The 144,179-nt window shown below is 40.7% G+C and overlaps 2 pseudogenes; both read left to right on the top strand.

Annotated features, from left to right (window-relative positions):
* The first annotated feature begins 54,657 nt into the window (after positions 1-54,657).
* LOC148123544 (cofilin-1-like) lies at positions 54,658-97,101 on the top strand (annotated as a pseudogene).
* A 27,978-nt stretch (positions 97,102-125,079) lies between these two features.
* LOC148123543 (ras-related protein Rab-4A pseudogene) lies at positions 125,080-126,413 on the top strand (annotated as a pseudogene).
* Positions 126,414-144,179: the final 17,766 nt, after the last annotated feature.

The raw sequence follows: 144,179 nt of genomic DNA, 5'->3' as shown, positions 1-144,179 counted from the left end.
ACAAAAGCAAGCTAAGTCATCCTGACATGTGCACCTGCTGCTGCAGGCTGCTGCATGGCTGTGGGCAGGGGCTGTGTGTGCTACTCTTTTCTCTGTACCTCGAGTAGCCACCTTAAGACAGCAGCACACTCTAAAGAGCATCCTGCAAGGGTTTATCCAGTGAGAGCAATATAAGGGCCAGTCTGTGATGTCAGTCTGTGATGTCAGCCTGAATGTACCAGAATGGTATCCTGCACTCCTGGGTATCAGATCTGGGCAACCCTCATTTGTAATAAGGTACATAATACACAAATCTTTGCAGGTATTATTATTTATCATTGGTGGTGGTGTGTGTATGTTTGTATGTGTGTTTTTTGTATGTACGTGCATGTGTGGAGGGTAGTAGTTGTTGGGAAACCTTCCTCTACGCCTCACTGACCCTGGAGCTTGTGGTTTCAGCTACACGGATTAGCCAGCAAGCCCTCTGTATCTGTCTGTGTTCATGCCTCAAAGCTAGAGTTACAGGCACGCACCACCATGCCCAGCTTTATGTGGGTGCTTGGATATGGACTCAGATCCTCGGCTTGCAGAATGAACATTTTATTCCCTGAATGATCTGCCCAGCCCACTCTTTAATATTTTTAGAACCCCAACCAACTGATCTCGTTTGCCACGGATCTGCTACTGAAGCAAGACTGATAGAGACAATGCTGGCATCTCTTTTCCCAACCTAGAAAGAGTCTCAGTTTTTATATAAAAAGTACAAAGAGAGTGAAAAAAGAGTGTAAAGTCAAGTATTAAGAGGCTGGTGCCAGAGGTGGTGCACATCTTTAATCCCAGCACTCACGAGGCAGAGGCAAGTGGATCTTTAGGAGTTCAAGGCCAGCCGGTCTACAAAGCAAGTTCCAGGGCAGTTGGAATTTTTATACAGAGAAATCCTGTCTTAAACACACACAGAGAGGGGGGGATAGAGGAAGGAAGAAGGAGAGGAGACTGGTGAGGAAAGTATAGTCTCTGGGGTGAGAATGGGTTGTAGATTTAATCAAGAATATTTTCCCTTCCTTCTTTAAAGGATCAAAAAACTCTTTTTCTAAGGTGTGCATAGAGGATTTTATAAAGAAATAGTGGTGCTTTTTTAGGTTAAATTGTCGTGCACATTTTTGGTGTCCTTTGGAATTATCAAAAGGGAGGGAAAAATCTTAAGTTTGTTACTTCAGAAGACTTCTTTATGGTGAGCCTAATTTTCCTGTACTCTTCTTCAGGGTTAGGTAGGATGTAACATGAGGGCTGGCTTGTTGGGGTTTCTGTCCTGCCCGGTACCCCACAGCTGACAAGTCCCAAAGAAAATCACAGAGTCTACATTAGGTTATAAACTGATTGGCCCATTTGCTCAGGCTCCTTGTTAGCTATTATGACTTATATTAACCCATTATTCTTATCTATGTTATCCATGTGGCTTGGTACCTTTTTCAGCTGTCAGTTCACATGTTGCTTCTTCGGTGGTCTGGGCAGGGATGGTGGAGGGAGCTTCCTGCTTCCCCAAATTCTCCTGTTCTCATTGCATCACCTCTACTTCCTGTCTGGTTTTCCCGCCTATACTTTCTGCCTGGCCAATCAGCATTTATTTAAGACATGATTGACAGATTACAGACAATTCTCCTGCACCAGTAGGAAATATAACACTTGTACTATTTAAAATGAAGCTAGCCTCTAAACCAAATGTGTGGATTCAGAGTCAGTTCTTGTTCTTAGTGGAAAGAGCAATGCCCTGGTGCTTAATCTTCACTGTCAGCTTGACCAGATTTAGAGTCCTAGGAAATGCACTTCTGAGTATGACTGTAAGGATGTTTACAGAAAGGACCGATGGAAGAGGGAAGACCTACCCAAATGTGAGTGCCGCCTTCCCATGCATTGGGAGACCAGCCTGAATAAAAGATGGAGAAGGAAAAAGTCAGATGGGCACCAACACTCACATGGTTGCTGACCGACTATGATGTGAGGTAGCTACTGCCACCATAGCTGTGAATCAGCCTCCTACTGTCATGCCTCTCTGCCATGGAGATGTGGACTTTCAAACTGTGAGCCCTCCTGCTGCCATGACTTCTCTGCCATGAAGATGTGCACCTTCAACTGTGAGCCAGAATAACTTCTTACCTTCATTAAGTTGCTCCTTGAGGGGCTGTAGAATTAGAATTTAGAATTCAAAATTAAGTTCCTGAGGATTTAGTCATAGCAATGAGAAAAAGATAACTAATAAAAATACTAAGACATTCTCTTTCCTTACCATTTCCTATTTGTTTTCAAGTTCAGGGTACTAGGTAAATTCAGTAAAAAAAAAAAAAAAAAAAAAAAGATGGGTTTCAAGAGCTCCTAAGGCTGCCTGAGAGTGCTAGAGAACAAAGCTAAGAGGCTGTGGCTTGCTGTGCAGTAGTGCTGATGAAGCAACCATAGACGAAAACTGAGAAGCCATGTGACAAGCGTGTTAATCACGTTTACTGCAGTTGTCATACTAGGATTATGCTTTAAAAATAAAAACCTTAAGATTGAGAGAACTGTTAGCTTTACACTCAGTAGCTTCCTAAAGCAACTGCATGGATTCAGTCTGCTTAGGCTTGAAGGCTGTAAATGTCCATTTTACAGGCTAGGAAGTGAAAGGCTCAAACTGTCAAAGTCACCAGCACAATAAGAGGTGGACGTGGACGTGGAACACAACTCTGTCTGATTCAAAAACCTGGGTTGTTTATTTACTTATTTTCAAGACACAGCTCTTGCTGGGGAGCTCTGGCTATACTAGAATTCACTCTGTATACCAGGCTGGCCTTGAATTCAGAGAGATCCAACTGCCTCTGCCTTCCAGATGCTGGGGTTAAAGGCATATACTTTGGTGAGCAGTCATCAGGAATGATAGCTGTCTCCATCAGGAAAAGTGGGTTCCATATGGGATGAAGACAAGTGTGAATGGCCCCAGGAACATCATATACACAATCAGTCCAGCTTAGTCTCACACACTGGCAACTGACTGTGTTTTCCAAGACCACAGTGACAGAAGGAGACTCTTTGTCCCTAAACAAAATTTTCTTGGGTCAATCATTTCCCTAAATTCTTTTTATTGAAAACATTTGTTCTTGGAACTAGACAGAATGTCCAACAGTTGAGAATGCGCATTGCTCCTGCTAAGGACCCATGTTTGAATCCCAGAATCCACAGTGGGCGGCTAACAGCTACCTGCAACTCTAGCTCCAGGGGACTAGGAATTGGATGACTTTTTCCAGCTTCTGTGGGCACCTGCATTCATGTGCACATACCCACACCTACACATGACTTAAGTTTTTTAAATCACTGCTAGCATCTGAATATGGTGGTCCATACTTGTGACCTCAGGACTTGAGAGGTAGAGGCAGGAGGATCAAGAGTTCAAGGCTAGTCTTGGCTAAATAGTGAGTTCAAGGCCAGCATTTGCTAAATGAGGCCCTAATTCAAAAAAGTGGTATCACTGTTAATATGCCTTTAAGAAACATCACATACCTAGCCCTACCCATCCATTGGCAAAGTTCTGTTCATTGATATTTGGCAGTTGTTTTTGTTCGGGATGGCTAGTTAATTGTAAAATGGAGCAGGAAGAAGTGCCAGGTAAAAGGATAAAATTCTATATTGCATTCTGGCAGGTAAAAAGAAAGTTTGGGGATAGACACTATCCTAGGTTGGCAGGATGGGGGCAGCAGTAAGTGTGCTCCTGAGGGAATTCACAGAGGGGAGGGGGGATAGATGTTTGAATGGGGAGAGAGACTGTCAAGAGTTTACACTCTTCCTGTAATTTTTAGTCTAATACTTACAATGAATTGGGGATTAAGAGAGATGTGGTGGGAAATCAGATTCGAAGCAGAGAATACTAACTAATCCCGTAATGTCTGGCTTAACTTGGAAAGGGATGGGAAAGCCAGGGAGCTATTGCCTTACCAAAATACAGGCAGGCCTGGGGAGACAATAAGCCTGGATGTTGATAATAGAAAATCCAAGCTGACTGGAAGATTAGCAGGGTCTAGAGACTTGTTACACAGGTGGAAGCCTTCCCCTGCAGTGAAATGGGAAGTCAGAGACAGCAGGACAAGACCACCCTGAAAAGATGCACCTCCTGAAGAGAAGTTATCCCCACTGCTGTGTCAGGAGGAAGAACATTCCTGTTAGCAGAGCTGGGAGGACTGGTAGCTGCTGGCGGCCTGGTGTGTCCAGCTTGTCCTCCCTCTTGACCCGTGGCACCTCCTCTGTGATGGAGACCATGAGCTACTCTCAGGCCTCCACTTGTTGAGTGTTGAAGTGTTAGTCCCATAATCCAGCCTACAAGTGGTTAGTTATATGCGTGCATGGAGCACAGTACAAATTCCAGCCCTTTCGATAAGTCGTCCTGGGTCTGAGGCTTGGCCTGATCAAAAGGTGCAGACTGGGATTAAGATTCCAGATAAGTATAGCCAGTATCTGGGGAGAGGCCCCTTAACTCCTTTGCGGCTGACTGCTGGAACGCGTGGTCTTTATTTAACCCGCGTACAGGCAGGACTCTTTTCTATTTCTGCTCAGTTTAGTGGGCAACCTGTCTCCCTAATGGTTTGGAATATAAATACTGTGCACACCAGAGGCAAGTTGCTGACTCTCCTCTGGGGAGGGAAACTCTAAATACCACGAATGTTTAGTTAAAACAAAGAAAAGTAAAGGGCAATTTTATCTGCTCCTTGTCCGGGTCACCTCATGAAACTGTTTGACTGTCTCTGGGCTGGGATAATCCTCACTCATTTTTCTGTACAGCCTGGGTGCTGCCAATGAAAGCTTTGAGAAGATGTCATTGGGTGTCTTTAAAACTGAGAAAATCGTCTCAACGAGCTGCAATTTAATGCTTGCTTTGCCTGTGTGTGCAAGAATGCAATTTGGGGGAAACAGGTATAATTAGGAAACAGAATAGCCTCAGAAGGATATATTGTGATAATTGGTTGTGGAAAAGCTTGATTTACAAGCCTCAGTCCTGAGTAGGGGAGGGGAGGAGCCCGGGAGAGAGTCCGCGATGTCCTGCCAGAAAATACAGATGTGCTTGGATCAAGAATGGGAGTAAAATGGCCTGTGCATTTCCACATGCTTAGGGAGTTTAATTCCCTTTAAGCAACTAAAGGGCTTCCTCTTGTCGAAGCAAATTCTGGAACAATCTCAGCTAAGCTTATAATCCTTTTTTTGTCATAGAACCAGAGGCAGAAAAATACCTTTCCCAGATTTCTTCATCAATGATGTTGATTCTCAAGATTCCCCCATAAATCTACCTAGAAATTGACAAAATCACTTAATGAAAGTGACTTATACATACTAGTAACTAGTAACCAGTTCCCCAAATACCGCCACCACAGAGCTCAAAAATCACCTCTGAAGAAACTGGTGGCCCTGCACTAGGAGAGAAGCTAGCTGACAATCAGGGTGGGGAGATTATTTAGCCTAGACCACCAAACACTATCTTGATGTTAAGTCACTAGCTTGCAGCTGTATGATTTGTATTTATTCTTTGGACATCTGAAAAGAAATGACATATTTTCTCAGAGTTTTGTCTTTCCAACAGTTTCTGAATGCCACCAGAAGACCGCCCCTCCCAAAAGCACATTTGAAAAATATTGTATAAAGAAATTACGTGAAGACAATTCTCTTTAAAGGAATAGATGTCCCTCCCAGTCATTAAGAAGATTTTACCTCTTTTTTCACGTAGACCTACGACCATGGACCTCTTCTTATTTTGAAGTAGAATTCAGAAATCATGTCACCTTATTAAATATTTCATTAGGCTCCAGAATTCTTTTAAAGCCCAAGTCATGAGCAACAACTTAATCCCACCAATAAAAGAATCATTGAAAAACACCACCTTTTGAAAGAGAAAACTTTCCACTTTTTTTGTTTTTCAAAACCCCTATTTCTGGCAGAATATTTCTGTTAAAATTATTTCAAATTCCATGGGCAAAAGTGGGGGGGAGATGGGGCACTGACTGGAGAATTGTGAATTTTAGTTTGTTCTTGGTGCAAATGGCAGGTACATTATTTTCTTAAAATGCGAATGGTGACTGATTAGTATTTAACACGTCCACACATCAGTAGCTTTGCCACAGGGGACCTGCAGAGGATATGCTTAAAACTGTTGGTGAAAACACCTTTTCATCTGAAGGAAGGGGGTTAGATGTGTTTCTGTTACTCTGTTTCTACGGTTCAAAAGCCTGGACACGTTACTGGTGAGCACACAGCACTTTAAAACCTGAAATAAACAAAATGTCTTTGCCAAGTGACTCAGTGTAAAAACTGGTGGGAAAAGTGTAATGAAGGGAATGAGCAAAATCTATGCGAACATTATAGAATAATTGGCACCAAAAATAGCCCACTAGCTTCTGCTAGATTAACAGTTGGAAAAAAAAAATGGACTGTAATACATTTTTTTTTCTTGTGAGAATCAAGCAGAAATCACGAGTCTAATGTTGATTGCTCAGTTTACTTTGTTGGCTGTTGTGAGAGGATATTGCTTGCTCTCTCTCTCTCTCTTTCTCTCTCTCTCTCTCTCACACACACACACACACACACATACACACACACACATACACACACACTGAGAGAGAAGGAGACAGCAAGCCCACATTTTATTTATTTCATCTGTCAGGGTTTCTTCTGTTTCTGTTTGGAAATCAACACTTAAATCTGGCACGGGCATTTCAAACAGTAATTGACAGGGCATCTCGGTCCTGTTTCCCCGAGCCAGCTACATTGCCACTTCTTTCTCTGGGTGCTCAGGAAAAACGAACCAGGATCCGTGGGAGCTCCTCCACATCGCGTCTCGTTAAAGCACCAACAAGAAAACATGCATTATTTTACCATTCACCTCGGTGCCAGCTGAGTGGCCAGTGCGCTTGATCTAAAAGGTTGGAGCACTGAGTCAAGTTACAAAGGAATTCATTTCTAAATTGGCGTCTGCACCTGGGTCAGGATCTCAGTAAATACGGCTCAACCTATTTCTCAGTTTAGAAGCAGTAAACACGTGGCAAACCCCCAGAAAGCCAACACTCCTGGCTTCCTTTGGCGCAGATGGTTATCAGTACCGGAGCCATCTCCAGTCTTAGCTCCTGGGAACGTGGCTGTGTTTAGACAGCCTCTGGGGATTAACTGGCAAGAAGCTCTCTCCTGATACTGGTTTTTTCCGTCCAGGGCTGACAAGCGAAGGCCACTCCCACCACTTCGCAGTGATACTCTTGGTGCTGAGAGAGACCAGCAGACGGGCCTTCCTTGTCCTGCAGTCGCACACCTACTTGCCCTTCCTGGGGACTAGAATTGCGGTTTGAAAGGAAAACAATGGCCCTCAGTGCCACACTGTAGAATGGTAATGGGAGGAAATGGCAGAGACACAGGAAACGGGGAGAGTGGGTTTCTTACACAAACATCCCAGGGAGAAACAGACTATTGAAACAAAGGTGAAGTCGAGAGGAAAGGGGGCCACGGGGGAATGTGGCCAGGGAGGGGGCCGAGAACTGTTCCTCTGTGCTGGTGGCAACTCGGAGTGACCCAGTCTTAAGGAGCTGCTGGAGTATTGAAACAGTGGAGAGTCCCGTCCTTCACCCCTCCCCAAAAGGACATCCTGACCCCCATGGGTTTCTAGTGTTCTGGAAAAAGCCACCTCCACCGTGGGACCCAGGCGCAGTCTGCCTTGTCCCTTTTGTCTCCCCTAATTACGTGGCAGAGAGTATGCCCATCGCTTCTGCTCTTCATGAGAACTTTTCTCGAAGTGCCTTATCAGTAGTAACCTTGTCCTAAACTGTCCACCCTCGGGGTGGGATCTGGGGTGATCACTTATGCTCTGTCCTTCCAGGCTTAGGGAATGGACTGTCTGGGCGATTCACCTCCATTCTTATAATGCCTGGAAGACATCTCAGTTAGCAACGTGCACAGTTGGTTAGTGCTGTCTGTAGGCTTCAGCACACAGGCCTCGCGGATGCTCAGTCGAAGAGCACTGATTTGAAGTCTGTGAACTCTGCACCTGGACTCTTGCCCCACACAAACCCCTGTAGCCCTGGGACTTCTGAGGATACTTCATCCCTGAGAACCCTAGTCTCAGTCCCTTGGCCAACTAAATTATTCTGCTGATTTTTTCCCCCTTTCCAGAATTGCTAACCAAGGGGTCCGAGAGTGTTCTGGTAAAGTAACAGGAAATTCTCTGTCCACTCCACTGTCAGGAAAGTCTTGCTGCATCTCACTGTCCTCTATGGAGTTAGGCTTGGAAGATACGCTCCAATCTTTCCTTAATGAAAGTGACTCATACAGAAAGGAGCATCCCCAAAGGTGAGCTGGGAGAAAGTGGTAGCAAAATCTGCCTATGGTAGCTAGTACCTACCCTGCCCCCTCTAAGTTGCCACCATTAAAAACACAGCGGGGAATGTGGCTAGAGGACTAGGTTAGCACCTAGCCTCCTGGGTTCAGTTCCTGTAATTTTACTAGACAGCAACACTCATAATCCCAGCATTTTAGAGACTGAGACAGGCAAATAATATATGTCCTCATGTGTGAATATGTGTGCTGGCGTGCACGTGTGTATGTGTGTGTAGTGTGGTGTTATTATTTTCTCAATGTGATATTAGTAAAAGTCCCCCATGAAAGTAGGTGAAACCTTGGAGACTATGCTTTTAGCGACGGAGTCTTGAAGACTGCCCTTTCAGAGTAAAAGGAAAGGCTTGTTGAGTCCTGGAGGATGTAATTCCCCCAGTGAACTTCCCACGTGAGCTCTGCTGGATGGTGTGACTTTGTGGTCGCCCATGGCTCCCACCCACCCAAGTTACCTTCCACTGCTAAACTACTACATTCCCTCCTGCTTTACCATGTGCGGTCATGAGTTCCTGGCGGTAGATACTGAGGCTCTCTATAGAGTGCTATTTCTTTACAATAGCCTAGCGGGAGGACATAGGGATATGAGTTACACCTTATTTCTATTTATTTCTCCACCTCTTGCTTTCCCCTAACAAAGTTGAATGTACATGAAGATTCTATCAGACCCTGTGATTTCCTCTTAGTTGTGTCCTATCACTCAGTGACATCTTCATGTGGAAGGAAAGGGGAGGAGGGCTGAAAAGGGCTTGCCTTTTATAAGGAGATTTAGCGCATGCCCATGGGGAGAGTGCTCTACCTAGCGACTACAGTGTCACCTTTTGGCTGCTACTGATGACTTGGCCTGCTAGGTCCCTGAGAGCAGGCCAGTGTACATGCCTGAATGTAAATGCCCTCAACTCAAGGAACAGTGTTGTAAGAGGCCACTTGTTTGTTCCCGGCTGCTCAGCCCCAAAATAATTACACAGAAACCATATTATTTGCAATACTGTTTGGCCAATAGCTTAAGGTATTTTTGCTAACTCATATCTTAAACTAACCCATCTTCATAAATTTGTGTATTGCCACAAGGCTGTGACTGACTGAGTTATGCTTCTGCATCTGTCTCCAGTGGAGCTCCATGGCTTTTCTTGTCTCTGCATTTTTTCTTCCAGCATTTAGTTTAGTTTTCCATGCCTACCTATATTTTGTCCTGCACAGGCAAGACAGTTTTTTTTTTATTAACCAATATCATTTACAGCATATAGAGAGGAATCCCACATCAGAACGGGGCTCAAATATACGATTTGAAAGTAAATGTAGATAGAGGAACATGAATCCAGAGTGATGGGGGAAAGGGGCCATTGGTCCCTCAAGCTCTTTGTATGATTTAATACATCTCCCTCTCATTAAATACGTCCATGGACAGATACTCAGACTCTCTGTTACTATGACAAACACCCAAGGGAACAACTTAATAGGTGGGGAGATTTGTTCATGTTCACAGTTTCAGAGCTTCCAATCCCTGGTCAGCTGGCTCCACTGCCTTGAACCTGTGGTAAAGAGAGCAGCACATAGTCAGGAAGTTGTGGCAGTTCAAAGCTGCTCACCTCAGAGCATCCAGGAAATAGATAGAAAACAGGAAGTGTCCAGGGACAAGATATCATTCACAAGGAGGCCTCTCGTGACCCACATTTGCAGTGGGTACCCATCACCTAATAATGTTGCCAAATGATGAATCCATTGAGAATTAATCCACTAACGGGGAATCAAGACTGTAAGAGATGAGTTTTTCAAGGACAATTGATAAAAAAAAAAAAACCCATAAGCATTCTTGTGGACAGGGATAGATGATCCTTTTTATGTGACAAATCATGGTAGACCAGATATACCTTTTAAGGTATTTCTTCCCAGGACCCCCACAAAAAGTAAAAGTGTTAAAACCACCATAAAAGTGATAGCATACCAACAACAGACATTTTGAGGGCGCAAACTTCAGTGTGGACAAATGTCCTCCTGCCTTAGTTTCTGAAAAAAATGGTTGTAACTCACTAAAGCTTCAAGGATGTTTGACCACAAATGGTTATTCTGATCACCAAGAGATACAGCTATGGCTTTTTCAGAATTTGGTTCTTTGCCTACCTTGTGTCAGGAAAACTGTAAACCTTTTCATTTACTTTGCTGGGTGTCTCTAACCTTGCTGGTTCAACCCTAACAACTATCTCACCCTAACGTTTGTTTCCATTATAACAACATTATATTATAAATGATGTTTCTACTTTAGTGTTTACCTTAAAACCGGTTTTAATTAAACCAGATAAAAATCAGAACTGGCTGCCCAGCAAAGGTGACTCCTTATGGCGGATGCTGAGGAGAGACTTCTTTGGAATTCTGGAATAAGGCTGATAAGATCCTTTCCTGTTCCTGAGATTTCATGCTAGAGATCTAAGGTGATATAGTCACATGGATCCTTTATTGTCTAACTGTCCACTTACGCAGACTGTTTGATATTTTGTGGGATTTTGCATTTTTCTTCTTTTTTTATACAAATAGGGAGCAGGGCTTAATTTTAAAGCCACTTGTTACCTAGAAACGCCTGAAGTCACCCATCACAAGAAGGCTTAGTAGTGGCTGAAACTATCCAGAAGATGAGGAAACTCCAGAGTGGTAACTAGAGTTTAGATTCTAGAAACTGACCAGGAAGCCTGGTGGAAGCAAGGGGAGAGGCCTATGAGATCATAGGAATGATTCAGATGGCAATTTCAGAGTTAAAATCTCAGTTAGACTGGTCAACATAACTGCATTTCCTCAAGAAAAACAAAACGAGCACTTCTGAGCCTATGAGCATGGGCTGAGCTTTTTCAATACCACCTTATCCAAGAGAAAGATTGACTCAGTTCTACCTACATATTCTTTCCCATTGAGTTTTACATCTTTTTCTTTAAGAACATTTTCTTTCTCTTTCTTTCTTTTTGTTATGGACCATGTTTCATTAGATAGCTCAGGCTGGCCTCAGAACTCGTGATCTTCCTGCCTTCCTGGAAGAATCGGGAGTTATAAACCCTCATAAAAAATCCAGTAAGTTTTCTATTTTTCTTATATATTTGAGTATGCTTTCACTGTCCTTGAGTCCTCCAAAGTTACAGGCCTTATAAAACAGAGTTTGTGAGTTATTTGTGCTGAACCACGGGCTCTTCAATTCCTAGGGTGAGAAAAGGGCCAGATTAGCTAGTTTCTGAACTTTTCTCCATCAATTTCATAAAAACATGGAGAAAATCAAAGTTTTAGGTAAAGTGGAGGCAGAGATTGATAAACTCTGCAGACTAGAGAGATGACTGAATGATTAAAATAATGGCATTCAAGTCTGAGAGAGGGAATTTGGGTCCCCAGAACCCACGCAATGTTGAATGGGTGTGGAGACCCAACTGTAAAGTCAGTGCTGGGAAGACAAAGAGAGTGGTTGCCCTCAACAAGGTAGCTACCCAAATGAGTAATATCAGTGAGTTCTGGATTTAACTGAGAAATTCTGTGGAGAGAAACTGAGGGTTTCCACACAGACATACAAATATATGTTCCCCCCACACATACGAACAGGCAAAGTATGCATGCTTTCACATCACACATACACGTGATGGGGAGAACCCTTTGAATTAGAACAGCACTGGGAGCGCTACTGGATTTAGACCTTTCCTTAATGATGGGACCTGGGTTTTAGACCCAGGATCACAAAAGGAAACAAGCAAGCAAACAAGACTCCATAGAATATCTTTAAAACTGGGAATCAGAAAGAATGTATTAGAATCATCTTCAGTGAGCGTTAGGACACTACCTGTAGTGTCCTTGAAGTGAACTTAGGAAATGGTCTTACTTTTCTGATCACTGTAACCAGCACTGCCAGCTTTGTGACAGGCAGGCTCCAGGTGCCCGAGCAAGTATTGCCAGCATGAGGCAAACATCCACCTCAGAGTTTTGTTCTCAGCAAACAGAATTTTATTTAATAATCATGTATGCATATTATAATCAAACATCTCACCATTATCTCCTCTCCAATTCGTCTCCTAACTCTGACTTTTCCTTCTTAACTTCATGTGATATATGTGTGTGTACATACATACATACATACATACATATATGTTTATGTATATTACATATATTGCATTATAACCTTCCAGCGTTATGAAAACTCAGTGGTAGGACTGAAGCTTCCAGGTCAGCACCAGATTGATTTCTCAATGTCCTCTGACTCAGGTGTGTAGTGTTTTCAGTAATAGCGTCTTACTCTCAAGGTATGGAGGGTAACTGTCTTAGTTACTTTTCTACTGTTGTGACAAAACACTATAACCAGGGTAGTTTAAAGTAGGAAGCATTTAATTTTGCTTATTGTTCCAAAGGATTAGTTTCCACGACGATGGAGTAAAGGAACAGCTGAAAGCTCGCATGCTGATCCACAGTCATAAGTCAGAGATCGAGCACTGGGAATCACAGGAATTGTTTTTCAATCTCAAACCCCACTCCCAGTGACTTACCTTCTCTAACAAGTTCACATCACCTGAGGCTTCTCAAACAAATCCCCCATTGGGGAGGATGTATCCAAACACATGAGCCTGTAGGGCCATGAGGACAACTTTACACAGGAACCAAGAACAAAGGCAATAGCCTGTAATGTTTGGAAGGCTATCTACAGGATCCCACTGACCAATAACTCAGGAAGACATAGCTCATACATGGCATGGTGGGGTTTTACTTGACAGAATGGACAATCTAGGGGAGACATTGTTTTCCTGTTATAGGATAATTTTATTTAAACCTAAGTGTGTGTGTGTGTGTGTGTGTGTGTGTGTGTGTGTGTACACATATGCACTCATGGTTTAAACCTAAATGTGTGTGTACGTGCACGTGCATGGGTGCACAAGCATGTGAACACATGTGTACATATATCTAGGAAGTTTTTGTGGTAGTAAGTTTCAATATGACATTTTCAAAAGTCTTTAGTGTTAGCTGAAATGTCCTTCCTGAGACATTTTCTGTTCCCACTTTATTTAACCCTTCCTATTCCATTAGTCCCCTTTCTCCTCTCAATCCACCTGCATTCTAACCCTCCCTTTACTTGAAATCCCCCGATGGTTTATTACAAGTTTTCTAACTTACATTGGTATTCCAAATCTCTCTCTCTCTCTCTCTCTCTCTCTCTCTCTCTCTCTCTCTCTCTCTCACACACACACACACACACACACACACACACAGCTTCAAAGTCAGCATACATGTACAAAAGAAAACATGTGGCTTTGTCTTTCTGCATCTGAGTCCTCTTACTCAGAATAACAATTTTCAGCTCCTTCGTGTACCTGAGAATCTCACATTTTCATTTTTCTTTACAGATTAGCAAAAGTTCATTGTGTAACTATACCACAGTTTCATTATCCATTCATCAGGAGATGGACATCTAGGCTGTTTTCATCTCCTGGCTATGATAAATAGAGCAGCAACAAACATGGATAAGCAAATATCGCTGTAATAGGACATACAGTCAAAGAATAGTATAGATGAATCATATGTTACTTCTTTTTCCAGATGTTTGAAGAATTTTTGAAGAAAACTATGTTTTCCATAGTGGCTATACCAGTTTCACACCCACTAGCCGTGGATAAATATTCCCTTTCCCTAAAACCCATGGCAATATTTGTTATCATTTATTTTATTGATCCTAGCTACTTTGATTGGGGTAAGATGAATTCTCAAAGTAGTTTGAATTTGTATTTTTCTGATAGCTAAGGATTTTGATCATGAAAATGTCTTGACTGTTTGTGCTTCTTCTTTTAAGAAATAGAAGTTTAGTTTTGGGGTGCCTTGAAAAGGGATGGCCCCTGTAGGCTCATGTGTTTGAATGCTTAGTCATCCAGCCAGCCTTAAAGCCTCTCTCTTTCTGCTACCTGCAGATCCAGATGTAGAGCTGCCAGCTCCTTCTCCAGCACCATGTCTGCCTCTGTGCTGCCATGCTGCCTATCATGCTAATGAACTAAACCTCTGAAATTGTAAATTAAATACTTTTCTTTATAGGAGTTGCCATGGTCTTAGTGTCTCTTGGTGGCAATAGAACACTAAGACAAGTTTCATATTCCAATTTTTAATTGAGTTGTTTGTTTTCTTAGTGCTTAGGGTGTATTTTTTACCCTTTGTATAGGCTAGACACCAATCTTCTGAAAACATACAGCTGATAAAACAATTACTGTTATTTTTTTTTAGGCTACCTCTTCACTTAAATGTGAAATTCTTCGCTGTGCAGAACTATTTAGTTTCATGAGATCCCAATTGTCAACTGTTAGTCTTAATGCCCATGTGTAGCATGAGGGGGCCGGCCTGTTGGGGTTTCTGTCCCGCCCGGTACCCCACAACTGGCAACTCCCAACGAAAATCAATCACAGGACTCCATAAGGTTATAAACTGATTGGCCAACTAGGTCAGGCTACTTATTAGTTCTTACAACTTTTGTTACCCCATTATCCTTATCTACATTAGCCCATGGTTCCGTACCTTTCTCAGCTGGGCAAGTTACATGCTGTCTCTTCGGTGGTCTGCACAGGAGTGGCTAAGGGAGTTTTCTCCTCCCTAGCCTTATCCTATTCTCATTGCCCTGCCTCTGCTTCCTGTCTGGTTGACCCACCTATACTTCCTGCCTGGCCAATCAGCGTTTTATTAAAATATGATTGACAGAATACAGACAATTCTCCCGCACCACCCATGCTATTGGAGTCCTGTTCAGAAAGTCCTTTCTTGTGCCTGTGAATCAAGGCAGGTTTCCTACTTCCTCTTCTCTCAGACTCTGCAAAATAGAAAATGTAGAAACACCTCAAAATTCTTTTCATGAAGTTAGTATAACTCTAAAACTCAAACCAGACTTAGACCAAATCATTTAAAAAAGGAAAAATCGTAGCTTAATCTCTCTGATAAACATAAATGCAAAATTTCTCAAAAAATACTTGCAAACCAAATTCTATAACAGATCATGAAGATCGAAAATGCTTCAAACTGAAGATGCAGGCATGGTTCAATATATATAAATCAATAAATGTCATCCACCACATAAAATGACTAAAGGTTAGATATCACAAATCATCTTATTATATACAGACAAGGTCCTGACACTGACCAATATCCCTTTGTGATAAGCATTCTTGAGTGTCTTGGGATATAGGGTATACATCTTAACACAATAAAGGCAGTGTGTTACAAATCTACAGCCAACATTATGCTAAGAGGTGAAAAACACAAAGCCTTCCTACTAAATCAGGAAAACAACAAAGTAGCTGTCGTCCCCATTCCTGCTCCACATAGTGTTTGAAGTCTTACCCAGAACAGTAAGACAAGAGAAGGAGATAAAGGGGATACCAATAGGAAAGAAAAAACTCAAAAGTATCCTTATTTGAAAACACGATTCTGTGCAAAAAGTCCTAAAGACTCTATCAGGAAATTTCTGCAGTTGATAAATGCATTCAGCAATGTAGCAAGATATAAAACTAACACATATAAAAATAATAGCCTTCCTATAGATCAATGACAGCCACAGAGAAAGAAATCAATGAAATAATCCCATTCACAATAGTCATAAAAATCTTGGTATAGATCCAACGAAGGAAGGAGCTTGCACGATGAGAATTTTAGAATGCATTGAAGAAGATAAAAGAAGATGGGAAGACCTTTCATGTTCATGGATCAGTAGGGTTAACATTGTGAAAAGCAGCAAACATATATTAAAAATGGTCTTCTACTTCCTTTTTCTTTCCTACTCCAAATGTTAATGGTGAATCTTCATTTCCTCATTCTGTTTTCTTTCACTGTTTACTGGATAGCAACCCCACCTTTGAAGAACATCTTTTGCACAGTAACTTGGACAGTGTACGCTATTTTGGTTTGGTTTATTGGTTTGTTTGTTTGTTTAAAGAACCCCTGATCAAAGGACCCTTGGACTGAACCAAAAGCATGTAGAGTTCATGAAGTTTCCTAAATTAACAAGCACATATCTTGTGATTAAACTGATAAAGGCGCTGAGTTCCAAACAGCCCTGAACTGACTGCGCAGGAAAACAATCTTGGAAGTTTTATTCATTCGTTTGGAAGCAGCATCTCCTCAGACAGTCTACTCTATCCTGGGACTTGATAGCCTCCTTCCTCAGCCGTCCAAGTGTTGGGGTCACAGGTTTGAGCCACTCTGTCTATGAGAGGGTATCCTATCTGTCTCCTCTATTTCTAGCCTTTAAGCTGCACTCTGGATAAGTGTGTCCCATGAGAGGCTTTAGGTGGCCCAGACAGCCTCAAGCAGAATCTCTCATGGCTCTCCCTTATGGACAGGAGATGAGACTCTGAGACTGGGAAGGGCGTACTGTCGCGAGAAGTGCACCCCGTAGGCTTCCCTTCCCTTCCCCACCACATTTCCTTTCAGACAGCACCAAGTTCTACTCCACTTATCATGGCTCCACCCCATTCTACCAAGTTAGCGTTTGCCTGGAAAATAGAGAACTGTTTTCATTGCCTTATCAGTGTCCCAGGAAAGGGGAAAGGCGCTCTGGCAGCTGTCTACCCCTTGCCTGGGGACAATGAAATGCTGAAAGCAGGCTCCAGGGCCAAGGACTGTCCCTTCAGGCACACTGGGTGTCTGCAAGGACCCAGAGGGAGGGGTTGGAGGAGGGACTGGGCTTAGTCTGGGAAAACATAATAACCCCTGGGGTGGGCTGCTAGAAGCAGGAAGGGTGTGGGCAGGATTGAGCACAGCTGCACCCTGCCTCCCTTCCCCGCAGCCTTTGATCAGTGGGCAAATGGCATTTGGTACCCTGAGATAAATGCCTGGTCAGAGGGAGTGGGTGGCTGCCAGAGGGGGATAAGGATTAAAGACAAAGGTGTTTTATAGCCTGCCTTAAGGATGTGTGCTTCAAACCTGGGTCCCCGGGATGCTCAAGTTATGTGAGAACAGAAAGTTTTCCCATGTATGCATGCATTCACTCAGTCATCAAGGATTTGCTTTGGAATGGAGTAAATTTCAGGCACCATACTGCATATGGCATCAGGTATGACGGAGTAACACATAAACTGCTTCCGGTCTGGCAGGGTGCCTCTCAAAGTATTACTGGGATATCAGAAATTGCAGGGTAGTAAGAGGTGGGACCCTTTTTAGACGTTAACATTTTCCCTTCCTAGAATCTGGTATTTGATGCCCCCAGCCCTCTTTTCCCCACTTGAGATGCGCACCTTACAGCTGCGAATAACTGGTAAACTTTGGACTTTGAACTAGGATACCCCTGCTTAGCCTAGAAGCAATCCGAACTTCCAAAAAGACAATAGAGAAAGGTGTTGCCACAGGGCAGGAGGAGATGCTGGATAGAATGAAGATATACACTCCAACCCTGGTGATGGTGGTGATTATGGGCAATATACACCTTTTGTAGAAGCCCTTGACAGGAGATGGGATGGGACTTCCATGAGTCATAATGCCAAAGGCCGCTGGAAATCACGGAAGGGGTAGAAAGAGCATTTGGCAACAAAGAACACATAAAGAAAGCAGAGTGATAAAGATGATCACACCTAGTGAAAAAGAAATCTTTTTACTTGAGAATGGAGGCAGGGATAGCGCCCCAACACTAGGAAATCAGTCGGAGTCTTTCTGTAACAGGCTTTGAATGCAAACTTATACTTTATAGCCTTTGTTTAAGCTACAGCTATTTGTGAATTGGTCCCCAGAGGCCCATGTATTTGAACACTAGTCCCCAGCTGGTGCTGCTGCTTTAGGAAATGGTGGAGCCCCTGGTTATGTGGGATTTGGCTAACAGAGATAGGTCAATGGGGCCTGGACTTTGAAGAGTATACCTACCTCTGGTTCCAGCCTGAGCTCTGTGCTTCTTGCCGGCTGCAGCAGGCTTCTGTGATCACTGGGGCCTCTGAGGCTATGAGTGAAGGTAAGTCCTTTGTCTCTTTCGTTGTTTTGTTTCGTCAGCTATTGGGCCATAGCAGCAAGAAGCATACAGAATGCACCCATCAGCCTTGATTCTCCTGTAGCCTTGGGGGAAATCCTCCAGATGTTGAGTTTTAATGCCCTGCCTCTGAGTCACACATTGAAAGTTTAAGGGCAACCCATTGTAAAATTTAATAGCAGTGTGACAACCCTCTGACACTCTGGGCGAGGCACCTTTCTGTAACTCTTCTTAAACTCAAGAAACAAAAACCTATCTGAAGAGGAACCCTATTTTCCAAGTCTTATTCTAGGTATGAGTAGGTTAGTGCGTTGAACAAAACTATAGTATTACCCCCAGGTACATAGCCTGTTAGTTAAAGAAGCAACCAATAAACAAAAACTCAGACTCAAATAGAACAATACGGGATAAGAAAATAGCAGGAAGTGGTGCTTGTGTGTTAGGGTTCTATCGGAGGGTTCATGAAGGCCTTTCTGTTCAGGAAGTAATATTTATACAGCAACTGACTGAACCTGTAGAGAATTTAAGACAAAGGGATTTGGTCTACTGCTGATTGGGCTCACGATAGGATGAAGGTCGGAACAGGGCATCGCCAGTTCTTTCTGCTTAACCTGGAAACAGTCTCCCCTCCCCAGACAATATGCTCCATTTGGAGTTTTGCACATTAGTGGCCAAGATCTTGGTGTTGCTTGATAGCCCCTTCTAAAAATGGAGCCAAGCAAAGTTTACCAGACTTTCTCCATAGGTCCTGATTTTGATGATTGATAATTTGTTAAGAATATGATTCTGTGTAATTCATAGGTATTGGAGGTTTCTTTCCCACACACCAATTCCCAAATAACCACTCTGAGGCTTAATATAAATTACAAACTGTTTGACCTATTAGATCAGGCTTATTAACTAGATCTTACAACATAACCCATTTTTATTAGTATATTTTACTACGAGGCTTGTTACTTCTTATCTCACATCTTGCTTCCCCAGTGACTGTTGGTGTCTCCCTGACTCTGCCTTTTTTTCTTCCTTGTATTTCTGTTTGGACTTCCCAAATAACTCTATTCTGCCTGACTATTGGCTAAATTTATTAACCAAAGGTAATAAAACATTCACAGAATACAAAGAGACATCCCCCATCAGTTCTAGAATAAAATCGTGCAATTTATTAAAAGTATTAGAGCATTATGGAAGACCTTTGTTATATGGGAAGCATAGGATATACGTCTCTGATCCAACAAATCAATGCTAACCATTTGCTAATATCCAATTGGATCTGGCTCAGTTGCATTCAGTTGTTTAAAAAAAGTGAGCATTAAACTGTATATTATGGCCAATGTGCAATGTTGGAGGATCTTTTTTTGTTTGAGTTTTGCTATTGTGATGACTTATGGGCTGAATATAATTCTTATATAATGCAAAACATGGTGAACCATGAAAAAAAATGGGGTATGGTTCAGTACTTAAGAGCTTGCTATGTAAATATGAGGACCAGAGTTCAGATCCCCAGAACCCACATAAGTGCTGGTAGCCTTATCAGCTGGCTAAGCCTTATAAGATGGAGACAAGATAGCCCCAGAATAAGATGGCCTTGTCTCATTGCATTAAGAGGTAGCATGTGGGAAGGCAATTCCCAAAATCGACTTTGGACTTCCAGACGCACTCACACCCACACCTACACATCTCCACAAACATGTGTGTACCACACATGCAAACATGCATACACACATCCATACCACACGTACACATACATACACACACAAAAATGGAAAAATGAAAAAAGTGCAAAAAGATTAACTAACTAGCTGATTAAATTAACTACATGCAATGCAATTGACTTTTTTTTTTTTTAAATGACTCATTCTGTATTTTGGTGGGTGGCAGCACAGATTTAATTAAGTTTTTTGTTTGGTGACTATTGTTTCTGTCATAACTCACTAATTGAAGTATTTCATAAGATGTAGCCAGTTTGTATTCTTGCGTAAAGCTTGTTGTGGTTTTATTAATGACAGTATTTACTTTCATTAAGAATGAAAGCTACCAATACAGACAGGCACGTGGCCGTGCAGTAGACAGGACAATTTTAGTCTATCTGCTTGTGACCGTGCATGTAGGCGGCTGATGTTTGGGGTTTTGAGTTATCAGCGTTTCTGGGAGCGGAGCATGTTCCATCTTTCTGAAAGGTGGGTCTGTTTTTTGTCTTTTATTCTTCCAAGAGATTTTTGTCTTGTTTCTGTTCGAAGTTGACTGCCTGAGTTGCAGGTGGCTGAATGATTTCATACTGGATGGAGTCTCACACTTCTTAAGCAATGAGAAAAGGCAGTTGAGAATTCCATACAATTAATACCATCTAGAAGGTCATTTAGGCAAAGCCTTGAGTACTCAAAGTCTAGTAAAAGACTTTGCCATGTAAGCTGCGTATCTTTGGGCAGTTTGTCCATTATTCTTTGTGAGCTGTGTGTGTGTGTGTTCACACATGCACACGTAGGCACATACCAATATGCCAGAATTTGTCGGGGGTTAATGTTAAGCTCACACACATACTTTATTCAATCATCTGGCCACTTGTGTTCCCTCTATTAAATCACCTCTGTGATTTAGTTGACTTCTCTAGACTTTTTCAAGTGTTTGTTTTGATATTTCATTCTATACAGGAAATAGACGTAGTCACTAATAAATGTAATGTTTGTGACTAAGACCCTCGGAGCCTTTCCTGGTTGAAAAAAAAATGCCCTCACATGCTGCAAATCCTTCTTATGGGATATCCTATTCTTATCTGGAGTTGAAAGTCAGGATTAATCCTGCTGATTAAGAAAATCTTTCTAAAAGATACCCTGCATCCTCTTCAGACGTAAGCTAGGAGCCAAGTTTCCTTTCTTTTTCTTAGTGTCAGAGGTAAAGTAGAACATAAGCATTTTTGGTGTTTACTACAACAATATTATTTATTGAAAGTAGATTTTTTTCCATACTTTTTTTTTTGTTTTTGGTTTTTTGAGGCAGATTTCTCTGTGTAGCCTTGACTGTCCTGAAACTCCCTCTATGTAGACCAGACTTTTAAAACATAACGACAGAAGTCTTTTTCCCAATTATTATGATACCAAGTGGTAACAATTTATTTTTAAGCCAGCCAGCATCATTAATAATAAGTGTTATGTTGACAGCATAATCAACAAACCCAAAAAGGTGTAGGTGCGTATGAAATGCAGCTCAAGTTCTTTTGCTTATATCCTCCATTCCTAAAGCCCCCGCAGGGAATCTGCCGCTGCGCAAATGTGCTTGAGCCGGCTCTCATCCACTACCCAGGTTATTTGCTCTGTAGGCCTGGGGAGGGAGAACGTCCTCTGCAGGCAGGGGTCCTAAAGGCTTCTCCCTCTTCCCTTTGCTCTCTAGGGTTGGGAGCAACGTGGTTCCTTCCCAGACAGTCAGACAAGCTATAAAAAGTAACGCCAGCCATGGGAATTATAAAGGGACGAGGGACCAGCTATAAACAGAGGTAAACATCTTCCTTTATGCAAAGTTGTCAGCCGCATTGAAGCAGAGCCCAGCTCCTGTCTCAGCTGTGGCCCCTCTTTCCTGTCCAGGGACCAGTGAAGCAGGGCTTTCCTGACTAAGTAGCCTGTGGTGAGAGGCTTAGATAAGGCTCAAAGTTGCCCTCAATGGACATAAAACCCCTGTCCCAGGGACAAAGTGGGAAAAGCTCTGCTTTTGTTACCACCCTATCAGGAGAGGGGAAAAGACAAGGAAAACATCTAATGTACAAAGCCTTCATTGTGTGCCCCCAAACTCCAATCTTTGACCATTGTCTCCCATCTTATTTACGTAACAAAGATGATTTTTTCCGGAGTTTAGCAAAATTATCAGCAGGGTCACTTTAGTACCCTGCATTTAGTTGGCAAGTACACACTCTGTTTTCTACCCGTAGGAGAACAAACATGTACAAGCAACTTTGTTTACACAAAAAGTTACTAAGGGAAGAATAGTCTTTGCTTCTAACAAAGAAAGACCTCATTACAAAATGCTCTGATCAGACAAGAAAAGATTTCCTTCTAAGCCTTCAGAACTTACTATACACACAGTGTAGATATACCACACATTTATATTAAGTATTATATAGTACATGTGCAGTATATATAGTAAGCATTACTTCATTTCTCTTATGTGTTAGCAGGTACAGCTTCTAGCCATGCTGATTCTAACTACAAAATCCAACATGCTTTCAGTTGTATATAATGCTTGAAGTTTGGGGGGAAGGTGGTGAATGGGAGGAATAATAAAGAACACACATACACACACACGCACACACACACACACTAAAATAGGGGAAGGGGGAAAATTGTCTTTCTGGCCCATGGCCCAAGTTTTGAAGTGTAATTCTACACCATTCATAGATCGACCTAATGACTGATATTTGAGTCTTAGGACAGTATTATTTCCCTTGCAGACCTCCACTTACCCCTGTGGAAATCCTTTTTGTAAAATAATCATGAATAGTAAACGTTTTAGGATCTATTTTTATTTGTAGGTTTGAGGGGACGTCTTCCACATGTGTGAAGATGCCTTTGAGGACGGGAAAGGTATCAGTTTCTCTGACGCTAGAGTTACAAGAGATTACAAAAGCTTGTGGCCTGTGATATTAGTTCTGGGAACTGACGTCAGGTCTTCTGAAAGAGCCGCGAGTGTTTTTAAGGTCTGAGCCACAGGCCAGTTGCAAAAATGAGGAGGCTCCCCAAAATGTGAGCCAATTCCACCTTGTCTGGAGGTCAGAGAGTCTGAGCTTGATCAAAGTTGTTGACGACTGTGGTTACACCTTGACCTAGGGTGTGGTTACTTGGTGTTTTGGACATTAAGATGGCCCATGAAGGTATATCCTCTCCACCCTGACCAAAGGTGAGAGAATTCAAGCATACTTCTGCTCCTTCTTTTGGATAGGAGGTTTGACCTTGGAAATTGTGGCCTGCAGGATACTTGGTTTAGGGTGTTTACACTGTCCCAAGCTTCAGATACTTTTCTCAAGAACTAATGGTTCGATGTCTCAAGTACTGGTTGTCCTTTGTACATGTTAAAAACAGTCTTTGGTCTTTTCCTCCCCTTTTTGTATTGGGATATAAAAGTGTATGGAAAAATAAACACAGGAGAACTCAGGAGTCAGCAGAAGAATTCGGCGTTCAGTATTCACTGAGTGGCCCTCCGATACTATCCTATGTCTCTGTGTTTCTTTCTTATCACTGCTCCACCTCCCTGACTTTTCTAATCCTCACACCCCTTCCCTGGAATGTACAAACCTGTTGCAGCTAGAGTCGTGGCAGAAGTCACCCAAAAAGGTGGCTCCCAACACAAAAGTTAGCTTTGAGCTGGCTAAGTACCAAAGGTAGACAGCATGGCTTAATTTGCTATCCTACTTTCCTTTGAGAGGCTGAAGGAGTCTCAGGACACCTTTGCTAGACTATAACAGTCGTATTTCACATCAGAATCCACCATCATCCATTCAACACATGGTATACTATGCTGTACCAGGCACAGTGCCAGATATGAAAGAACTCTTCTAAGTGCTTCAGGGAGCCTTAAATGCTTGATTTGAATTTTATTCTAGGCATGTATTTCAGTTATTACTTAGGAAGAACAGACATGCTGAGCATTCATTGCATGCAATGTTTGCAATTTTAACTCTTTAGCTATGACTGATGCCTTAAATTATACTCAGATTCTCCTCCTCCCCCTCCTCCTCCCCCTCCCCCCTCCTCCTCCTCCTCCTCCTCCTCCTCCTCCTCCTCCTCCTCCTCCTCCTCCTCTTCTTCTTCTTCTTCTTCTTCTTCTTCTTCTTCTTCTTCTTCTTCTTCTTTTTCTTCGCACAGCAAAATAGATTCTCCAGTTGTTTCTGGGTTTCTTTTTACTCCTCTTAAATAAAATATTGATTAAGCACTGATAAAGTATCAGTGGTTAAATGTTGTCCTAAAACAGAGTTTTACTATTGCTGTGTAGAGACACCATGGCCACCATAACTCTTATAAAGGAAATCATTTAATTGGGGCTTGCATTACAGTTCAGAGGTTTAGTGCATTAGTGATGGAAATCATAGAGGCATGTAGGTCGATAGGGTGCTGGAGAAGGAGTTGAGAGTCCTACATCCGGATCTGCAAGCAGCAGGAAGAAAGAGTGACACTGGGCCTGGCTTGAGTTTCTGAAACCTCAAGCCCACCCACAACAATTCACTTTCTTCATCAAGGCCATATCTACTCCTCCAACAAGACCGCTTATCTTAACCCTTTCAAACAATGCCACTCCCTAGGAGTCTAAAGGGGGTCATTTCTATCCAAACCATCATAAATGTTTATTTAAAATTTTGGAAGCAGGCATGGTAACACTTGCCTATAATCCCAGCTCTTTGGAGTCAGAAGTATTTGAGACCCAGCCTAGGTAACACAGCCAGATATTGTTTCAGTAAACAAACAAACAAACAAAATTAGCCTGCTTAATTGTCTCAGATTCAACTGTATAAATGATGCTTGAGTGGTTTTCTTGGTCAAATGTGGTCAAGCAGACAAATCTAGTTGTTCAGCACTTATTCTCTTCCTGATGCCATTGTGTGACTGTGTAATTAATAATAATAATAATAATAATAATAATAATAATAATAATAATGATAATAAAAGACAGGCTATCTTACACAGAGTTCCAGCTGCTCACTGTAAGTTTTGAATGCTTCTCTTTCAACCTTTATGAGGAAAAGGGATCAATTATTATATGATTGGTGATTCAATTTTTTTTTCTTTTTGCAGTGAAATGTCCCCACTTGTCTCTTGGGGGGAAATCACCTTAATTGAAGAGAATGCTGAGATTGTGTGGGAAGTTGTTCAAGAACTCTACCATTTGTAAGGACTTATGTGGCCAAGTTAGAATTTGTTCCCAAAGGTATATAAAAATACAGAAAACGTTGAGACAATGCAAACAACTACAGAAGCCATTTCTAATAATTTTCTAAACAAAATACTAGTTGTGCTCAATGACTGGTTTCCTAGTGCGTGTTGGCAAATAACTACATAAAACAAATGCAGTAACAAAATTATACCTTGTCTGTTTCTAGACTGGGGCACAAATAAGTATTAAAACTGTGGATCTGCGTTATCAGTCTCTCCCACAGTCAGTCGTCCTGAACAGAGCAGCCAAGTCCCACAGAAGCCCTTCGGAACACAATGCTGATTTGTATCTTCTGAGAAAATGGAGCCTTCAAGCCCACATGTGTAGCATGCATAGCAACATAGAGAGTGTTCTATGTTCTATGGCACAACTGGACACTGTATAGAATCACAAGATTTTCATTAGCTTCGTGAAGACATCCAAGAATGACCTCCTCTCTGCTCTCAGGGACTTATCTGAACAAGGGTCTATGGACTTGCCTGACTCTGTGGGGTTTATCCTTTAACCTACACACCAATTCGTCTTCAATTCTTTAACGAACACGTAGGAAAATCCACTTGGATGGTCAAAATGAAAGCGTCGGTTTTTATAAATATTCCTGTGGGAATGTTTTCTCTCCGGGGCCAGCACTGAGAGTGGAGGACATCCTCCATATCCATCACTGTTCTCCTCCCACCAGAGAGTATGCACAACTTCCTGTTCCCGCATCGTCCAGGCGTAGAGGGAAGGAAAGAATAGGGAGGGGATGGAGACCCAGCTCAGGCTGACGGCAGCATTGGAGTGCAAGCTATGAGCTTGTGTCCAAAGTGGGCCTGGTGACAGGGTTGGGGGTGCAGTGGCCTGCGAGAGTAAAAGGCTGTGGTTCCAACATTTACACCGCTGGCAGTTCAAACAGAGACGTTTATGATGAAGATTGGTGTGACATGTTAGTTTCTGTCACCCATGTCGGATAAGCAAATAGATACAGGTTCCTACTTAGAAACTGGTGGTGTCTTGTATTGTTTTGCTCTTTAGGGCATTCGGTGTTGAATTTGCCTCTTTCTTTCCATCTCCTGGAGCGTTTTGGCAATTGCACTTGTGAGCCCTCAGTTCTGACTTTTTTTATGGCCCTTTCTGCCGTGGGCGAGTCTATTCTGTTTCTGAGAATATATTCTTCTGTTCTACTGTCTGTGTACAAAATGTATGAGCGCCTTTTGCATAGATCCCAAATGGCCCGATCTCAATTCTATCAGTTTTCACACTCGAGCCACTTCTGCATCCGGAAGCCAGGCCAACTGAGGACCTTATTCACTTCTCGCAGGACTGAACTGTTCCCTAGGGGTCACCACCCCATGAGATGGGCACAGAGTAGAGTCTAAGCTCTGATAAGAGCCTTGATCTTCCCATCTCCCTCACCCCACGAGGTACTTTAAGCACTCAGAGTTAATCGTCTCAAGATCCTGCCAGTGCAAAAGCAAGGAAGACGTCAAAAACGTGTTGCAACAGGTGGGAAGGAGTGTATCCTGGTGCTTACCTGAGTTGACAGTTGAAGTCAATGCTTTCCTTTTGCGAAATAAATGTGGAGGGCAGGAGTAGCCTAGAGGGTGGATTTGGTCTGCGTTCCTGGGTATCCACTTAGTCGGGACTTAGTCCCGGTTCTTGAGTAAGTCTCTCCTTGCATCTGTTCCCCTAACTTTGAAATGAAAATGCTAGCTCCATCTCTAAGGTCCTGGGACTGACTGTGAGTGAAGTACCTTGGAAACCACCGCTGAAAGCCACTCAGCAGGTTCAAAGGGCCAGTCTTAAGGGTGGTTTATCATACCTATGAAGCAGTAAATCCTTCCCGTGGTTGTAACACGATTCTTCCTCGTGGTGCTCCCCACACATACTGAAAGGAACTTCTGATCCTCTATGCTGTTGGCTAAGCACTGTGCCAGCTGTTGACACGCACAGAGCCCTGCCCGTCCCCTTTTGATTTGTAGCATGTGCCAAGCCCAAGACAAAAGAACAGACTCTTCACAAGTGTGACTCATGTGAAAATTGAAACTTCATGCTTGAGTTTATAAAGGGCCTTGCTTGCTTTCTGTGGGTTAGGATAATTGGGAATAAAGATAAACATTGTAAACTAAACATGAGCCCAGAGTCAATAAAGGAAATTTGAATCAACTGTTAACTGATGGAGCTAGTGGACAAATGTGGAAGCTACAGCATTCTGTGATTTCACTTTTCTCAATTGCATTGCTTTACATTAATTTAAAGATATTCAGTTACATTTTTTATTTGTTTTAACAAATGGGGACTGTCACAATGTGGGGGTTTTATTGAAGAAAGGAGCGGGCTGAGAAGAGGTTGCAAGGGCATGTGTCCAGCATCATGGATGAAGGATAGGAGAAGGGTTGGAAAAGGCCCAGTACAAGAGATGACATTACAAAGTAGAGGGAGGAAAGAAAGGTGACATTCATCCTGTGCCAGGCATGATGCTAAGCTCCTTACACATAAATAATGTCTTATTTAATCCTAGTAGTGGCTTCGCAAGATAGGCATTAAGATTGCTTTCTTTCTGTTGACGTTGAGAGCTCCCGTCATCTATCCCAGGTAATGGAATCAATAAACGACAGAACAAGAATTCCTACCCAGTTTCACATGACTCCCAGTCAATGACTTCAAACCACACCCTGGCGCCATTTAACAAAACTAGAAATGATTATTGAATTCCTTACTGTGTCCATGTAGTAAGGACACCCACATAATGCTATTGATTTTCATCATTGCCTGGTGGGTTTTTTTCACTCTCACATGGCTATATTTTTTTTTCCTAAATCTTGTTTTGGTTGAAATTAAATCCTTTAAACGCTCTATATTATGTTGCAGATAAGATGCTGTTTGTAAGAATATGTGCACATTAATACACATATGGGAACCCTTTTATCAGCCATAAATAAGGTTTGACAGCATCAGTGTGGAATCTGAGAATCTTGGAAAAAGTTAATATAAGAAATAACATTATGAGCAACATTAATGGGCTCAGGAGGTTGTATTTCTGTATGTATATATGAATATATTTGGGCAACAATAATAAAGAATTGAGAGGGTGTGGGGGTAGGGAAGGAATTGGAGAGGGTGAGGATGGAACAGAAATGATGTGACTAGAGTATCTTGTAGAAAATTATAAAAAATAAAATAAAAGGAAAGAATAAACGAAAAGTTAAAAAACAAAAAGAAATAAGAAGAGGAACTACTTCCTTGGGTCATATCCTAAGAAGAATAACTCTCTGGGGGATGTCTGTGAGGAGACCCTGTCAGGACAGCCATGACAAGGTCGGCTTTGACCTTGTCATGTCTGTCTCCCAGTATTGGCTTCCCGTAAGCCTCCAACTTATAGGTGCCAGCTCACCCTTGGCCTCCTAAGACTTCCATCTCAACCACATAAGTGTCATGTGCATGCCGCTGTCTGGGTCATGACTCCCTGTGTCTCAGACTCTGTCTCAGTTTCCTGACTAAAGTTACCCCTCATGCCGCCTGGACTGGACACCACATTTCCACCTGCTTTCAAGACTGCACCAGAGATTCCTCTTTTTTCTTATAAACATTAAGATGATTAAAGGCAGAGTTCCACAGTTATTCTTCTCCCATGACAGGAAAATCAATGGACCCCATCTTGATTATGACCTGAGCAGAGTAAAGGCCGAGGAACAAAACATTTGGACAGGGCTTGATATTTTGCTGTTAATTTTCATAAATCTAAAACTAGCAACAAGTTTTTTTTATGTTGCTTTTCATTTTTTTCTTCATCTTCTTGCTTCAGCTTCCCGAGTTCTGGGTTATAGGCAGGGACCACCATAGTAACCCTTATAGCAGTGTTTTATAACATTGTTTTAAAGTGACTTTTTCTTTAACATTATGATGACACATATGCTCTGGTTTGGACATCGTGTCCCTCACAACCCACCTGTTTGAATATTTTGTCCTAGATGCTGTTGTGAGGGATTGCAAAACCTTTCAGAAGTTGGGCCCTGCTAGAGGAAATGAGCTCCCGGGGAACAGGGCTTGAGGGTTAGATTCTGCTCTCAATCTGGCCCAAGCTCTCTCTGTTTCCTGATCCACCAATATGTGAACAAGTGAAACCTCAAGATTCTTATGTCGCAGGCAAAATCCCAGCCACCATGCCTGCCACTGCCATGATGAGTTGCATTCCCTCAACCATGAGTCCTTGTAAACCCATCATCCTCTGTTAAGTTGCACTGTGATATTACAAACTACAGCTATGAGATACACATAGGTGAATACGACAGACAGCACTGGAATGACTTTGAAAACTATATTTATTTCTACAAGAAGCCAAAAAAAAAACCAGACAAAGGCATGACTAATTGCTAAAATTTAGTATTTGAAAATAATTCTTTTAATGTTGTTTCAAAATGGTTGGGAACCAATTCAAAACTATTCACTATAGCAAAGATCAAGAAAAATATTAACCCAAATAAGAAAGAAAAATGTATGCCAATACCAAGATAGTGTGAAAGCTAAAGTTGCAAGGAAGAACTTTGAGACAATGCCTTAAGAAGTGTCTTGGCAAATAATTTCAAATACTGTTAAAATGAAAGGAAATGAATAGATCTCAGCAAGAAATAGGAGATAAAAAGAATAAGCATTTTAGAATTGAAAATACAGTGGCTAAAATGCAAATCTATAAGAATATCGAGTAGAGATTGGGGTAATTTGAGGTGTGTCAATAGAAATTGTCCAATCTGATTAATAGTGATAAAATCGGTCTTTAAAGAGGAACAGAAGATCAGGGCCAGCCATGTTAACAATAACAATAATGATCTAATATTTATATCATGGGATATAAACTCCCCAAAAAAGATAAGAAGTAGTGGGGGTCCATAAACTTTTTTGAAAAAAGAAATTATGATTGAAAATACTCCAAATTTAGGGAAAGATAGAAACCAGCAGACTCAATCAACTCAACAAATTCCCCCCCACCAAAAAAAAGCAGCAAAAAACAAAATAAATCCATTCCTAGACAGGTCATAATCATATTTATGAAGATTAAAGAAAAAGAAAAGTTTTGAAAGCAACCAGCAGAAAGTAACACTTTAATTATAGAGGATGAATGATTTGTATGATGGCCGGTATCTTTCTAGAAATTGTAAAAGCCAAAATAAGCTAATTAAAAATGCTTAATGTCTGTGTGTGTATATATAATGTCAGTATAATGACTTTATATATGTGTACATACCTTTTATATTTTTGATTCATTTAACATATACATATATTTATATGCAATATAATATACTTATATGTGCATATATATATATATACTAAAAACCTATATATAACAAAGATATTCTTCAGGAATATGGTTGAAATACAAACACTCTTAGATGAGAATTTGTTGAAGGAGATTCTTCAGATGTAAAGGAAAAGATAAAGAACTTGGAATATTAAGAATAAAGAAAGGACAATAGGAAGGGTAATATACAAGAGAATATAGTGATAGAGATTTCCTTTCCTTTGTCTTAAAAATTTGTGTTTAATATTTAGAAGCAAAACTTTGTAAGTTTGTCTGATGTGGGACCAGTGTATGTGGAATAACACGTAAGACAAACATCTAAAATAGAGGCAAGGAAAAAGATGTAAACAGTGATGAATTTTCTGCCTTCCACTAGGATGATAAACTACAGACGGTGATGAACTGTGACAAGGGAAGCATGTGTAGTAGAATCTATATGGAGGGAGAAGTAGAAGCATGCAAGGGCAATTAAGATGAGATTGAATTCAAAAGGTTTATGCAACTCACAGGAAGGCGTGAGAAGCAATACAGAGAAACTACAAACATTTATAGGTAACAAATTTTGAAAGGCATCCTAATGAAGATGGATGCTATAAAATAATCCCATACTAGCTCAGAATTGAGTATAATAAGGGGTTATTTATTTAGGGGTGGACTCACAGATCACAGTCCTTTGAATGAACAGGGAACAGGAACCAAATCCAGAAGCTCTGAGAGAGAGCAAGCAGGTGCTTTACATAGGCATTTATAGTATAAGAGGCCATGCCCAAGTAAGCTGGTATCTTAAAGGATACTATCTAAAGGAGTTCCCACAGCACCTCCCCATTCAATTTTTCTTTTTTCAAAGAGATCCTTGAACCGACATAATTTCCACCCCAAGCCCCAACCCTATACCAGTTATAATCAACCCCTAATTGATGTCCCTAACCATGAGGACAAACTTTATTGGGAGAGGGACATTGTTTTCTGGAATTACTTCCAACTATCATAGGGGAGATGTTCTTTCTATGGGATTCTATAAAAGTAAAATAATAGTTAAGTTTCAAGATTACTGTCTGGTATAAATACAAATAGTCTCTGAGGACTCAGTAGGGTCGTTCTGAAGTTCTTATTTGAAGTTCTAGCCAAAATGTTGTAAGAAGGTGCACCATTTTATCTAATCAAGTTGAAACCATCTTGAGCAGCTGGTGTCCAAAACTAATCTTAAAGTAACACTGTCAACATCATGATGCCATATCCACCAGGTAGAGTTGTTGTGAGGTCCCATCTTCTTCCTGAATTCTTTCAGATAATTTTTCAGTATCCTTTGACACAGATTGAATTTTGACTGTAAACTAATGTTATTCTTTTCAATGGTATTAATTTTTTAGCTAACTGTCCATTATTAGTCTGTAATTTCTAAATTTCTAAAAGTGTCCCATTCTTACCTCTGTTATCAAACCAGTTTCTTAATGATATAATATGAAAAACAAAGCTAAGTCCCAATATTCAATAAATGGGTGTATCAGAAAACTCATATAAGCCCTGTAGAATATCATCTATAGAATATGCAAAATGGTTATTAAATTCCTGAATGGTAATATTGTCTACCGTCATATAACTTTTAAATTTTTTAATTTACTTACCTGTTTTAGGAGATTTCAGTAAATCATTGTGGGTATAATAATATTCATTAACTAGCAGGTATCATGGTTGCAGCTGCTTGTTGGAAAAATGTGACCAGTGGAGGGCTACTTTGGTTCCACATATAGGTGCCTAGGTTAAATACTGACAAACATGCTTTGCTTGACAAATTTAGAGAAATTAAATCAATTCCATACACAGAGAAAGGAACCTAGAGCTTGTGAGGAGGGAACACAAACAAGAATCTGTGCAATTCGCCATGTTGCCAGGAAAGTAGCAGGAGAAGAAGCATGTATAATCCTGAAAAATTACCAAGTTGATGCATGGTAACTCTGCTGTGGCTGTGGCAGGGTTTTGGCAAAAAGCTGCTTAGTAGGTGAAATCAAGCCAGTCAGACAGGGATGGGAGACCTTCTAAATCATGGACCTTTTGGGCATTTTTCAGCCTATCCCCATAGGCATGGAGTTGAGATTCACGTGGGCACCAGATGAAGATGAATGCTATAACATAATTCCACACTAGTTCAGAATTGACTATATTAAGGGGTTATTTATTTAGGAATAGACTCACAGATCACAGTCCTCTGCACAAATGGGAAACAGGAAATGAATCCAGAATCCAGGAGAGAGAGGAAGCACACACTTTACATCGGTGTTTATAGTATAAGAGGCCACGCCCAAGTGGACTGGTATCTTAAAGGCTACTGGCTGTAGGAGTTCCCATGGCATTCTAACATGTTATTTGTGACCTTTAAATATTTTAAACATGTTAATTAAATTATATAAATAAGCAAAATCCATCAAAAAGTATCATCTAACTTAAGAAATTATGATTGTAAACACTCCAAATTTAGTGACAGATATAAGCTAGCAGACTAAATCAGCTCAACAGACTCCCCTCCCCCCAAAATAAACAGAATAAATCTATTCCTAGACACGTCATAATCATATTTCTGAAAAATCTACCAGTAACTCAACTTCAAGATTTTTAGTAGTACTATCAGGTTAGTGACAAAGTCCTTTCCTTAATAGGCAGTTCTTCAGGGACATTTTTGATCCAAATCTTAAGAATATTTTGCAAATAACTAAATGTTAAAACTTGTATAGAAAAAGCCCAGTGTTCATATATTAACATTATACCAACGTCTATTTCTTGGCTTCAGTCATTGGTCTATGGTTATATAGGATGTGATTATCAGGGCAGTCTTGGCAAATAACAGAAGAATATTCTCTATACAACTTTCACAGTTTCTGAGACATGAGTTGTTTTATAATAAAACCAGCAAGCCAGGCATGGAAGTACACACTTGGAACTTCAGCCCTAGAGAGATATATGAAGAAAGATCACAGGCTGAGAAAGAGGCCAGACTGAGTCACATAGGAAAAAGAAAAACAAAAACATCAAATTTTCAATTTGACTGAATTTTTATTGATTTAAATATTCACAACTGGCTCATGGTGGGGAAAATGAAACCAAATGCTGGGAGAAAGAAGGTGGAGTCAGGAGAAGCCATGTATCCCTGCTGAAGACAGACGCCAGAGGGAACTTTATCTGGTAAGTCACATCCACAAGGCAATACTCAGATTAATAGAAATGGGTTAACGAAATATATAAGAGCTAGCTAGTCAGTTTAATTGCTATTAAACATAGTAATATGTTTAAGCGATTGGCCAGAAGTAATTTAAATAATTACAGTTTCTGTGTGGTTATTTGGAATCTGAGCAGCCGAGAACAAATGAGTGACCTTGCCCAACAAATTGGCACACCAGTGTGTGGCAAGAATTTCCACATAAAGTCTAAGAAAGTTTTTTTAAAGGGCTTCTAGACCCACAAAATGGCAGCTTCTTGGTAATAACAATTTTTCAAATAGGCTCTGTTTGCAGAGGAGGTACAGTAAAAACTGTGTGGCATCTTTAAAAACAAAAGTGGCAACTTCCTGGTTTGCCAGCACAAACAGCTCTAATTCTTTCAAGAAGTCCTCTATGGAGCACTTAAATGGAGTTCATGAGCAGAGTGCTGCAACTTTCTTAATGGCAACATACACCTTGCTCTGTGCCTGAAAATGTGGCAATGTGCATGGCTCACAGAGGAAGCAAACATGGGTCTGCCAGGTTGGACTGGGCAGAGCAAGCAGACAGGGATCGTGTTGGCCTTAGTCATGCCTGCTTAGCATTATATTTAAAAAAGTTGTTTCTGGTCAGAAAATAATTGCAGATATTTGCAATAAAGACAGATTCAGATTTTTAAAAATGACCTCTAAATGTGTAATAGTGTTAGATAAATGAACATAGGCTTGGGTGAGAGAGTTGCTGTAAACACCCCCCAAAATTACTTTGCCCAACAAGAAGCAGGTTGAAGAGAACTATACCCAAATTCCCTAAATGATTGTTTATAAATGTTTGTTTACATTTAAAGGGGGATATGCTATAGAGATGGATACTTTGTATTGGTGTGGATCTTGGTTTATTGATACAAATTTAAGGTCAACTTTGCCATTTGTATATTTCTGCTCTTGATTAAGGTATTATGTTTGTGCAGCTCCTTTAAAACTGAATGTATAATTAAGAAATATAAGTTAATAGATAATCATCTATAATAGTCAAGATAGGTTTTCTAGATATATAGAGATATAGTTCAGTTAGATAGCTATTCTTCAAACTTTTGAAAGACTGGAGTCTTTGATAGAGTTGAGGAATAGATAGTTATAGTTTTCCTTAATTATGATAAAAAATAAAGTAGATATATGGATTGTAACTATAATTCTTGCTTGATACCTGTTATGTTGAATGTAATTTTACTATGTTAAAGTTAAAACATTCCTTTTTATTTAAACAGAAAAGGGGAAATGCTGTGGGAGGTCCTTCTATATATGTGTTGCTTTTATTGGTTAATGAATAAAGAAACTGCCTTGGACTGCAGTAGGGCAGAGTAGAGCTAGGTGGGGAAAACTAAACTGAAAGTTGGGAGAAAAAAGGTGGAATTGGGAGAAGCCATGTAAACCTACTGAAGACAGATGCTGGAGGAAACTTTATCCACTAAGCCACAGCTACGTGGCGATACACAGATCAATAGAAATGGGTCAACCAAAGATTTAAAAGAGCTAGCTAGCAATATACTTACATGATTGGCCATGCAGAGATTTAAATAATATAGTTTCTGTGTGGTTATTTGGAATCTGAGTGGCCAGGAACGAACAAGCAACCTCCCCCAACAAAGTTCTGCCAAACAACTTCTCATACCTTTACTTTTACCCCTAGGTACCCAAAGAAACATTTCATATAACTTTGATTCTGCACATAACATAGACTGCATCTTCTTTACATGTCTCACAGTTAGGTACAGTATTGTATCACGTTGTGGTCTCAAGAAATACAAAGTTGGGAAAATTATAGGTGTTACTCTAACTGGTACTAAGAAATAATGTAGAGGGCATGCTAACTTCTCAGGTTGAGTTGTAAAGGTTTAAAACTTCATCACCTTGTTTTATAAGCTCACTGGTTAGGAAGAAGTTTGTAGCTGCTGAGAGCCTTAATTATATCTTTTTACTGACAAAAATATAAGCAATGTACTGCTTCCAAATCCCCAGGAATGAGCAGTTGGTCTATGGCTTTAAATCTTTTGCCAGCACAGGTTAAGAGATCAACACAGTTAAGCCCACACAAGTTCATCGCCAACTTGCAGAAAGGGTGGATTTTTATCATCTTTCTGTTGATTCTTTTCCTCTTTTCCCAGGGCACCGTCTCCCTACATAAAATGCACATAATTAAAATGATGGAAATTCTTAGTGTGCTAGGCTGATCCCTTCCACAGTACCTCACAGAAAACAAACAAACAAACCAGAAAAGAATCCAACCATAAATAACTTCCCAAGCTTTCCTGAGGTCATGACAGGGTAGAGACTCTTCATGTTATCTTGGACTAAATTACTCTAACACTCATATTCCAGCCACCCATAAAGTGATAGGAGAAGCTGTTGTGACCTCCAACTTTGGGGAAGAACCAACCCTGGCTGTCCAATACACCCTAGTGGTAAGATTGAGGCTCCCATCTGTAGTATTTTATTGCAGTTCGGCCCCAAGTGTCATTTTGAAGATGTGGAGCCTTTAGGATCTGATTAGTGGAAGTAAATTTTAGGGGTAGCCTTTGAAGGTTATACCTGTTCATGTTTCTGGACTTTCTTCCTCTGTTTCCTGGCCCAGTGCCAAGTGAAAGACCTGTGTTCATAGGCTCCTAGCACTGTGGTAGAAGAAGACACTCTGCCTTGCCTTCCCACAAAGATGGACTGAAACCTTTGAAAGTCATGGGTTATAAAGAATTTCATCACCCTTACTTGCTTTGTAAAGTATTTTGTCACAGTGATGAGAAAAGAGAAAGAACATGATGGCTGGAGTTATCTCCAGCATGATGATTTTCAAGTGGTAGGCTTATTTAGTTATTTATATCACCCCTGTTTTAAATTTTCTATAGATAATACATTCACTTGCTACTTTTATTTGGGGAAATCACTCATATCACCTCTCCTCCAAAGGCACTGTTTTTCTCCTGTTCTTTCCTCTGTAGAAAAACGAAGGGAGATTCAGGGACAATCTAAGTTCTAAAAAGGTAGGAACAGCCCGGTTCCTTCCAGTCCCTTGATATGTGTAGGAAGTCCTTCTATATGTGTGTTGCTTTTATTGGTTAATGAATAAAGAATATGCATTGGCCTGTGATAGGGCAGAGTAGAGCTAGGCATGAAAAACTAAACTGAATTTTGGGAAAAAGAAGGCGGAGTTAGGAGAAGCCATGGAGTTGCCAGAAGAGAAAGATACAATCCACCAGTGGGAATTCTGCTGGTGGGCCAGGAACCTCATAGTAAAATATAAAATAATTGAAATGGGTTAATTCTAGATGTAAGAGCTAGCCAATAAAAAGCTAGAGCTAATAGGCCATGCAGTGATTTAATTAATACAGTTTCTCTGTGGTTATTTTGGGGCTGAGCAGCCGGGAACAAACAAGCAGCCTCCTACAACAGTCCCTGACTGATGACATGTGGTTCTAGAACAAGTTACACATACAATGCCCTCCCCAAAGACCCATGTGTCAGGGGCATAGTCCCAGCTTGGTGCTATTGGTAGTTGGTGGGACAGGAGCCTGTCAGAGGCTAGGTTCTCTAATGGGAGGGTCATTTTGGGCTAGAGTCATGCACTTGCAGGAGACTGTGAAGTTTCAGTTGCTTCCCCTTACTGTCTTAGGTGGTTTAGGTCCACTGCACTTCCACCATGATATTGTCTCTGCTCTGAGAACTAGAAGCAGTGTGTCTTCCCTACCATGAGTGAGCCTTTGAGAACTTAATCCAGAGTGAAACTCCCCTTCCCTCCATAAGCCTTGTCTCAAGATGTGTCATAGTGACAGGGACCTCCAAACCACTAGATTAAAGAGAATGTCTTCAGAGAACGGTGGTTAAGTGAATAAATTATTTATATTTCATATCAAATACCACTATTTCACACTGAGAGACAACTCAAAAATTAGAAATTGCTTAAATGACCTGAGAAATAAAAACCAGATAACCATGAAGATTGTCCATTAAAACTTCATCACCTTTGAAAAAAAAACTCTGTCTCAATAAAAGAACCCAAGCCCAAAGACATTAAGACCAAGATGTTAACTAATGTTCATACCTGATAGTTACTCTGCTTGTTGATAGCCCAAATCTTACAAGTGCCATACACTACACAAAACTCATGGCCATCCAAAGTAGCTATGTATGTCCTGTCTTGGGTCCTACTCCCTAAAAGCAGAGTCTGATGCAAGGGTTTTGGTATATATGCTTTATTAGAAAGTGCTTCCAGGAGAAAGGAGGGAAGCAGGATGGAGCAGGACAGAGCTGCTAACAAATACAGCCTCAATTGAAGTCCTCTCTAGCGGGTTCCTAAGAGCTCTGAAGAATGAACCGTGTCATTCTGCTGCCCCATGCCCACGAGTCACTTGTGTAGATGGGCAGTTGCAGTATCTCTCTGGAAAGGTAGTCCCTATTTGGTCCAGGTCAAGTTTGCAGAAAAGGAAGCAGTTGTGAGCCATTACCAGACACATTCATGGTAGCTACAGGACGTGTGTGATGGCCTGAATGGAAAAGGGACCCTGGTCAGGCTCCAGGGCAATCTACAGCAGTTTATCCCTCAAATGTTCCTATATTATCCAGTTGTTCCCAGCTCGCAATTCACTTCATCTAGAGACAGGATTTCCAGCATCTTGTTATCCAGAGGATCGAGTTTAGAGGTTGACTGACAGCTGATGAGTCTGTTGGTGGTCATTTCATGCCTGATGAATTCAGTCAGGAATGGCATCATAACTGCTCAAACTTGGTGATGGTCACAACAATTTTTGTGTTTTCCTCCATATTTAAAAATATATATTATCTCAAAGTTTTGGGAGCTTTTCTAGGCTTTTCTTACTACATTAGTCCCTCCCTCCATCTTTTCTTCCCTCCCTCCTTTCCTCCTTGTGTCCCTTCCTCCCTTTCTTTTCTTCCCTTCCCTTTTCTACTTTCTTTCTTATTGAGATTCTGGGAGTTTGAGATGGAGTCTCAAGTACTGACCTCACATTCACCAGGGAGCCAATGCTAGCCTTGCTTGAGCCCTCCCATTTCTGCCTCCTAAGTACTGGGATTAAAGAGGTATGTGCCATTGCCCCTGCTCAGACATCTCTCTACTTGTCATGCTCGGAGTTCTTTCAATTGTTGAGCATGTGCATCTGGTCATAAGTTCAGTGAAGCAGGAAATCAGCAGTAGGCATGCATTGGATCCACTTAGGGATGGAACAAAGCTAGGACTCCTGACCCACATGTAGCCCTATTTTAATCAAAGATCTCCAGCATGGTTTTACTCAAGTAATGGCTATGTTACTCCATTTTTTCAAAGTTATGACAAATACAAAGCAAGAAAAAATGATCTAGTTCAGGAGGTTCATAGGCTCACGTCATGATGACTTTTCTATTGACAGACTCAGGATAGTGCCGAGCAGCACATGGCAAGAAGCAAGCACCATGCTTGGTAGCATCTCACACCTTTGGATCTCTGACTCGATGTAGAGTCATCACTTTTTATTCTTTGGGAAGGGATTCCCCATGATGACTTTATTTAATCCTAACCACCTCTCAAAGATAATTAAAACATTACAGAGCAAATTTTGGCCTTATTGATACCTCACATTGGGATTAAATTTTAGCCCATTAATTACTACCTGTTTGTGGGAAATGCTCAAACCACATCTAAGCCACAGCATACTTCCTGGTCCCTAAGTTTGGGATCCTTCATTCAACTGCCTCATGTCTGCCTTGGATCTCCTCAAAGGCCCATGTTTCTGACATTCACCTTGAAACTTGCCTAATTTCTCCTCCTTACTTTTTTTTAAGACTGTTTCTGCTATCTAGATAATTGTTAGAGTAGAATCCCATTTATTGGTACCAAAGCGTGTCTTAATTCATTCATGTTGCCGAAAGAGAAACCCTGTAAATGGCAACTTCAGCAATAGCAATTGCTTTCTCACAGAGTCTAGGGGTTTGGTAAGGGCTGCCCACTTCTTCCTCTATCTTCATTGCCTTTCCTTGGCGCATGACTGTGGGGAGAGATAGGGAGGGAGAGAGAGAATGAGATCTCTGATGTATTTCCCCCATAAGGTTGTATAAACACACTCTCTTAAGATCTCATGTAATGTTGGGGCCTGTGGATCCCCAGACCCTGAATTTCCTGTGACCCCTGCCTGTTGGAGTAAACAACTTGTTTTCCTGTGTTTGCAGCTGCTCTGAGCAAACAACTTGTTTTCCTGTGTTTGCAGCTGCTCCGAGCACAAGACCCCCAGGAGTTCCTGATGGCAGGGGAGGGTTTCTGGTGGGCTTGCAGCTGAGAGTTCAGGCGTGGCCATTAGTCAAGGAGACCCTATGTAAGCTGCCCTGGAACACAATAAAGAGGGCATTCTTGGGCATTCTTGGCGTTACTCGAGTGTCTGTGTGTTTCAATCTTCAGCCCCTTGCCCGACTTGCCAACTGTACCATAGCATGTGGCGCATAGAGCAGGCGTTGCACTATAATGTAACTAATCCTTGTGTATGTGAAAGTGTGCAGTATGTCATGTGTGTGCATATATACCTACAGAGGCCTGAAGTTGACCCTGAATGTCATCTATCTGTCTATATGTCTGTCTGTCTGTCTGTCTGTCTGTCTGTCTATCTATCTATCTATCTATCTATCTATCTATCTATCCATCCATCCATTTATCCATCCACCCATCCATCTATCTATCTACCTATCTATGTATCTATCATCTATCCACCCTTTCTTTCTGAGAAACAGTCTCTCAATGATCCAGAAGCTTGTTGGCTGGCTAGATTGGCTGCTTAGTAAGCTCCAGGAATCCACCTATCCCCAACCAACACCAGTGTCAGGGTTACACACACAAACTGCCATACTTGACTTCTATGCACGTATGTGGTGTTCAAACTCAGATTTCCATACGGAGGTGAAAAACATTTACCTACTGAGCCATCTTCCCAGTCCTTACCTCATGTAATCTCAACCACCTTCTCGGAGGTTCTTTCTCCAACTATAGCCATGCTGACAGTGAGGATTTCTGAGCTGTATCTTGAAATGTTCTCAGTTTTACAAAGCACCACAATATGCGTGGCTTGTCACTCTAAAAATAAATTTTTAAATGGAGGAGATTTTTTTAAAAAGAGAAGAAAGAAGGAATCCAAATCCATTGGTAATTTTCTGATCTCTCATCTTAAGATCTGAATGTAGCTTTCCTGGACAGGCCGATAGTTCTGGCGGCGCTCCACAAAGCCTCAGAACAGTGAGGCCAGGGTGTAGAGCCTCGGAAGGATGTGTTGGGTGCACTTCTCCACATTCGTTTGTCCATTGTCCCACAACTGCCAGTCACAGCCCTTTAGAGAAGGTTGGCGCTTATCACAAGAGTAGGGTTTCAGCTGCTAGAATGCTTTGTGACGCTCAGTCTCTCTCCCTGCCTCCGGGTCTTTAGAACTGTTCCTTGAGACGCCCTCAAGCTGAAAAGGTGACACAATTTGCATTTGCCTCAATGCTTTCACAGAGCCTCTCCAAGATTATTTTACACTCAGACATATTAGACTATTTTTTTCCACCGGATTGCCAATTAGAAATGGGAGCCGAAAAGTATCCTATACCCAACAATTGCACATACAAAAGTCCTAACGTCTGAAAAAGAAACAATACCGCCCTATCTGTGGAATCTAGCTGCCTGGTGAAATATTCAACAAATATTTATTACATGGAAGTATCTGATCTAAACGTCAGAATTCCCTACATTGCTTCGCTGGTCTCCAAACTCCGGAAGGTTGCCTTTCTTCCTCTTCTCACCTGCATCCTGAGACACACACTGCATTGTCTGGCTTATCATCGGTAAAGAAGCAAGCTCCACTTGAATGACCCAAGCTCCCGGCTAGTTGCTGAGGAATCGAAAGCTGTTAGGGCATGAAAAACACGCGAACATAAAACTGTGTTTTTCTCTTTCGGGTAGGTTTTGATTTCAGCAGCATAGAGGATGGAGCCTGAGAATTGAGAACAGTCATGCAAAAGGTTGAGAGGAAGGCCTTCCTTCATTTTCTGCACAAAAGTGACGTGTCCTTCTTTTTGTGTCTGAGCGGGCGGCAAATCTCTGCAGAGTCAAGGGCCAGCTGCTGCCATGTGCACTGCGGTTAACACGGTCTCCTTTACGATCTAAGCTTCATGAGACAGGGCACTGCTGTTGCCATTGCTAGTGCCTGGTGAACGCCATAGTCTTTTTATTATTGAATAATAAATCAATAAAATATAAGCACAAAGCCTCCTAGATTTTACCTAAGCAGGGCATAATCAAAAACATGAATTTTGTGAACAAGAATACCCCAAAGGGTACTATTGTTTTCCATAGAATTGAGGTGGGTGTTTATAACAGGGCTTTCTAATTGATGTTTAAAAACTACTTTGCCAAACATTAGCAACTTTCGTCATGCCATGTTTAACATCCTGAGACCAAGAACGGGCACTTTCTGGAGTCCAAGATTCAGTACCACTTTTCTGGATGATAGCAAGAGGCTGGCTTGGCAGACAGTGATTTTTAGTACTTGGTCCTGTGATATTTCTCAGGCAGGTCTTCAAGGGCCTGGTCCTAAAGGCATTGGTATAAGAGGATGGTAGAACCACATTTCCATACAGCCGGGAGTAAATATTAGAGCAACTGAGTGGTCAGAGACCATCAGCTTCCTCCTCTGCGGTTCTGAGTTCTGAGGAGGAATATAACTCCACTGGTTTCTTTCCTTTTGTTTGCATTTTCCTGTCGTTGTGTGATCCAAGGTTAAAAACTGATTTATTTTTTCTTTCTTCAATGCTGGTTTATCAAATTGCTTCCTGACTTTTTCACACCAAGGTAGTCTTTTATTTCTTTATTTTAACCAGGTTTTAAAAGAGTTTTATCTGGTTTTTATTTCTCAGCTATTTTTACATATTTAATTTTTTTAACATTTAGAGTTATTTAAGAGTGTATGTATGTGTATGTAACTAATAATTAATTTTCTATTTTCATCTCATTTTAAAAACTGCAGAGTTTTTACAAAAAAAATGACAAACTTTTATCAGTAAATGTTGCTGTACCAGCAGAGAACAAAGAAACTTGTCACTCAGCTCACGGATGCTTGCCCTGGTAGTTGAGAGTTTCATTAAAATGGCAAAGTTATTTCCTGAGGACTCATGGGAGTTGGTGTCCAAGGTTTGGCATATTGGACCAATAAGGGAACCTCTTATTCAACACCAATTAAATTAAGCATTCTAGGCTTTGTAAGTGACATTAATGTGTGTACTAGGGATAAGAATACTGTATACAGGTCTTTATCTCAATTCCTGACTCCCAAGTTTTTATTATACCAGAACAAATTAGGTAGTCATCACATCTGGCAGCCACAGCAAAGTAATATTTCTCAAATGTTAAAAATAAAATAAAAGGAGGAAAAAGGAAAGAAAAAATTTAAAAGACAGAGCTGACCCCGGTAGCTGTGTGAAAGACTCTGGGGCCTGTGAGTGCAGAAGGGCTTGGAAGAGAGGACAAAGTGGGCTGTGGTCTTCTCCCTGGAAGTACTCGGCTCTCCAGAAAGCCTCTCTGCAGCAGACAGGTGTGCCTAGCTCACAGGGGATGCCAAAGTGAACTCCATTTTAAGATGTCCTAGGGTTAAATTTCCTGTAGTCAGCTAAACACTCGGTATGCCATCTATTTCTCCACATCACTCTTCAAGCTGAACAAAGCTTCCCCTTCTTACTCCAGTCCTAACTTTCTGGTGTCTGTGAAGGCCATAGTGTGGCCAAGTACCATGCAACCAGTGCCCCTACTGGAGTTTTTCTCTTTGGCACATCCCCAGGTCCCAAGCCCTGTCCCCCGTCCAGTAAGCTGTCAAGTCTTCCTATGAGGAATGTACCAGCAAGTATGGCTCCTGCCTTCAAGTTCCTGCCTTGAGTTCTTGTCTGGAAACGCATAAATGATGAAATAAACCTTTCTTCACCCAAGATGCTTTGGGTTAGTGTTTTATCGTAACATCACAAAGCAACTTGATATTGAAAAATTATTTCCAAGAATTGATGCAGTTATTAAAAAATTCCCAGAGTTGCCCTGAGGACTCTGCAGACTGCAGCGGAATGAATAAATGCCTGTGATGGATGGGATTGCAAAACCAAACGCACACCAGAATGATGTTGGGCATTTTGTGATATGTGGAAAATCTTAAATTTGATGCAGCCACAACTGTCTTGTAAAACAAGAAGAAGGAGACTTGATAAATGTCATACACGTCTCTGAAGAACTTTACCGGTTTTAAAAACCAAAAGCCCATGGTTTTCTTTCTCATTTCTTTATAGCCAGGAGCCACAAACTGTCTGAATCAGCCCTGTGGATAACTTATGGAACAAAGTAGTCATTCCATAATCAAGAGTCTGTGAGGAAAGAGACTCTTCAAATGGTTTTTAGTATCTCAAAAAATTCAATGAAGTTGGGCTTGGCACCATAGTAAACCTTCCCAGTTATGACTGACTGGTCTTCTTTTCTGCTTTTGCAAAATTAACGAATCACTTAAAGATGAAAACATGATTTTTTTTTCATGACATTATGGTAAACCATAATATCCCAGAATTTGTAAGAGGCAACAAGATAAACTCTTGATGCTTAAGAAACTGGAGAACATGGCCTCACAATATTTCCAATGCTCTGTATTTAACTAGTGCACAAATTTTATAATATGTCAAAAATATACATTTCCAAAAGTCAGGGAAATACGCTTAGTCATTCACTTTTTGAAATATCTGCCTTGCTATGTATTTCAAGCTGGTCCTAAGCTGGGTTCTCCTGCCTCCATCTCCAAAGTGCTAGGTCCCAGGTCTGTGCCACCATTCCCAGTTTGGCTTCATACATCTTCAATTTATGATCACCTAACAAAAGCTGGTGCTTCAATAAGGATTCAAATTCAACTTCTATTACTTTGCTTCCAGAGGTTGCTATAGACTTGGACTCAGTGAGATTTCACAGTCGGCAAAGGCACTTGCAGTTGATCCTGACAAACTGAGTTTGACCACCTGGGTCAGTAGGTCGTTCTCAACCTTTCTATGCTGCGACCCTTTATTACAGTTCTCATGTTGTCATGAGCCCCAACCGCGAAATTATTTCATTGCTACTTCATAACTGTAATTTTGCTACTGTCCTGCATAATAATGCAAATATCTAATATTTTTGATATTTTTAGTTGACCCTTATAAAAGGGTTATTTGCTTCCTCTTAGAGGGGATCATGATCAACAGACTGAGAACCCTTTACATGAATCCATCTGGTGGAAGAAGGAAAGAAAGAATTGATGTCGCCAGTTGTCTGCTGACCTCCAGAAGGTAGCATGGTACTTGGATTTTTACATGACAGTGCACACACACACACACACACACACACACACACACACACACACACACACACAAAATTTAACAGTTTAAAAATACTTAATTTTTTAAAAAATATTTTTATGCCCAATGGTGGTGGCACACGCCTTTAGTCTTAGGAATTGGGACGTAGAGGCAGGAGGATTTCTGTGAGTTCAATGACAGCCTGGTCTACAGAGCTAATTCCAGGACAGGCTCCAAAGCTACAGAAAAACCCTGTCTCAAAAAAAAAGCCTGAAAGGTGAAGGGGAGGAACTTGAACTTCCCACAGGGCAGGAAACCCTGACTGCTCTAGGGGATGGAGAGGGAGGAGGAGAGGGAGTGGGGGGAGTGGGAGGGTGTTGGGAGGAGGGGCTGAAATGGAAACTTTTATAATTTAATAAAAAAAAATCTCAAAAAAAAAAGCCTGAAAAACCTGGAATGTCTCATATGGCCCTTACATCCATATAGTCTCTTTCATTGCCCTGTGGCCTCCACAGGTACACGTGCATACAGGAACACACACGTACAGAGATAAAATAGTAATAGTAAAATAAGAAAATAATGCATTATAACACATTTAATAAAATAGAAAAGGCACAGAAGGGGGGAATAGAAGAAATGTCTGTTTTGTGGTAGAGGTAAAGGAAGTAAGAAATTGTCATTTGATAAAAATAATTTTGCTGATTCAGGTAAAAATGGTACTAATGAGTTTTTGCAAAGATAGGGTCTTCGTTTTTGTTTACTTACATTATATGTACTTTGTCTGCTTGTATTTCTGTGCATCATGTGGTATGCCTGGTGTCCAGGGAGCCCAAAGATTACAAATCCCCTGGATCTGTAGTTACAAACTTGTGAGCTGCCATGTGGGTTCTGAGAATTGAACCTGGATTATCTGTGAGAGTAGCCAGTGCTCTTAACCATTGAGCCATCTCTTCTGTTCAGAATAAATAAGGATATTTAAAATATTGAAGTATATTCCTTCAAGTACTTATTAATAACGTGTTACTAAGTAGGTTTGTTTCGTTCTTTTTTTAGGCAGCCGTCTTTATCTATTGAAGAAAGAGAACAACACTGGAGCTCGGATGCACTGACATCATGAGCTTCCTTACTCGAAGTTCCAAGAAGCACACAATGTTGGTGCTTCCTCCTTCCTGCTGTAAAACAGAACCTGAGGATGACCATGAGTCACCAACTCCACAAAACTTCAGTGCTCTACTTTAAAAAACAATGCACAGAAATCAGAAAGTGCTGAAGTATGCCTCCAAGTTTAAGGAGACGGAAAAGACATAGTAATGAGACTCAGACAATCCTGGGTTAGACTCTCAGCTTGCAAAGAAATCTTACTGAATAATTAGTGAAATTGGAATGAGTATGCAACTTTGATTAGCAGCTAATTAAAGCTCATTTTCTGATGCTGGCCATCCTGTGCCCCACAGGAGAATGCCTTTAGTTTTAGGAAAAGAAACCTAAAATTTTACAAAGCCATGGGTTATCTGCAACTTATTCTTAAGTGATTCAAAAATAATTATATAGGTGATGTACAGTAATTATGCAATATTAATTGTATATTAAGAGATACTATAGTAAAATGTGAGTAATTGGCTAATCTGATATAGATTAGCTGAGAATTCTTTGTACTATTCCTGACATTTTTGTATGTCTGAAAGAATCTCAAATTAAAAGTTAAAGAAATTGATGAAATATAGACCAAATGGTATAAGAAAGGAAATGAAGACAGTTGCCCAAGTCTGAAATTTAACAAAGGTAAAATTACTGAAGGGGGCATCTTGTAACTACTCTCATCAACCCAACCAAATTTCTCTGGTGAATGATCACACTCTGTTGATGAAGAACAGTAGGGTCACATGACTCTGAGAGATAGAGTTGAGTTGTAAGATAACAAACCCCATTATATAACTTTGTTTCTGGAATCAAATGTGATGATTTCTTTCTTACGAAGGTTCTCAACGGGGGAGTCACAACGCCCACAGCGGTTGCATGTCAGATATCCAGTATGTCAGATGTTTATATTACAATTCTTAACAGTAGCAAAATTACAGTTGTAAAGTAGCAATGAAATAGTTTAATGGTTGGGGGACAACACCAAATGAGGAACTGTATTAAAGGGCCACAGGATTAGGAAGTTGAGAACCACTGTGCTAAAATGAAATAAGATTGTATCAAGTTATTGGAGGAAAAGCACTATATTACTAGAAATTAAATGTAATTATGTTTTACTTTCTCAACCTAGAAACATCCCAGATATGCCCAAATCATAAAATCACTTGACTTTGCCTTATGTTTATAGCAGATTTGATTCCAAAGTGATCCCCAGGAATGAATATTATTTTATTCATTTATTATTTCACTTCATGCAGCATCCAATGTACCAGAATGTTGAAAGCCACAGTGTGAGCGTGGATTACGAGGATAAGAGAGACAGGGGTGCTTCCCGGAGAACTATGCTAGTCAACTTGGCATGCCTGTAGTAAAATATCTGAGGTCATCAACTTATAGAGACGAAACGTGCATTTGCCCATGGTTTTGGGGGCTCTAGCTTGCTTTGGGGTCTATGCTGAGGCAGTGCATGGTGATGTAAGCTACGCACTTGATGTTATCAAGGAGGGGTAGAAGAGGAAGAGGAGGAGAAGTCCAAGTCAGAACTGGAGCCAGGTTCCCAACATCCCCTTTCATGGCATGCTCTTAACAATCTAACCACCATGCCCCCTTGCCCTGTCCCCCCGCCACACACACACACACACACACACACACACACACACACACACACACACTCACCAGGCTCTACAGGTTACACTATCTCTGATTAATGTCACTCTGGAAAGGAAGCCTTTATCCTTTCAGCTTTCAGGAACCAGATTCATTCAATAGCAGAGGGCCAGCATCATTTTAAAGACAAGAAACAACAGACGGCCTGACCCATTTAGCTCAAAACAGATTTTAAAGCTGTGGTTCCCAGCACCAGCAGCACCAACCTGACCTGGAAACCTGTTAAGGATGAGCATTCTCAATCCTTACCCAGGCCTTAGTAACTGAAGAGTGGGATTTAGCACCAGGAATCTTTCAATCTTAGAGGTCAGAAAGCCTGCTAAAGTTTGTGAGGGGCTGGCTGAGTTATCCACTCTGTAAAAGTGGCAGCACCCTCTTCTAGGAACTTCTCAGTCATCAGTGGCTCCTCAGAGATGGGGATGGATGAGTACAAACTTCAATGGGTGTTCTCTTCCACAAGCTACAGGGATGTGGGTTGTCTAATCCTACAGCTGGGAGGGTGTGTAAGGGAATTAATTCTCTTTGCTTCCTCTAACTGCTTTCTTTTCTTGGAACATGCAGCAAGACTATTATGACAATGACATCTTCCTTTGTCTAAGCCTAGCTCTGTGTATACCTTGTACCTGGTTTTATAGACAGTAGTGGAAAAATTTCAGGCAAACTTGGCTATTTTGAGAGTGAGGCTTCCCCCACCCAGCCTCAATCTTGACAAATTCCTAGTTGTTCTTCAGATCTGAAATTTTCCACAAACCAACGTCAGGTCATTCTTCCTTCTGTCACACCTCCACCATGTCACGCCACTGGAGTTTATCTTATGGAAGACATTTCTTCTTCCTTTGTATTTGGACTTGTGTTGAAGAGTAGAACTTGTGGGTAGTGGGGAAGGAGAATAACAACTCTACATATTTTGCTTTTGTGGTACTTGTGACTTGAAAGTGTGTTTGCATAAGAAATTGTGGGTTCGATGCACTGATGAATTGTCTTAAACTAATTGAATTCTGAGTAGGCCGTGAAGTATTATGAAAAAAGTAGGAAATTCTAAAAGAGCAGTGTGATGGGGTGAGCATGGTTATATAACCGTGGGGTGCTGGGGAGTCTAGAGAGTGGGAACCCTGTAATTTCCTAGCATTTGTGGAGTCTGGAGTAGAGGGGAACCGAACTCTGGTCCTGAATCTTCTCATTGGCTGAGGGATATGGAGTACTCATTTTAATTCTCTGAGCATCATTTTCCTTTCAGAACAATTTCTGATCCTAAAGTTAGAGTTATTTCCTCTCAAAAACACAGTTAGTAATGATTCCTAAAAACAGGAGAAAGAAGGATAAGTTCTTATACAAAGTCTAACTTCCTTCATCACAGTGAAAACTACAAAACCTTAACTAGGAAGGCAAAGAAATGTGCTTACAATTGGTGCCACCACATTAGAAATTCATGAGCAAACAAAAGAACTATCTTTGCAGGCCTATTTAGCAATGACTCCAAAAGGCTGACTGTGCATACTTGAAGAAGCCCATGAATTTTATCAGTCATATGATTCCATGTGACAATGGCATATTTAGCAAACGTGATATTATAGTAGTGTAAGCAACAGTCTGAGCTCTCTTCTCCTGCAGACCAACTGACTCTTCCTTTTTAAATTCCATGCATTTTCTCTGTTAGCATTTCAAGTCAGAATTCTGGGAAATATATAAAACAAAAAGTCTAGGACATGGCTTACATAGATTTCTGACTGCTAGATTTTATGAGCTCCTCCATGGAAGACCATGGTTTGTTTTCCATGTATTTGATGACAGGGGAACACTGAACCAAACCATTGTGGTGAGGTTCACAAATCTTTAAGTGTCCTAAATGACCACAGAGAGGGACTTGTGACAGACTAAAAGCAAGACTAAATTATATATATTCAAGATAAGTTGCTGTCTTTAAAATTTGAGTGTATCATGATGAAAAGGCTAGATGTTAGTAGACCATGCAATCACACGAAAAACTCTCTACATGGACTACTGTGTGATGCAACATACCGAGACCAAAGCATCATAAGGGTGAGCAACGAAGCCCCACACCTCTACTGAGAGGTGAGCATTAATTTCTGTCATTCGTTACTTCTGTTGTGCTTGGTGTTTTATCCTCATCTGCTTAACTGCTGTTCTAGCATGGTTTCTTCTCTTCTGCGATCTCATAGATATACTTATCTTTCTCCTCAGCCTTAACAGTTCCTCCCAGTGTCCACTGTTACAACTGGCGTAGTAGTTGTCTTAGGTGGGGTTTCTATTGCTGTGAAGAGATACCTTGACTTATAGACTCCTATAATGGAAAAAACATTTAATTGGGGTAAGTTACATTTTCAGAAGTTTAGTCATTATCATCGTGGTGTGGCATGGCAGTGGGCAGGCAGACAGGGTGCTAGAGAAGGAGCTGACAGTCCTACATATTGACCTGCAAGCAACAGGAAGTGGTCTCAACTCAGTGTAGCTTGAGCATAGGAAACCTCAAAGCCCACCCCCACAGTGACACACTTCCTCCAATAAGGCCACACCTCCTAATAGTGTCACTCCCTATGAACTTATCAAGGTTAATTACATCCAAACTACCACTGAGGTCATAAATTCCTTTAGTCTGCTCTTCCTGTGAAAAGTTTTTCTTTCTCCAGTTATGACAGTTTTTTCTGAGTATAATTAGTCTAGGTTGACAGTTATTATCTTCCAGGACTTGAAATATATCATCACACACCCTCCTTGCTTTTTAATTTTTTTCCTGCTGAGTAATATCCTATTTTGATGAGCCTACCTTTATATATAGCTTTATGTTTCTTGAAGTTTCTAGCTTATTTTATGTGTTCTGTGTCTTTAGTGTGTTCTGTGTATTTTGACTATAATATGATATAGGAGGTTCTTTTAGCTTTGTTTGTTTAATGTTATAAATGCTTCATACACCTACATGGGCATCTCTTTTTCAAGATTTGAGACATTTTCTGTTATAATTTTATTGAAAATGTTTTCTGTTCCTTTAGCATTTCTTCTTCTATTTTCATGATTCATATATTTGTCTTAATCTATGTTCCATAGATCTCACAATTCTGTTCTTTCTTAAATTTATTTTTGTTATTCTGGTGGGTTATATTTTATATAGGACTTTTTTTCTCTTGAAGCTTTCAACGCCCTATTTGTTCTATGTTTTTAATGTTTTAACTATCTATTACAGGGAGATTTTTTTCTGGTCTTGTCTATTTGACATTTTATGTGTTTCTGATATCTATATGAGTGTGTCTTTCATTAGTTTAGAGAAGTTTTGTTCTATGATCTTATTGAAGATCTGGTCTATGCAATTGAGTTGGGGTTCTTTTCCCTCATCTATCTTTATATTTTGATGATTCGGTCTTTTCATGGTATCCCTTGTTTCCTGCATGTTCCTTTCCTGTGCCTTTTTAAAATTTTCATGTTTGCTTGTTTGGTCTGTTTTCACTACTTTATCCTTAGGTCTCATATTCTCTCTTTTATTTGATCCATTCTATTTGTGAGGCTTTCCTTTGAGTTTTCTAGTTGGGTTATTGGATTTTTCATCTCTGTCTTGTCTCCAAATTGAGTTCTTTTCTGTATTTCTATCTCTTCATTTTCAAGTTCTATGTTGTTTTGTCATGCCATTCAGTTTTAAGTTTGTGTCTCCTTAGATATCAGATACGTGCTTATTCTGAGTTCATTCTCTCTTTAAAGTCACCGAGATGGCTGTTGGTGTCCTCTTTAAAGTCCTCGAATTCTTTGATGACATTTGTGACCATCCTTTTGAATTTCAAGTCCTGATTTCATGTCCTGATTCTCTTTGGTGACTGTTTTTATAGGAATGGTGGATCAAGGGAAGTACACTGCTTGAACTTCCACATTATTTTGATGATGAGACCTGGACAATTGGACTCTTTATATTAGTTGTGTGACTAGTGTAGATGGAGAAGGCATTGTAGATGTTGCCAGGGCATTGAGAAGGGCACAGACAAGGCTCACCAGGTTGGGTTGGGCTCTATTTGTGGCACCTAGTGTAGGTCTGGGAACTGGGAAGTATATAGACAGGGTAGAATCAGGCAGATCCTTGAGACCATGTAAGAGCACAGGTTATGTGCACCCTACTGAACCTGGACTATGAATATAAAACATGCAGCTGTAGGGTGACTGGAGTCATGAAGGGTTGTACCAGGGAGCACAAGAAGATTACCCATGTCTCTGTGCCACATGGGCAGGCTATAGGGTCCCTGTAAGGAAGGGATTTGTGGTCTAGTGAGTTAGAAAGGGATGGAGAGTCTAGGTGAAGCTCATGATCCCTGGCAAGCAGCTTAGACAGGCTGTAATTGAGACACTGATTGAACTAAAAACAAAACCAACCAACCAAACAAACAAATAAAAATCATCCTTATTTTTTTATTGGCAATGTATGCAGTGTTCCACAATGACTAGGCTGGAGTAGGGTTGAGATGTCGTCATTTTTCCCTGCAAGGCTGCTGTTTTAGGGCACCAGGATTTATCCTCAATATTCTCTGAGAATAGAATACTGTCATCAAAATCAATCATTATCAAAGGGTATTAGTAGTCAAATGAAAAAATAATCACTGCTTAGGCATCAACCACATTAAGAAGTAGAACAGCACTGTGTGTGCTTACTGATGTATTAGTTAATATGACTGTGTGGAACAAGAATAAATAAAGAAAGACAAATAATTAATAATGAGGTAGAGAAAAAATGGAGGAAGACTTGTGTAAACTTTTGTGGAATAACCCTTTGGTACATTGTGTAAATTACATTCTGATTGGTTTAATAAAGAAGCTGGCTGGGCAGGATAAGGGTTAATTTAAGTTGTAAGAGCTAGTGAGTAATAAGCCTGAGCTATCAGCTGAGCATGTAAAATTAAGTCTCCATGTTGGTTATTTGGGAAATGGTGGTTATTTGAGAGCCATCTATAGTGAACATATGAGGAAGTGATGGGGAAAAAGACAGACGATAAGGAAGTTTTGGTTCAAAGTCTAAATAAAAGACTAAGGAAAGGAAATGTAAAGAGGTAACTTCAAACAGCCACAGCTCTCAGGTTGCCTACACACGGGAGCCCTGGAAAAGCTTGTATATAGGAAGATGAAAAGAGAAAGAAGGGAAGGGCAAGGTGAAAACAAGAAGAAAGCAGGACAAAGTGGGTTTTGTTTGTTTGTTTGTTTGTTTATTGGCAGTCAGAATTAAGCAAAAGAAAATAAATAAGAATAGATGGCTACAGATTGTGCTTTCTGCTTTGCCTTTTGGTCCATCCTGAGTCTCAAGGTTATTTCCTGGTCTTATAAATATAAGACCTGTCACACTCAAAGAGCTCTTGTATGAGGCTGGGTTTCAGATGTTGCTTATACCTTCAGAAGACTGGTTGCTTGTACTTGCCTTTACCTCAAGGAGCTCTTTGAAAAACTGGGCCAGAGATGCTGGTCCAATCTTCACGGATTGGGTTGTAAATGTTGGACCTCTTCCTGTGCGATGATCCTTTGAAGTTCTGTATGCCACTTGAATCCCAAGTCTGTTTCCCTGATGACTCTGGCTCCAGTCAGGGTTTCATCTTGCTGAATGCAATATGGTTCTGATTATGAGCATCTTCCCTTTAGACTGCAGGTATTAATCTGGCCAGGTTTCAGTGTATAGTCCCATGACACATGCGGTGAGGTTTCCCTAACAGGCAGTTCACAGAGCGCCTGGGGCTGTCCAGCCACTGACTCAGCAGGAATCTTGTTTAAATGGGACCCGGCAGCTGTTGCAAGCAAGCTGAGTGAGTGGGTGGCACCTCCTCTTCTGTCAGTGCTGGCACTCCCCCCTCCTTTTTCTTCTCTTTACAATGTCTGTTACTCAAAGTGCAAGTCCAGATTTTTCTGAGCTTCTGTCTTAAGCCTTGGCTTCTACCATCTGCTGTCATTGGTTGCTGTCACCTAAGCATAGAGAGCTCCCCAAATGGTGCCACTCTCTCTGGGACAGACTCTAGGTTTTCCCTCATTTGAGAAGTCCCTTGTTTTATGTTGTTGTTAAAGTTGGAGATATTTCGGCATTGCCCCATTTTCTGATACTAGTTTCCGCCTTTGCTGTTCATTCTCTGGAGATTCTAGCAGACATTTCCTTCCTTGGTCCTCCATCTTCTGAAGATCTCTACTATTTATTTCTGCTTCTACTTTACCCTTAGAACTACCATGTGAAAAACCTGGAATAAATGAGAGGTGGTTCTTGGCACAGATCAGAACTCACCCTTTTCATTTGACATGTGTCTGGGTGGACGAAGGTATTCGTTTTCTAAGCAACTTCTAATCTTAGTCCTGCAGTTTTCTGCTGGGTCTCTTCTATATAGGACAGCTTAGGAGGCTGGGGAAGGTTAGGGTGGAGCTCTTATTTCATCTGGAAGCCAGTAATGGGCTTTTTTCCTTCCTTCACAGGTCCCTCACTTTACCCACACCCCTCTGTTCAACACAAGCCTATCTTATCCCTCTACCATACCTCCCTCTCTTTCATCTTAGCCACAGGCTCTATGCAGACATCTCTCTGCTCTGAGTGGTCCTTTCGGCTTTCATTCCTTTGAAACACTTCCTGGTCTGAGTAGTGACCACCCTTCTATTTCTACACTGCTCCTGACATTAAGCTATTCATAGAGGACATTAAACTCATAGTCATCTGAGTATCTGTATAGTTTCTGTACCACAAGTCTTTTCTTGCCCTGGGTGTGGCTATATTCCCTGTATTGTTATGTGTTCATATGTAAATGTCGATTTTAGTTTCGGTCAGATGCTGAGCTTCAGTTCTTTTATAGCTCTCCTGGTCTCCCTTTTGTTTCCGGAAACATGGCCTCTGGTTTGGCTACCTCGGAAGGTGTCATCAAATTGTTCAATGACACGAAATTAGTTGGTCCTCAATGCCAGAAGAAGTGAAGAAACACAAGAAGGCTGTGGTCTTCTGCCTGAGTGAGGACAAGAACATCATCCTGGAGGAGGGCAAGGACATCCTGGGAGGAGATGTGAGGCAGACTGTGGACAACCCCTGCACCAGTTTTGTCAAGATGCTACCAGTCAAGGATTGCTGCTATGCTCTCTACAAAGCCACCTACCAAATCAAGGAGGGGAAGTAGAACCTGATGTTCACCATCAGGACCCCTGAATGTGCATCCCTTAAGAGCAAAATTATCTACACTGGCTCAAAGGATGCCATCAAGAAGAAGCTGACAGGAAACAAGCACGAATCACAAGCAAATTGCTAGGAGAAAGTCAAGGACCGTGGTACCCTAGCAGAAAAACGAAGTACCCTCTATTTCCTGAAGGCAAGCCTTTGTTGGCCACCTCCAGTCCCCTACCTGGAACACCTAGCCACCCCCAGGACTGCTCTCGGGTGTTGCAGAATTTTACTTTCCTGCCAGACCAGAGGGGCTGGGGTGGATTCCACAGGGGGAGAGAGTAATCCTTCACTTCAGCTGCCAAATGCCTCCATCCCTGGCGGTTCTCTCTCCCCAAACTGCTTCTGATCTTTTGATTCCTCTCGGATTGAAGCAGACCAAGGCCCTTCCCAAGCACCCAATTTGAGGGGAGCCTGTATTGTTCTAAGGACACTCCTGCTCCTCATCCTTCCCCACCCCGTGCTGCCAGCCTCTAACCCTAAGAATGACTCTGTTTAGTTCTCTGTGTAAATGAGATATGGAAATGACTCTCCTGGCATCAGATGGTCACTCTCCCCTTTCCCTTATCCTTGGCCATTCATGGAAGCAGGACCAGTAAGGGACCTTCAATTTAAACAACAAAGGCAAACAGCAATAGCAACAACAGCAAGAGAAATTTCCATTTTAAACTCTAGTGAGATAACCTGGTAAACTTCACTTTCTGTGTTAAAACTTTTGAGCTTCACTGAGTGTATATTTGGGCAACTGAAGTTTTTGGCTGTTATTACCCGTGGGGCACAACTTAAAGGAAAACAAGATAACGCTAAGTTTTGGACTGCTTTTATGGAATTTGCTTATTTTTCTGTCTGCGTTTTGGCTAGCACATATGAATTTCATGGCCGAGTCATTCAAATTCTACATAATTAAATATAATAGTCTGAAGTGGTGAAAATTTATGATTGCATTCATTTCTAAACGAAAACAGTTGTGTCAGTTTTAAGAACACACAGTGATGTGACTCATTTAGAAAATATTAACAATATTTGTTTGAAAGACCTACAGTATTAACATAACAGTCAATAGGCCAAGTTTCATATCGCGCACCACAAGACCTTACTGGGAATCCCAGTTTTCTCTGGAAAAATCGTATGTCCTTGACCAAGTCCTACAGTTTCCACACCACAACATCTTCTGAATCAGTCTAGCTGATCCCAAGAAGGAAATATAAACAGAGGCTTCAGAGATGACTACGAGCACCCACATCTGGAGACACACAACTTATTCTTAATCCAGCCGCAGGGGATCAAACATTTTCTTCTGAACTCTGCAGGTACCTTCATTCTTAACACACACAACACATGCACACACACACATGCATGTGCACATACACACACACAAATAGAAAGTGAAAAGAAGATAAACAGAGTAATTTATGCACATGCCTTGAGAATATAACTACAAAGTAAATGTGGTCAATATTAACATTTTCATATGTATCTTTCAAAAGGTATAACCAAAGCAGTTTTCTACTTATACTAGTAACTATGCTTGCTATTTACTAAGTAAACTCCTCATAGCTTCTTGTCTGAATTATATCTTCTTTAAGAGATTCAAACTAATGTAAATTAAATGTGCCATGGATGAAAACACTTTTTCTCCGCTTCCTCAACCACATTGTTCCCAAAAATCTTCTGTTAGGTGCTGGCAGAGGCTGCTAGTTCATTTACCAACAGTCCTGACTTGAAATAATCATATAGAACCTATATTATTTAAATCACTGTTTGGCCTATTAGCTCTAGCTTCTTATTGGCTGGTTCTTACATCTTAAATTACCCCATTTCTATTAATCTGTGTTATTAATCACCACATGGTTGTGCTCACTGGCAAGGTTCCAGAGCATCTGTCTCCTGTGGGCAGCTATATGGTGTCTCACTAACCCCACCTTCTTTCTCCCAGCATTCAGTTTAGTTTCCCCACCTAACTCTACCTTATCACAGGCCAAAACAGTTCTTTATTCATTAACCAATAAAAGCAACACATATACAGAAGGACTTCCCATATCAGTTAGGTTTGAGCAGAGAATTGTGGTAGCAGGGAACAGTTTCATGACCAGCCACTCACAGAACCTGGATGTGGGCCCTGGAGGAATACAACTGAATATGGCATGCAGATGTAAGGCACTTATACCCTAGAGTTTCTCTAGTCTCTCTCATTCCATTAACCCATTCTTGTAAATTCAGGCATGTGACATTCTATAGGTACCTGATCCCTCCATGGCGATCAGATATGACTCAGAATGCATTCTCATATCAGGGAGGAACAGTGTAGAAGTGCAGTCAAAGAAAGAAACAAGGCCATAGTGAATGGGATTGGTATTGATACGTTTATATGACAAACTATGATAAAAGCCTTGTAGAACCCTGAGTAGGCATTTCCTCAGCAAAGAGGATCCAGGGACTCTTATTTTTAAGCATCCAGTAAGCAATAGTTAGGAGAAAAGTTGGGGTTTGGGCTTAACACTAAATGAGAACTCTTTCTGATGGCTGCATTCATTTCCTGTTTCTCCAGGGTAGCAGCAACATCAAGATTATTTTTGTCCCAAACTTGGTCTGAAGTCTGGAGGTTAATCTTTCCTTTGGAAGGGAAAACAAAACACTAACTCTGGAACTCTGGAAAGTCTCATGCATCAGAAATGTTCTAAGTCATGTTGAAAAAATGTCACCACACTCTTCATGTTAGGAATCACCTTGTCTAGGAACAGTAGACACACTGTACCAGGTTCTCCTGGTGCTGGTTCATTCAGCTAACAGAGTCAGGAAGCCAAAGGTTTAGTCTAGACTAAGCCAAATCTGTAGTCTAGATGGTGGATTATTATGGAAAACGCAAGTGCATATGGGTGTGTGTGTGTGTGTGTGTGTGTGTGTGTGTGAAGGAGAATGTATGGTATGTCAGAGGACAAGGAAACATTATATACTTAATGCAGTTTTAACTTTACTGTGTCCAGACTCTGAATTCCAAGTATCCTTTTATTTTTAAATTCCTGAACATTTCCAATTTCCACCAATGGAAAGCTCCATCCTTCCAGTGGTTGAGGCTATATTCTTGGCAATATCCTTAAATCTTCTTTCACGGATAATCTGACATGATACCTGCTGACTCTGTCTCTTTATAACACACATCTAGCTAGTACCCTTGCTTCAAACCACTGTATCTCACCTGGATCAACCCATGGCCTCACCTGGGAAGTCCAAGATTTCCCAACCATAGACATTCCAAACAGAGGCTGAAGTCATACTTCTGAAACAGAAGTCACACCTCCTATTCCCTTCCAAACATTTCATCAACTGGGAACTAAGCATACACGTTATGAGCCTGGGAGACCATTTTCATTCAAACCACCACAGGCAACCTTGCAGTATGCAGGGCTTGTGGGATGTTCGGATGTGTTTCTTAGGCACCGCCACTTGACAACGTCTGCTCAATGATGTGTCGTTTCTCTGTTGTAACTGGTATGTATAATACTTGAAATCTTCTTTCATTGAAATTATTACTGCTTTGGCGTAAAGAGACAAAATTTTGTTCCCCGAAAGCCCCAGTTTGTGGCATTTGTTATGTGCGTCCACAGGCACTTGCCACGAAACGGAAGATGACCTATTCTTAGATTCCAATAAAGAAGTTAAGGGCAGTTTAAAGCATTTCACTCATTTGCATTTCAGCCTAATTATCACAAACTAGAAATAAATAAAAGATAATGCTACAGTTTTTGCAGGGTTTTGAGACAAGAGTGCATGCTCCATCAGCAGGGTCACACACCCCTCTGACTCAACATCTAGGGCAGTGTCATTGTGTGACTAGTTTATGATTTACCTTCTACACGGCCTTACTTGCCTACGAGGAGCTGTCCCCTGTCTTATTTTCACCCCGTATTCTGAGCAAAAAATTACTTCTTTTCTTTGTATCTTCCATTTATTCATGGTGTTGTCTGAGTATCTTTCTGATAATGAGTTCTCCTACCCAGGACAATTTTTCTTGGAAGCTCTGTGTTTGTACATCAAGGTTTCTAGTAGCATAGACGTTGAAAGCAACACATAATAAATGCGACCTCCTGAAACCAAGAAGCTTCACAAAGCAAAGGACACGTTCAACAAGACAAAATGGTAGCCTACAAAATGGAAAAAGATCTTCACCAAACCTACATCAGACAGAGGACTGATCTCCAAAATATACAAAGAACTCAAGAAATTGCTCATTAAAAGAACAAATGATCCATTTTAAAAACTGGGATACAGACCTAAACAGCGAACTCTCAACAGAGGAATCTAAAATGGCTGAAATACTCATAAGGAAATGCCCAGCATCCTTAGCCGCCAGAAAAATGCAAACCAAAATAACTCTGAGATTCCATCTTACACCTGTCAGAAGGGCCCAGATCAAAAACACTGACGACAGCTTATGCTGGAGAGGATGTGGAGTAAATGGAACACTCCTCCATTGCTGCTGGGGGTGCAAACTGGTTAAGATGCTTTGGAAATCAGTATGGTGATTTCTCAGAAAATTAGGAAACAACCTACCTCAAGACCCATTAATATCTGTTTTGGGTAAAAACCCAAAGGATGCTCAATCATACCCCACACAAGGACATGTGCTCAACTATGTTCATAGCAGCATTGTTTGCCATAGTCAGAACCTGGAAACAACCTAAATGCCCCTTAACCAAAGAATGGATTAGGAAAATGTGGTACATTTATGCAGTGGAGTACTACACAGCAGAAAAAAACAATGAATCTTCAAACTTACTGACAAATGGTTGTATCTAGAAAATATCATATTGACTCAGGTAACAGACCCAGAAAGAGAAATATAATGTGCACTCACTGATAAGTGGTTTTTAGACATAAAGCAAAGAAAAGTCAGTTTACAATTCACAACCCCAGAGAACCTAGATAACAAAAAGGGTTCTAAGAGAGACATACATGGATCTAATTTACATGGGAAATAGAAAAAGACAAGATCTCCCGAGTAAATTGGGAACATAGGAATTATGGGAGAGGATAGAAGGGGAGGGGGAGAAAGGGAGGGAAATGGAGAAAAATCTATAGCTCAATAAAAACAATTAAAAAAGGATAACTAAATTTGAGTTATGTAGTAGGAGCTAAGCACATGTGAACCAAAGATGGGAAGAAAATATAACCATGTAAAGAAAAGTTTCTATGAAAGGAATGCTTAGAAGTAATCTCAAAATTCATAGGGGAACACAAAATCCTCAATACTTCAATAGTTAAAGTTCTTCTTAGGACAAAAGGCAGTGCTGGAGACAACCAATAGCTGCTATCAGATAATGCTAGAGTCATAGTGCTACCATAAAAGCCACCATCAAGGTTAAGGGAAATATAGAGCAGCCAGCAGCCATACATGAGCCACGGTCACGGCTACCTAATTTTTAACAACGTGTGTTAGGAAAGTTGTATCTCAATATGTAGAAGATCATGCTTACTGGATACATAAACATCAACTGAAAATAAAGGCAATACCAAATGGATCAAAGACATTAATGAGACTTTGAAACTTCTAGAGGACAAGAGTGGAAACCCCTCAAGATACAGACATAATCAAAGGTTTTCTGAACAGGATTGCAAAAAGTGGGAAATTGCAAGATCTGACAAGTGCTGGGACATGAAGTTAAAGGGCTTCTACACAGCTTCTACAAAGCTTTTTACTTTTTAGTAAATAGTCATAGAGTAAAGACAGCCTGAAGAAGGGGGAAACAACCTTTACCAGTTGTATATCAGAGCATTAAGAAATACTTATTATTAATGCATTATTTAAACAGTATTAATGGTAACTAAGTAATAACTATAATAATTAAATCTCAAGAAACACCAAAATCATTTTCTTTTAAATGAAAATATAATTACAAATTACATCACCCTCTCTCTTCCTACAAACTCTTCCATACCTGCTCCAGCTTTTTCTCAAGTTCATGGCCTCTTTTTCTTTAATTATTCTTGTCTTAAACACACACACACATACTGAAGTGGGGAGAGATATGAATAATTAAGCAAATACAACCGCTAAACCTGTTTAGTGCTGCTTGTATGTATTTGTTTTTAGGGCTGACCACTTTATATCGACTAACTAGTTAGGATAATCAATAAAGAAGCCAGTGGATTAAATGGGTATACTCAAAAGAAGGCATACAGGTGCCAATAAATACTTTTAAAAGTGTTCAACATCCTTGGCCACCTTGAAATGCAAATTACAACTGTCTTGGGATTTCATCTTATCCCATTCAGCATAATTATCGTCAAGACAACATATGACCCCCAAGAGCCATAGACCATCCAACAAAAACCCTAGAACCAGGCATGAGAAACTTTTTTAGTTATTGGACAGAGTTATTTAAGAGACTCACTCACACACACACACACACACACACACACACACACTACGGGCTATTTCTGTTATCCTTGGTTGCCTCTAAGAGGTTGAAAGTAATTCCCTATTGCTAAAACCATTGTGTATTTTGGACACGAGACTCAAAAGACTAGAGCTGGATACGACCTGAAAAAAATGCTTCCCGGAGAACTAGTGTTTATAGTGTCAGAAGGTGCTAGGGAAATGGCCAAAGGAGAAAAGCAATCAGTCATCCTACCTAGCTGTGATGTCTCTGAAGAACAACAATTGGTGCGGGAGAATTATCTGTATTCTGTCAATCATGTATTTTAATAAAACGCTGATTGGCCAGGCAGGAAGTATAGGCGGGAAAACCAGACAGGAAGTAGAGGTGATGCAATGAGAACAGGAGAATTCTGGGAAGCAGGGAGGTTCCTTTGGCACTCCTGCGCAGACCACCAAAGAGGCAGCATGTAACTTGCCCAGCTGAGAAAGGTACGGAGCCAATGTGGCTAATGTAGATAAAGATAATGGGGTAACATAAGTTATAAGAGTTAACAAGAAGCCTGACCTAATGGGCCAATCAGTTTATAACCTTATGGAGTCCTGTGTGTGATTTTCTTTGTTGCTTGCCGGCTGTTGGGGTACTGGGAGAAACAGAAACCCCAACAAGCTGGCCCCTTGTGTTACAAACAATGGCCAATACAGCAAGGTGTTTCTAAAGGTGCAATAGTGGCATTCCTGTCTTCACAGTAATCAACAGCTGTCTAATTGGTTGCAAGGCTCACTCAACATGAAAAGAATCATGCCTGGGACTGGAAACTGAGACAAACACCCGAGGCTAGTGAGGTCATAGATCTTAGAGGAAAACCTACCCATGCCACTTTACTTGATCAGAATAATTCCTAACTGCAGTCGAAGTACTTGTCTTCACACTCACAGTTACATGATGCTCACTGCTCATCAAGGTAGCTTCTCTTTGCAACACATGGAGAACATCACAAAAAACCACAACTGGTAGAAATGCAAAGAACAGCTGATTATGGGATGCCCATCCCTGGTTGACACATCTACAACATAAATCCCACCATTAAAACTCAGAGAACATGGTAGAAGATGGGGTAGAAAGACAGTAAGAGCCAGATAGCCATGAAGTTTGCCATGAGATTGTGTCTCCCCAAAGTGACAAGGGAGTCATATGCCCATGATACTGCAACTGTATGGTTGCTTAAAAAAAGACCCTCCAAAATGACACCACCAATAGACAAGGTAATGAGGAAGGAAGAAATCACATGGGACCCCACCCTAGACTAAGAACTATAGTCAACCAATGACTTCTGAGAGAAGAACTGGTCTTCTATAGGGAGATGCTCTCTAATTACTCTATCCAATATGTAGTGGTTAGGTATGAAGTCATATGGTTACAAGTAACACTAAATGGACTCAGTGGGTGGCATTCATACATTTATTCATACATATGTAGCAATAATAATCAAGTAAAGGGGACAGTGAATTTGAGAGGCAGTAAAAGGGGCATCGAAGGGTTTGGGAGGAAGAAGGGAAAGAGTAAAATGAAGTAATTGTATTTTAATTAAAGTAAATAAAATAAAAATGAACATATTGAAAACTCTATAAATAATGTAATAAGTGGCTAGAGAGATGGCTGATAGGCTAAGGATATTTCCTCTTCTTGCAGGGAATCAGGTTAAGGGCACTTCTTGCTCTTGTAGGGGATGAGGTCCAATTCTAAGTATCCATCCTTAACAACCAGGTTCAGGGAATCCCATTCCTTCTTCTAATCTCTGCTGGCATGGGGCAAGCACATGGTACACATACAAGCATGTATGCAAAAACACTCATACACATAAGATAAAAAATAATAAGCCTTAAAAAATTTTTTAAAAATATGATTTAAGAGGGGCTAGAGAAGTGGCTCAGCAGGTGATGTGCCTTTGAACAAGCATAAAGGACCCGAGTTCTGATTCCTACTCCCCATTTGAAACCTGTGCATGAGAGTGCATGTGTAGCTCCAGTGTTGGGAAGGAGTGGGAGACAGACAGCTCCCTGGGGTGTATTAACTGGCCAGCCTAGCAAACCAATGAGCTCCAAGTTCAGGAAATCACAAAGTAAACCACTTTCTCAAATCATAAGCTGCAGAAGCAACTGAAGAAGAAATCCATGACAACAATTTCTGTCCTTCTTACACACGCTTGTACCTTCACACCCACACAAATGCATACAAATGCCATGCCCCCCACACACACACACTACATGCGCACACAATGGATGGCTGTAGGAATTGTCGCCAGCTTGTCCTTAACAAGCCCTACTTAGTAGAATAATGTGCTTATGGCTTTACATTTTTTCTTAAATGGAAGTTGCTTGTCAATGAAGAATCCTCCAGTCCCACACACTTCTGCCTCAGAGCCTGGCTGCTTCCCAGAGAACACCGACTAGAATTCTCATTAGGCAAATCTGAGTTGACTTGGTGTGCTATGTTTCAAACCCCTAATTGGCACTTTTTGGTAGATGAGGTCCTGGGTTTGGAACACAATTCCTGAGCAATCTTGAGAATTTGGCTGAGTTGAAACCTATTTGATAAACCATTTCCTTATACTAATTCTAGTTCTTTCAGATGAATGCGAAACCTCAGTAACCAAAATGAATTCAACTCACAGGCTATAAATCCCCAACATGCTTCAAGTCTGGTTCTGAAACACAATCATCTAAAGTTTGGAATCTAATCGGAATTCTGTATGGGAAGGACTCTCCCAGCTTAGCCCACAGTTGTGGTATTTAGGGTCCCCAGGATCTGAAGATGAGCTCATTAGATGCTGGAAAACACATGCATTCCATTGGAGACCCATCTTCTGAGAAAACAGCTCTGATTCCTATGTTGAAAGAACACGAAACTAACATACTCTTCTCAGCTGCATAAATATTATTGGGCAAAAACTATGGGCTGGCATGCCAACAATCAGAATGCAGCCTTTCATCTCCACCACTGCTCCAGAGAGGCTCTCTGCCTGTGCTTGGCCTCGGCTATATGCTCATTTGCTTCATTCAAGCCACTAGAATGCTGCAATACTAGGGCATCGAAGATATAGAAAGATGGAGAAGAAGACTCAGGGGGGCTACCCAAAAAATATGACTGCTTCCTCTACTGACAGTAAGTACTGGAGCATTCCCATGACTTCCAACCAAGTTAAAGAACTGTATTTGAGAATCAACCTAATTTAAACTCAAAGGAAGTCCCAATATTCCTTTTTTTTTATCTAATCAGTTCCCATGCTGGCCATATTTGTCTTCATTTCTGAACAATAGGGATTATATATTCCGAGACTCCTCCATCTCTCTTAGTACCTAGAATAAAAGTGCTATGTGAAACATTTTTGGTTCAAGATGTCCTTAGTGTTCAGTAATTTCTGTGTGTGCATGATCTCCCTTTGTGAGGCTACTGAACCCAAAAATCTAATGGTTGTAATTTTTTCTGTGTTCATAAGCATCACTGTGTTAAAATCCTCACAGAGCTCCTGAGAGTTTGCTAAGGTACCAGGTCCAATCAGTGAGAGTCTTCTATGCAAATGTAAGGTAGGGTAGATGTAGTTTCTATCCAAAATGGGCTAACTGATCTTGTAGAGAAAATGAGAGCACAGTAAAATATATTACAGAGAAAAGCAAGATATTATGCCCCAATAAGAAGAGCATTTTGTGGGTTAACAAGTTTAAATTCAGAAAACAGAATCCATTATACTGTGTTTGGGCAGAAAGTGGAATGTTGTGCTTATAGAATTTTTCAAAAGGCCAGGAAAACAAAGATGGCTGCTACAGGACTAATAAATATGTTCAAGCATACTATAAAACTATCAATGAAACTTATTCATTGCAGCCTTTGAATTCTTCTACAAAGGACCCATGATCCAGGACTCTACATGGTGTCTTGCAACAAAATACCTCTGCCATTTCGAAATCTCATGAGCAAACCTAAAAACATACAACCATGCAGCCTCCCCAGTGTCATGGGAGCCTAGACATTCTCACAATGGCCAGATTGCAAGTGAAAGAGTCAAGGATTAGTAGATATTTTTAGTTTGTATGCTTCTTCAATATAGACTGGCAGTCGAGAGAAAACCATACCTAACTTTCAGTATCTGCAGTTCTGAATGACTGCAAGGAGGAAAGAAAAGAGGGAGGGAGGGAGAAAAGAAACACACACACACACAGAGAGAGAGAGAGAGAGAGAGAGAGAGAGAGAGAGAGAGAGAGAGAGAGTCATAGGTAAGATCTGGCTGTTGGAAATTAAAAGCCCTAGACATAGGCTATTAATTGGGCCATAGAAAAATGATGGTCTTTACACAATGGAGTACTACACAGCAGAAAAATATAACAACATCTTGAATTTTGCAGGAAAATGGATAGAGCTAGAAAACATCATTTTGAGTGAGGGAACACAGACCCAGAAAGACAATTATCACATGTACTCACTCATAAGTGGCTTTTAAACATAAAACAAAGAAGACCAGCCCACAAATCATAATCCCAGAGAACCTAGACAACAATGAGGACACTAAGAGAGACATACATAGATCTAATCTACATGGGAAGTAGAAAAAGACAAGATCTCCTGAGTAAATTGGGAGCATGGGGACCTTGAAAGAGGGTTGAAACGGAGGGGAGAGGTAGAGAGAGGAGCAGAGAAAAATGTAGAGGTCAGTAAAAATGATAAAAAAAGAAAAATGATGATCTATACAGGATGAAATGTGAGTACCCATTTACAGTTGAAAAATAAGAACAGCAATGGTGTGGAGGTAGAAAATTGTAAGGTAAAATTCTGAAAATTCTCTGTAACCACTGAAACACACTTTAACAAATGTTAGAACCTGAATTTATGATAGTATGGTGGGAAATTTCACTCAATAGAGAAACACTTAAAATGTAGTCAGAGTTGACTGAAAGTGTCCTACCAAACAACATCAAAATCATTAAATGAAGATTTAGAAATAAAAACTGAAACAATTGAAAAGTGATTAGGCATATTTTTCTTAATCTAGCCTCACTCCCCGGGTGATTCCATATCTTTGAAGGCATTTAGATGCTACTACCTGCTCTTCATGGTGGGGTTGTAGATGTGTATAGATTATAGATGATTATAGATAGGTATAGATCATAGATGGCTGTAGCTGGAGGCTGCTTGTTAGTTCCCAGCTGCCTAGATGAGAAATAACCACACAGCAACTATACTAACTGCAATACTGTTTGGCCAATAGCTTAAACATATTTCTAGCTAGCTCTTACATCTTAAATCAACCCATCTCTATTAATCTGTATATCACCATGTGACTGTGTCTTATTGACAAGGTTCCGGTGGGCTCCAACAGAGGTGTCTGTCTCCAGCATCAGCTACAAGACTTTTCTCTTATATACATATATATATGTATGTGTGTGTGTGTGTGTGTGTGTGTGTGTGTATGAGAGAGAGAGTAGGCAGGCAGAATCTATATATATATATATACAGAGAGAGAGAGAGAGATCTTCCAGCCTGGCTATATTCTGTTAAGTTATTGGCCAAAAGCATCTTTATTCATTAACCAATAAAAGCAACACATATACAGAAGGACTTCCCACACCATTTCTCCTTCTCTGTTTAAATAAAAGGGAAGATTTTAACCTTAACATAGTAAAATTACAAATAAAACAAAATCGTTAAAGAGACAGAATACAGACAGTCATAAATAAAAGGAATAAAGAAAAATAAGCCACACAAAGATGGAATATACACGCAGAGTATGGATTACATATATTATGTTTTCTTTGAATTTTTTAACTGTGAATGAGCTAAGTACAGAAAGACATCTCATTGTATGGGCTGCTAAGCTAAACCAACATATATATTTTAAAGGTATATGGACTTCAAAATTTGGGTCTAAGGATTTATTGCTTTGGAAAAGAAGTTCCTCTTTTGTTTCAAGAGAGGATAAGAACCTGTGGGTTCCTTCCAGACTAATGTGGTTTGATGGAGCAACACCCTCCCAAAGGTCACTGTAAATACCCCTAAAAATTACTTCACCCAACAAAAATCAGGAAGGAGTTTGGAAAGAACTATGCCCAAATTCCCTAAATAATTGTTTACAAATGTTTATTTACATTTAAAGGGGGATATGCTATAGAGATTTTCATTAGTATGAATTTTGGTCTACCGATACAAATTTAGGATATATATGTTAAGGTATTGTGTTTATGCAGTTCATTTAAAAGTGTAATGTATAATTAAGAAATATAGGTTAATAGATAATCATCTATAATAGTCAAGCCTGTAATCATATTAGTTAGGTTTTCTAGCTATATAAAGTTATATGTCAGTTAGATAGGTATTCTTCAAATCTTTCAGAGAGCTTCAGAATATGGCAGTTAAAAGTTTTTACTAACTTAGACTTTTCATGCAATGAGATACATCTGCCCCTGACAGCACCAATTACTTCATGAGAAAGATGGGCATCAAAGAGGATCCTTATGGAGTTTGTTAACCATTTGGGCAAAAATCTGCTCTTGCCTGAACTGTTTGACTGGACTTACAGGACCCACAGAAAAATGACTGCTGAAGCTGCCTAAAAAGGTGAGATGATTCTTTGGGTTCCTGCTTCATAAAGAGTCTGCCAGACATTCTGCAGGACACAAAAGAAAGTGACTGACAGAACTGTTTTTGAAATTTCCTGCTTCTTGGAAAAGTCTGCCAGATACTTTGGGCCTGTAGGCTGAAGATGGGTGCCCCAACATTACAGAAGAACTTTGGGTGACTATCCAGGCAGCAAGTTGTCTCTGTCAATTCTAGAGATTTGGAAGTTGCTTACAATGTACTTTCTGTTAACTTAGGTAATATTATATTCTTCTGGGGTCTTTGATGGAGTTGAAGAATGGATAGTTATAATTATAGTTTTCTTTAGTTATGATAAATGATAAAGTAGATATAAATGTTATAACTGTGATTTTTGCTTGATACCTGATTTGTTATATATAATCTTGCTATGTTAAAGCTAAAACCTTCCTTTTTATTTAGACAGAAAGGGGGAGGTGATATCACAGGTGATGTATGCTGTGAATATGTTTTACTGCCCTTGGTTAATAAAGAAGATGCTTTGGCCAATGACTTAACAAAGTAAAGCTAGACTGAAAGAGATCTAGAGGAAGAGAGAGAGAGTAGGAAGAGTCAGAGAGAAGGCATGGAGCCACCCACAGGAGACAGGCATACCTGAACCTTCCCAGTAAGCCACAGCCACATGGCAATACACAAATTTATAGAAATGGGTTAATTTGAGATATAAGAGTTAACCAGAAATATGTGTAAACTATTGCCCAAACAGTAGTGCAAATAACACAGTTTCTGTGTGATTATTTCAAGTCAGGGCAGTTGGGAAACAAACTAGCAGACTCTGCTAACAGGTGGGTATGCCACACTTAGTAAAACCAGCATGGAAGTCTCATTTCTCCATGACGACCTCCTGACCACAGTCATGGCCTCTTAGCACACTGCAGGTTCCACCTTCCAATTTTCAGGCATGATTATGCTCTTCTTGCCTACTATTTTCCTGCCAACTTTCAGAAAATCCTCCCAGAAAACCAGGGAACCTAACAGATTCTCGCTCACCCCTGTATCACCATTTCACTATAAGCCAGTAGCACCACCTGCCTGATTACTAGAATGAAATAAACAACCCTTCAGCCTCAAGACAATTAGCACGCAGCAGTCAGATTGTTTTCTCAACACTTCTGTTTAGATAACCACACTCTTGGGATCAAAAGTCTGTGGTGACTTCTCATTTCATGAGAGTAAAAAACTCAGTCTTTGAAGACTTACTTGAACTTTTCAGATAAGGAAGATGATGTCCAACTCTCAAATTTTAAATGTATATTACAATTAAGTATATATAGCAACAAAAACTATTCACCAACATGACAGCTGAGGTTTTTTTGCTGTTATTTTTGTTTGCTTTCTGTTCCTAGTTTTGTTTCTATGTCCCTCGGCCTTCATCTGATTTAATACCTGTTTCTTCGGGAAAGTAGTCATAGAATTATAATTCCATCCAATCAGTGACTCCTGACAGTTTGTTAGGACTGTGACATTCATCTGATGATTGTAACCCCACAACAACACCAAGACTGAGTTGAGTGGATTATTTTGTTCAATAGATGATGGAGAAAAATCTAAAATGACAAAATTACTACCTTTGGTCACAGAGCAGCAAGAATTTGGCAAATAGAACTCTAAACAAAACCAACAAACCCCTGAGTTACTAGGCATATGAACATTAATTAGACAGTTCATGGGGGAAAACAGATTGTTCATTTATCCTTTATTCATTGCTCATGGTTGATCAGCTGTACAATCACTGATAACTTGGATTGGAGTAGCAGCTGAGTTCATGAATAATGGGTTTGGTGTGAAGGCATCTTACACAGGAGTGTTGGATATATGGTGTCACCTTAGGTTTGGATCAAGAATGATTCAGAACACAGCTTTGCCCAGAGTGATCATGAAATATGTTCTGTTGAGGGGAGAAATCTGGTGGCAAATGATGATGAATGTGGATTTGGAGGATGTTTCCTTGGCAACAGGCACATCTGCGCCTTCATACAATTAAACAGCATCATGCACTTCTGAAGAAGAAGCATTGTTCAGTGGAACAAGAAGACAGGGGCTTCCCCTAATACATTCTGATAGAGAGATAGTCCTGATGTGTATTGATAAAGACATCCTGGACAGACTTCCTGGGCAGGTTTCCCAGAACATGTGTGGCTCAACACTTCCTTGAGAGAGAGAAAAGAAAGGAAGAATGCACTTTGTAGACAGCTTTATTTTTTTTCTGGATACTATGAACTAACAACAGTCTAGGACAAGCTGCTTGCTTCAAAGTATGATTCTTCAAAATAGGGTACAAAATGGAAGATCCTTAACTTTTTCATTGTCCTTCTGGGAAAAAGCTTATAAAACTCAGGAAGAGTCGTTTTCCTGAGACACGTCATAGGGCCTGCAATCCAGAATTGTTCTTTCCATACTTAGAAGAAATGTACATGCTTATCTCTGATGGCATAAGACATATAGAAAAATCTGAAGAAAGAAAAAACTGGTCTCCTCCCAAGTTTAAGGCATTAGATCAAATTCCCTTGTACAATGATGTTTCTGTGACTATCTATTCATCAAACTTAACAATAACAATAAAAATTCAGAGTTCTCTATTTCTTGAGTCTTCAGCTCCTTATCTTATGCCATATAAAATTTATAATAAGCAAAACTGTGTATCTTTTTGTATTAATCTTTCTTCCATTATAGAAACCTCAGCCATGGACCTAACAATGGGTGAGGAATAGAAATATTTTCTTCCCTTCTCTGTGAGGAGTGAGGACTGGAGTCTAAAGATGGAAAAGATGATGTTTCTAGGCAAGTTAAAGTTTCTTCTGTTTTCAGTGGCCTGACACATGAGGGAAACTGAGATGGACAGACTGTTTTCATTTGGAAAATGGAGACTCAGAGATGACAACTGTACAGAAAGTGTAATTAGAGAGGGTTTAATTGTTCCCTTCAACAGACAGTTCCAATGCACATATATCCTAGAAAATGGAGAGCATTTGAGGACATTACCAAATGTCATCCAGTGACGGAGACATACTGTGAAATTATCAACCAAGTCTGGAGATTCAGGAGTGTGCTGCTTCCTAAGGGTCATGGGTACAGAAAACACATGAAAGAATCATGAAGTTATTTGCCCATCTGCAGTCTCTTACTTTATCTCAAGTAGGGAGCTTGTCTAGGAGGTTTGTGAACCTCGGCTATCACTGTGACGTGGAAAACTCTGGTCACTTTACGTAGCCAGTGTGGTTTAGACTCCTTAACTAAAAACGTCACAACCCTAACCTGAACAGCCCTTTTCAAGACAGCTTGCCTACTCTCCACTGCTAGGAACTCTGACTTAACAGATTTAGATGTCAGTGGGAATATAAGTTGAAAACAATCTTCTTAGCAATTCTGCTTTCCATTCAATTTTGAGAAGCACAGAAATCAACCCAGTTTTGGTTTGTGGTGTGAATTGTGCTTCTTAAATAAACTCTTGTTATTAATCTCTCTCTATTTCCTAGTGACACTGGACAGCAAACTATTTCAGTTCCATGACAGAATTTCTAGGTGATAGTGTGGTACAGTGATTTCCACTGAGTTGTTTTGCACTCAAAATGAGAGAATTTCTCACAGAGTGGCCCTTGTGGGATCCACACTTGAAAACTGTGCAAGTCTCGGTTCATTTTACCAACAGTCCAGAAAACAGGGTGCCCTTGTCTCTTTCCTACCTACCTGCATTTCTATGTCTTCCCCTACTAGTCTCACGTTGAAGGAGAAGAATTACTGAATTTTCCATGGAAAAACACATAAACGAAAGGAAGGGCTCTTTTATGCGCTTCTTGAGGAAATGGCAGTCTTAATAACTGAAGGTTTGGACTGATTTCAGTCTTACTCAAGAACAGCAGCTCCCTTTACTCAGCAACAACAACAACAACAAAAACCAGAATTCAACGTTTTCATGTGACAATTTAGTATTCTTTTCAAAGCTACATATCAAAACCCACACACAATGGAAACATTCCCTCTCGCTGGGGCATCAAAGCAGAGGGAACTTGCAGACCAGGCTTTCTCAAATGAGGCCTTTTCTCTGCATCCTCAGACTTGCTCTCTGGGGATCACTGCCTCAAAACCATGAAGAAGAGGGTGAGGGGCCATCATACCATTTCCATTAAAAGCAGTTGTTGATGGCCATTTTCTCATTTTCTTTCTCCTCTTTCCTATTTCGCAGTAATGCTTGCATTCCAATAAAATGAGGCTTCCTGCAATAGACCAGACAAGGCTATTCTTCCCCCTAATACCAGTTGCTTTTCAAGTGGGTGGTGGGATAACTAAGAACATTTGTTACTGGTAAGAGTCTCTTCAAACCCATTAAAATAGGGTATTTTGCCATTTCTTTATGTGAGGATGGTTTTTCTCTGTGTAACCTCATTTAATTTTGGAGGGAGAATACCCACGGTCAGCTAAAAGCCAATAAGTCACTCCATCTACACAATCAGGGCAAAACAGTAGAGACTTTCCCATTTAACACAGGGATCCTGTATGATTGACTTCATCCTGCGCACTGTAAAATGCACAGGGAAGGGCAGCAATTCACACATATCTGCTTGTGTTTGTGGTCCTCGTTTTGCTCTGAGGAATTTTATACTGCAGAGGTAATCCTTGGAGGCTCCCAAGCCTTTAACAGACATGCCTGATGTATCTATTATCTTTCTGTGAGAGCTCAACCTGGGACTTCTTTCTAATGAGTAGAACGTTATAAAATTGATAGGATGTCACTTCCCCCAATAAGTCACAAAGACTGAATTTGTCTTTCTGGCCTTCCATCATGTGAGGGGAGTCAGCTGCCATGTTTTGAGGTACATGGTAGAGTGGAAGGAGGAACGATCACTGGTTTCCTAGCAACTTAGAAGGAAATAAATTCTCTTGACCACCATATGAGTGGGCCAGGAAAACAACTGTTCCTTGCTAAACCTTGAGGGAGTCATAGCTTCTGAGAATACCCAGAGACTGAGAACACAGGTAGGCTCCTCCTGGACTCTTCACCCTTAGAAACAATGTGGTAACAAATGGGTGACGTCATAAGACACTAGGTTTTCAAGTAACTTGTTTCAGAGCAGGAGATGTACCAGTAACTTGCATTGCTTTTATAAATTTCTTCTTTGAACTGGGACAGACAGAGAGAAAAATATACAAATCACAGGATAGGTACAAATATCATACAAATAAAGACTATTATCAATATTCTAGAAGCTTCCTCAATACCTCTTAAACCATCAACACCCATCCTAAGATAATCCTTAGTTTTGCCTTACATTATTGCAGACTAATTTGCCAGTTTTCAGCTTTATCTAATTGGAATCAAGTTTTATATTTTTTCCCTGATTTCCTCCCCACTTCTCTTAATCACTTTTGGAGAATTTATCATTTCCGCTTTAGCAGGATTAAATTTGAGTTAATTATAATACTATCATTTTTTGTATAGGCAATTGCTAAACTTGTTCATCATTTATTTGTTTTGTTTTTTAGCATTAGGAGGAGCACTGCTATGAAAATTTTTCTCCCAATCACAGAGTCGTAGCCCAGACTTTGAGCATTTTTAAGCCTGTTTCTGTTACATATTTTTGTAGTATTTTAGTATAACTCATACATAGTGGCATGGGTTCTGAATCTATATACTTGTTCTGCCTCTATAGATATTCCTATCATTATTCCCATTTCATTGAAGTGAGGTTGTGTAAGACTCTTAAGGCTGCCATGATGAAGTAACAAAAGCTGAGCTGTTTAAAATGACTTGTCTCCCAGTTCTAAAGACTAGAATCCAAAATCAAGCTAACAAGACCATGCTCCTTCAGTTGTAAGAAGCCATCCTTGTCTCTCTCCAGCGTCTGGTGGTTTGTTAGCAATGTTTGAGGCTCCTTAGTTCATAGTTGAGTATTTCAAGTTCTGCCTCCATCATCATGTACTTTTCTCCCTCCTAGAGTCTATACATGCTCAAATGACCCGTTCTCGTAAGGATGGCAGTATTATTGAATAAACTACACACATTATTCCATTAAGACCTTGTCTTAGCTAATTATTCCAGGTGATAACTCTGGTCCCAAAGCTAAGTATAATCTAAGGTATTGGGAGTTAGGAATTGAGCATATCTTTTGAAGGGACACAATTTGACTGGAGACTTTTGGTTCTCTTGTCATAAACCAACTATGGACATATATGAGACTAATTTTAAATTTCTGTTCTATTCTTATGCATTCTATTGCTTTATTTTTGAACCACTACTCTATTCTTGCATCATAACTATGCTGGCTTAATTGTCATAATGGTAAAATAAATCTTCATATCCCCATAGTATGTGATATTAACAGATACAGTATGATGTATTATCTTTATTGGCCGTTCTTTTTTTTTTTTCAAGACACGGTTTCTCTGTGTAACAGTCCTAGCTGTCCTGGAACTAGCTTTTGTAGACCAGGCTGGCCTCCAACTCACAGAGATCCACCTGCCTCTGTTTCCTGAGTGCTGGAATTAAAGGTGTGTGCCACCATCACCCAGTCTGTTGCTCTTTATTTTATCTTGAAATTCTGTGTATGTGAGATTGTTTTCTTTATATTTGAGAAATTCTTATTTCTATATTTATTGGCGTAGGTATGCCAGTTATGAATTCTGTCACTGTTAAGAAGAAAACAACTTTAGTCCTCTGTTGAACTTTTGATGAATACTCCTTCCAAATATAGAATTCTGTATTGATATATTATTTTGAAGAATAATTCTGCTCACATTTCGAATCTAATTTCCCTTTTTTTCTCTTTCGTGTGTGTGTGTGCATATTTGCATGTGTGAACACACACGTGTATGGGCACACATACCTAAGATTGATATATGAAACCATCATGTATTACTCTTTCACTATATTCATTAATGTAAAGTCTCTCAATCAAGTTCAGAGCTCACTTGTGTGTTGACTCTAGCCATCTTACTTTGAAGCTCCCTAGTCCTACCTTTCCAGACTGGAACCAAAGGCAGGTTACCATGGCACTTACATGGCTTCTGTTGGTCCAAACTCCTGCCTTCTATGCTTACAGAGCAAGCAGTTGAACGACTTGAGCACTCTCCCCAGATCATCTCCTACAATTTCTACTGAAAAGACAAACAAATGTTATTATTGTTCTTCTAGAAGTAATACATGTCTTTTCTCTGCCCACTTATTGGAGTTTTCCTATTTCTGATTTCTAACAGGTTGATGCTGACGCCAGGTTTGAATTTCTTACTACAGTATTTTATATTTTTCTTTAAATTCTTGTAACTACTTAAACTGGTTTGATGCTTTGGATGAGTTTGAAGAAGTGATGGCTACTTAGATATGCAATATTTACGGACTTTTCAATGTTACATACGGCAAGTCTTCTTTTCTCTCAACTTGGGAATTCCAAATTCATGGCCTTAGACTTTTCTTCTGGATCTCATAAGTCTTGATGCAGTTTAAATGTTTTCCCAATACTCAGGTTGAGTCTAGACTAGTCTGTCTCAACAAAGAGTTGAGACAGATCTTAAGTTCCAGACCAACCTCACTACATAATGAAACTTGGTCTCAAACAAATCAAAACACAGACAGAAACAAATCGGAAACAAAGAAAGGAAGGGAAGAAGAAAGAGAGGAAGGATGGAAGTGGGGGGAGACAAAAACGAAAGAAAGAAAATAATAATTTGTGTTGGGATTGGGTGAAACCGGTTATGAATTTAAAAGGACGAATAGGTCACGAGGCCTCTCAAGACTGCACTGATATAAAGGTCATTGTGGCTCTTATTACCACAAGATACCAGAACACCAATGATATACATGTCTGTTTCGATGCCAATACCAAGCTGTTTTTATTATTATAGCTCTAATATAAATCTTATAGTCAGGGATGGTAATGCCTCTGGAAGTTCCTTTATTGTATAGGATTGTTTTGACTATCCTGGATTTTTTCCCATATGAAATTGAGTATTTTTCTTTCAAAGTCTGTGAAGAATTGTGTTGGGATTTTGATGGGGATTGTATTGAATCTGCATATCACTTTTAGTAAGATTGCCATTTTTACTATGCTGATCCTATCTATCCAAGAGCATGGGAGATCTTTCCATTTTCTGATATCTTCTTCAATTTCTTTCTCTAAAGACTTAAAGTTTTTGTCATAAAAACAGACACATGGATCAATGGAATTGAAGACCCTGGTATTATTCCACACACCCATGAAAACCTTTGACAAAGAAGCAAAATCAATGTACAATGGTAAAAAAAAAAAAAAGTATCTTCAACAAACTGTACTGGCATAACTGGATGTCAACATGAAACATGTAGAAAAATGTAAATACATTCGTGTCTATCCCTATGCACAAAACTCAAGTCCAAATGGATCAAAGTTACAAATCCAGTTACGCTAAACCTGATAGAAGAGAAAGTGGGAAGTAGCCTTGAACACATTGGCACAGGAAACCGCTTCCTAAATATAACACCAGTAGCACAGATAGTGAGAGCAACAATAAATAAATGGAACCTCCTAAAACTGAGAAACTTCTGTAGGTAAAGGACATAGTCAATAAGATAAGACAGTAGCCTACTGGATGGGAAAAGTTCTTTACCAACTCCACATCTGACAGAGGGCTGATCTTCACAATGTATAAAGAACTCAAGAAACTAGACACCAAAATACCATAATAATCCAATATTATACCATAATAAATAACCCAATTAAAATATAGGATACAGATCTAAACACAGAATTCTCAACAGAAGAAACTCAAATGACTGAAAGACATTTAAGGAATTGCTCAACATTCTTAGTCATCAGGGAAATACAAATAAACACAACTCTTAGATACTATCTTACACCTATTAGAATGGCTAAGATCAAAACCACTGATAATAGCTCATGTTGGAGAAGATGCAGAGTAAGGGAAACACTCCTTCATTGCTGATGCCAGTGCAAACTTGTACAGTCATTTTGGAAATCAGTATGGTGATTTCTCAGAAAATTGGAAATCAATCTACCTCAAGACTCAGCAACACCACTCTTGGGCATATACCCAAAAAAAAAATCCACACTCATACCACATTTGCTCAACTGTGTGCATAGCAGCATTATTCATAATAGCCATAACCTGGAGACAACCTAGATACCCCTTAACCTAAGAAGGGATAAAAAAAAAATGTGGCCCATTTACACAATAGAGTATTACTCAGCAATAAAAAACAATGACATCATGAACTTGGCAGGCAAATGGATGGTATTAGAAAAAAATCATCCTGAGTGAGGTAACCCAGACCCAGAAAGACAGACATGGTATGTGCTGACTCATAAATGAATACTAGATGTAAAACAAAGGATAATCAGACTACAATTCTCACAGTCTCAGAGAAGCTAGGCAAAAAGAGGGATACATACGAAGGCCCCCAGGAAGGGGAAATAGTTAAGATCTCCTGGGTAAACTGGGAAGGGGGGTAGAAGGGAGGGGATGGCAGATGGAAACATGAGGGATCAAGAAGGCTGAGTTAGAGGAGGTACAAAGGGGGAGAACAATGAAAGAGATATCTTGATAAGGGGAGCCATTATGGACTTAGGGAGAAACCTGGTGCTAGGGAAATTCCCAAGAATCCTCAAGGATGACCCCAGCTAAGACTCTAAGTAATAGCCAAGAGAGCATCTGAACAGGCCTCCCCCATAATCAGATTAGTGACTACCCTAATAATCATCATAGAACCTACATCTAGTAACTGATGAAAGCAGATATAGTGACCCACAGCCAAGCACTGGGCTAAGCTTCTGGAGTTCAGTCAAAGAGAGGGAAGAGGGATCACGTGAGCAAGAGGGGTCAAGGTCATAATGTGGAAACCCAGACAGACCACTGACTCGAACCAGCAGGAGCTCACTGTCTCTGAACTGAAGCTGGGGAAACTCCACAGGACCAAACTAGACCTGCTGAATGTGGGTGACAGTTATACAGCTTGATCTGTTGGGGGTGGAGGCTGGCAGTGGGACCAGGACTTATTCTGTGTGTATGAACTTTTTGAGCTCATTCCCTACAGTGAGATACCCTGATATGGGGGATGGGAGGTTGATCCTAGCTCAACATGGTATGTTAGACTTCATGACTCCTCAAGGGAGGCCTTATTCCCTTTGGGGGGTGGGAAGGGGTGTGTAAAATGACATAAGTAAGTTAAAGAGAAAAATGGCACCAGAATACTGCCACAGGTCACCACAAGGAGACTCTACCTTGGAGCTCTCAAAATCTTGATTAGGGAGCTAAATAAACTTCCAAGTTGATGTTACCCAGCCTGTGATAATCAGTTATATCAATGGAGAAGCGATAGACACATGATTTTAGCGCTCTTTCCTTTATATTCTATACATACAAGAAAAAGGTCATTTTCTATTTTGCTGAATATAATCTAGCGAATCCTGCCGAGGTTCAAAAACGTCACTGCTCTGATCTCTCTCTCTCTCTCTCTCTCTCTCTCTCTCTCTCTCTCTCTCTCTTTCACTCACTAAACCTATCTATTGAGTTTTCAGTAATATCCTTGTTCAGTTGCTAAATTTCCATCCATATCATTTTTTATTCATTTGTCAAGCCACATGCCATGTGCTCTGTATTCATTACTACCTTTGGGTCCATGTGAAGAATCCTTAAGAAGTTTCTACTACTACCAGTGTTTTCAAGGGCTCAGAGATATTAAACTGCTAAAGTTATCCAACAACAAATTGGGAAAATAGGATTTAACAGTTCAGGGGATTCTTATTAAGAAGTGAATTTCATAACTTTTGTCACATTGCCCCTAGGAAGTGAAGTACAGGTCTGTGACAGTAATAGTAGCTATCATCTATACAGAAATTATTCCATGTATGTCAGACAGTGTTTTAAGAATGCTACATTTAATAGCTTATCCAATCTTGCAAGGATCTCGAGATAAATAGCATTGTTCCATTCCACATACGTGATGTTGAGTTAAGGTAAAACTTGCTTAAGATTCACAGCTCATGCATGTAAATCAGCACTTTAACTGGAGAAATCTGTTACTAAAGCTCATGCCCTTAACCCCTACACCAAACTATCTCCCTCCTAAGTTAAGCAGGCAATGCTGTGGAGATAGAACACAAGCAAGAAAGAGGAAAGAAGAAGGAGAGAGGAGTGAAAGAGAGAGACCCCCAAATATAATCAGTGCTGAGAAGCAGGTCTTAAGTGACTTGGAAGCGCAGAGTGGTGCATAGATGCTGGTCGTTTGATACAAGCCAGGGAGAAAAAGGAAAAGGAAACATAGGACTAAGGCTCATTGCATAAATTACAAAGAAGAGCATGTTGCACACAGCCTGGAAAGACCATTCTTTGGAATGCAGCTCGCACAACCAGAAGGTCCCTAAGAAGAGGCATGATCATTTGGTGCTGCTGAGTCCCAGCAAGTGTCTGAGATCAGGAGATTCCAAACACCATGGTGCTGGTGAAGACTTGGCTGATAATTGCTAGGTTTGAAAGATAAGTATCAAGAAGGGACAGATGCGGTCAGGTTTGTCCACAGGCAAACCATTGCAAGCAGCAGGAATCTGAAAATGGGCACTGAATACACGGAGGAAAACTATGTTCACTCTAGGCTGTAATTATCCACCATTTCCCAAGCATTCTCAAAACACACAGGCATGCACACACACGCGCATGCGTGCGCACTCACACACATACATGTGCAAGCCATACATGTTTGTATGTATATAGATATTCACACACACACACATACATTTTGTGTTGAGCATCTACAAAAGTCATTTTGTTTGCATAAGTGACATTAGGCAAAGTTTTCCAGGCTGCAGATAGGACTGTGATTTCTATTCCACAGGGTGCAAATAAGTCTCTTCTTTCCATGTAACTTGGTTGAGATTCCCATAAATGCTGAGGATAAATGGCTGTTTCTTCAGTTTTCTGGAAACAAAACCACATGAAGAATCCAGGCACCAGAGCGGCTTCTGGATCCCTCCCCCACCTTGAAAATGCAAAACTGAAAACGATTTGCAGTAAAAGACTTAATAAAGGAACTCAGCTCTTGTAATTAGTCCTCCTCAGAAAGGCAGTCCAGTGTTCTTTGCTCCTCTTTGGAAAAGCACTCCAATATTTAACACCCGTTATAGTCAGAACTGTCCCAATGTAAATCTTCCTTTTTTAAAATAGAGGCCTCTAAGGGAACGAAGAACACGAACCAGACAGCAAGTGCAAATTAGGCTCCCTCTTTAATCTCTCCCCGTACTCTCTTCCTTCATATCCCACATCATAGCTTGCAACCATATACTTATATGTGCACTGATTTACTTATTGTCTCTGCCTCCCTCACCATTTATGGTCCAGTGCTCCAAGGACAAGGAACATGTCTGTTCACGTTTGCATTCACACAGTAGAGTTCCATGCTTAGTACGAAGGAGACCATTAAACTCCGACAGCCTGTAGTGAAAGAATGGGAGGCAAATGGACACTGTGACTACTGGCAGCGCATGCAGTAGACATTTAGTTCATGCTTGACTTGCCAGGGTAGATGCAGCCAGGGAGACTTGTGAATTGACTCCCCACATTCTCCAAAATCATTTACATGGGTGAGTAACGCCACCAGCTATCAATCTGTTTCTTTTTTTGCCCCTTTCAGCACTAAAGTAGTATTTCCAAGGCGGGAATGGGTCCTGTCGGAGCACCTCAAATCTGAAGGACTGATGGTGGCCTCATGTTAGCTTGACACAGTAGAGATGGACTGATAAAACAACCGCTGTAGATAGGGCTGTAGGTGTAAATCAGTAGGCATTGATGTGTTTCCCTCATCCGTATGCTAAGAGGATCTGAAAGTCATTACATATCAGTGTCAATTTGAAAACTCTCAGCCAGATCTTGGTTTCCTAGTACCATTCTTGAGGAAAATGAATCGGGCATCTCTGGAGAAATGACTGGTCTTAAGACTCAGTCAGGAAATGTACAAGAGAATTATGAACATCATTTAGATTGCCAAGGTCAGAAAGCAATGTACAGAGAGGAAAAGAGAGTGTGACATGGGAAGCATTTAAGTTAATAGTAACTGATAACTTCCCCCCAAATAAATAATTTAGAAATTAAAAATCTAGGATTCCCAGAAAATACCATGTGGGATAAATACAAAATAGAAAAAAACTCTACAGCTAGTTAGATATTCAAGGGATTAAAAAATCAATAATAAAAAAAGAAATAATCAACAGAGACAAAATGCCTGAGAACTGTGAAGTAAAGATAAGAATTATATCAGGCTTCTCGCAGGGAACTGTGTCAGGAAGAAATGAAGAGCGTGGAATAAAATATTCAGTGTTGAGAGAAACAACAGCTTGTTGGGGCTCGTGGTTGGGTAGAGAACTTGGGGAACAAAGCACGAGGACCCGAATTCATACTCCACGGCACATCTTTAGAAGCCAAGCACAGGGCTACACAAGTCTGTAACCTCAGCACTGAAATCAGCAGGGACAGACATGTGGAGGGAACCCTAGGGGATTGCTGGCCAACCAGTCTAGCCAAAATGAAAAGGTCAAGGTTCGGTGAGAGATTCTGTCTTAAAATTAAGGCGGGGCAATAAAGTTAATCTCCTGAAGTCAAACTTTGATCTCAGCACATACAGACATGAGTACAAATACACACCACACACACATACACACACATGCACATTCACACGCGCATGCAAAAGAAGGACAACTACAAAAATATTCTTCAGAAGGAAATAACTGACAAAAAACAGAAAAGAATAACTTTAAGGAAAGAACAAGTAAAGGTAATAAGAAATGTTTATTTTTAATTGATGTAATGGCAACAGGGCTGAAAAGAATGTCTCAGTCAATAGGGTCTTTGCCATGCAAGTGTGAGGGTCTAAATTCAAGCCCTCACATTCATGTAAAAATTCCAGGCATGGAGACACATTCTTGTAATCTCAGTTCTGAGAGGCAGGAACAGGAGGGTCTCTTGTGCTCATGCTAGCCTTATTGGTGAGACCCAAGCCATGGCAATAGCCTGTCTTGAAGTAGGTGGACATTTGTAAGGGTAAGGTTATTCTTCATCTTCCACATGCATGCACATATGCCCACAATGAGCATGCGCACATGTATTTTAAAATACAATAACAATGATATATTGTTGTGGGTGTTGTATATGATTATGAGCAATTAAAGATAATAACTTCAGTGAGATGAGAGATACAGGAAAGAATCAGGAAGTTTTTATTAGTATAGGTACTATGCTAAATGGATTTGGAGTAATTATATTACAGCCCATGAAATATAAAGAGAGGACAAAGATCTGTGTGTATGTATACATATATATATATATACATATATATACATACACACAAACATACATATACACATATAAGCTTATATATGCATATGTATGTGTATATTCAAGTCAAAATAACCAAAATAGCTCATATAACACTGTCAAAAAAGAAAGGGCCTAAAGAGGTGCCTCAGAAGTTAAGAGAACTTATTTGTCTTGCAGAGGACCCAGGTTCAGTTCCCAACACTCATATGTAGTTTACAATGACCTGTAACTCCAGTACCAGGGTGTCTGACATCCTCGTTTGATCTCTCTGGGTATCCAACATGCACATGGTGCACATATATACATACAGAAACCCAAATATATATTAAAAATAAAACTAAATCTATAAAACAGGAAAAGTTAAGGCAGAAGGACAATACTCTCCAATCTTAAGTCTTAGTATAAAGTTGTAGTATTCAATCCAGTGTGGTACTAGCACAGAAATGTTGGCAAAACAATAGAAAAACAGATCAATGAAATAAATCTCAGAAAAAAAATCACATAAATTTCAATTGATCTTTTACAGAAGAACAAAAGTACCACAAAGAAGCAATGATGATCTTTGCTTTGGAAGATCTGAACACCCACATGCAAAGTAAATGAATCTAATGACATTTTACATTACGATCAAAATTTAACTCTCAATAGTCCAGACACCAAATGCGTAGTAAAAAGCTATAAAATTTCTGTAAGAAAGCATAGAAGCAAAGTTGGACAACCTTGGACATGCTTCCTACTGATGATTTGTTGTTTTGTTGGGGATTGATTGTTTTTTGAGACAAGGTCTGACTCAACCTAGGTTGCAGCTTAGTTTTGAATGCTGATCTTCCTGCTTCCATTCCCTACAAACGAGAATTACAGTCATATGCTACCACACAGGCTTCACAATCTTTTAGATAAATCACTAAAGATACAACCCAAGAAAGAAATTATTGAGAACTGGAGAATATTGAAAGTAAATATCGCTTCTCTTTGAGAACTATTATTTTTAAAAAATGAAAAGACAGGCAACACATTTGGAGAATAAATCCTAGGAAACCCCCCAAAATAATGATACATTTTACACAAAGTAAAAATCTATATCAAATTTCAAAAATTAATAATAAAAGGATGGGTGGAGAAAGAAATAAGGTGAATAGGATCAAAAGCATGATACACATGTATGAGATCTCATCACAAAATTCACTCATTCATATAATGAGTGTGTGCTAAAAAGAAAAAAAATGAACAATCTGCTTAAGAAAATGGACAGATCTGAAGAGAAAACTCATCAAAGAGCATCTTGGCCCAGAACATGGAAGTCCACTCTACACTGTGTCATCAGAGAAATGCAAACTGCAACAGTGGTTGCATGCCTATGAGAGTGGTTGAAATCTACATAGCAGTCACAAATGTGTTGAAAATATGAAACACATGGTACCTTCATTTATTTATGAAAAGAATAAAAGTAATACAGCTACTAGAGAAATATCTTTAGCTTTGAAGAACACATTTTCCCTATAATTGGGAGTCTAAAGTAGAAGGATCCCAAATTTGAGTCTATTCTGTACTATATGTCATGTTCCAGACTAGCCTGGGCTACATAGTGAAATACTGTCTTAGAAAATACTAAACAAAAAACTGGATTTTCTTTATTTACTAAGTGATGCATTAGTTGCTTTTTCCTCTCTCCACTCAAAAGAGTTAACAAAAATCTTTATCCACATAAAAACCTGCACATGGACAGTTATAATTGCCAAAAATTTAAAGGAAGAAACAGGTTTAGAGCTGAAGAAAGAATTGTGGAACTAAGTACCAATGGATACATCTACTAAACACTGTTACTCCTAAGACTGGAGCATTGAGGAAGAGGAGGTAGATGATCAGAGGGTTTGCTGTGAGATTGTGTCTCCTAGTAATGACAGAAGCTACACCCAATAAGTCTTACCAACATGACTACCTAAACAGGGGCTGAACAAGGACAGCACTGGAAGACATCACAAAATGGATGGGAAAAAGTATGCGACCAGATAAAAAACTTCCAGCACCTAAGGAATGCTGAGAGTAGGGAGAAATAGTCTTCCCTAAGGAAGAACACACCAAAAAGTTATCAATACCAAATGCTCAGTCCTGAAAACATACATATAAGAAACAGTATACAGACTGAGTAAATTATATTAAGGGTTTTTTGTGTATATGTGTGTGTTTGTGTGTGCATGTAATAATTAATGAATAAAGACACAATGAATTTGAAAGAATGCAAGGAATCACGCATGGGAAGATAAGAGAGGAAAAGGAAGGGAGAAATGTGTGATTGTATCAAGGAGAGTAATGCGGCATCTTTCTCTATACAAAATTTCTTTTAAAGTGGCTACTCAGCTTTAAAAAGACAGGAAGTAATTTTAATTGCATATTATTTATTGAAAGAAGTCAATTTGAAAGGGCTCCATATTCTATGATTCCAACTCTATGACATTCTAAGAAAGGTGAAAATAGGAAGTGAAAAGATCAGTGGCTGTCATGAGTCCTGGGGGATCAGGAGAAATAAAAAGGAGTCCTGACAACTTGGGAAGCAACAAAACTGCTTGCTTGTGGGAATGGAATGGTGGGTACGTATAACTGCCCTTTTGTCAAAAATCCACTGAGTGTACAGTGCTAAGGGAAAATGTTTGTGTAACCTTTGTGTAGCAATGAGGTGGCAGTTTTGGGTCATTTAATTCAATTCTATAGCATGCAGTTGTTATTTGTATATAGTGGAAGAAGCTATGCTTATGCGGACTCAGAATTATATGAGAACTTCAGAGTTTCTGCTGCATTTTCCTCTGTACCTAAAACTGCTATAAAAAGTAAAGTTTATTGGAAAAGTGGAGTAGTGAATGATGAACAGAACAGCGGGTGAGTCTACTTGATGAAGTGGTCAGGGAAGATCTTTGTGACGAGGTGCCATTTGATGGAAACCCAGAGGAAGGGAAGGAGTAAACTGGAGATATTCTGGATGGAGGAAATAGCCAAATCAAAACCTTGCAGTGGCAGAACAGCAGTGCTGTAGTAAAATGTCCTAGAAGAAAGGGAGCTATAGGAAGATGGGAGATGGTGAAGCCATGGATAAATGAGCATGTCGATAGGTCTCGTAGGGCCAGGTATTAGAGATTCGAGTCTGTATCTCATCGTGAGTGAGAAGAGAAGCCACTGCAGTTACACAGCAGTGATTGAATGAGCTTTCTGCTCTGTAAGCTTCCCCTGGTGCATGCATGTTGAGCCCGTCTGGGGGACTGCTATGTGAGAGAGAATTAGGGATAGCAAAGGCTCAGAGTGAGTGTTCAGCAGCAGAGAGTAGAGGTCTTGATGGTGCTCCTTCTAGGATATGACCTGCTGGGTAAGAGCACAGCCAAGACTATTTCCAAGGGCTTTTGCCAGAGCATTTGAGAGAAAAGGAAATACCACTTACTGAGGTGGGAAACAGTGAAAAGGAGGCCAGACTGGGGGGGAAGGGTACAACTTAGAGTCCTATTTTGATACTATGGTGGAGACAGCTCTCTGTCCACCACACAGTCAAAGACCACACAAACAAATATACGGAATGTTCCTTCTTCCTAAGAGTAGAAATGTGTCAGAAATGTTGTTTGACTGGCCAGAACCTATCCTTTCGAAGTCTCCTTTGTATCATATGTAGCTGTGTGAATGGTACCTTCAACAAAATGGAAAGAGAAATGTCATGCATTATATATATATATATATATATATAGTACATAAATATTACACACACACACACACATATATATATAGATATATATATATATATTGCTTGATCATGCTTATAAGGACCAGATATGCTCCCTTTACTGTAGTTTTTCCTTCTCTCAGTCTAGTGCAGAGGACTCTGAGGCCCCAGGATATGGTGAGCTGCAAGCTCTAATGATCTCAGGTCTCTAAATCAGCAAAGGAAAGAATACGCTCACCAACCCAGGATCATGAGATAGTGTTATGTGAATTAGCCACAAAATTCTACCATGCCAAGTCGCTGGTGTTTGTGTCTTTTCTTTCTCTTCCCAAATCTCTGCCTCCTTCTATTTTTAATGATGATTATAATTAAAACAACTACTAAAGAGATGTGAATATTAAGATGGCCATTTAGCCCCAAAGTGGAGGTCCTCAGTAGACAAATAAACCTATGCTAGATGATCAATGACTAACCACTGAACTCTGGAACTGGGCTGGATTTGACTGTTTGACATGTCAAAGGTGGTAGAATTACATCTCAAACCACACTGGAGATGCAGCTGTTTCTTTTACTGATAATGTTATCATCAGTTTATGGGATGGTATTTCAAGATATATGGGGGATGCAGTACAACTGAGTTCTTATATGGTTTTTATTCTATCTTATAAAATGAGGGAAATGAGAACAGTGGGAAGGAAAGAAGGAGGAAGGAGAGAGAGAGGGAGAGAGAGAAAAACAGAGAAATAACAGAACTAGATAATACATGTGTCTAAGTGGAAGTGACTAACTGAAATGCTACACCTCTAACTAGACACAGGTGGTGCCTGTTCTGCTGCCACATGCCATTCCTTTTAACATATTTACCTTTGCCGTGGGTAGAGATGCAAAAACAATGGCTGCATCACTCTATAAACGACAAGAGTAAAATAACTCAAACCTCAAAGGCTTTATAAATTGCCTGGGCATCAGAGTTAAAATCTAACATTACTAAACAGATTTTGTAGCAATTTAAGCTTAGTGAGACAAAATTGAATAGGAAAAATAAAACAAAGATATGAACATGAACCAAAATCTAAATTTTCAAATAGAAGATAGTGAATACTCATCTTTTCAGAAATATATGTAAAGGAGAGATTATAGACACTATTTTAAAGATCGGTTATTACTTTTAATTTTGTGTGTGTGTGTGTGTGTGTGTGTGTGTGTGTGTGTGTGTGTGTGTGTGTGTTTACGCGTGTATGTATGTGAGTGTGCATGACTACATCTTCCCACAAAGCCCAGAAACATTGGAGCTGAAATTTTAAGCAATCATGAGATACCTGATATGGGTGCTGGGGAACAAACTCAGGTAATCTGCAAGAGCAGGGTGTACTCTTAGTTGCTGAGTCATAGCCCAACCCATCAGAAACCATTTTAGTTCAAAGTGAATGAACACAGTAGTGACCACCGTAAAAGTGAAACTACCTTACTTTGACCAAAGCATAATGAAATTGCCCAGGAACAGAACATGTCTCCTTACACTCTCACCTCACACCATGTATTAAGAGCATTGCACATTAAATTCACACACACACACACACACACACACACACACACACACATGCATAATATGAATGTATCTTCCTTGAATGCCACACATTACATGTGGGTTACAGACAAATAGCTTTTGAACATTTACTAGGTACACTATATCATACCTGTATTCTCTCATTTAACCTACCTGGTCACTTCTGAGACAGATTTATCCTCCAGTTTATATAAGGAGATTGAGGGTGTGGAAAGTTGAGTAACATATCAAAACCATACAAGTTGTAGGAGATGGTTCCCAGATTGAAATCTAAGCCATCTGTCACATACATGCATAGAGCCTGTGCTGGACTGATAAAAGAACCTTCGTGGGATGTCTGTGGATAGTGAAGTCACTGCACCCACATAGATAAGATGTTGCAGGGTTGTAGCTGTTAAACACTTCCCTGCGATATCAGCTTACTGTGGTTTTGGAAGCACATCACTCTAACTCTGCATCAGCACCACAGAATTTCAGCAAGGAACTGAAGCAAGTAATTGAGCGTCTAGTCTTTCAACCTAAAGTTTCCTGTTGGCGTGGAGGAATTGAAATAAAGAGGCTTGATGTGTCTGATGCTGGATGTTTGTTTCCTTCCTCACGGCTCAGTGCTCACATGGGGTCTTAAGCCAGTTTTATTCGATACTTTTAATACCTTAAATGTAACCGATCAGCAGCAATTGAGCCATCTACTTATTCCACCAGCTGCCGATGTCTTGCATGATTCTGTTATTTAACTAAAGAACATATTTTACTGTGTTGTTCAGCAAACTATTTACTATATCCACTGCTGAATGCTTCCTGCTATTGACAAGGTATTTCTAACATCGTCTTGTAAGACTGCCAGAAGATAACTATCAGAATAAAGGGAAAGAAGGCTGCCAGATATTATGATAGTCACTACATATAGACACGCAATTTCAGCATGTCTGTCAATGATAATGACAACTTTGACACTGCCACCCGGTACCCCAGAGACAACTCACCTTCAGCTTCAGGGCTTAACCAGGATTGGAATTCTAAACTGCCAAATGTGTATGAAGTGCTGAATCTACTCTTCTCCTTAATGGAAAATGACTAAGCATTTTCATAGTTAAAACACAGCCTTTTGTAAAATTAAATTCTGGTAATGAATTGCAACTGTTAAACTCTTTCATCCATTTAAGCAAAGGACGCAGAAGATCTACTGGCTTGATGTAATTTTAAGACACCGAGAGGAAATGATCACAGATTGAAGAGCACCTTGGTACTTTGACATGGCTTCTATACTGTCAGGAGAGCACACCATCATTGCGGTTTACTCCCCAAAGGATGTCATTCATAAATAAACCAAAGAGGCAGTTAGAAGTCCATTGGGCAATGCTTAGCTTTTTTTAATAATCCTAGGTTATTGACATTCCTGACTGGCAATTCCTCATTATAAACTGAAACATCTGTAATGAATTAGGACCAGTGTAGTGGTGAGTATTGGCATTCTGTGTTCATTTAAATAAATTACATAAAGCACATTCTTAAGATGGAAGACAAACTTTCATTTTAGATGCTTAAACTTTTATCTTTTTGCCACATTTATTTAATTTTAGGGCCACTAATATGCTGAAACTAGGGAGGATTTCAACACTCTAACCCTATGAAATCAGAAATGGAAGTCGTGAATATATATTTTGTTTATTTTGTTTTCTGATTGGTATCACCACATAGCCCTGTCCAGCTTTGAACTCATGATTCTCCTGCCTCAGCCACACAAGGGCCTAAATCACAGGTCTGTGCCACTACACCTATTTCAATCTTCACCTATTCAAGAGAAGCAAGGGATTGAAAATGGCATTCAAAAAGATAGGAATGAGGTAGCAGAGGTGACAGTGGCCAAGATGGGAGATGGAAAATTTTGAGTTTCCTGTACTAAGGTAATACTTTATATTTTATTTATTTTAAAACTATAAACTCAAGTCACTGGGAGTCTGGCTCAGTGGTAGAACATGCCTAGCATGTAGAAGGCCCTGGGGTTGAGCCTTAGTAACATACAAAAAAAAAAAAATAAACGCATATGGAGAGAGAGAGAGAGAGAGAGAGAGAGAGAGAGAGAGAGAGAGAGAGGAGAGGGACTAATACATACATCGTAAAATCAAGTGAAGCAAGATGGGTGAGCTTCCCTCTTTGTGTCTCAATTCTGATCCTGCCCATGGAAAGAAATTTCTGCTCATTTTTTTCCCTTTTCTAGAGAACACTATTTACACATTTATGATATAAACCTCTACCTTTTTCCTATACCTTTTTTTCCATTGTTTTGTGGTTTGTATTCGTTTATAAGAGATTTTTATAGCTTCTCTCTCATACCTTTGCCTGCCCTGCTAGGCTTGCTTCAGTAGCTAGGCAGTGAAATCTGGGTGAGCACAGAAAACTGATTCAACCATCCACTTGTGGGTAGACATTCGGTTCTTTCTGATTTCTTTTCCCAACTGTGCTGTAGTATCTTTGGCATGAGCCAGTGAGTCAAGAAGTCACTTCTTTAGGGGTGCCCTGAATTGGGTCTTTAGATCCTCTTTGAAGACTTCCACTTAAGCATGGTAGCTTTGGGAGGGGGCATGGACACGGGACAACTCTCTGGCCTTTCGTCCTTGTTAAATCTCATAGCACGTGTCTCCATTTTCCTCAGCACAGAGGGGCTTCAGGGAAGTGTTAGAGAAGGGAGCAAAGGAATGAAGCTTGTTCTAAAGTTCAAGCAGGTAAAGGAGTGTCCAACATGGTCTTAGCAAGAATCAGGCCACTGGGAAGTTGAGGATGTAGGCGGCTCCAAGGAAGAAACTGAAGTGAAGAGGAGTCTGCTTTGGTGGATGGCAGTCAGAGCTCCCCTGGAGGAAAACTGGCTTCTGCAATGACAGCATTTTGCCACAGTGTGACTACATTTTCAAAGTATATTTTATTTGCATATAAATTCTGATTTAGCATATGACAATCATTCTCCATTATCATATGAACATTGTCACTCTATATTGATATTCTTTGATTTGAAGGTACAAAATACATTGTGCATTATAATGGTTTTTTCTTATAAAATCAAAAGGTGTAAAAGAAAATAATAATCCCTAAGAGGTAAAAAAGAAGCAGAAGAACAAAACTTTGAAAGGGCTAATGAAGAGTTTCCACAAAGCAATAGTTGGTAAACTGAAAACACTGGAAATATGCTGGGTTTGTATTTGTAAAATGCTCATCTTCGACTCTTTTGAATCTTAAGACAGTAAATAAAGCCATTTTCTGTAGGATGAGAATTTTCAATTTTCAATTGGAAATTAGTAGTTGGAGGGTGAGCAAGACCTAATGAACCATCCTTTTTATGAGCACTAGGCACTGACTGGAGTGACTGAAGAATGGCGGATACTGGATGGTTGTGGATTTGCTGCTCCTCCTTGGCGTCCTTCCGGCTTCTCTGTAAGTCCATTCCAGTACATGTGCTCCCCTCCCTGGTTTATCCATGATCCTAACTCTTCCCACTACCATCTTCATTTTGCAACAATATATTCACAAATTGAAAACCTACTGGGTCTCACATGTTTTACCAAAGCCTGCAAAGGCTCACCTTTTTCTCAGTTTCCTTTGCTCTGATCTTTTTCTTGTTCTTTCAATATGTTGTGCTGATTCTTTAAGACTTAATTGTTTTTTTTCTTTTTGTTTTTAAATTACAACACTGCTTGGCCAATGACTTAGGTGTTTCCCTAGCTAGCTCTTACATTTTTAATTAACCCATTTTTATTAATTTATATTTTACCACAAGGCTCGTGGCATACCAATAAAGTTCTGGCATCTTTCTCCTTTGGCAGTTACATGGCATCTCCCTGACTCTGCCTTCTTTCTTTCTGCTTTCAGTTTAGTTTTCCTGCCTAGCTCTATTCTGCCCTCCCATAGGACAAAGCAGTTTCTTTATTAACCAATGATATAAAACATATTCACAGCATACCCAGGGGAATTCCACATCATCTCTACTTTTCTATCTAAATAAAAAGAAAGATTTTACGTTTAGCATAGTAAAATTACATGTTACAAAACTGGTATCAAGCAAGAATTACACTTACACTATTTAGTCTATTTGTATCTGGAAAGTTTCATACCTAATTTATCTTTTATCACAACTAAGGAAAACTATAACTCTCTGTCTTCAGCTCCATCAAAGACCCCAGAAGAATATAACATTACTTAAGTAAACAGGAAGTGCATTGTAAGCAACCTCTAATACTCTAAAATTCACAGAGACATCTTGCTGTCTGGACAGTCATCCAAAGTTCTTCCATAATGTTGGGGTACCCATCTTCAGCCTACAGGCCCATAGGATCTGAAAGATTTTTCCATGAAGCAGGAAATTTGAAAGACTGTTTTACCTATATTGGCAGTTTGTTAATCACTTTCTATTGTGTCCTGCAGAATGTCTGGCAGACTCTTTTATGAAGCAGGAACCCTGAAGGACTGTCTACCCTTCTTTAGACAAAGACTTAATTATTTCTAATCTTTTGCCCTCCCCACATTATTTCCTTTAGAGATTCAGATAGAGTCTCAAATTCTAGCTTCTCATCGAAGCCTATCTCCTCAGCACTCCCTGTTCTAATTACTTCATCCACCTTTCTAGAGAACCAGAAGACACACAATCCAGTCTGGAACCCACTCTCTAAGGATGCCAAACACAGGGAAGTCTTTCAAGCCTCTGATAAGGCTCTTTAAGTCCCCTAGAAATCAACATATATTCTGAGTCCATTCCAGAAACATGTTGGAGGGGCCTCAGCCCCTCAACTCTCAATACACTGTTTTCATAAACTGAGAATGCCCCTAAAAACAATGGAAGTTCTGGGATCCCTGGAGTCATGTGGCAATTATGTTTTCCGTACTGACCTGCCACATTTCTACCATTCAATATTTCCTTTTAGAACCAAGCCTGCTAGCCTCCAGCCTGTAGTCTCAATACATATGGCTCAGGAAATGTATAGTTCAGGTGAAGAAAAAGTAAAGATAAATAAAGAGTAGGCAGGTTCCAACATCATTGAAATAAAGAATATGGCAAGGTAATACAAGAAGCGTGATGAAGAAAGATAAATTAATAAAGGCAGAGATAGGCAGACTTTAAATGGCTACAAAAACAGAGCAGAATAGAATAGCACTACCTCTGATTAAGGCAGTAAGCAATGTAGTGGAAAGATATTTATACTTCAGCCAAAAAAAGTGTATGGGACAGATAGTATGTAATTGTGATATGATTTTAAAATTGTTCTAAGTGAAAGATCAACCCAGAATAATTTCTCACAATATTCCCAAGCAACTTCACAGAGAGAGACTGAATAATAAAATATTCATGATCAAGGCTAACTCCACTTTGCTCTCAAAACTCAGAAAACAAAAGATTCTAGATAATTGGACAATGACTCTTAGGCTAGAGTTATAGTGTCCATGGCTGTTCCTGGGTAAGTGCCAGCTTTCCTGAATAAATTTAGGCAGCTTTTAAAAATAGGATTATCTGGGCTCCATCTCTGGCATTTCCCATTCAGGAGGTCTGGAGTAGGAACTAGGAACCTGTAATTGTTTTTCAAGTGATTTCAGCGTGCAGTCTGAATTATAACTCTGTTATCTAGGAGCCAGAAACGTTAATGTCAGTCATCAATGCACCCACCATGCTTGATTGCTGGAGCTATCTCAAAAAACTGTACATCTATATGTTGCGTTTTTTTTGTTCCTTTCTAGTTAGTGAGGCAAATCAAAGCCAGTATGGGCAGATGGAACACTGCATGAGACTTGCTTGAAACCTCCTGTGAAGAAAACCAAGTTTTTAACCCTTCCTGTTGTGTGTGAACGGCCTAAAAAAGTCCTAATTGGTGCTGATGGCCAAGGCATGACCATGAGGCAGGACAGCTTCAACATGGAAATGGAAGGAGCCAGGGTCTCACAGGCCATTGCTGAGTCACCAAATCACTGTGCTCTAGATTTTAAGTTACAGGTGATCTTATGCTGGTGACTATTCATGTGGATGTCATAGAAACAGTATTTATGAAACACCAGCTTCCAAGATGCATACAAGTTATACACTATATTTCTCCATTAAAAAGAGAGGTAGATCCAATACAGCTTTACATGGGTTCAGCCACTGGGGCAATTCAACTGTTGAAAGAGACCTTGTAACAATTCTAGCTATGAATATTGAGTATACAGCCAATGTTGCCATTGTAATTGATGCAATTTCTAAAGAAAAGTATTTGTGGACATAAGCTGAATCTCCTGATATTCAATAACCTCCCAAAGAATCAGATAATGAACTTCTGATGGTTCAATAAGTAGATATAATGACTTTGTATCAATAGCCAGGAATCAACAGAAATAGACAGTTACAGCTAACATTTTGGGAAATACTGTTCTATCTTCCTGAAATATCCTTCACATTCTGCTAAGATCCTAATATCATTCTTCAAGTCTTGCTGAAATCTAAATTTCTTAAAACTGGCTACTTAAACTCCAAGCGGTGCATTTCTCTTCCTGATGACCACTGCAGTTGTAATTCACATTGTTCATTTAGCCTCCATGGTCTTTGTATTGTTACTTCATCTTTGTCTACAATCTGATTCTTAATGATGGTACAATCATATTTGGGCTGCTTTCTTATCTTAATACTTCTTGGATCTCAAATGCCAACTGAGAATCAATAATACAGCTGTTACATTTATTTCTATCACTTACCCTAGTAAAAACTGTATGACTGGTTTTACAATAGTTTCATAGCTCCCATGCTTGGGATATCTTACTTACAGACAATAGAAGACACTGTAACCTCCGGAACCAAACAGTGAATAGGTAGGAAGAAAGGCTCCAAAGTGTATTACATCAGAGGAGGTATATCTTAGTGCAAAGTCCTTGACTGTAGAAGAGGAGAGTTGAGAAGACTTTTCAAATATTTTGGCCAAAGACCTGGTGAAGGGTAATTATACTAAAATGAACCCCATGTTTGGGCAAATTGTTCTGTTTTGATAGGGGTTTAGCTGAGATAAGGGTAGACCTAAAACTCTATCTGCTTCTGAACCCATGAAACAAACTCTACTTCCTTTCCAGGCTGCCATTGGTCAGTGATTCCACACTTATATTACTCAAACTCATGTTCTCCATCAGAACAAGGCCCCTAGGCATCTGTGCCTATCCTCTACTGGGACATAACTCATAAATCAACAGATAGCAGACATTATAAATCCAATAGAACAGAGCAGTGCAGTAAAAGAGAAGGAGCTCAAGGAAGTATTTCTTAAGTAAACTGAATTTATATGTGAATGAATAAGTCTCACCAAAGCACCTGAGAGACTGATTGTTACACAGGACAAGACACAAGGTCTTCAGAACAAAGGATGGAATCTGAGGTCACCCAAATCCCCAGACTTGAATTATCCTTGTACCATGAAACGATCCTGCAGATTTTAGTTGGTTTACTGTCCTTTGAGTTTTATTCTGTCCCTAAGTGTCTTGGGCCTTTGGGGAAATGTTCGGAGGATGACCACCCCAGTGTTTATAAGGCAGACTTTGTTGTGAGAAAAATACTATGCATTTCCTCTGCAAACATTTAAGAGAAACCCTGCATCAAATTGACTCTTCATGCATACCGCACATGTTCTGGGACACCAGTGAAACATTGCAAGTTGAAACTATATATTGTGTATTTTATTATCAAAGCATAACTTAAATATTTCAATGACAATTTTTATTATTATAAATACAGATACACTTGTGCTCATCACAGCTTCCCCAAACATTTCTCTGCATTTATTTTGTTTTGCTTTGCTTCACTTTGAGACAGATTCTCTCCGTGTTACTCAAGCTAGCCTCAAGCCCATGGTTCTGCCCCTGACTCTAGAGTGCTGGGATGAGTTGTAACACCATACAGGCCAGGGATCTTTATTTATAAGTTTGGAGGAATATTGTTTCTTACAGCAGAGCCAAAGGGTCCTTTGTGTGTTTATTTGGGAATTTTGCTGTTGTTTTCTTTAAAAATATCCTTGGGAGCTTCCTCATGTCTCTTTGGCCTGATCTCAAATTTAGAGCTAGGGTGCTTAAGGGGAGGAAGAGGAAAGTGGGGTTAAGAGCAAGCTCCAGAGAACCCAACAGTTTATTCAGTAGCCAAAAAAAGATCGTTGGCATTGGCAGGATGTTTTCGTAAAACGTAAAATAGATTCCTAACAGCACAGAAAATCCCAGGCACACTCTTGCCCTTCCTTCTCCATTTCTCCATCAGACAACAGCAAACAGCTGTAAGGGAATTTGTACAAAGCCAGGCACATAAAACACTCACTTCCTGATGGTCCTGTTCATGCCCTTGCAAGTCAGTGGATGACTGGGCCCGTCCAGAGGTGCTGGTCATCCATTCTTTAAACATCCATCTTAGAGTTTGCAGTTCCCAAAGTGTCACATAGCATCACTTCATGCTAGAGATAGAGCTGCAGAAAAGAAACTAGATTTCAGTGCAAATTACATGAGCAACTCAGAGATGCTTCCCTGGCCTATCAGCAGAGAAAATAGGTGCTGAGGAGTCTGCTCGGTGGGTAAAGTACTTGCTGCTCAAAAATGAGATGATCTCATTGGGTGTAAGTCAATATAACTGTAATTTCCACTGGGAAGGGGGTTAGTAGTGAAAACTTAACACAAGTGCCAGTATCTATAGCCCCATCACTAGGGCAGGGGGAGGGGAGGAGAGGCAGGCAGATCCCAGTGGCTCACCAACTAGCTGAAACTCAAGCTCCAGCATCAATGGGAAACCCTGTCTCAAACAAGCATCATCCTTCTCTAAAATAAAAAGGTAGACAGATAGAGAAAAGCACCCAAATATGGAGTTCAGGCCTCTGCAGGCATGCAAGCACACACCCAAACACACACACACACACAGAGAGAGAGAGAAAGAGAGAGAGAGAGAGAGAGAGAGAGAGAGAGAGAGAGAGAGAGAGAGAGAGAGAGAGAGACGGTCACACGGGGTGGGTGGGCAGAATTAATGCAATGAAACACAAATCCTGAAAGGAAATATTAGCAGCTTGAGATGCCGACTACAACCCCCGGAGTTATGCACCCTCCACGCTCGCCACTTGAAACACTTTAGCAGAGAAACTTAAGGAGAAACTGTACACATCCTTTTACTGTTCTCAGCTGAAAAGCAGCAGAAGAGAATGCTGTGATTTTTCTCTTAATTGTTGGACAAAGGAGGGAAGTCGTTCCATAATGTCTACCGCGACCCTCGGTTTGGCATCGTGGCAATTTGCTGGGAGCTTGGTCTCCATGTGAGGGATGCCACATACCACCCCGGGTTCCCACCAGCGTCAGCGGTCTGTTTCCTCTTTGTCTTCCTTCTGAACTGCCACCGCATGCCTTCCACCTCCTCAAATGTGCTGTCTTGCATTATTCAACTAAAAAGACGCTTTACCAGCGCCAGCGTCTTCAGATGTGGTTCTCCCAAATGGCATCCTACCGGCAACTGAACAGTAACGGGCATCCATCAGCCTCTGGTGAGCAAGCAGCTGAGGGAGACAAGGCCGCCTAAGGCTTAAGTAAACAACAATAAGAACATGTGCAGATTCCAAAAGAACACACACCAAATTTAATAAAATAAAAAAAATTTAAAAAAATAAAACCTTACTGCCACAAAACACAGAGTTAGCAGATGACGCTAACGGGTTTTAATTTTTCATCTTGAATTATCTTCTAAACGTTTCCTTGAAGACGAGGGTTCCTAATCTATGCTCCCAAATGGCTAAGTCAATTGTGCTTTGATTGTTCTGCCTCTCTTGGGGACAGTCAGCTATTGGACTTGTTAAGAGTGTCCCTCTGGTAGAGCCAGGGAATGTTTAGACTCAAGTCCTCGGTCCACCCCACAAAAGCCTGCTCAGCCACAAGGGCTGGGGGTTAGGAATACTGACAGCCTCCCGTGGTGGGAGCACTAAGGGCCTCCTGTACGGAAGGAATTAGAGAAGTGCCTGAATGTCTGTGCTCCCTGCAGGCAACTAAAGACTTCATTAATTCAGTACTTGACACCAACAGTGTAAAAAGAACTCTGGTCCCATTTGGCAGCTTCCCTGAGACAGCCATATCCGACCTGGCTCTGGAGATAAGCCAAGAAGCGTGTTTGTCTTTGAGACAGAAGCAAAGATTAAGATGACATTCGGTAGCGCGCTTGATGGTCCTCAGAGCTGCCAGGGCAAGTGGCAGGAGCCAAGAAAGGCGCTGTATATATAGAGTCTTCAGGTGCGCGGACCTTACAGAGGCCTTCGTGTGGGAAGGCCTGATTCTCTTTGTTTCTAGAAAAGAGACATTAAAGAAGAACAGGCAGACTCTTTTCCTCTTGGCCAGAGGGAGTGTGCAGCTTTTTGCAGGACTCCTTCCCACAGCCCGGGGCTGAACCCAGAGCTGCCCACAGCTGCCCCTTGCCCCTGATTTTCCACGGCCGGCACAGATACACTGGCTGCTTATTTGAATGTGTCTACTTCTTCCGAGGCGAAGGAAGGAACCAGAGAACAGGGGTCCGGGTGGGGGAGGTCCACAGGAAGTGGACACAGGCCTGTTACTGTCAAACTGTGAGAGTCTTCACTGAGCAGGTGACCCCAGGGAGGGGCTGGGAGAGTTTCTCCACTTTGGCGTATGAGGGACTTCAGTTCGAGCTGCTGGTTTTTCATCTTGCCTGTGACTGTGGATCAGGCTTCCTGTCCTTGACCCCGCATGACTTGGTCCTGTCAGGAGGCAGCTGGTTGGGTAAGGCCTGTGCAGCCGCCCAGACGCCCACGGGTGGGAGTGGGAGATGGGGCCTGGAGGTGGTTGCTCTGACTCCAATTTAGTCTGCCTCTGGGTTAACAGTGGCAGCGAAAGGTCCTGTGAAAATCGTCTGGCTGCCTCTGTTGGCGGTCCTCCAGAAAGAACTGTTCGCAGGCCTGTTCTCAGGCGGCCTCGTGCCAGAGCGCCTAACTGGGAACACAAAACGCATTGCTTTGCTTTTCACTGACCTCAAAGAGATCCTTTTATGGATGGGCCCATGCCGCCCCCCCTCTTTAAGAAAAAGTCCTCGTTGAGAAGCTGACCTCCTCTGGCCTGGGCAAGGCAACAGGTGACCCCCTCAGTGAGTGGGCGGACGTCAAAGCGGCTCTGTCTCTGGTGCCTGACAAACGCAGCTTTCAGGCTGAAAGGACACTGGTGCTGCCTTGGGACGGACGGTGGAGGTGGACTGGTGGCAGAACCCTGGGTCTCTGGCTTCCCAAAGAACCCCTGGCTGGTCTCCGATCTTCAAAAGTTCAGGGAGGTTTGCATATCATGTTAGCAAAGAGACCACCTTTAGGAAAAAAATTCCTTAACATTTTATCTAAATACCTCGCTGTGGTCAGCTAAAGCACTGAACCGTGTGGCTACCTCCTCTTCAGATGGTTGTAGAGAGGAGATTTCATGTGATCCCAGAGATTCCCTGCATTCCTGACCAGGTGGGAAATGATGCCCTAAGCTACAAAGACTTTCCTCAGAAACTGTGGTGCCTGAGGTTTTTTTTGTTTGTTTGTTTTTTGTTTTTTTTTTCAGTCACAAAGAAAGCAGTGACTTAGTGTTGTTCATTTATTCAACTCTCATGAAGCATTTTAACACCATGAGAAATGAGCTCAGCCTCCCATGTCAGCAGCTAAGTTGCCATACAGATCTCAATTTAAAGAATGGACTCAGGTGCACCTATAGAACTGAAAGCCAGAGATTTTTTTGTTCTTTAGAATACTAATGGGTTCCAGTTCATCAAAATGGCCTTCTTTATGCATATGCTTAGATTTATACATTTATTTTATGTTTGGGGTAATGGAAAGAGAAAGCTACCAAAATGCCCTGGTTCCTTTTTCTATTGGGAGACTTGAAATAGATGAGTCACTTGTGGGCTTGGGGGAACGTGTGTTTTGCTTTATTCTAGCATCATTCTTTCAGGTTCCTTAATAATTTAACATGTATTTAAAACTCATATGGCAGTCAGCAGTAAATCAACTGTAGGGAAAATAGGGAAAGCATGTTATATGCTGACTTCTCACGAATGGGATAAAGAACTTATGGAGTGTTGGGTCACCGAATCCAAGTCACTGACTTGGAGCTAACCCAGAGGTAATAGAAGAAGGAGATGAACTTCAAGTTCAGGCTGTTCGACACCTCCTATTTGGCTCTCTTAGCCTTGGGTAGGGGTACTAAGGGAAATCAGAATGAGTTAAGAGTTCACTGAGTTCTTATGGTATTTGTTTGCGTCAGCATCTGGTCCTGGCTTCTTGAGGCTGGCTGGCCCTTGTTCAATTACAGATACTGTTTCTCCCATGGTCTGTATCTATGAAGTGGGGATACTTCAAAAGCAAGTTATTTCAGAGCTCTGAATCAAAAAATAGTATAACAACAATGGTGGTTACTGGGGGATCGGCGTTTACACTTTGCTAAAAGATTGTTTGGTGCCCAACAGAGCTTTTCGAAGGAAGGCTGAAGTGAAAGTGGCTGCCTTGCCTCTCAGAGAACATCCTCTAAAGGCAGGAGAAATAGCATGGTGATGCCAGCCTGTAGCCAGAGCTGTCTGGGAGCTGGCAGAGAAAGAGGCACAAATTCAAGTCCTACCTGGGCTCCAAAGGGAGTTCAAGGCCAGTCTCAGTTAAAATGGTGAGACACTATCTTGATAATAAAATGAAATAAAGAGAATAAAGCTACTAGCTCAGTGATAAAGCACAAAAAAAAAAAAAAACCATGGCTCTCATCTCCAGCTCCCTCAAATTCTTCACAGAGCCTGGATAACACTCGGTGGTGGTTCTTAGACAGCCTTGTAATGATCGCTTGTTTTCTGTTACATGTTCTGTTTAGTTCTGGGAAGATGAGCAAAACGAGATCCTGCTTCTGAGAGAACATACAATTCCCACTGTCTAGACACAGAAACAGACTTTAAAAATGAGAGCGTCAGATATGGTGAGACATAGCTGTAATTCCAGCACATGCAAGCAGAAACGGGAAGATGTGAGTTCGAGGGCATTGTGGAATGAATAGCAATGCTGTGTCTCAAAGGTGCCAAATAACAAAATATAATAACAATAGAAGCTTTAGTGCACCAAGAGCTGGAAAAAAGCTTGAGAAAGAAGCAAAGATCAGAACAACAAAAAACCCATATTGAGTCATTCTTCTGTAGTGTAGGCCTTTGTGGATAATATTTATTTTCATTAATAAGGTTTACACTCAGGGAGTCTATGTTTCCTACTGGGGGAAAGGGATGTGAAAGACATTGTACAGAGATCCACATCAACAAAGCATCTAGAAGCTTAACAGACATGCACATAACCAACACAGACACAAAGGGCTCAACTCTTGCTTTGCCCTAGGTTGCTCTACCCTACAGTAGCTCCAATGGCATTATTTTAGACTGAGAAACACAAACCTGGAAATTTTAAAATTGGGGAAGAAAATAAATCTCTCCTGCTGCCCCTTACCGTTTTGATTAGCTGTACCATCGTTCCAAAGCCAGTAATTCGTCTTTCTCAACATCATGGTCTTAGAATCCTAACTTGACATACCAGGTAGCTACCTGATAGATAGCTGTTGATAGTGGGCATCAATGTCTATCCATTCGGTCTTTTCTTTTCTGTGACTGATGTATTCATTAGCCAAACATTTGCATGACTCCACCTAGCATGTAGACTAGAACTTGGTTAGGCATCATCATGCTTCATACAGAAAGAAGAGGTCCACTTTGGCAGGGTGAGTCGGGGAAGGTTTTACAATAAAGGAAATACTGGAGCTATAGTACATTGGAAGCAGCAGGAAAAACCTGAGCATTAATCTCAGTCATCAACTTGATGAGATATAAAATTCCTTGGAAGACACTCCCTCTGGGCATGCCTTGAGGGACAGTCTTGACTACTAAAGGAGAGAAGATCTGCCCACTGTGGACAGCTCCATTCTGCACTGCATTCATTGTCTTATGCTCGCTGCCTGGATGCAATGTGGCCAGCATCCTCAAGCTCCTACTGCTGTGACCCCTCCCAACCCATGACTGTAACCTTAAGCTCTGAACCAAAAATAAACCCTTTCTCCTTTAAATTGTTTTTGTTGGAGCATTTTAGCACAGGATCAGAAAAAGGAATCACAAGAAAGCCTGATGAATGGGACATGAAATGAGTGTAGAATCTTTATGGGAAGTAAAGATAATGAGATGGACAGCAGTAGGCAAATTGTGCGTTGTCTGCTGCAGCACAGATCTTGAAGTTAACTCTCATGGGTGAAGTATTTTACAGGATAAATGTAAAGAGAGAACCTATAAGGATTTTACAAATAGAAGGTCAATGCCATGACTTAGACAAGAGAAATAAAAGACACAAAGAGTCTAAATGCATTAGTCAATAAATATGAGGGGCATAAGAATATCTTGAAACTTTATAGCATACTTTTAGTAGTGAATATAAATACACATTTGCAACTAATATGTCAAGATGTAATTGTGGGGAAAAAATGGCAATCCTGGCACTTGGGGCTGTTATTTTAGGGTAGGACACATGTCTGTCATGAACAAGACATGAAGTTTGACTCTCAGTATCATGAAAGAAAAGGTGAAAAAAGAGAAAAAGGAGAGGGGAGGAGAGGAAATGAAAGGATCAGGAGGAGAAATATGGATAGAGAAGAAGTGAGGGGAGCAAAGGATTAGAAAGGGAAGAGAAGGGAAGGGGAGGGAAGAGAAGAGAAGAGAAGAGATAGGAAAGAAAGGAAAGGGGAAAAAAGATTTAGATAAGGTGGCACACATTTTTAGTCTCATAACTTGGAAACTAAGGTATAAATATTGAAATAAACTCAAAGACAGCCTTGAGTTCCATAACAGAATGTGTTACACAGCCTAAGACCCTTTCTCAAAATAACAATAATAATAATAGTTATTATTATTATTATTATTATTATTATTATTATTATTATTATTATTCTTGAGTGAATAAATAAAAAGCCAGACAAACAATAATGGCTTGAATGAGAATGTCCCTCATAGAGTGAGGTTTTGAACATTTGGCCCACAGTTGGTGGCACTGTTGTGGGGGTTTAAGAGATGTGGCCTTGCTGAAGGAAGTGTGTCACTGTACTTTGAGGTAGACTTTGAGAGTTTAAAACTTCTATTTATTTTCAGTTTACTCTCTTTGTGTTTATCTTTGAAGATCTAAGATCTTGATTTCTGGTCCTGCATTTATGCCTGTTGCTTGCTGCTATGTCTCTGCATCATGTTGGACTCTTATCCCTCCAGAATCATAAGCCAATATAAACTCCTTCTTACATACGTTGTCTTAGTCAAGGAGGAAGTAAACCTTGCTGTTTGCCTACTTGCCCTCACTCTTACTGGCAAGTTCATCTATCATGTCATTGTGGAATTTCTTCATTGCTCTTAGAACCAACTTCTTAAGGATTCTAACTGACTGAAGACCAGCGACTATACTTGCACCCACTCTCCCTCTCTCACTTTCTCCCTCATTCTCTCCCTTCCTCCCTTCCTTTCTCCCTCCTTCTCTCTCTGCCTAATGCTTGCTGATCGAATGTAGAACTCTCATCCTCATGCCTGCATGTTGCCATGTTTCTTGTCATGATGATCATGGACTAACTTTATGAAACTATAAGCAAGCCCCAAATTGAATGCTTTCTTTTATAAAAGTTGCTTTTGTCTTGGTCATGGTGTTTCTTCATGGTTATACAAAAGTGACTAAAACCATTGTTAACTGAAATACTAACAACTTCATCCAGAAATAAATGAAGAAAATCAAATTTGGCATTTGGTTTTGGAAATGGTAGAAGAAAATTTCCCAATTAGTCAATTAATTAAACTGTAGGTCATCTTTTTTATAAGTTAATACAATTAAGAAAAGAATCCGATCATTCAAATAGGTCATTATTTTACAAATGAAGAATTTGAGTAGTATTTTGACAACTCTATAGTACAGAGATGTTCAATATTAGAACATTGTGGCTGTCAGACTTTTTGTTGCTGTAACAAATACCTGAGAAAAATAGTTCAAAGGAGGAAAGAAGTTTTGGCTCAGGGTTTCAGAGTTGCTCTCCAAGATCATTTGGCCCCACTGTTAGGGGCCTGAGATAGTAAAGCACAGCACCATGGAGGCAGGACGTGGTTAGTGATCACTGCTCACCTAGTGCCATTCTGGAAACTAAGTGGATGGGAAACAGATGAGGAACCCCAGAGTCACCCCCCCCCCCGCAGTGATCACTTCCTCCTGCTAAGTCCCAGCTCCTAGCTTCTACCACCTCCTAATTATTAAATTGTGAATGTATCAATGGATTAATCCTCATGACCAAGGAATCCAAGGAATTCCCCAAAGCCCAGATTAGGACACTGCCTTAGGGACCAAATCTTCAACGCACGAGCCATCTTAGGGGACGCTTATAATGAAATTAAGTTCTGAAGTAGTTGTGAGTACAGATATCAAAAACAGGTGCTTTAAGGTAACAGAGACAGATGGTGTGAGGAAAGACAGAGGGAGAGGAGAGAGAGAGAGAGAGAGAGAGAGAGAGAGAGAGAGAGAGAGAGAGAGAGAAATTAAAGAGGGGCAGTTCCCAGAGTGGATTATGTTTCTTGAGGGAGTCACACTATGATGCTAGCAACAACTATCTATGAGATTTTGATGCTGTTTGAATTTACATTGTTTGAAGGCTTGAAAAGATTAGATAAATATTTAGGTATACTTGTCTTATCTAAAGAACTCTTCCTTAGTGGACTGTAAAGTGGTTTACAGGGTACATTGCACAAGTTTTCAGATGATAAGATTAATAAAACAGGTCCTAAAAGGCCAAAGGAATTGATACTACACGTAAGTTGCACATCGTCACTGTGCACATGATTAAAATCCTGCAAGTGAGATTCTCTTGATTGTCAGCGTGCCAGCCACTTTCCCTTCCCACACCCCCTCAATTTGTCATATATTTCAATCCTGCCTGCAAAAGATCGTACTTAAAGAGTTCTGGAGACAGTGTTGGTAACAGTGAAAAGCTAGGAGGACCTTCAGGAAGTCCTTGGATAAGGGCTCACGAGAGTACCTGCTCATCAGGATCTCTGGGTAACAATGCCTTAGTCCCCTAGAGAAGGTGGGTCATGATGGTGCCTGCCTGCAAGCTCAGCATGTCCGAGGTAGAGGCAGAAAGAAATATGTTGGGTTCTAGGCTAGCCTGGGCTACACATATTAAGAAAACAGAACACCCCTCTCACTTCTCCTTCTTCCTTTTAATGTCTTTGCATGCATCTTATTAACTTTTTTCTAATGAGCTCTAGGCTCATTTAAACCAGGAATACTGATGCATACCTGTAACCCCAGGACTTGGGAAATAGGAGGATCATGAGTTCAAGATTGTCCTCAGCTGCAGAGCAGAGTTGGGGACAGCCTAGGCTACATGAGATCTTGTCTCAAAAAAGAGAGCAAACAAGTAAATAAAAACACCAAATTTCCTTCATATCACCTTGAAATTCTTCTCTGCAGAAGAATTCCCACTTTGGGATAAAGACACAGCAGTAAGAGAGAATTCTGTACAAGCAAAAGAAGTTGAGTTTGTGCCCCAAGATCCTGAGTAAGAAGTAGGGCATGATAGCAAATGCCAGTAACCCCGTCATCAGAGGGCAGAGACCGGATCACACACACTAACTAGTCAGCCAGCCCAGCTAAAGCAGGCTGCTTCAGTGAGAGATCTTGTTTCAAGACAATAAGGCAGACTGCACTGGTAGAAGACACCTAACAATATCCATCTCTGGTCTCCCCATGTGCATGCATGAACATATGCACCCCACACACAGACACACATACACAGAGACATACACACAGAGACTGAAACACACATACATACACAGAGACACACAGAGAGAACAAACACAGACACACACAGAGACACACATACACAGAGACAGACACACACACATACACACACATATACACAGACCCCCACACACAAACACATATACACAGACAAACACATGCACACAATTTTAGTTTCTCTTGTTCTGTAAATTATATATTTTATTTACTTGCTGTTGTTTTGCTTGCTTGTTTGTTTTTTCAAGGCAGGGCTTCACTATGTAGCCCTGGCTGTCCTGGAACTCACTATGTAGACTGGGCTGGTCTTGAACTCACAGAGACTGCCTCTACTTCCCAAGTGCTGGGATTAAAGGCATGTCCTGCTAAGATAGAAATATGAAATACCAAAAACAAATCCAAACTAAATCATTAAATGAAAAAGCACAAGTGATTAGTAAGTATTTTGAACGTGTTCCTCTTTAGTCATCTGGAAAATGGAAATTAAAATGGATTTAGGATTCCACCTCACCCCACTACCCCCAGTCAGAAGGGCTACCACCAAGAAAACAAATGCTAACAAATGCTGGCAAGGAAATCGATAAATAGGAATCCTTATTCACTGATGGTAGGCATGTAAATTGGTGCAGCCACTATAGAAATCGACGTGGAGATTGTTCTGCAAACTAAAAACATAGCTACTATATGATGCACCCATACTGTCTCTGGGTATGTACTAAAGGATTATAAGCCAGCATACCATAGAGAGATACTTGCTCATCCAGGTCTGTTGCTGCGTATTCACAATAGCCAATATGTGAAGTCATCATGAGATTTATAAACTGACTAGTGGATCAAGGAAATGTAATCCATGTACACGACAGAATGTTTTCCTACTGTCAAGAATGGAAATCTATCATCCATAGAGAAAGAGATGACACTGGGGATCATTGTATGTAACACATAAGTCAGACTCAGAAAAACAAATGTAGTGAGGGGCTGTAGGCAGGCCTGTTTTTCGTCCCACACGGCTCACACATGGCTAGCTTAGCCCCGGAAATAACAACATACAAATTGTATTCATTTAAACACTGCCCGGCCCATTATCTCTAGAGAGTTAGTTACTGGCTAACTCTCACATCTTGATTAACCCATTTCTAATAATCTGTGTAGCACCATGAGGTGTGGCTTACCGGGAAAGATTCAGCATGTCTGACCTGGTGGCTGGCTCCATGGCATCTGCCTCACTTTTTTCTTTCCAGTATTCTGTTCTGTTTACTCCGCCTACCTAATTTTTTGTCCTATCAGAGGGCCAAGGCAGTCTCTTTATTAACCAATGAAAATAACACATAACAGAAGGCCCACCTCCATCAAACAAATATTATCTATTTTCTCTCATGTGGGATACAGATTGAAGTTGTACATATGTATGTTCTAGTTAACTTTAGTTATCAGTTTGGCACACCTGGGAAGAAAAAATCCTCAATTGAGGAGTTACCTCCATCAGATTTGGTCCATGGGCATGCCAATGGGGCATTTCTTGAGTGATTAATGTGGAAGAGCCCAGCCCACTGTAGGTTAGACCACCCCAGAACAGGTGGGCTTGGTCTATATAAGAAAAACGCTGAAAATGAATGAGCCAAGCAGTATGGAGCAAGTAGCTTTCCCTCATGGTCTCTTTCAGTCGCTGCCTCCAGATTTCTGCCTGAGCTTCTGCCCTGACTTCCCTCAGAGGGAAATTTGACTCTGTCATAGGCTATTTTAGATTTAAAAAATCTGTGGTTATCCGAGGCTGAAGAATCAACCATGATTAAGAAGAGATTAGTGTGGTGAAATGAAACTTTGCTTCCTTGAGCATGGAGGCTTGAACAATGGTCCCCATAGGCTCATATGTTTGAATATTTGATCCTCAGTCAGAGTTTTGTTGGAGAAGGTGTGTCACTATGGACAGGCTTCGATGCTTCCAAAGCCCATGACCTTCTCAGTTTGCTTTCTCTGCCCTACACTTGTGCATCAGATGTAAGCTCTCAGCTATCGCTCCAGTGCCAAGCTTGCCTGCCTGCTTCAAGTTCCCCGCTACGATGGTCATGTTCTCTAACCCTCTGCACTATGACCTCCCAATTTAAATGCTTTATTTTATAGGTTACTTTAGTCATGGAGTTTCATCATGGCAATAGAAAAGTAGCTGAGACCGAAGTTGGTACATTGTTGTGTGTATATGTCTGTGACAGGCCTAACCATGCTGTTTTCAGAGGACAGCAGAAGACTTTGGGACTTTGCACTAGGAAATGCCATAAGCAGAGCTCAATGGAACAGTGAGCAGGGGCTGAAAATCAGCTATATTTGACTAGCATCATTGAGATTAAAATCTTCTGAAAATCATTTCCTCAGGGTCAGTGTATAGATGTGATGGTTCAGGAGGGGCCAAGGCTGCATCTCAGCTGGCAGCCAGACTCAGTAATGTGTAAGCTACCCATGTTGTACTGGTTTGAAGGCATGAAAAGGTAATGGAGAGCAACTGAGGCTTGGCACTGTGAGAGGCCAGGAGAAGCCCTGGTGAAGGTGCAGCCCCAGTTGCACAGGAGATCCCAGGATATCAGAGATTCTGTGAACAAGAGACAACCACCAAGGTTATCTCTTAGTGTGCAATGGAGCTGGAGCTTGTCTGAGCCTACCAGAAAAACTGTGCTGTGGATGACAGCCCTGGAGGGGTGGAACTGCCTATACCTTTTGAATTAAGAATATTTCAAATCCCAAATATGGGTCATTAAGCCACTAGATTTGAGCTACAATTGTTTAAGTGTGATTGTCTTTATATCCTGGATTTTCCCTCAGTAGGTAAAGTTGTGTGCCTGTGTGTGTGTGTGCTTGTGTGTGCATGTATGTGTGTGTGCATACATGCATACACACACGCATAGATACATGTGCATATGTGCACCATGTAAGCCAGATTTCTATGCCTGGATCCTCAGAACCCACATATAAACCTGGATGTGGTAACATGCATTTGAAATCCCAGCACTCCTAAGGGAGATGAGCAGTGAAGAAGAGTGAACCCCTGAGAAGCTCAAGGTTCAGCTAGCCAGATGCACCCTACTGCAGAAAACACAACACAACACACAGCTGGCTCACAACCAAGGTGGATAGGTGAGAACTGACTTCTGAATGCTGTCCTCTGACTACCACACATGCAACGTGACAATATGAACCTACATTCATGACATATCAGACATATAGGTAAATGTGTATCATATACTGTCCCACATCTGCAACATACCACACGTACACAAAGAAGTAGAAAAGGAAAAGGAGAAGATAATGTATGGAGGAGGTAGGAACAACATGCAAAGACACACACACACACACACACACACACACAAATATATGTCTCAATGAAATCCATTTATTTGCATACTAACCAAAAGGCTAATTTAAAACGAAGGTGAGACTGAGATAGAACTGAAGTTCAATACTTGCCTTCATGCAGAAAGCCCTGGGTTCAGCCCCCAGCATGTACGTGATTTGGGATGCAGGGTCAAGTTCAAGGTGATCTCCAGCCACATGGTGAGCTCAGGGCCTGCTTGAGTTGGACACTGAGGACAGAGGCTGCTCCAGAAACAGTGGTGGTGTGCACGGTAGAAAATGAAAACTGCATTCTTTTGTTGATGGTGTTTTTGTTTCATTTGTTGTTTTACCATTTTCTGAAGGGGTTTTTCTAGAACAAAATCTACAGACACTGAAAGTCCAGCTTGACAGAATCTGGTTTTCTCACACATGTTGTTTTCACAGAGAAACTAATGGGAAATTCTGAGCCCTTCTTGCTAGCTTTGGAGTGCTTCTCTACTTAACGTTTGAAGAACTAGAAGACCAGCTTCTCACTGGAAACTCTGCTCCACGCAGAAGTGGCTGTGCAAGGTCAGCTTTTCATTCCTTCTTTGGGTCATATGATTTAACAAATATCAATACCAGACAATCACATTTGAAATTCAGATAAACAACAGAAATTTTAGTATGGTCACTGGACTTGTCCCTGGGGTGGGATATACTCACACTAAAAATTTGTTCTCTATGTAAATTTCAAATACAATTGTTTATGTGAAATGCTGTGCTTGTTCTGGCAACACGGTCTTATGTTAATTTTTTTGTTTGCATCAGCCCCTTTTCCTAGGTTAATACTGTGAGTACAGGCTTTCTTACTTTCTTTCTTGCTTTTTTTTCTGTCTTTCTTTCTTTTGTGTGTCTTTTTTGAGGAGTATTCCTTTAACTCTTTTATTCACTAATACAGCACACTTTTTCAATGGTTCCTGTCACTTCCCAGCTGATTCCCCATGACATCATTAGCATCACCATAGCTTTAGACTATGTGAAAACCGGATGAGAAGTACTGACAAATTACAAAGACAAGAGGCTCCTGAGGAAGTTAGGATCGAATTATGACCAAGAAAGGAAAGAAAGGAAATGCCAACCTTGGTTTAAAGATAATGCCCCACAGTGAGTGCTGTGTGAAGGAGCCCGAGGGATACAGAATACCCATGGGAGGCAGATGGGCACTCAGCCTCACGTTTCACAGATGGAGAAACTCAACACAAAGGGAGGTAGTGACTTCTGAGGTGGGGGCAGGAAGCAACTGTGTAAAGGAATGGGGAGAGGGAGAAGAAAAATGCGTCTTCTGAAACCCTGGCTCACCTAGCACTGGGTGGTGGCAGAAATCATCAACAGGGGGACATTACTTTAAAATACCCACCCGAAGACACTTGGAACATTGTATCTTTATAAGCATAAATAATGAAATTAACATGTTCTAGACTTTGGCAGGGATTTTGAGAATATCTGTTTCAATCCCTTCATTACGATGGTGGAGGACCAAGGACAGCAGGTGTGTTTTTTTTTTAACTAGGTTGTGTAACTTTTGAATCTTCCTCTGTCCACAGCACGGGACTTCTCTATTTCAGTGTGTATTTCTGGATGCTTTTAAGTTAACCATTGACCTGTCACCTACAATGCGAAGTCAACAGGAGTCTTCTCAATGAAGTGCCTGGCTTAAAAAGTGCGATTTCTTTGTTCACCCATCATCAGGATCACAGTCCACATTCATGACTACACATAGGTTAACAAGTTAGCCAATAAGATGTTAGAGCTAATAGGCCAAGCAGTGATTTAATGAACACAGTTTCTGTGTGGTTATTTCGGGGCTAAGCTAGCTGGGCAGCCAGGATGAGCAAGCTGCCCTCTTCCTTCCAACAGTAAAGTAAAGCCAGGCAGGAAATCCCAACAAAGATATAGAGAGAAAGTGGGCAGAGTCAGAGAGACTACACGTAGCTGTCAAAGGAGAAAGATGCCAGCTTCCAGACAGAATCTTACCAGTAGGCCACAGCCTCATGCTGACTCAAAGATTAATAGAAATGAGTTAACTTAAGATGTAAGAGATAGCTAGAAATATGCATAAGCTAGTGGCTGAACAGTGTTGTACTTAATATAGTTTCTGCATGATTATTCCGGTCTAAGAGGCTGGAAAGTGAATGAGCAGTCTCCAACAACATGGACAGGTGTTTTGTTCCTTGGTTTCTGTTTTCCTCTCTGGTTCTTAGGACAGTGTTGTGACTGTGTGGCCCATGGTAGGGTCGTGATAGATGTGGCCACTGGAGAATTTCAGGTAAAATGTGTTTCTGGGTTCTGAGAGATGACACTTAGAAATGGAGATAAACTGGAGGTTGTAGACGGGTCCACAGGAGGGAGAAAAGCAGGGTATTCCCCCGGATCTGTTTGGTCCCCTGGGAAAGAGGGCAGAGAGTGAGGAAAAAGCACAGTAGAAGGTCTGCTACAGACTTTGGGATGAGTCTGGGGAATTAGATTTGGAGGAATTGAGGGAGATGCGAAGATTTAGTTAGCCTGCTAGCTTCTCTGATCGGGGTGACCTGTGGGTTCCCAGGGAGAGCATGATGGAGATGTGGGGTGCTGATATAAAGCAATGAGAGGGTGGAGATTAGGAGGGAAAGATCTGTGGGCTCCACTGGAGATGGGAGCAGGGGTAGAAGGGAGGCTCCAGCAGGTGTTCTGTTGCAGGGCTGGGCATGAGATTGGGAGACTGGGAGCAAAGAGAGAAGTATAGGTAGACAATCAGCCTCTTTCCCTGCAGGAATGAAGCATGGTTATTGTCTAGTGAGAGACAGAAAAGAAGTGGATCTGGATAGGAGAGGATGTACATGAAGAACTGGGAGGCATACATGGAGGGAAGACTATAATCAGGATATATTATATGAATAAAAATAATATACTCTCAATAAAAGGAAGAGAAAGACTGCTTAGAGTCATAAGGTATGTCTATACATTAATGTGCACGTATTAAAAGAAAGTGAGACATTAATTAAAGATAGCCTCATTGGACATTAAAAAGAGATTAGGGTAACATAAACAGTAACATTTGGAATGTCCTTTGCTACATGATGAGAGAAGAAAAGGCAAAGGAAAAACAAATTGTATTCCTAAAAAGACAATGAATAGTTTATGTAATTGAATTCTTGTATTTCATTTACCTCTAAGAAGCTGTACAATACAGTGGTAACAATATCTACTGCTAATGATTGGAGTACAAAGACTGGAAAATAAGGGTAGGAAACGTTTGTGTACCCTGGGGAGACCAGAATGACTCCTGAAGATATTTTAAGATTTCTGGATGGGTCCAAGGGTCATTTAAGATGAAAACAATTAAGATGAGGCACAAATAAAAACAGCTTTCTGCTCTCTGTTTGACAAAATTTATGCCTAATTTTTTAAAAACAAAAGTATCCTGCCTCACTTCCCTTGCCAAAAGATCCAAGGCTAACCACTAAGGAAAACTTAGGATCCTGATTGGCCTAGAGATGATATTAGAGTAATCTAAGTTAACAAAGTCTCTACCAAGCCTTTGCTTGGTATTTGTTTACCTTCCCCCAAGTTGCCTCCCACAGAGGCTCAAAATACTTTTTCTTTGACATTTCTAAAAATGTTCTATTTTTGGTTGAAGATACTTTAGACACTGAAATTCAAAACCATCTCTTGGAAAACTACTCATTCACTCATTCTCATGAGTGTCACTCATGTCTATATGAAATGTAGGTTTTTCTTTTATTAGTCCTTTTGTTATAGGAATTCATGATAACTAGCCTATGGGGGATTCTCATCCTTATACTAGTTATATTTTACATTATTATTATTATTATTATTACAAACTACCAGGCATCTAGTTGGGATGTGGCTCAGTTGATATAATACTTGCTCAGCATACATGAATCCTTGGGTTCAAATCCCAATTCCACATAAACTGGGCATAATGGTACATGTATAATCCTTGTACTCAAGAACTGCATAGATTAATGCATAGACCACTTCTGTCTAGGTTCTTGGTTTTTTCAACTAAAGAAATTTATAGGTGGATGCAACAGGCCAGTAAGAAAGAATTATATTTAGAACACAAAGTACATGTATACTCACTGGAGAGCAATGTGTATGACCTCATGAGTGAAGCCCACATTAGGAATTGTGTAGGTGGTGTTTTCCTAACTGAGGTGTGTCTCTAGGATGGTACTACTTGGTTGTCTCTTCTGATGTAAGCTGTATATTAAGGTTGCAGGGAGACTATATTAGCATAAGGCATATACAACAATAGTTCAAGTCAAGAGTCATGTGTCGTGGAACAAATTATTCTTTGAATTTGCCCTTGCTCATCAAAAGTCAGTAGTGGAAAATCATATAGTACAACTTTAGAGCCTTTTATATGCTGTGGTGGTATTGAGCCTGATTATGACTTTTAAAGATTTGAGTTGAGTAAGAATGCAGGAGGACAAAGTCCTGTCCATCTTTGTCTGAAAAATTGGTAACTTGTCTCACCAAGTGCAAAATAATGAAGATAAAATTTCATTAAGGGATATGGCCAACTGTTCTGCTCCCTCACTCCCTGACTTGTAACTATTTCTCAGAATCAATGGAGACCTCCCTATTGCAAGTGTCAATTATTGAGTCCCTCCCTAGACCTAGAGAGTCAGGCCCAAAGGCACTGCTGCCTGGCATGGCATTTTAACAAGCCCTGGAAGTTTCTCACAGGCTGAGAAGCTGAGATACACTCCTCCTGAAAGAAACTTGCTCCAGATGCACAACTTCGCTACATGTGTCTGATCTGTGATTAAACATATATACCACCTATATGTTGGTTATTTTGCTCTGGGACTGCACATTTTTCTCAAGGTAATTACTGTTTTGAGAAAAATGGAGAGCCCGTAAGTTGTGGCCACTGGTAAAAGGCACTTGTCACTAAACATTATACCCTGAGTTTCATCCTTGGTATCCACACGTGGAAGGGAAAAATTGAGTCCTGAAACACATACACTACCTTAATGTAAAAAAGAATTAATGAATGAGACCATTCTTCCTAAAACAAAGTATCTGAGCCCTTCATCTATAAAAATTCTACCTTTTAGTTTTCAATACCAGAAATTAATTTATCTCTCTGACATGCATTTTTGCAAGGAGACCTGTTTTTTTAGAACTGTGGATCTGGTCAATGAAAGAAAAACTCAGTAATAGAGACTCTGAAAGCCTACATATGCTTTTGGGGGAAAAAAATCTAAATTATTTGTTTACCATATGTGAAAGTATATATGATAATTGTTCCACTCCCAGGCATATACCCAAAGGACTCTATATTCTATTAGAAATGCTTACTCATTCATATTCATTATTCATTGACAGTAGTTAGGAAATGACATCAGCCTGGATGTCCATCAACTGATATATATATAAAATGTGGTATATATGCAAAATTTAATTTTATTCAGTTGTAAATAAAAACAAAATTACATAATTTGCAAGAAAATGAATGAACCTGGAAAATACTACACTGAGTGAGGTAACTCTGGTTAAGTGCAAGCCTTGAGTGTTTTCACTTGCATGCGGGTTACAGCTTCAAATTTTCAGACTTGTTTGTTTTTTCAGACTATATAAAGACATCACGTATAAAGACATGCACGAGACAAAGGAATTATAGTGGGACTGGGGTAGAGGAGGCCTTAAGAAGGCTGGGGATAGTTGAAGACGTGTGATATAAAAACAGAGAAAGAGATCCCTGGAGATGACAATGCTGAAGAGGGATGTGGGATCAGAGAGAATATGGGCGACCAGAGAATGGTTAACTAAAATTATGCATGTAGAAAGAAGTCACACAGAAACCTACTTCTTTAAAAAGTAGTTTTAAATATAATTTTGAAAAGACTTTAAATGGAGGTGCTATACATGGGTGGATAATGCTGTTACCAGAAGATATTGGTTATTGTACTGGTTAGTTTTTTTTATCTTTTTTTTAAATTTACTTATTTATTTATTTATAAAAATTTCCACTTTCTCCCCTCCTCCCAATACCCTCCCATTCCCCCCCACTCCCTCTCCTCCTCCCTCTCCAGTCCTAAGAGCAATCAGAGTTTCCTGCCCTGTGGGAAGTTCAAGTTCCTCCCCCCTCCCTCCAGGTCTAGGAAGGTGAGCTTCCAAACAGACTAGGATCCCAAAAAGCCAGTACATGCAGACGAAACAAGACCCAGTGCCATTGTCAATGGCTTCTCAGTCAGCCCCCATGTCAGTCACATTCAGAGAATCCGGTTTGATCACATGCTCGTTCAGTCCCAGTCCAGCTGGCCTTGGTGAGCTTTCATTAGATCAGTCCCCATGTATCAGTGGATGAATGCACCCCTCGCGGTCCTGACTTCCTTTTTCATGTTCTCCCTCCTTCTGCTCCTCATTTGGACCTTGGGGGCTCAGTCCAGTGCTCCAAAGTGGGTCTCCGTCTCTATCTCCATCCATCGTCGGATGAGGGTTCCCTCTGATCCTGCCTTCCTTGCTCACGTTCTTCCTCCATCTGCTTCTCATTTGGACCTAGGGAGTTAAGTCTAGTGTTCCAATGTGTGTCTCTGTCTCTATCTATGTCATCTTGACATTAGTAATAGTCATCGGGGAAGAGAAAGCACCAATTGATAAAAATGCCTTCACAAGATCGAGCTACAGGCTAGCCTATAGGGTATTTTTTTATTTGTGATTGATGGGAAAAGGCCCATTATTCTGGGTGGTTCCACCCCTGGGCTGATGGTCCTGGGCTCTATAAGAACACATTCTGAGAAAGTCATGAAGAGGAAGCCAGAAAGCAATCCCTCCATAGCCTCTACATCAGCTCCTACCTCCAGGTTCCTGTCTTGCTTGAGGTTTTGCCCTGACTTCCTTCAGTGATGGACTGTTACCTGGAAAAATAAACAAAATCAACCGTTCCCATGGTGTTCAATTACAGCAATAGAAACCCTGACAGAGACAGTTTCTAAATAAAATGAAACACTTCCCTGAGAGCTGTTTGATACAAAGGCCCAAGAGGGCCCCCAAACTATACATGCAATGGTCACCACACTTAGTTGCCCACCAGAACTGTATGGTAATAAGTTGGTATTGGAGATACCATGTACTTTAGTCGTAGAATATAGAGAAACCGTTCTGTATTTGAGCTAGATAACACTTGCTGGTCTTTGTATTGTTTTTCAGGCATCTAGGGGAGACAATTTAGTAATGTTCTTTCAGACTTGCCAGTCTTACACATTGCAGTCTCAATTAGCCAGTCAAAGGGTGCAAAAGGGACATGACTCTTAAAGTAATAACCAACTGATTTCTGACTGGATCTACGTTTTACTCCCTAAGTGGGAGTTCATGTCTGACATTGTAGGCCTGGTAAAAAGGCACATGACTTGACAGATCATAGGCACTAGAGGTGAACCTACTACTTTTGATTGGACATGTTGCCAAACTTCCTACGGAATATTTATGTCTATATTCATAGACTGCTGTGAGTAAAATGTAGGATAGAAGAAATGTTCTTGAGGACAGCAGAGGCTTTCTCACCCTAGATTGGCAATAGCTTGTAGGCTAGGACCTAGAAAAACAGCATCTTCCCAAGCCACCCTGGTCCAGCGACTTCTGTTTCCTTTGACTTGTGAACTCAAATAGTATATTTCAAACACAACCAGAGAGTTAGTTCTTAGAAATGAGCTTTTTATAGGTTCATAGGTGAAAACTTAAGAGACATGAAACAAGAAGACATACTGTATTATTAGATTGGATCCTAGGAAGTAGGTTGCCATTACCGGTCCTTTTCTGTGGTTTAACAGGGTTTTTGTGGGTTAGGGCTATATGCGAGGGGGCACAGTGAAGAAACTGCTGACATGACCACTCCATTATTAAGAGAAGGTTTCGTTGTGAATGAGAGAAAATATCCAGAGGCATCTGGAAGAGTCCAGAGATCGGATATGACTAAGGCTAAGGAAGCAGAAAAAAATAGTGGATATAGTAAGATAACAAGAAGTAGATAACAGAGCATAGTCAGAGAGAGAATCAAGAGAATAGAGAGAGGAGGGGGAGAGAGAGAGAATAGCAAGAGAGGGAATAGCAAAAATGTAGCAGGAGTAGCTGGGATATGTGGGTGAGTAGTTGTAGGGAGGGAATCTCCCAAAGAGAAGGTGTGAAGGGTTAGGATTTCTAGCATAGACTTTGAAATGTATAACACTTGTGAGGCCAGCATAGGCTTTGATATTCTGATAGGTGCCCAGGGTAAACGTCAATAGAGATCTTAGGTCCCTTTTGCCAGAGGTAAGGGAAATGACTCCTTTCTGTGATGGAAAACCTCTTTCATAAGTTCCTAAGGAACGCTGTCTTTTATCTAATCAGAAACCTTTCTATAGTCCAGTTTGAGCTCATTTCTGGATATATGGACTGCCTGTGAAATTTAACATTCCAGCCTTTTGCTGATGATAAGAGGCAACACAATCTCTGATTGCTTCACAGTAGAAATTGGGATGTTGTGGTGGGCTCAGGACTGGAACACAGATCAAATGATGCAGGATGTCCTTCTCTATTTGTGTTGTTTCTATTGGTTGATGAATAAAGTTGTTTGGGTCAATGGCTTAGCAGAGCAAATCCAGGAAGAAAATCTGGACAGAGATGTATAGAGAGAGTAGGTGGAGTCAAGGAGACACCATATAGCTGCCAAAGAAGAAGGATAAACCAGATGGAAGCTTACTGGTAAGCCACAGCATCATGACAATACATAGATTAATAGAAATGGGTTAATTCATGATGAAAGAGCTAGCAAGGAATACAATTAATCTATTGGTCTAGCAGATTGAAATCAATATAGTTTATGTGTGATTATTTGGATCTGAGCAGTTGGGACATAAACAGTCTCTATTTACAATCAAAGGTAGGGAGGAGAGAATGGAGTCAGGCAATGGCAGGAAATTTGGGGAATTTTATAAGAAGCATTTAGTTTGCTGTCTGATCCTGAAGAGAAGGGAACAACCACATTGGCTGACCTGGTTCACATGTACTTTCAGAAAGTCTAATGCACAACGGTTTTCTAGGACCACATGGGACTGGTGAGCTGCAGGCTGCAATTGATTCCCACATGGTGCCTATATCTGTTATAACAGAATAGGGACAGAAGTTATTAGCAGGAACACTGTCTGTAATCTGTACTGAAATCATCACTGTAGAAAAACCAGTCAGCAGGCATCTGTAAACAGCTGGAGGAGACTCATGCCTTTGAACCAGAACAAGTACAAAGCCTAAAAAGTTATCAACATAATAAAAGTATAAACGTTCATTTGTAATATGATAAAAGCTTCTTGGCCCAAAAGAGAACAAAGGAGAAGAAGAAAAGTCCCAAAGTTGCTTCTAGGTTAAATGCATAAATACCCTTTCCTCTGCCCAAAGGCTTGGCCATACATAGATTGTACGGAGATGCTTTTATCACAATGAAAAAACCAAAGAAAATTAAAAATTTTGAGCCTTTGACTATGATAATAGTATCCAGTGCTTTACCAAGGCTAGATTAATACTTTATCAGAATTTGATTAATTAATATGTTAAAACTCTGAACTCCTGAGGTCTTAACGTTACACCTTATCTTTAAGTCTTATTTTCCTATGAACTTTAAATCACTTTCTCACTCCTTCACAACTTACATAAGCCTTTTCTCTTCCTTTTATCCGGAATCACCCAGTCATTTACCATGAGACACAGGTGCTTAACTACTGAGAGCAGTCACTGAAAAGCAAGGTCTTTTAAATAAAAGAATAGTAAAAAGCAAATTTTTAGTAATAGCAATGTGATAGCTTGGGTTTGTCTTTTATTGAAACCTGTTTTGTGAGTTTATCTTTCTCGCAGGAAGCCTGACAGCAAGGTGAACCTGTCCATCCATGAGTTTACCTTTCTTATCAGGAGACCTAGGAGAGCTAAGGAAAGTAAGGCCTAGTTTTTACATGTGAAATGGACTGACCAAGCAGGGCAATCTTGTGGGGAGGAGCTGGGTAAAACAGGTTTGCTGGTGCTAACCTGTCTGATAAGACTAGGACTCACCATTCAGTGCCACCACAGAGATTTGAGAAGGATAAACTTGAATAGGAAGCATAAACCAAACAGTCTTGTTACCATCTGAGAATGACATAGACTTACTTCTATTTGGACAGCCATCTTGGCCTCGAACTCACAGAGATCCACCTGCCTCTGCCTCCCAAGTGCTGGGACTAAAGGTGTGTGCCACCACAACTAACTATTCTTTCTTTCTTTCTTCCTTTCTTTCTTCCTTTCTTTCTTTCTTTCTTTCTTTCTTTCTTTCTTTCTTTCTTTCTTTCTTTCTTTCTTCCTTTCTTTCTTTCCTTCTTTCTTTCCTTCTTTTTAAAGGATTTCATCCTTTTTCTTTCTCTCCCAAGCCTACATATATTTTTTAACATACTGTAAACCATTTAGATGGGTTTTTGTTGTTGTTGCTGTTGTTGTTGTTGTTGTTGTCTGAATCTATCTTTACTCTATATCTTTCTTTTTCTGACCACAGGAGTCTTTAATTTGCTAAGTGATATGGCAAGGATAAAAGCCATGGCTTTGACAGTTGGATGCACCCTATTCCTTAGCTTTCTGAGTGTCTAGCTTCATGCTGAGGTACTGGTGGAAGCCATGTTTATTGCCACAACTCTGTGGTGTTTCAAGGTCTCTACGACCACCAAGAAGCACACTATCAGCTATTCATAAACACCATTTAAGTGTTTTGTGGTGGAGCCTCTTAAAAGAACTGCAAGGTTTTACAGCTAATGCTGAGTCAGGGAGCCTCTGTTAAATGAGACATGTTTGCCTCTAGCAAACAGAGCCCACTTAAGATAATGCTGCTACCAAGAAGCCATGCTTAACTTTGTTTATTGTATCTAGAATTACTTCGTAATCTCTCTCTGGTTTTATGTGGCTATAGCTGTCCATGTTAGCGCCATTTGTTGATAGCCATTCAGTTCCAAAGAAACATACAGAATCCTACATTAATTTTAAACTATTAGCTCAGACTTTCTTTATTAACTAACTCTTGCTTTGTCCATAAACTCATTATTCTTGTCTGTGTTAGCCACATGGCTTAGAACCTTTTATCAGTGAGGCATTCTCATCTTGTTTCCTCTGCATCTGGATGATGACTGCAGACTGCGCCTTTTCTCTTCCCATGATTCTCCTGTCCTGGTTACCCACCTATACTTTCTACCTGGTTACTGGCCAATCAGCATTTTATTAAAGCAATGCAAGTGACAAATCTTTACAGGGTACAAGACCATTGTCTCACAGCAGAAGACATTCTGCTTTCTCATTCAACACCTTAAACACCATAGTCTGCAGACTCTCTAAAGGGTTTGAGAGCAAACTAAGCAAACTCTTCTTGTTTTAGTTACTTACTTCAGGCTTAATCTTGACAATATACACAGAAGCTTGTCTCTCTAAGTACTCAGTATGACTACAAGCATAGCTTTGCGCACATTAAAGAATTTGATCATTTATAAGGTGACTGACCTTTAATTTGCCTGTGTTGTTTCTAACAGTTTACAAGTTTGTAGTTTTTATAAGATTAACATATTATAGTTTTGCCATTGCTAAGTTTGACCTTTAAAACTGAAGATTTAATTGAACATCCTCTGGGTCAAAATAAAACTTTAAACTATAAATATTATCCACAGAGAGACTGGGAACCCTTTTTTTCTGATCTTTTCATAGTGTACCTTTTCAGAATATCACAGTTTCTTGTATGACTCAGTTTATCCAAATAACTAATGCTTAACAAAGTTAGCAAAAATGAAGAGGCTAGTCATACATATTTAAATCAGTTTTTTTTACTAGCCCAAATAGACTTTAGGAATTTATAAACCTTAACCATCAAACTTATGTTGTTCTTTTAATAAAATATCTTAGAGGCCTGCTTTTGAACACAACAAAGACATAAGTGGTTGAACATACATTTTTTTTCAGTTTTTGTTAAGATAAGTAAACCTTTACAAATTTAATTGGCAAAAATTTATTGTTAATAAGTTGAAGCATGATTAATAAAAACTCAGGGTCAAAAATTGGGATTCAACCTGAAGATCCAAAACTCAAAACAGTCAGCCACTGCTCTATCTTAACCTCAGTCTGAATATGGCGATTCTGCCTCCAGGAATCTCAAAAGGAGTCTGTGCTAGAGCTTCCCCACCCCCCATTTTATATTCATCTCTACATCTGGAATTAAAAATGTGCACCACTGGAATTAAAGCCATGCACCACTTGATTTCTGTGGCAACTAGTATGGCTACCGGGATTAAAGGTGTGTGTTACCATAACCTGGTCTGTAAAGCTTACCAATGGGATTGTTTTACTCTCTCTATTTATTAAAATACAATTGAAATGCCGCTACATAGTTCTATCTTTTATAAGCAAGAAATGAATCAAACTTATATATGTGTTGTAGCAGATCACTTTTGTTAAACATGAGTTGAATCTAAGTTGCATACAAGTGTGCTATAGTAAATTAAGATTACCTATGTATAGATTTTTTTTCTTACTACCAACACTTTTCTATTACCAGTTTTTCTGTTTTGTTTTGTTTTTCGAGGCGGGGTTTCTCTGTAGCTTTGGAATCTGTCCTGAAACTAGCTCTTGTACACCAGGCTGATCTTGAACTCACAGAGACCCACCCGTCTCTGCCTTCCAAGTACTGGGATTAAAGGCGTGTGCCACCACCATCCAACTTCTGTCACAAATTTTAAGTTATCATTTTGTTGTAGATTTTATAGATTTTTTTTAAACCACAACCAACAAATTTACAAAGCTTGAGATAAAGAGAGTTTACACAATGATCTTGCAGATCCTCAGATAAAGTTTATAATAGTTCAGCAAAAGTTTTTAAAGATATATGGGGAGGGTATTTATAGAGTTAAACATCTATGATTACACCTTGTCATTTTTGAAGAAAGTAAGTAAAACTGAGAGGAGTATGAGATAGGCAGCAATTGTTTTTATTGGGAAAGGTTTCCTTATGAGCTATTTTAAAACACATAGTGTCTTTTCCTGGGATGTTATGCTTTGCTCTCTTTTTCTGTGTCACCGGCCCACCTAATCCAGGACAGAGACTTTGTAGAAGGCATTTTACATACGCATGCTTTGGTCTAGAGAGAACAGGCCAGAACCCAACTCCAGATCCAGCTTTTTAATAGAGTAGAACAGCATGTGACAATGCCAAAAAGTATCCAGACCAAAAAAAAACCTTTGGATCTCTGCAAAACTAAACTTAGGGATCAGAGGAAGAGACCAGAGTGAGCAGAGAGTAAAGAAGGCTTTGACATAAGAGAATTTGAGAGGGGAGAGCAGAGCAGGATTAGACATAAGAGATTTGGGCGTTGTTTTCTTGTGCAGTGGCAGAAGTGGTTACAACCTGGGAAACTGGGAAACTGAGTTTGTCATCTTTTCGCCATTGAAGCAGATTGCCTAGTTTATACTGAGGCCGAATCATTTGGTGTAAGACAGTAAGGCTTTAGTGAACTCTGTGAGTCTGTGGAGAGAAAGAGATTCGAGAATGCAAGTGGCCTAGAAAGAGTCCATGGAATTCAGACTCCAGCAGCAAACAAGAGAAGCAGAGAAAGCCCCAAGAGTGGACTGAGAGACCAGTGGAGTCCTTTTCAGGAACAGAGCAAGTATGATATATGAAAGATTTCAGGGCAGACAGAGCAAGCTCCAAACATGAGGTGAGAATATGTGTTGAGGGAAGACAGGGATGGAGAGGGAAGAGTAACTGCCCTGGTGACAAGAATTTCAATATGAGGCATCCCCAAGTAGACTGAGAGATGTGTCAGAGAGAGATATCACGAAACAAAATGGAGTGGTATCTCTTTCCACGTGATGGGAACCCAGTAAGGCCAGAGGAGTTGTGTGGTACACCAGTATGACCTTTTTAGTAGTAAGCTCCAGGGTCTGAGAGAGTCTGAGACTGAGCAGGCAGCTCCAAGAAGGCACTCTCGAGAGTGGTGGAGAAGAGGTGAGTGGTTAGAGCAGCTGGAGAGATAGGCTCTAAAATTGGAGTCAAACATAGTAGATGACAGAAGTCAGCAGAAACAAATGATCCATACCTAAGGTGAGTCAAACCAGCAGCTTGGTTCAGTTAGGAGAGGCCAGACCCCTTGGGAAAGGTGATATGGGAGTCCCCTCTGTGTGTTGTATTTGTTAATGAATAAAGAAATTGCCTTGGTCTGATAGGGCAAAACTTAGGTAGGCTGAGAAGACAGAACTGAATTCAGAGAGGAAGAATAGAAATTGTCAGGCAGTATAGGGAGAGACACCATGTATCCACTGGAAACAGACGCTGGGAATTTTACTCGATAAGTCACTGCCACATGGCAATACACAGATTAATAGAAATGGGTTAAATTAAGATGTAAGAGTTAGCCAATAAGAAGTTAGAGCTAACGAGACAAGCAGTGTTTTAATTAATACAGTTTCTGCGTGGTTATTTCAGGGTTAAGCTAGCCAGGTGGCCGGGACAAACAAGCGGCCTCCTCCACTCCTCCCATAGAAAGGGTCCATTTGTAACTCCTCCCAGGTATTTACTACCATATATATGCCAGGGGAGAAGTAAAGAAACTGTAGGCATTTGCCCTATTATGAGAAGAAGGTTTTTATTGTGATAAGAGAGAGAATATCCAGAGGCATTTGGAAAAGTCCACAGCAGAGAGAAAGAGAAACAAACTAGACATGACCAGGGGGTAGGGAAGCAGGAAAGTGGGAGAGAATAAGAAAAATAGCAAGATATAGAGAATAGAGCCTAGCAAGTGAGTATGAGGAAAAAGCAGGAGGATAGTAAGAGAGAGGGGCCAGCAAGGGAAGGAGCAGTGAGAGATTAGCAAGAGGATCAGGGTTATAAGAAAGATGAGGAGCTGTGGAAGGGAAGCTCCTGGACTGGAGCGGTTTTAGGGTGGGGGGGGAGGTAAGGAGGGGTAACATGCTAGCTAGCATGCACTTTGAAATGCACAGCACTTGTACTGAAGGACCCTGGAGGCCAGCATGAGCTTGCATATGCTGACAGGTGCCACAGGTATATGTCAGTTGGAGAGCCATATGTCCTTTCTCCCAGAGGTAAGAAAAATGCCCTTTGAGAGAAACCTGGTTTATAAGTTCCCGAGGAATGCTGACTTTTATGTAACCACCTTCTATAGTCTAGCTTGAACTCATTTCCAGATATATGGAGTGTCTGTAAGAACTAACAGAGGCATGGGAGTTGAGATGGTCTATCAAAGTTGACCCACCCATGAGGTCTTGACGCACTTCAATATCAGTCAAGTACTCACAGGTAGCTTTCAGGCAATGGTGTGCATTTAGGTCGTGAAAAAGAAGTATGCTAATAAGATACCGGCATAAGAAACAGAGCCCTCAAACATTTCTGGCATTTCTGGCTTCTGACCAGGAAAGAACCAAAGACATTCCCAGTTTCTTGTCAAGGACAAGAATTGAGGTTCCTGCCCCTACACTGCCTGACAATTTCCATTCTTACTCTCATTAGCGCTGTCCTCAGCCTTGACCAACGAAGCTTCTCTTTGAAGCAAATCGCAGCTAATGTGGCGATTGATGGTTGCTCATGGTGTTGATAAGAAGTGACTTCAGAACATTCAACCTTAAATGGGGTGTCCATATCATCCCCTCAATGGCTTGGGAAACATTATGGAAGAGGGTGTAGGAAAAAAGTGTAAGAACTAGATGATTTGAGAAAGTTTGAGAAAGACCATGAAGAATCATTTTAACGGCATGACCTGGTGGTGGCATTCATGAAATCACAGGCGTTGCCTGCATAGGGTTGGCACAAGACTCAGCCTGAAAACATTCAGCCACAGATAGAGGAGGGGCTGGTGGGACCCTTCCCCGCTCCCCCATTCGGGCATGCTAATGGAAATCTATGGCTGTTGGGGAGCAGGAGTCCAGTCTCTGTCGATGTAGCCACTGGTGAATTTCTCATGCTTCAGTGGATAGCCTCACCTGAGAGTGGACCTGGTTAAATCCAGGAGGTCACAAAGCTAAAAACAAAGGACCAAGATGTGAAAAATGCAACGGGGGACTTGGTGGAGGGAGTGTGAGAGAATCGACGGGCGCGAGAGGACGATGAGGGTGGGGGCATGAGCGTGATCAGAGTGTATCACATATGTGTATGAAATTACCAAAGAATAAATTAATTAAAAAGAACAAGAAACAGCAGTCGTCAAGGTCATTGGGAATGAATCTCTTTCTTCATAAAACCAGAACTGAAACTGAATGTCATGTCTTACCATGGGTAGGGATGTGTAATTCAAACTAAGCCAAGCCAAAAAAAAATTATTATTTTCTGCCCGCTGGACCACAGCCGGTGGCCCGCTCGCAGTGGGCCTGTTCCCGGCCCTCCACGCTCGGTTTCCTGTCGCTCTGCGGAGACTGGAGAACGGACCAGACCGACCACGCAGAAGTGTGGCGGCAGGATGGCGCAGACCGCCATGTCCGAGACTTGCGATTTCTTGTTTAAATTCTTGGTCATCGGGAATACGGGAACTGGCAAATCTTGCTTGCTTCATCAGTTCATTGAGAAAAAATTAAAGATGACTCAAATCATACCATAGGAGTGGAGTTTGGCTCAAAAATAATAAATGTTGGTGGTAAATATGTAAAGTTACAGATATGGGACACAGCTGGACAGGAGCGATTCAGGTCTGTGACAAGAAGCTACTACAGAGGTGTAGCTGGGGCTCTCCTCATCTACAACATCACCAGCCGAGAAACCTACAATGCGCTTACTAATTGGTTAACAGATGCCAGAATGCTGGCGAGTCAGAACATTGTCATCGTCCTCTGCGGGAACAAGAAGGACCTGGATGCTGACCATGAAGTCACCTTCCTCGAAGCCTCCAGGTTCGCAAAAAAGAACGAGTTGATGTTCCTGGAAACGAGTGCACTGACTGGTGAGAACGTCGAAAAGGCTTTCATGCAGTGTGCAAGGAAAATACTGAACAAAATCGAATCAGGTGAGCTGGACCCGGAGAGAATGGGCTCTGGCATCCAGTATGGAGACGCTGCCCTGAGATAGCTACGGTCACCACGGCGTACACAGACCCCAAATGCACAGGAATGTGGCTGCTAGGCACGCCAGCAACACAGGTTCCGAGGCGGTTTCTGGGGCACAGCTGCTGGAGCCTGAAGAGTCTGGAGTCTTTACTGCCACCTTTTCTACCCCGCACAGAAGCAGATCTTCATGGGGGAAGCCGCAGTGCACACTGGCAGACAGGGCTCAGCAGCCACACTGCAAACTAACTCAGTGGACAGGACCTTTAGATGCCACACATATGCAAAGACCCCCGCCCCACGTCTACCCCTTCCTGTTCCGTGAAACCAAGCTTGTGCTGCACACAGCCTGGCCCGTTCCTCCAGCACAGAGCCAGTGTGACATGACAGAATCCTGCTCTCAATGAAGCTTTTTTTTTTTTCAACTCACAGGAAATGCAGTTTGTGAATGTGAGCGTGTTTTTCTCATTGTGTTGGTTACACACGACTCAGTATCAGAGGACTCTGGCGCTAAGAGCCAGTGCATTTCTTATTTAATCCCTCTTGCCCTTTCTACACCGTGTCTGTGACCCACACCTGAAATGCTACCCCTCAAGGACTCACTGTCATCTGGAAATAAAGTGGAACCGAGTGTCTCACGCAAAAAAAAAAAAAAAAAAAAAAATTATTATTTTCTCATCAGAGGTTTTCTAGTAAAGAAAGGGATATAGTGTTGCTTTGCCTCTTAAGGGCATTGCCTTTTAAGAGAAAATATGCCCCAGGAAAGCTTTCTACTATAAAAACATGTAGGTTGCTTTGCTGCAGGGGTCCCTTTGGCCATGCTCATCCTTTAATAGAGAATTCCTCTACAACTGTCTCAGCGGCTTTTGTGCACTATGTTCCTAGAGAGTGTCTATATCATTGTATCAGAAATTCCACGCGTGTTCTGCATTCTGCTCTGTGTGTCTTGTCTGAATTCACTCCGCGGGACTCACAAGGGAGCAAGGTCCTTATAAGCTAGGGATGAAAGGGAGAAGAAGGACTTTGCCACTACTTGGAAGCAGTATATGCCTATCACATTCCTGCATAGCCAGTTGCTACCATGAGAAGAAAGTGGAAGTTTTTGAAGGCACTTCCCAACTTCAGACTAACCCTTAAATTAATAAGATTTGACCTCATGCATAGAAAAACCGCTTGGTATTCAAAGAGTCCTTCTAAGCATGGAAACACCTTAGAAAACCATTAAGGCCAGACTGGAAAGCACAGACACAACAACATACTGGCCACTCTTATTGCCTGCAAGATCCTGCCACCTGCTTCTCTCCATCTCTCACCATTAGTTATCAGCGGGGAGATAAGGACAATAGTTTTGCTTTTCTTCACTTCAGACGTGGCATTTCCTGGCTTCCTGCCCCCTTCCTTCCCTGCTGTCCTGAACCCTCAGGGTCTGGAGTCTAGAGCAGACAACAAGGAACAGTGGGGTCCCAGAGAGTGCAGCTGGGAAGACAGCCACTGAGCCAGAGGCTGTGGTGGTGCCAGCCTATGGGGAGAAGCAGCCCAGGGGCTGCGTGTGATTGCTAATGAGCTTTCGGTGGCGACCTGGCTCATCAAGACCTTTTGTTTTCCCAGGCTGCCCTTTGTTGACTTGAGGCTTGTTTCCCTTGTGGCAGAGGCCCTCCTGTTTTCCTTTTCTTTGGAGACTTCGTGGGAGCTAAATTTAAACTTGATTAACAGCTTTTAGTCTGCGGAGGGTCAGAATACTGCTTTCTTGTTAAATGTTGCTCTTTCTGGTTCCATTTTGTTTTGTTTTAAGACACAATAGGGCCTCACAATGAGAGGCCTTTTGATTCTGTTGCTATGGTGTAAGAAGTAAAAAATTAGCATCAAGTATTGGGGGTTTTGATCCTGATCACAGTGGAGAAACACTGACTAAATGCTTTTGTGCGTGCGTGTGTGTGCGTGTGTGTGTGTGGGGGGGGGTGTTTGTGTGTGTGTGTGTGTGTGTGGACTCTATGATTAATAGCTATGCCCCCAAACCTTCATAAACATTGTCACTAATACCTTGTTTCCGTTTGCTACTGAATAACTTCGAACTAATAGGGAAAAGCTTGAAGTTCATAGCTGATGGAAACCTCCCGCCTCCTCAAACATCTCGAATCTCTACTAAGGATTGCCTTCCTCATCCACTAAACTTCCGTTTCTGGTGTTTCCAAGGTGGAACTGAACCATTACTTCATGAAAATGTTACTGGACAGCTTCTGAAACACATCCACCCTTGAGTGAGACACCCTTAGGTTAAGATGGCTTTTTAGACAAAGAAATGTTGGAGACCAGAAAAGAAAAACTAAATGCCAAATGCAAGCGGTGCAGCCAGAAGTTAATACATCTCACCCAAGGCAGGGCAAGTTAATCTGAGTCCTTGTTCATCTTGCTTTTCCTAAGGGTCAAGGCAGAGTCAGAGCACAGAACCCAGGCCTGCACTTATGCAGTAGGGACTCTGCCTTTGGAGATAGTTGAAGACATGGCATATCTGTTATTGTTATTTTAACTTCATCATCTGCTAAAAGCAACTTGGTGTGGCCTGCTTCAAGCCCAGAATGCTTGTTTAAAATGGAAACAACTAAAATCTTCATCACACACCCCCACCAGCTTCAGACCCTTCACCTATTAATGTTGGGTCAGTCAAGAGCTATTTCACAGTTGGTCCATCTTTAGCTTGCTAATTACAACCCTCAAGCTGCTCAATTGTTCATCAACTTAGCAGCTTTGAATAAGTTCTAAGTAAGCATTTGAGGATTGCCAGCCTTTGAAGACTGAAGCTGCATGCAGGGCCAACAGTTTTTATCGTTTATTAATTTACTAAAGATCCCAGAGAAGGAATTGCGCTTTCACAGCAGAAGGACGAGATGCTGAGCTCTGGAGCTCTGCATTCTCTCCACTTCTAGAGAATGTTCCTTGTCCTACTTCAGCGATCATGCCCTTTCCTCTTCAAGGCCTCAAATTCCTTCTATGGTCTCTAGATGTTAAGAAAAAATAAGACAAGAAGGGCGACTCCACCGCCTCAAGAAATCCAATTAGGTCAAATCAAAATGCCCATCGTTTATTAAGCATGATGCTCTCTGGTGGCCAAACGCATCGTGGGGAGACAGGAAAAGAGGGAGCCCATGCAGACCCAAAAACCACCTGCTTCTCCTGTAGGAGTTTTGACATGCTGGGATTTGAAATCCAGACCAATAAAACTCCCAGGCCAGTCAGGTTGGCATGGATGCCAGGGGCTGGGGGCTATGCTCCAGACTTAACAGTTCTTGTTTGAGGTAAGGATTTTAGTTACTCTTTTTACAGCAAAATATGAAATCTACCTTTAGCTGGAAGCATGCCACTGTCTCCTCCCTTCAGAGATAACTCAGCTGGGCAGCTCAATCACCAGGTCAGAGGACCATTCCCCCTCCCCACAGGAGGACAGAGACAGATCTGGCTTAAACTATACCAAAGAAGTAGGAAGAATAATTATCCTCTACATGAGATCATGTACTCCCTGCCTGCCTCCCTCCAGAATTCCCCATCCCTACCACAGACTTTACAGACTGCCTTGAGGTTCTGTTGGGTCTGTCTGTTTTCCTGAATCCTGACTCAGAAGCATAACTTTTCCTTTCCTTCTTTTAACTTCTTTTATCTTTCTCTAAAACCCCATTGTTTGCAGACAAACAGCCTCGTGGACTAACTCCATGCCTAACTCAAATGGCATGTCTTTCTCCAGTCTTCTCTATTTCCTAACTCTGGGCACCTGCTGGGATTTACAGTTTCCTTGACTTGCAGATTTTCTTTGAAACTCAAAAAAAAATTATCCTCAAACTTTTCCCTGAGTCCATTCTTAAATTTTTACAAGAGTAAAAATACCAAGAGGAAACACAGATATCCTTGATAATGTATGGTGACTGTGTCGGAATCTCCAAATGTTTGGGGACAATTTCTCTGTTGCTATGGCAAAAGGCCAGGAAGAAAGCAGTTTAAAGGAGGGTTTGTTTTGGCTTACAGTTAGAGGAAAGACAGTCCATTATCCATGGTGGTGAAGAGTTCATGTAGTAGGAGCTAGTCACATCATTTAATCTGAAGTCAGGGAGCAGAGAGTGACAAAAACTTGTACCAGGTTCACATTCTCATTTTTATTCAGTCCGTGGCTCCTGCTATGGAATGGTGACCCCCATCCACATTTTGGGAGAGCCTTTCTGCCTCAATTAGCATAATCTAGAAGCTCCCTGACAGACACGTGTAGAAGTCTGTTTATCAGGTCGACAGTCCAAATTGCCCATTACCATAATCTTCCTTCCAAATTTACAGCTGATGCTTCTCAGTTTCTTCCATTTCTTCGATGAGGCTACTGTACCTTTTGTCTTCCTGTGCTCTATATTTGGTACTTGAGGGAGTCCACGTCATGAGATGAGAAAACATTATATAGCAATTGCTTTCATCTCTGTTGTGTGATTTGAATTTCTAGTACCACCCTGAGGTAAAGTTACACATTCCTTTTTTAGAGGAACAAATTGAGTTTCAGAGAGGTTACATGAGTTCTCTGAAGTCACATGAGCACCACCAGTGGCTGTCAAAGCTTGGCCAGCGTCCTGGCCCAGTTACCTATGGATGTCATTACATCTTCCACTGATGTGTACTGTCATTTCTAACTCAGTCACGTGTTCACTAACGAATCCATCAAAATACCTAAAACAACGGCAAATAAAGCAACTAAACCTAGAAACAAAAAACCAAAATAGGTGAGGCAAAAATAATTAAACTAGAAAGGAAAGTGTACTAAATGCTAGAAGATATTACCACCTCTCTTATTCAAAATTTGACGTTTGTAGCAGAGACATGGAAATAAGCCACAACAAAACTTATGAGAATGTGGAATGGAAAGACGACTCATTGGGTCAGAGTCTTTGCTCTGCAGGCATGAGGGCCTGAGTGAAAAACCAGGCATGGCTTATCCCAGCATTAGGGAGGCAGAGACTTACAGATCCAAAGAGCTTGCTGACTGGCTAACTTACATGTGATGATGAACTTTTGGTTCAATAAGGGGCCCTATTTCAACGCAATAAAGCAAGGAACAATGGGAGAAGACACCCAACGTCCTGTGAGTACACAAGGGCATATATACATGCAAACACAATATATTTTTAATTAAAATTTAAAAAATATATTTGGGGTGAGGGTGGGTTAATCAAAGCTAAGCATGCACAAAAATGGTCTTATAAAAACATACTATTTTAAAAGAAAAATTTAAAAAGGAATTTGAATAGAAGTCTTCTGCATGGGTTGCCAAAGTTTCCCCCAGTGGGTCATTAAATGACAATCTCAGTTTCAGATGTGGGATACCATCTTATGAATTATTATTGGTAAGGAAGCCCTAGAGGCTCCCAAATCAACTCAAGATATTGTCATTGTTCTTAGTTGCCCTCCAGAGCTGGGGGGTAAGACCCTGTGGCTGAAGACAACACAGGTTGGTTTCAAACACAGAGAAATCCAGCTAGGATTGAACTGGAAACTTCATCCCTCCTGGCAAGCTTCCATGGTATCCGGAAGGTGCTAGGTAGGCCTCTGAGGGTAGAAAAGGCCGTCCTTTGACTTATTTGGTGGTGGACTCTGCATGATAAAATATTGACAAGGCAGGCCTGTGTATGACAGTCACATAACTGTTTTGGGGGTGATCAACTCTTTTCTGGTTGAAGTTGAGACCTGCTCCATTAGAGGGATTTCATGCCTTGTACTGTAAACCTGATCAAAAAGCCTATAGCTTTGGAGGTCACAGGTCTGAGGGAAGGGGGAACTCACTACTGTTATTTTTCTAAACAGACATGTTATAAAACTGTCTCCTTAATACTTATGTTTAATCCTACAGACTAGGGATTACCTCAGTCTTTGTCAGAGAAACGTTTTGTTTCGTTTTGTCCCCCTCCCTCCCTCCTCCTCCTCCTCCTCCTCCTCCTCCTCCTCCTCGTCCTCCTCCTTCTTCTCCTTCTCCTTCTTCTTCCTTTTTTTTTCAAGACAGAGTTTCTCAGTAGCTATGGAACCAGTACTGGAACTCGCTCTGTAGCCCAGACTTGAACTCACAGAGATCCATCTGCCTCTACTTCCCAAGTGCTGGGATTAAAGACAAACACCACCACTGCCCAGTTTACCGAATGTTTTTAATTGAAATAGAATTACATCATTAGAATTAACTTCTCCTAGAGAATTAATAGCAACCGATATGTTGTCTAGCAGAGCAGCACTAATTAGACTTGATAAATTGCTGAGGAGAAAGATGGCTTGAAGGTAGGAGAGACACGTGGTGAGGTTATCAACAGAGAACAGGAGAGGAAACTGAGGGTAGATGTGATTAAGACACATTGTATATATACTGAAAATCATCAAAGGATATGTTTTTAGAAATCGTGTTAACTTTAGAGAACAGCTCTAGAGCAGGACACAATGCAGATTGGGGATGACGGTTGAAAACACACTTATGAGACTCGGGTGTAGAACTGCAGAGTCATGTTTCTTCCTACTGTTTTACCAAATTAATAATCCCACACCAGAATGTAAACAACTTACAGACCCAAGGAAATAAGAGGGAAACAGTCGAACCCAGTAAAGTTTAAGATGATGAAACGCTCATCTGTAGAATTGACTTGAGTAGTTGGGGTCATCTTCTTTCTGGAAAATACTCCTTAACTTTGAATATGTAATGTCTTTCAAAGATCAAAATTAATGGAAGAATTGAAGGCCTTTTATAGTCTCTCTCTCCCTCATTAAGACTGCAGAATATCTGAGAAATGGGCATGCCAACAATTGTCTTGGCACTAGCTGTGCCAAGACATAAACAGCATAAACAGCTTCCTGGAGTACTCATCACTTTCTCCATCTCGTTTCTCATCTTCTTCTGTTATTACCTGGAGACGTTTTGCTCATCTTTCCCCAAATAAATGAAGATTCAAGGTGTCTCTAGCTTATGTCTGTCCAGTGTACTTTTCTTCCCTCCATCATCATTTAGAAGCCACTACTCCAAAGCTTACACTTGGTACTTGCTGTGTGGTTGAGCTGACTTCCCGGCACACATCTGAGGGCACAGAGAATTCAATTGGTAATTCAGAGGATTCTACACCCTTTTCTACAGGGCTGAGTTGAAGGGTCACTCAGCAATCCTCAAACTCTGGCTTTAATTCTTGGGAATGAGTTCTGTTTCTTCAGTATTTGATACTAGGAAGATGTAAGCTTGAAATTTCTTTAAACACTATGTCCAATCAAGATCTTAGAAATTATGGTGATCTAATCACTGTAACCATATTGACAGCTCCCTATCCCAAACAGTACATCATTGAATAAATGATGACTTAGTTAAACCTAGATCTTATGGCTATATCTATATATGTGTGTTAGAGAGTGGATTAGATACCCCTAATGGCTCTTAGGTATCTTGAGGTCACTCTTTAATAATTTTTCCTTCATATACCCTGTGTCCCATGATTTGTGGCTTTGAAAAAACGTTGCTCCCCATACCATCTCCATTTTGCAACCACAGAGAATTCCAAATCATAAGCAGAGTGACCGTCTAAGCTTCTACGACTCTCAGTTACATTGCAAAAGTAGGATCTGACCAACATGGCTATTAAGTGCTGTTTATATATAGGGGATGCATTTATGATGACACTACCATTCTTACTCCATTTGCTTATTTTTAAGGCAAAAATTTATATGACACTGGAATATAAACAGTAAAATAAGAAAAGGAAATGAAAATCCAAATGCTAATTCTTATTGCCTTCTTATACTTTTGCTGTAAATGTGATTATGTTTATAAGCACCTCGGTTACCTGTTATTGTAGAACTTTCTCCAAAATCTCGAAGCTTCGAACAGTAATCACTTTTCTGTGGCCTGGGAGTCTGAGCTGACTCCGCTGGATGGCTCTTTAGGTCTAGACTGAGTTCACTAACAAGCCAGGAGCAAGCTGGCATATTGACTGGACAGCAAGTGCACCAAGGCTTAGAGAAGCACATGCCTCTGTGGATTTTGTTCATCAGATCTAACTGGAATGATGGACATAGACACTTTAGCTATTTACAAACACACGCTCTTCCCGGGAACAATGTATGAAAGGAGCCCCAGAGATAAAACTGGCATTTACTATGATATTTTTGAATAAAAATGCTTAAAAGTCAATCTGAATACACTGCTGAAACAGGGCTGTTCTTCCTTAGAAAGGATTTGGATGTCAGTGAAGAGTTAAGCTAATGACCCTCTTTATATAAGTTCCTGAGGGAACACGAGTTTCCATAGACCTCTTGTGCTTTCATGTTTTGGCAGAGTTATTGATATTTTATCTATAATTTAATTTCATTAAGATGCACTGATATGGATCCATGAGAGAGCTACCTCCAAATGATAGATAACTATCTGTTCATAGTTGCCAATAGGAAGGCAAGAAGTCCCGTGGGCAAACACTGAGATGTCAGGAGCTGAAAGGGAAACGTTCAAGAGTAGAGAGACCATCACTGTGGTTTCTCAGGAAGAAAGAAGCACAGCCTTGGAAGGTTCTCTGGCATTGATTGGCTAATTAAAGCTAAACTTGCACATGGAGTCAGGTGGTTCTCCCACTAATTATTTATCTAACATCCAACTTGAGGGTGTTGAATTATCAAGTTACAGAGACTATGTGAAGTCAGGTTCATTCAGATTGCTTTGGCTCAGAATTATCTTTTTTTTAGTTTGTACCAAAAACAGTCTTAGAAGCTGGATATCATCTCTTCTTCCAGAAGTTAGAGGTTCTTTCTTGTTCGGTATGATGAAGGTAGTGCCCCCTTTCATAACTGAAAGCATACCAAGTTACTTCCCATTAGAATCGTGGAATTTCTGCAGGACCCAGGACATCCCTGTCTAATGCATTCTTTGCACATGCTCTCAACTGACTACTGTGTTGCTAGGTGAAGGGTGGAGCTGAAGGCACCAGAGCAAACGCTTATAGTTTTCAGCCACTCATATGTCTTTGAGTAACATGTTTTCCAGTGTCCACATTGTCTGCCTGGATCCAAGAAATGGTCAATAGCAAACTTGTTAGCATAAGGAAAATCTGTGATCCTTCCCAGTCCTTGATAGCACATACTGAGCCCATGGTTCTGGGATTTTCTGAGTCTGGAGATAATGCCATAGTGACCAGAAGGGATTCAAATGGTGGAAATTTCAGTGTCTGGTAGTATGGTAGAGAGGTGATGGAAGGGGTTGTTTCAGTTTGCTCCCAATGGCTGTACTAACACCATGACCAAAAGCAACTTGGAGAGAAAAGCGTTTATTTGGTTAATAGGTCACAAAGGGATGCAGGTCAGGAGCTCAAGGCAGGGATGTGGAGGCAAAAGCTGAAGCACAGACCACTGAGGAGTGCTGCCTACTGGCTTGCTCCCTGTGGCTCACTCAGCTACCTTCCTGCACAGCCCAAACTCACCTGCCTAGGGCTAGCAAAGTGAGCCTGGCCTTCTTGCTTCCCATAACCATTAAGAAATGATGTGTTGGGGCCAGAGAGATGGCTCTTTGGTTAAAAACAGTGGCTACTCTTCCAGAGGATCCAGGTTCAATTCTCAGCACCCACCCAGGCACTCACAACTGTCTGTAATTTGAGTTCCAGGGTTTCTGATGACCTTTTCCAGCCTTCATGGGTACTGCACACATGTGGTATATAGACATGAGAGCAGGCAAAACACCCACATACATGAAAAAAATAATAAAAATATTTTTAAAGAAATAATGCCCTAAAGACATTGGCACAGATGAATCTGATCTAGACCTTCATTTGGTTAAGGGACCTTCTTCCTATGTGACTCTAGATTTGTGTCACATTGACAGCGTAGGGTAACCATAACAAAGAGACAGGACTTTGTAGCCAGTTCTGGTTCACGTAGAAATGCTTTACTGCACTGTGGATGGGGGCTGCCCAGCAGCTCTTTAGCAAGGAATTCTGTTAATTCAAACTTCCACCGAATAAAGGTATTCTGTTTTGGAAATAGAGCTAAGCTATGCTGTTTGAATACATACGATAATTAGTTGTATTACACCAAGTTCCTTTTATTTTATATTCTACTGTAACAAAGCATCTGAAGGCTTATCCACAAGTACCTATTAATTTTTATGTCAACACTGCATCATGTTTATTTTCTATGAGGCTTTCTCATTGATGTGGTTGAAAGAGTGAAAAATACAATGTAAATATATTTTAAGTTTCAATTCTTTCTAGTTATACTGATTAAGAGAGTGACGTATTTCCCTGAAATTTCGGTAGCTTTGGCACAACTAAGGACAATTATTTTTAGAAGTGCTTTAAAAACACAAGTTCATACAATTATCTTTGCAAGTTGAAGGCTATGAAACATCACATGGACTTGAGAACTTGTTAATGTGTTGGTTCATATGGATCATGCATGCAGTTGAAGTTGGGTGTGCTATGTGGGTTCAGGAGATGCCATAGGACAGAGAAGAGGAGCCACAGTTGAGTACAAACGGGTTCACTAGATCTGTTTCTCGCAGGAGTGGTCTTAGGACTGATGTAAAGAACTGATGTTTCATACTGCCTTGCGCGTGACTAAGAGGGGCCCTAGTGTAACTCTCAGAGTAGAATGGGAGCAAGGAGGGCCCCAACCTCTTTGTAGACAAGGTGACAGCCGAAGACTGTAAGGACCAAGCGCAGTATCTAGGATTAGAATTCCTTAGTGCAAGACACATCACACAGTATGCCAAAAGGGAAGCAAGCTTCCTTTCTTGGAACTAGGATAGGAAATCTGATTTTATTAATTATATAAAAAAAAACATTTTGAGAATGTACACTTTACATTTACATTGCGGTTCACTGTTGCCGTGAGTATATGCTGGATTTATTCCCCTTTTTACTTTCTCACATTTCTAGGTGCTGTCCATATTTTCTGTTCTTTCTTATGTTTAAAAATACCTCGTTCCGGGGGGGAGGACCTTGGACTTCCCATGGGGCAGGGAACCCTGACTGCTCTTAAGACTAGAGAGGGAGGGGTGGTGGGGAGGGAGAGGGAAAAGTGAGGTGGGGAGGAGGTGGAAATTTTCAATAAATAAATAAATAAAATACCTCCTTCCCCACCATCTCTGTTAGACTGATATTTCATGGAATTGAAATGACTGAAAGAAAAAAACACATGACTCCCCAATTGTAACTTTTCTCAACTACATATTTACTCTCTTCCTTTCTGTTACTGATGAAATAGCTTTGCTCCCAGACAAAGATAACCCTCCTACCAGGATGCTGCTATAGTTAATATTGATTATCAATTTGACTGGATTGAGAATCACCATAAAATCTTATCTCTAAATATGTCTGTGAGGACATTTCCAGGAAGGAAATGGGCAGCACTGTTTCTTGGACTGGGATCACTGTAGCATGGTTAATTAAAAACCCAGAGTCAGATATTGAGGTTCAACCTGAAGGTCAGAAAAGCAAAACAGCCAGCCACTGGCTCTTACCTTTACTTTAGTCTGAAATGGAGATACTGCCTCCAGGAATCCTCATAATGAGACTGTGTCTGAGAGTTGTCTTCTGTCTTATATTCTTCTCTAGTGCTGAGACTAAAGACATACACCACTACCACACAATTTGTATGACAAACTATTGTGACTTCTGGGATTGTTGTGTGTCACCACTGCCTAGTCTGTAAGGCTTACCAGTGGGGAAATTTTGCTCTCTGATCTTTAGGCAAGCTTTATTTATTAAAATATAAATAATATACAATTATATATCCCCTTTTTGTCTAAAATTAAAAGAAAGCTATAATTAACATAAGAAAACCATATGCAATAAGTACAATAACTATATACAATATATACAAGCAATAAATACATCACATTGTCTAACCTATTTGCATTTGACAAATTCAGAGAAAATATTCCATTTCTATCCTATCGTGGTGAGTCCAAACTCTCGTACGTGTTTTACTTTCTTTTATAAATTGCTTTCTGTGTCTGGTAAACAAGGAGATTATACCTATAACTATCTAGTCTTCAACTCCTTCGGGGACCTAAGAAGGAAATAATATCAACAGAGTAAGCAGAAAGTGCAAGAAAGAAACTTTCAAAAAAAATCTGTGAGAAATGACAGAAACAGCTGTTTCTGTTCCTCTGCAATGTTGAGGCATCCATCTTCAGCCTACAGGCCTAGACTATCTGACAGACTTTTCTGTGAAGCAGGATATTCTGAAGGGCTGTCCCTCCTTGTCTTGATAATGTTTGGCAGTCGCTTTCTTTTGTATTATGCTTGTCCAATTAGGATAGCATACTGTCAGCAGTTGAGGCAAGGGCATTTTCTTGCCCAGTGACTAACTTTTGCCACAGTGAAAATAAACTCCATGTGGGGTTTCTGCAGTGCCCATTATCTTCTCTAAAGTTAAATGATGCTGACAGGAACAGGCATGTCTCATTGTCATAATAAAGAGCACATGTTATTTAAACATCTTAAATGTCATATTCTGTAAATCTCTGAAATGTTTGAAGATGGCCTGTCTACATAAAATGTGTCTTTGCTTGACCTTAAAAACATAAAGAGAGAAACCTGACTTGAGCCCCAGCATTCTCCCAGCTCTGCTTCCCAACAGGATGGAACATGACCAGCTGCCTCCTGTTTCTGCCATCACATCTTTCCTGCTCTGCTGGCTGGCACCTTCGAACCATAAGAGGAAACAAATTTTTCTTTCTTTAGCTGTCTTTGTCAAGTACTTTGTAATAGCAATAAGAAAAATAACTAATACAGTCACAAAACTCTACCTACTTTCTCCAACTCTGAACTATTTCATCAATAATTTTCTCCATCATATATCATCATTTTCCCATATTTAGTAAATTATTCTAATGAATATTACAATATGTGGTTATTTTTCCACTAACATTCTCTTGATTAGAAAGTATAATATTAAGAGGATATTAATTTTTCCCCGGGGCTAGATAAATTTATAAATTTAAGTCAATCATCAATTTGTAAAGTATAAAATACAATACTAAAGTATCAATAGTATCTCCAAATGAGGGACAGTTCTGAAAAATAGACAGCATAGTATCTGTATTTGAAAAGTTAACAAACTGCTTCTGAGATTTCATGAAATTGCACAGGATTAAGGGTAGTTTCAAGGAAAATGAATTGGGAGAGTTATAGTCCATGGCATTAGAGGGTGGAGAGACGGCCCAGTCATCTGTGTCTGTGTACAATGACCTGAGTTTGGATGCCTGGGACTCAAGCAGAAAGGCTGAGTGCAGTAACACACATCTCTAACCCCAGTACTAGGCACAGAGGAGAGAGCACGAAAGGCTGGCAGAGCTTACTGGTCTATGTGAGCTTGTCAGCTCCAGATTTAGTGAGAAACTATCTCATGTTCTTATGGAGGCAGACACTTTACCTTAAACTCTGGCCTCCATAAGAACATGAACTTCCATATACATGCGCACACACAAGCACACACACGCAAACTCATACATACACATGCACCACATTCACAGTAAAATAAAAGCAATTGTAAAGTCATTAGCACTTTTAATGAGAATGGAATTAAAAGGTTTACAGAAAGAATGTTAAGATTTATTTTAATGTTGACTTATAATGTTTTAAGAGTAACCCTTTTTTTATCTTTTGACATAAGGTTTCTCTTTGTAACCCTGGCTATCCTGGAACTCACACTGTAGACCAGGCTGGCCTCCGTCTCCCAGAGATTCACTAATTTCTGCCTCCCAAATTCTGGGATTAGAGAATTCTAGGGACCAGCCACTAGTCACACAGCAAGACCAGAGTAAGAAGTAAAGAAATGTAAAATAGAACAGAGAAAGGTAAAAGCTCAAAGGCAAAAGGTAGTCCGGATAATTTAAGAAAAACTGGCTAGAAACAAGCCAAGCTAAGGGCGGGGCATTTAGTTTTTATTTTTGTTTCTTGTTTGTTTGTTTTTGTTTTTTTTAAACAATCTTTTCTCACTTTACATACCAATCCCAGTTCCCTCTCCTTCCCCTCCCACCTTCCACCCACCTCACTCCCCATTCACTCCTCAGAGAGCATAAGGTTTCTCAGGCGGAGTCAACCAGGTTTGAAGGCTGGGCATTTATAAGTAAGAAAAGTCTCCATGTGTATTTATTTGGGAGCTGGTGGTGGGTTCCCCAAAGAACCAAAGAGTAAAACAACCACCTACACTGTACCTTACACCTAATTTAGTCTAAGTCATTACCTGCTAATAAACAGTGAGCTAAAAATGAAACTGCTCTCCTCCTGCAGTTCACAAGAATGAAAACAGAACACTGCAGAGCCGCGTGTCTATGATTTCTGCCTTTTGTAGCCCATCTCCTCTGAGACCATAAATACCTCTACTGCACCCTCATCATTGTGGTTACCACGCATTTATCACCGTGGCAAATGCTAACCCTTTGCACCACACTTAGCTAAATACTGTTTGTTTTAGGAACAAAGCACAGAGGACAGATATTCAACAGTGGTTTTCCTCTCAGAGAGGAGGAGGGAGAGAGGAAGAGGGAGGAAGATGGTCCCTGATTGCTTCTTAGCTCCTTGGTCCTTGTTAGGAGGCAGCCTGGGCTTCAAAGGAACCTGGCTTCCAGGAGGGGATCCTTTGGCTCCAGCTGGCACAGGGGAGGCAGGGACAAATGGGTACAATTAACCTGGATGGTTACGGAGTCTAGACCCCAGGCAAGGAGAAAGCTGGAAAGACAACTGTAGCACCCTGAGTTAATTACACAGAATCAGCTCACAAGGAGGCAAAGCCTGCTTGGCTTAAGAGCCCCTGCAAGGGACTGTTCCTGGTTAGGATTTATGCTGATTCCATATATTCCATAAATATGGGAAGGATGTCGACTCAAGATCAATCACAGCGAAAAGAAACTCCCTCTACCTAAAGTTGCCCAATATGAGTCCAAGAGAACCCCCCCTTCAAAACTAAAATACTAGAGAGTCTAATGATAAATCAGAGAACTCAAGGCCGGGGAGACAGCACAATCAATAAAGCCCTTGCCCTGCGAGTATAAGGTCCTGCGTTGCAATGCCAGAATGTACAAGCTAAGCTGGTGGCCTGCACTTGCAATCCTAGCAGCGGAGAGGTATAGACTAGTAGATCCCTTGGGTTCTGCGCGCGCGCACACACACACACACACACACACACACACACACCACACCACACCACACCACAGATAGACATCCAGAGGCCTGATTGGTTTCAGCCTAGAGTCATCCGACCACATCTTGATTGAAAATCAGTGTGGAAGGGCCCAGACCACTGTGGGTAGCACTATCCCTAGGTAAATGGACTTAGCTATATAAAAAGCCCGCTGAGCATGAGTTAGGGAGTGAACCAGAGAGTAAGCCAGAAAGCTGTGTTCCTCCATAGATTCTGCCTCTAGGTTATTGCTCTTATTTCTTTGGATGAGATATTATGGTGAGGAAGCATATCCCAAAGAAACCCTTTCCTTCCCAAGTTGCTTTTGGTCAGTGTTTTTAATACAACAAAATAAAACTAGAAACCGGGGAGGCGGTGGATTCACTCTATCTAATTTAAAAATGCATCAGTGATAATCCATTATAATGGTCACATGGCACACCAATGGGACGTGACCACCAGAGAGAGAGAGAGAGAGAGAGAGAGAGAGAGAGAGAGAGAGAGCGAGAGAGAAGAAGAAGAAGGAGGAGGAGGAGGAAGAAGAAGAAGAAGAAGAAGAAGAAGAAGAAGAAGAAAAAGAAGAAGAAGAAGAAGAAGAAGAAGAAGAAGAAGAAGAAGAAGAAGAAGAAGAGAAGGAGGAGGAGAAGGAGGGGGAAGGAAGGAAGGAAGGAAGGAAGGAAGGAAGGAAGGAAGGAAGGAAGGAAGGAAGGAAAAAAGGAAAGAAGGAAAGAAGGAAAAGAAAACTTAATCTTTGGCAAGACAGATGGCTTGCTAAATTGAGGCTCATGCTGCCAGGCTGGATCACTTGAATTAATTCCCCAAGACTCACATGGTGGAGGGAGAGAGTCCACTCCCAGATATTTTTTTCTAACCTCCACATGTGCACACAGCACACCCCCACATATGTACAATGAGTATAATAAATGTAACTTTGAAAACTGGTCTTATGGAAACCCATTTATGAGTGGGAAAGGTTTCAACCCAGTCCATGGGGTCTGTAAACAACCCAGATGCATAATTCTTTAAGGCAGTGTGGCCTGAGAAACAGGAAGCATAAGATTGCATAGCCACCAAGGAGGGACAGCTGTATTTTCTGCACGGACATTGGGTTTCATGGAGTCAAAATCTGAGGTTCAACAGTGCGGGATGTATTATTGCTCTTGCCCATTTTCACTCCCTACCTGTTTTTTACTGAAATTGAGCCAGGTTATCAATTTCCATGGCTACCAGTGAAACAAGGGACAAGGGGAATAGTACAAAGAAAGCAGCAAAACAAACATAGGTCCTGGAGTCAGGCACACACAAATCGAGACCCTGCTCTGCCCTTTCCCAGTGATGATGGCAGTTCATTTAACCTTCCTTATAGATATTTTTTTCAAAAGAATTCATTGTAAGACTAAGTACTTACTGTACATTATGGGGCCCAAGACGTTCTAAGAAAAGTAGGTTTGTTTTATGAAATGCTTAGTTATGACTCTGCCATTTTCTGGTTGTGTGACCTAATACCAATCTCATAACATTTAGGAGCAAACAATTCTGTTGCACTCCTTGCCTGCAATGGAACAACTTGAAGGAGCCACCCAGTGTGCCTCTCAGCAGTAGAGTCCATTGATGAAAATACACTCCCACTAGGAACTTAGGAACATGGCTGGGTGAGGATAATACATCCGGTAGCTAGATTTGCTGAAAGTATTTCCTTGGCGCTCTCCTCTCTCGTCCCATTTGTTGGCTTCCTTGACAGACTTTGGCCATGGTTACAAAAAGTCTTTTCTTTCAGGAAAGAAAGTCCCAGGAACAAAATAATAAAATCTGAACTTGAAAGAGATGTTTCTGCAGGGAAACGAACATGCCGCACCACCATGGTGGCGTCTGTGTAGAAGTCACAGGTGGAAGGGCTGTACAGACTAATGAGGATGTAGCTTTAGGCCTCCCAGGTCTGGTTCGCATGGGATCTTCTGCCCCTCTGATTCTACTGGGGTTGTACAAGCAGTGTTAAAACCTCTGCACAATCAGTTGTGACAACATTAAACAAAGAAAACCAGTCTTCGGTCATAGAGAAATAATTTGTTATTTTTATCCCCAGCATTCTTTGTAGCCTAAATCCATTAGGAGCTTTATTAACCCTTTCCGTGAGAGTCCCCAGCTAACCCTGAGCCTCCAGTTATTTTCCTCTCATTCGCTGTTGTATTCTTCCTTCTTCATGGCCGTTGGCTTCTCTGTGGTAGGGTCAGTTGTTTCTGTCTCACCCATGCCTGTGGCACCTGTTTTTCTTCTTTTGCTTTTCACTTTTACTTTAGTTAGTGTTTCTTGTCTGCACCACCAAAACAGTATTCAATAGTCCTTGGGCCTACCTTTCCCAAGACTTCAGCATTATCTTGCATAAGACCTATTATCCCCATACTCTCTAAGTCATATGAATGACTAGCCACAGACCTGCTTTAAAATCATAAATAACTAATCAAGGATGTGTGTGTGTGTGTGTGTGTGTGTGAGAGAGAGAGAGAGAGAGAGAGAGAGAGACAGACAGACAGACAGACAGACAGACAGACAGACAGACAAAGACAGAGAGAGACACAGAGAGAGAGAGACAGAGAGTTTAAATGGAATCCTCACTATATCTAGAATTTATCTTACTGATATTGTTCTATTTTACAAGGCCTCGACCTGCAGCCATGATGTTGGGACTAGTCTGAAACTTGCTCTAAGACACAGATGCTTCATCACTCCCCATTGTGAATGTGGCTGGCAATGAAGGCTGGCTGAGAAGCCAAAGACAATGGCACTGGGTTTTGATTCTACTGCATGGACTGACTTTGTGGGAGCCTGGTTTGTTTGGATGCTCATCTTCCTAGACCTGGATGGAGAGGGGAGGACCTTGGACTTCCCACAGGACAGGGAACCCTGACTGCTCTTAGGACTAGAGAAGGAGAGAGAGGTGGGGAGGGGGAGGGAAAAGAAAGGCGGGAAGGAGGTGGAAATTGTTAATAAATAAATAAATAAATTTTAAAAAAAGAAAGAAAATACATGATCTTATATAAAGCAAATGTACTTTATATATATTTATATATAAATATATATAATTTTTATTGATTGAATGTTGGATTCCAATGCAGGGTGATAAGTCTTGAAACTATTTAAAAATAAACAAGAGACAACAAAAGCAGAAAAAAAGACATAGATGCTTACAAATCTGAAAAAAAAATAAAATAAAATGACCAAATGTTGGTTAACAGCATGCAGAATAAGATTGTGACTCTGTAACAGT

This window comes from Myodes glareolus, chromosome 1 (assembly GCF_982192425.1).
Source record: "Myodes glareolus chromosome 1, mMyoGla1.1, whole genome shotgun sequence".
NCBI classification, from domain to species: domain Eukaryota; kingdom Metazoa; phylum Chordata; class Mammalia; order Rodentia; family Cricetidae; genus Myodes; species Myodes glareolus.
The sequence above is the reverse complement of the archived record's forward strand: the minus strand, read 5'-3'. Positions and strand labels throughout refer to the sequence as shown.